General features: G+C 43.4%; 3 protein-coding genes and 1 non-coding gene across 11 annotated transcripts; 2 read left to right on the top strand and 2 right to left on the bottom strand.

Annotated features, from left to right (window-relative positions):
* The first annotated feature begins 30,854 nt into the window (after window positions 1-30,854).
* Window positions 30,855-80,886, top strand: CEP41 (centrosomal protein 41). Of its 8 annotated transcripts, XM_053609502.1 has the most exons (13): window positions 58,247-59,214; window positions 60,679-60,736; window positions 61,123-61,254; window positions 62,549-62,596; window positions 64,687-64,725; window positions 67,007-67,068; window positions 68,488-68,557; window positions 75,717-75,861; window positions 77,378-77,529; window positions 77,902-77,969; window positions 79,205-79,319; window positions 79,795-80,010; window positions 80,696-80,886. In XM_053609502.1, exons 4-13 carry the CDS (start codon window positions 62,557-62,559, stop codon window positions 80,842-80,844), a joined length of 1,056 nt encoding a protein of 351 aa, XP_053465477.1. In that variant the 5' UTR covers window positions 58,247-59,214; window positions 60,679-60,736; window positions 61,123-61,254; window positions 62,549-62,556; the 3' UTR covers window positions 80,845-80,886. The 8 variants fall into 8 exon arrangements, with proteins under 8 accessions (XP_053465475.1, XP_053465474.1, XP_053465481.1 ...); XM_053609499.1 differs by lacking the exons at window positions 58,247-59,214; window positions 60,679-60,736; window positions 61,123-61,254 and adding exons at window positions 31,000-31,124; window positions 51,758-51,821; XM_053609503.1 differs by lacking the exon at window positions 61,123-61,254 and having other exon boundaries at window positions 60,679-60,819.
* Window positions 76,647-76,770, top strand: LOC128560603 (small nucleolar RNA SNORA28). The gene has a single exon (XR_008373084.1). It is a non-coding gene; the product is annotated as a small nucleolar RNA SNORA28 (small nucleolar RNA).
* Window positions 80,887-90,385: 9,499 nt separating the features above from the next.
* CPA1 (carboxypeptidase A1) lies at window positions 90,386-96,891 on the bottom strand. Its single transcript, XM_053609152.1, has 10 exons — window positions 96,827-96,891; window positions 96,238-96,319; window positions 95,550-95,789; window positions 95,244-95,345; window positions 94,581-94,682; window positions 94,290-94,400; window positions 93,516-93,606; window positions 92,843-93,042; window positions 92,283-92,367; window positions 90,386-90,653 (listed from the first exon to the last, which is right to left on the bottom strand). The coding sequence occupies exons 1-10, from the start codon at window positions 96,889-96,891 to the stop codon at window positions 90,466-90,468; spliced, it is 1,266 nt and encodes a 421-aa protein (XP_053465127.1). The 3' UTR covers window positions 90,386-90,465.
* Window positions 96,892-115,272: 18,381 nt separating this feature from the next.
* CPA5 (carboxypeptidase A5) lies at window positions 115,273-137,714 on the bottom strand. Its single transcript, XM_053609151.1, has 11 exons — window positions 137,599-137,714; window positions 136,436-136,517; window positions 134,840-134,974; window positions 126,342-126,440; window positions 124,907-125,008; window positions 121,083-121,184; window positions 120,644-120,754; window positions 119,141-119,231; window positions 116,299-116,498; window positions 115,888-115,972; window positions 115,273-115,460 (listed from the first exon to the last, which is right to left on the bottom strand). The coding sequence occupies exons 1-11, from the start codon at window positions 137,712-137,714 to the stop codon at window positions 115,273-115,275; spliced, it is 1,311 nt and encodes a 436-aa protein (XP_053465126.1).
* Between the last annotated feature and the right edge of the window lie 5,655 nt (window positions 137,715-143,369).

Here is a 143,369-nt window from a genome sequence, read left to right as displayed (position 1 = left end):
TACTAAAAGGATAATGAGGCAACATTACAAACAACTCTATGTCCCAAAATTCAAAAGTTTTAATAAAACGGGCCAATTCCTTAAAGGATACAAACTACCAAAACTTGCTACAGAAGGAATAAAAAAGAATAGTTCTGGTAACCCTATCTTTATTAAAGAAATTAAATTTGTAGTTAAAAATTTGTCCCTCAAAATACGCCTTAGCAAGGTGGTTTCAATGTGAATTCTACTAAATAATTGAGAGAAATAACACTAATTATAGACACTCCTTTCCATAAAATAAAAAAAGGGAAGAATACTTCCTTAACTTGTGACGTTAGCATTACCCTACATACAAAAATCAGACAAAGGCAATACAAAAAAATACTGGGGACTAGACAACTCATAGACACAAAAATCCTTAACAAAAAATATATTAGCAAAGTGAATTTATCAATATATAAAAAAGTATAATATGGGCGGCACCTGTGGCTCAGTTGGTAGGGCACCGGCCCCATATACCAAGGGTGGCAGGTTCAAGCCCGGCCCCGGCCAAACTGCAACAACAACAAAAAATAGCCGGGCATTGTGGCAGGTACGTGTAGTCCCAGCTACTCGGGAGGCTGAGGCAAGAGAATTGCCTAAGCCCAGGAGTTGGAGGTTGCCGTGAGATGTGTGATGCCACGGCACTTTACCAAGGGCGATAAAGTGAGACTCAGTCTCTACAAAAAAAAAAAAAAAAGTATAATACATATGACTAAGGGGAGCTCATACAGGAATGTAAGTCTAAATCAACATTAAAAAAAATCAATGTAATTCCCCATGTTAATACACTAAATGAGAAAAAAATTATATGACCAAATGAGTAGATACACAAAAAGCTTTTGTTAAAATTCTACATTAATTCATGATTTAAAAAACTCTCAGCAAATTAGGAATAGAAAGGAATTTCTTTAACCTTATAAGTGGTTTCTAAAACAAAAAAAACGACACCAAGCCCTATAGTTAATATCATAATGAATGGTGAGAGATTGAATACTTTCCCTCTAAGATCTGGAAAAAGCCAACGATGCCCCTTTTTACCACTCCTCTTCAACAATGTACTTAAAGTCATAACTAGTTCAATAAAGAAAGAAAAAGAAATAAAAGGCATATAGATTATAAAGGAGTAAAAGTAACTGTCTTTGGTCATATGCGATATGATTGTGTATGTAGAAAATCCCACAGGATCTACATTTTAAAATCTCCTGGAACTAATTAATAGTTTAACAAGGTTGCAGGATAGCAGGTTAACATACAAAAGTCAATTGTATTTCTATATACAAGCGATAAACAATTGGAACCTGAAACAGAGAAACAACAACAAATTACCATTTTCAATGCACCTCTCCTACCACACACACACACAAAAGGACTTGGGTATATATCTAACAAACTATATGCAAGATCTGTATGTGAAAAACTAAAAAACACGGATGAAAGAAAAGAAGATCTAAAATAAATGGAGAGATCTATCACGCTCATGGCTTGGAAGACTCCATAGTGTCAAGACTTCAGTTACACCAAATATGGTCTATAGATCCAATGCAATCTCAATCAAAACACCAGCCATTTTTCTGTACATTTTTACAAGTTTATTCCAAAATTCACATTGAAAGGCAAAGAAATTAGAATTGCCAAACAATTCTGAAAAATAAGAACACATTATCTGATTTCAAGACTTACTGTTACTGTAACACTTTAATAATCATGACAATGAATTATAGATATAGATCAACCAGGATGTTGGAGGAATTCCAGGATGGAAAGTAAACCATAACAAGTCAGTCTAACTCTATTTAAAGTTATAACAGTACTTAAGAGTGTGGGGAGAAAAGGAACTGACCTAAGTTAACTTTGGAAAGTGTATTTTAACTGCAAGATTTAAGTCTAAAGACAAAAGAAATTAAACACTGTTTCTTATTGGAATATAGTCAACAATTCTGAAATTGCTTTACACATGTATGGGGGATAGATAATTAAGAAAATGGGTGGTGACGGGGCATGGCGGTTCATGCCTGTAATCCTAGCACTTTGGAAGGTCAAGCAGGAGGATCACTTGAGCTCAGGAGTTTGATACCACCCTGAGCAAGAGCAAGACCCCATTTCTACTTAAAAATAGAAGAATTACCTGAGCTGGCGGGTTCAAATCCAGCCCAGGCCCTCCCAAAACAACAATGACGGCTGCAACCAAAAAATAGCTGGGCATTGTCGCTGGCGCCTGTAGTCCCAGCTACTTGGGAGGTGGAAGCAAGAGAATCACTTGAGCCCAGGAGTTGGAGGTTGCTGTGAGCTGTGATGCCATAGCACTCTACCGAGGGTGATTAAGTGAGACTCTGTCTCTAAAAAGAAAAAAAAGGAAGAAAGAAAATGGGCGGCGAGTGGTAAGAGCTAGGTTTTTTACTATTGGAGAGGAAAGTTACAGCAAAACAAGAAAGGAAGATCAGAATGAACTTGGTGGTGCTGAATTGGCTGCAGAGGCATCTTGTGAACTCTTAGGTGTGTGTGGGAGGAGGTGTAAGTACACACACACACACACACACATAGATGGATAAACAATTAGAGATGTATTTCTAGTTACAAGTTAGTGTACATACATATGTTACCTAGCTCTGCTGAGAGGTCCTCAAGCAATGGCATCCTGGTATTAATCAACAAATCCAGTACCCTAGGTTCATATATCACATTGCCAAATTAAGAAGGAAACAATCGTCTTGAAAAAAATGGCTGATTCTAGGGCTAGGGTAGAGAAGATCCGAGGTAAACCTGGAATCTTCAGTACCAGAAAGTAAGAAAATGATTAAAAAACAAAAGGACACAGCTACAAGAGGGACTGTACTAACAAATCCAAACTTTGGAACTTAGTTCTTTGAAGCCTCACATTAGCGTGAAATTTGAAAAAAAAAAGAATGAATCATAAAGCTAGTAAGAGCTTTTACATGAAAAAATGAAAAGACAATATGGCTCCAAAAAACAAAACAGAACCATAGGGGCATGTCAAAGGTACAAGAGTTCCTAAATACCAAAATCTGGGACACTGGGAGCAACAAAATAAATAACAGTATTGAATTATAATACAAAGTACAGAGCAAATATACATGAGTCCCCACTGATATAAATAAATGATCAAATGAACACATGAATAAGTAAATAAATAAAATGCCAGTAAAGAAACAAATCGTCTTTACATAGAAACATATATATACTGTCCACTCTGGCAGGTAGAATTTAATTCCTTCTTCCCTTTACTTAGTGACTCACTTCTAAATAATAAAATACAGAAAAGGAGAAAGGATGAAGACACCATGGAAAAACCTGGCAAACACGCTAACCAAATGATTAAGGTTAACATCATCGGTGCTGTCCTGTGGCTGTGGTGTACCTCCTGGCATGATGTGAGAGAAGAGTACTTTATCTCTGTGCTCTTCTTTCCCAAAACCCACAACCCCAATCTAATCACAAGAAAAACATCAGAAAAACCCAAACTAAAGAACATTCTATAAAACACCCACCCAGGACTCCTTAAAACCATCAGAGCCGAGCATAGTGGCTCATGCCTATAATCCCAGCATTTGAGAGGGATTACTTGAGACCAGGAGTTTGACGTTACAGTGATCTGTGATTGCCCCCGCTGTACTCACACTCCAGCCTGGGCAAGACCCTATCTCTAAAAAAGAAAAAAAAAAAAAACACAAGTCAAGGTCATGCATGAGAAACTATTAAAACTATCACTGGTTTAAAGAACAGACCAGAAGAGACTTAGTCTTGTTTGTATTTTGTTATCATGTGGTACCCTGGATAGGATCTGGGAACAGAAAGACCAGAGGAAACTTAATCTTGTTTGCATTTTGTTATCGTGTGGTACCCTGGATAGGATCTGGGAACAGAAAGAAGATTAATGAAAAACTCTGGAAAAATAAAATCTGGAGTTTAGTTGATAGAAATGTACCAATACTGGCATCTTAGCTTTGACAAATGTACCGTGATAAGATGTTAGTAACAGGGGAAATGGTGAAGGATGAATGAGAACTCTGTCTTTGCAACTTTTCTGTAAATCTAAATTTGTTTTGAAATTAAATGTTTTTTACTGAAAGCAAAATAACGACATTTTCAGGCAAACATTAAGTTGAAATAATTTATCTCCAGCACTATTATACTATAAGAAATGTTAATGGAATTTTTCAGCTTGAAGAACAATTACATCTGAAGGAAAATGATCCCTTCTTGAAGAAAGAATTCTTAGATCTCTACCAAAAGAAAAAAGGGGCTAATCAGAAATCTAGAGTGGCTATATAAATATCAGAGAAAGTGCATTTTTGGAATGAAGAATATTGCTAGACCTAGAGGATGATTGAATCAGTTTTCTATTGCTGCTTAACAAATTCCCACATGCTTAGCAGCTTAAAATAATGCCCACATATTAATTCATAGTTCTGTACATTAGAAGTCTAGCTTGGCATGGCTGGGTTTTCTACTCATGGTATCACAAGATTGAAATAGAGGTATCAGCCAAGTTCTCATCTGGAAGCTCTGGGGAAAAAGCACTTTTTCTAGGATGAGTTCATAAACCTAATTTTCAGACTACAAATGACAGCTCTGATGGCCATTCTAGAAAAAGAGTTCTAAAATTGCTCTGAAGGATAGACTAGGTGCTGGTGTGAATCAAAGCTTCCCAAGGTGACTGTGGTGATATTCAGCAGTGAGGTATGTAGCATTTTTTCTAGGATGAGTTCAAGAACTTAATTGTCTGACCTTGTATTTTACAGTTTCTGAGATGTAGCAAAGGCAGCTAACTCCTCTCATAGGGGAATTTATACCTCATCCAAAGGAAAATAATCTTAAACAAATAACCTAAGCTTCCACCTGAAGAAATTAGAAAGAGGCTGGGCTTGGTGGCTCATGCTTGTAATCCCAGCACTTGGGGAGACTGAGCTGGGGCAAGACACTATCTCTAAAAATAGCCGGGCATTGTGGGAGGTGCCTATAGTCCCAGCTACTTGGGAGGCTGAGGCAAAAAAAATCGCTTAAGCCCAAGAGTTTGAGGTTGTCGTGAGCTGTGACACTACGGTACTCCATTAAGGGCATCAAAATGTTTCCAAAGAAAAGAAAAGAAATTGGAAAGGGAAGAGCAAAGTAAGCTCATAAGCCATAAAAGTAAAGAAATAAGAGCAGAAATTAACAAAGGAGAAAAGAGATAAATCAGAAAAAAATAAATTAAGACATTACTTTGAAAACATCAACAAAACTGACAGACCCTTAGCTAGACTGATCAAGGTATATCAGGAATGAAGAAGAATTATCATCACAGATCCTACAGACATTAAAATAATAATAAAATAATATTGTGAATAATTGTATGCCAATAAATGTGACAATTTGAAATGGAGAAAGTCCTTGAAAAATACAACTGATAATATCTGATACCAAAAAAGTATTCACAACACATATATCAGACAAAGGACTTGTATCCAGAATATATATAGAATACTTAAGAGCAGGCATGGTGGCTCGTGCCTCTAATCCTAGCACTCTGAGAGACCAAGGCAGGTGGACTGCTTGAGCTCAGGGGTTTGATACCAGCCTGAGTAAGAGCAAGATCTCATCTCTACTAAAAATAGAAAAACTAGCCGGGCATTGTGCTGGGTGAGCCCGGCTGCTTGGGGGGCTGAAGCAAGAGGATTGCTCAAGCCCAAGGGTTTGAGGTTGCTGTGAGTTATGATGGCACAGCACTCTACTGTCTCAAAAAAAAAAAAAAGATAACTTCAGGCCAATTGCTTTCATGAACATATATGCAAAAACATAGACAAAATATTAATAAACGGAATGCAGCAATATATGAAAGTATGGTGCTTATCCCATGAATGGAAGATTTGCTTAACATCTGAAAATCAATGGATATAATTCAATATATTAATGTAATAAGAGAAAAAAACATAAATGAGGCAATTCTGTAGGCACTCTAAGAATAACTTTTAAACAAGTCTCCCTCCAGCTGAATCTAATATTATGTAAGTGGCTTGACCTCACCTGCTGACTTGCCCCATAGCTAGTTACCAGCTCTTTTTTGAAAGAGCTTTGATAACACAAAGACCCACACCTCTGTAACTGCACATGAGGGTGAGAACAGACTGCAGATAATGTCACCTTTGCTTCCCGACTACTTCGTTGAAAGATTCCTCTCATAGAAAGGGTTTACATCACTGTGGAAATCATACTGGATTCTGAGATTTGTTGCATTTTATTTTATTTATTTATTTATTTTATTGAGACAGGGTCTCACTTTGTTGCCCTCTGTAGAATAGTGTCGTAGCTCACAGAAACCTCAAACTCTTGGGCTCAAGTGATTCTCTTGCCTCAGCCTCCCTAGTAGCTGGGACTACAGGAGCCTGCCACAACGCCTGGCTATGTTTTTGTTTGTTTGTTTTGTTTAGAAAGCCTGGGTCAGGTTCGAACCTGCCAGCCTCGGTGCATGTGGCCAGCACCCTAACCACTGAGCTATGGGCACCTAGACTGCATTTTATTTTTTTAAGGAAAAACATCCAGGTATTTGCCCCAGATGAGGAGAATTCCTGTCTAGTGCTCCTCTTCTCCAAAAATTTACACACCTAGAGAAATGTGTTACCTGCCCTCAATCTAGAGAAGTCCAAAGGAGGCTCTTGAAGATAGCCAGGTTTGGGCGGCGCCTGTGGCTCAGCGGGTAGGGCGCCGGTCCCATATGCCGGAGGTGGCGGGTTCAAACCCAGCCCCGGCCAAAAAAAAAAAAAAAAAGAAGATAGCCAGATTTTCCATGTAACAGCCAGGCTGGATCCTGAGAACCTACTCTTAATCTCTAAGCAACAGGGCTCAGTTTCTTTTCCACCAAACTTGATCACTTACCTAAGTCCCTGCACCTTCAAAGAAGCTTCAGCCAAGCCACAAACACCAGGAAGACGATCATAGTAGCATCTTCTTCAACCAGAGAACTCAATACTACAAATCCCAAGCCATACACTGGCCCATGGAGCCCAGAGAAAGACTGTTGGCTGCTCTTGCCAATGGGAAATGGGAAATGGGAAATGTCTGCAAGAGCCTGGAGGTCGCTCTGAATGCCCCAGGTAGCCAGAGCAGGTGGGAAGAGAATTTCGTGATTGCCTTGTAATAACTCAGGAGGAATCAGCTTAAATCAAGAATCGCCCCCCAGATGGGGGTCTGAGAGATACCTAACTAACTATGGGGAGAACCTGTAAGCTTTTGTTGGGGAACTATGCTTAGGCCTTTCAACTGGTTCGTTCTTGGCACCAGACTGGCTCCCCAAGTTTTCCATTCTTGTGGTAGCTCCTGAGTCATCCGCTGGTTTTCTCATTTCCTGCTGCTATCAATAACTAAGGTGGCCATAAAATTTATCATCCAAACTGGGACCCTTTTGGAAGTGAAAAATGATGCTGTTCATTATTACGTTGTGACAGCACGTATGAACTGGTATTGTCCCGAGAAAACCAGGCATTTGGTCACTCTAACAATTACCCCTCTTCCCATGGAGTTCTCTCAAAACTAACTAGAAAGTTGCAGTCTCTAACTACACTGCTCTCTTTGCTTTCCCCTCAAAAATACACCAAACTTCTCAATTTAAAGTCTTTATTTCTAGTTATTAGAGGCAAATTGACAGTGATAACCGAAATAAGGGAAAGTTTAAAAAAAAGGGTATAGTCCTTTGTCTGACAGCCACATTTTCTCTGAGATGGCAATTAAAGTTTTGTGGGCTTTAATTTTAGATTTTCTTTCTTTTTTTTTTTTTTTTTGAGATAGAGTCTTTGTCACCTTCAGTAGAATGCCGTGGTGTCATAGCTCACAGCAACCTCTAACTCTTGGGGTCAAGCAACTCTCTTGCCTCAGCCTCCCAGGTAGCCGGGACTATAGGCGCTTACCACAGTGCTGTCTCACTCTGGCTCAGGCTGGTCTTGAACCTGTCAGCTCAGGCAATCCACCTGCCTCTGCCTCCCAGAGTGCTGGGATTACAGGCGGTAGCCACCAGCCTGGCCCTTCTTTTTCTTTATATAAATAAATGACCATTGAAGACACATCACATGGATAATGCGGAAAATTAGAAACCAATATGAACATACAATGTGGAATATACAAATCAATACCACAAAATAAAATGCCACATAACCATCTCCAAAACATTACTACTGCTAGGGCCAGGCGAGGTGGTTCACGCCTGTAATCCCAGCACTATGGGAGGCCAAGGCGGGAGGATTGCTTGATGAGTTTGAGACCAGCCTGAGCCAGAGTGACACCAGGTCTCTAAAAAGTAGCCAGGTGTTGTGGCGGGCACCTGTAGTCCCAGCTACTCGGGAAGCTGAGGCAAGAGAATCGCCTAAGCCCAAGAGCTGGAGGTTGCTGTGAGCTGTGACGCCACAGCACTCTACTGGGATGACAAAGTGAGACTCTGTCTCTAAAAAAAAAAAAAGAAAGAAACAGATTACTACTGCTGAGCAATGTTAGCAAAAATAGGAGACTAAGAACTTCAAAATCCTTTGCTCCACAAAAGCAATGGAAAAACTAGCCAAAATATTCAGAATCAACATTTTGAACTCTGAATATCACAGCTTACAACAATCCAGAGAGCATATATTCAAGGAAAGATAAAGTTGAATCTCCATAAAAACAGTGAATTTTCATGAGTTTGAGACCAGCCTGAGCAAGAGCAAGACCCCATCTCTAAAAATAGCTGGGCATTGTGGTGAGTGCCTGTAGTCCCAGCTACTCGGGAGGCTGAGGCAAGAGAATCACTTTAGCCCAAGAGTCTGAGGTTGCTGTAAGTTGTGATGCCACAGCACTCTACCAAGGGTGACAAAGTGAGGCTCTGTTTCAAAAAACAAAAACAGGGCGGCGCCTGTGGCTCAGTTGGTAAGGCACCGGTCCCATATACCGAGGGTGACGGGTTCAAACCCAGCCCCGGCCAAACTGCAACCAAAAAATAGCCGGGCATTGTGGCGGGCGCCTGTAGTTCCAGCTACTCGGGAGGCTGAGGCAAGAGAATCGCTTAAGCCCAGGAATTGGAGGTTGCTGTGAGCTGTGTGAGGCCACGGCACTCTACCTAGGGCCATAAAGTGAGACTCTGTCTCTACAAAAAACAAACAAACAAAACAAAACAAAAAAAAAACCCAGTAAGTTCTGTGATACAACTTACTCTATTCTCGTGGGTAGCTCCCCACTACCCTTGAAACCAAAGAGCCCACACTTGCAATTAAAACCTGGTAGCTACCAAAGGGGGCTGAATTCCACCCCCATGTCCTTTTGAAGGAGTTGGGGTTCCTTTCAACCCCCATTCATAAGGAATTGTAATTATTTTACTTATGTGATGTTTCCCTGGGAGACCCATTTGTAAGACTGTCTTTTTTTTTTTTTTTTTTTTTCTTTCTTTTGGCCAGGGCTGGGTTTGAACCCGCCACCTCCGGCATATGGGACCGGCGCCCTACTCCTTGAGCCACAGGCGCCGCCCAAGACTGTCTTTATTTGATCTATCAGTACAAAAAAAGAACAAAAAACAAAACAAAACAACATTTTTCCCTAGGAGGTTTGTCAAAAACAATTAGAGGTGATTGTTTAACTTCATGGCTGCTTGAGTCACTGAATAACAGTTGGAGCAAATAATAGACAAATCAAAAAGCTTAAAAGATAAAACTGGGAATGAAATGTTCCCAGGAGCTTGTAAAAAGATATGCATATTAATATCTGAGAGGGCTAAATGCATACATGGGGCATACTTGTGCCCAGGGCTGCGCACATGACCAACAAAGACCCTAACAGCCCACTGCTGTTGTCACAAATGCAAGACTTGCATAGAGAAAACTACAAAACATTGTTGAAATAATTGAAATAAGACCTGGCTTGGTGCCTGTAGCTTGGTGAGTAGGGCGCCAGCCACATACACTGAAGGTGGGGGGTTCGAGCCCAACCTGGGCCTGCTAAACAACAATGACCACTGCAACCGAAAAAACAAAAAAAAGAAAGAAAGAAAATGACTGAGCATTGTGGCGGGCACCTGTGGTCCCAGCTACTTGAGAGACTGAGGCAAGAGAATCGCCTGAGCCCAAGAGTTTGAGGTTGCTGTGAGCTGGGACACCACAGCACTCTACCAAGGGCAACAATAGTGAGACTCTGTCTCAAAAATAATAATAATTGAAATAAGACCTAAATAAATGGAAACACATCCTGTTTGCAGGTTGGAAGAATTAATATTTTTAAGATGCCCACACTCCCCAAACTGATCTACAGAATCAAGGCAATTCTTAGCAAAACCTTAAATACCTCTTTTTTCGCAAATTGACAAGCTGATTCTAAAATTCAAATGTAAGTAAGGGACCCAAAAGAGCCCAACAATTCTGCAAAAGAACAAAGTTGGAGGACTCACGCTTCCACTTGCCAATTTCAAAACTTACTAACACTACAGTATAGTAATCCCCATTGTCCGTAGCAGATGTGTTTAAGACCCCCACTGGGTGCCTGGAACTATGGATAGTACCAAATCATATATATACTATGCTTTTTCCTATGTATAGGAATGTATGATAAAGTTTGATGTGTAAATTAGGCACAATAAACCAGGTACAGTAGAATTCAACTGTAATCCCAGCTACTTGAGAGCTGAGGTGGGAGCATCACTTCCAGCCTGGGCAACATAGTGAGACCCCCATCTTTAAAAGCAAAAAAAAAGTACAATAAGAAATTAACAACAGTAATCATTCAAATAGAACAATCGTAGCAAGGTAATTGTAATAAAAGTTTTGTGAATGTACTGTCCCTCTTTCAAAATATCTTAGGGTAGCACCTATGGCTCAGTGAGTAGGGCGCTGGCCCCATATACTGAGGGTAGTGGGTTCAAACCTGGCCCTGGCCAAACTGCAACAACAACAAAAAACAATAGCCGGGCATTGCGGCAAGTGCCTGTAGTCCCAGCTACTGGGGAGGCTGAGACAAGAGAATCAGCTAAGCCCAAGAGTGGAGGTTGCTGTAAGCTGTGATGCCACAGCACTCTGCCAAGGGTGACAAAGTGAGACTCTTGTCTCTAAAAAAAAAACTTAATATTTTGGACTGTGGTTGATCACAGGTAATTGAAGCATAGAAAATGAAACCATGATGGAAGGGATTTTCTTTTTTTTTTAAAGACAGAGTCTCACTTTGTCACCTTTGGTAGAGTGCTGTGGTGTCGCAGCGCACAGCAACCTCAAACTCTTGGGCTTAAGCTGATTCTCTTGCCTCAGCCTCCCACATAGCTGGGACCACAGGCACCTGCCACAATGTCCAGCTATTTTTTTGAGACGGGGTCTTGCTCTAGCTCAGGCTGGTCTTGAACCTGTGAGCTCAGGCGATCCTCCCATCTTGGCCTCCCCCGTGCTGGGATTATAGGTGTGAGCCACTGCACCTGGCCCATTTGGGGGCGGTTTCTACTGTGTTCAAGACTGTATGATTCTGCCAGAAGAACTGACAGATGGATAAATACAACAGACTTGAACATTCAGAAATAAGCCCATAAACTTATGGTCAATTGATTTTTTTATAAAGATGCCAAGATAATTCACTGGGGAAAAAACAGTCCTTTCAACAAATAGAACAACTAGATACCCACATACAAAAGAATGAAATTGGGCCCCTACATCATACCATATACAAAAATTAACTCAAAATGTCTCAAAGACCTAAAGGTAAGAGCTAAAACTATAAAACTCTTAAAAGAAAATATAGGAGTAAATCTTCATAAACTTAGAGTAGGTCTGGTTTCTTAGATATGACACCAAAGGCACAAGAAACAAAAGAAAAAGTAAAGTGGATTTCACCAAAATTAAAAACTTTTGTGCTTTAAAGGATACCATTAGGAAAGTGAAAACACAACCCATAAGATGGGAGAAAATATTTGCAAATTGTATGTCTAATAAAAATCTAGTATCCATAATATATAAAAGAACTATTAGCTCAACAATTAAAAAAATAATAACCTAATTTAAAAATTGGCCAAGGCTCGGTGCCTGTTAGCTCACATGGCTAAGGCGCCAGCCACATATGCCAGAGCTGGCAGGTTTGAATCCAATCTGGGCCTGCCAAATGACAATGACAACTACAACCAAAAAATAGCAGGGCATTGTGGTGGGCGCCAGTAGGCCCAGCTACTTGGGAGGCAGAGGCAGGAGAATCACTTGAGCCCAGGAGTCAGAGGTTGCTGTGAGCTGTGACGCCACAGCTCTACCCAGGGGGACAGCTTAAGGCTCTGTCTCAAGAAAAAAAAAATTGGCCAATGGGCGGCGCCTGTGTCTCAGTGAGTAGGGTGCCGGCCCCATATACCGAGGGTGGCGGGTTCAAACCCAGCCCCGGCCAAACTGCAACCAAAAAATAGCCGGGCGTTGTGGCAGGCGCCTGTAGTCCCAGCTGCTCGGGAGGCTGAGGCAAGAGAATCGCTTAAGCCCAAGAGTTGGAGGTTGCTGTGAGCCGTGTGACACCACGGCACTCTACCCGAGGGCGGTACAGTGAGACTCTGTCTCTACAAAAAAAAAAATTGGCCAAAAACTTGAATAAATACCTCTTCTAAGACATGATTAATCATCATGGAAATGAAAATCAAAGCCACAGTAACAAACCACTTCATATACAGTAGAATGGCTATTATTTTAAAAATGGACAGTAACAAGTGTTGAAGAGGATGTAGAGAAATTGGAACCCTCATACATTCCTGGTGGGAACGTAAAATGGTGCAGCTGCACGGTTTGGCATCTCCTCAAAATGTTAAACATAAAGTTATGTGACAAAATTTCTCTCCTGGACCTATACCCAAGAGGATTAAGAACACAAAAACCTGTACACAAATGTTCATAGCAGCACTATTCATAATAGTCAAAAGGTCAGACCAACCCAAGTGTTCATCAACTGAGGAATGGATAAATGAAACTTGATATGCCCACACAATACGATATTTATTCAGCCATAAAAAGGAATGACATAATGACACATGCTACAACAGGGATGAATGCTTAAAATATTATTCTTAAGACAAACACATAAGGTCGCATGTTGTATGATTCCGTGTACACGTATATGTGATGTCCACAGTAGGCAAATTCACAGAGAAAGTAGATTATTGATTGCCAGGGATGGAGAAAGGGAAGACGGGAGTGACTATTAATGGATATGAAACTACTTTTTGGGAGTGATGAAAACATTTTGGAATTAGACAGTGGAGATGGGGGGCAACTTTGTAGCTATACAAAAATCCTCTGAATTGTAACCTCTAGACAGGTCAATTCGATCTCAATAAAAAAAGAGACTATACTATTGCTAAAAGCCATTTTCTCTATGCTTATACTTAATATATAATGTTGTAACTAAATGACATGGTAGTACATATGCTCTTTGCATCCTTCTTTTTCAGTCACTTTTCCATTTCTGTAAGTTTTCATTTCCAACACTTAATCCATATTTAAATTTCCCTGTTTGTTTAAAAAATGTTCTTCACAGCCATCCCTCATCGACACCCAATCAAAGACCCACATGTTACATCTTGTTCTGATGTCCCTTTAGTCTCTTTGAACATAGCACAGTCCCTTTCCCATGAGTTTAACCTGTTGAAGAGGCCAGGTCAGTTATCTTGTAGGTATTCTACCCTCTGGATTGGTCTGGTTGCTTCCTTATAGTATCGCAAAATTGGTTCTTCCTTTTCCTATTTTTCAGAGGAGCTATGTGCACAAATAGAAGCTGTATTTGAACTACATGTTCAAGTTAAATATCTTTGGCTAGAACACACCATAAGCTGTATTGTATGCTCCATGGAGATACACCAGAGGAAGCATCATGTCTGGTTGACTGCTCATTAGTAACACAAAGAATGACCCCCCAGATATGAAGGTGCTGACAGCTTGACACTTTGATTGCATGGTTTTCTCTTCTTGTCACTGGAAAGGTATCTGCGATGTGTTGCTTTAACATTATACTAGTATCTAGCTCACCAAGAGCCATTCACTACGCCGCCTTTGATAGAGTGGCATCACAGCTCACAGCAACCTCAAACTCCTGGGCTTAAGTGATTCTCTTGCCTCAGCCTCCCAGCTGCTGGGACTACAGGTGCCCGCCACAACACCCAGCTACTTTTTGGTTGCTGTTGGCCCCAGCCACGTTCGAACCCACCACCTCGGTGTATGTGGCTCGCGCCATAACCACTGTGCTACGGGCGCCGAGCCTCACAAACGGTTTTTAATACCAATGGAAACTTTTTGCCTGACTCAACAGTTTCACTAGGGCTTCCAAAATATTGCTTTCCTTGTTGTGTAAGTCCTTCCGCAATTATTTGCTGGCATTCTTCTGGCAGAGCTTTCCCTCATCAACTGGGGCTGTTTATCCTGAAATCAGTTCATACTAGAAAGGAAGGATAAATGCTTCACCAACCCACTCTTCCTTCTCTACTCTTTCTGTGGACCTTCCTTTTGTCAGGTGGCAGTCTGCCCTCTAGTTTTTGATGTGCTCTTGACTGAAGGAGTAGACACACCGAAGGGTCGAGTCCTGCCTCTTGGTTCTATTATGCTGGTCCTCTGGCTCCTTAGGTGGGAAAATCACGAGCAGGACCAGTAGGACAGAGTGACCACAGGAACAATTTCACACAAGCAGAAGAAATCAGAAATATAATTTCTTTATTATAAAACGGAAGCGGGCAGAGCCAGACTGACTCACTGCCCGACTCACTCACCTTTTACTGGCTCAGGCCAGGCCAGAACTCTCAGGAGGTGTAGGATGTTACTAATGATCGGCAGGTGTCCTCAATTCCACCTGCATCTGTCCCACTCCAAAAGGCCATTTGGGGGAATTCCCAAATTGAGAAAGCATCCCCTCCTTCCTTGGGGGTAGCAGTTGTTCAGGATAGGATTAAGGGTGGGACAGCACCAGATGTATTTCCTTCTTCCCAGATGGACCAATTGCTCAAGACTGCACCAAAGCAGGACGTCCTTATTCCTACAAGAGCCAGAAAGACGATCTACCTAACACTTTAACCCTGAAAAATGTACGTAAGGCCTCTCCCAGCCCAGCATCAACTGATTTGCCATTTCCTCTCAGCGATTGCATTAACTTAGTTCCTGAACTTTTCTAAAAACTCAAAGCAGTCCTAAAACTAACAAAATCTTTGGTGGAGACCAAGTTTTCCTCCTTCTCCTTCCTCCAAGGACCGATCCTTTGACAGGGCAAACCCAGACTCATCTCAGTTCTAAGTGTATTCTCTGGAAGTGTTGGTCCTAATCCTTGACCTTTGACATTTGGAAATAATTGCTAAGGTATATGAACTTATTGACCAGGAACCGTGATATGGGAAGATGAGAACTATGTACGTACGTATCATGAGCAGAGAACAGATTTCTGAAAAGGAGAGAAAGCCCTGAGGAGAGACCCCCCACACGCTGGCACCTGATTGTGGGTCCCAAGCTCTTTTCTGGATGGGGAAGCCGTAAACCTGAAGCAAGATAGGTTTGAACCTGGAGGAACTGTGACTGCTTCGGGATACTTTGCAAAGGGGAAGGGGACCTTGCTAGCAGTCTTAGCAAGAGCTGGGAGAATGAGCACCTCTGCAGCCCCTGGGGTGTCTAAACTGACTGATGCAGAAACCAGAACACCAATGCGTTCATATACAAAGGGGACGCTCCTTGCCAAATGGACCAGATGTTCATGTTGACTGGTCAGCGCATTCCCTCCTGTTGGAAAATCTACATGGGAAGCCAAATTATAATCAGGAGGTTGTTTGTGAGCATGAAATCAGGACAAAGGGAGGGAATTGGATGAGCTCTGTGGCTTCCATAGGGATATAGGGTGGACTGCATATTTGTGTCTAATGGTCAAAAAACAACTCTTTCCCTTGACAGAGCTGGAGACATAATGACAAATGTTTGTTCCTTGGCTCCACTTTTCAGCACTCCCTACAGACCACCCCCCCTTCTGCTCACATATTCTTTCTTCAGCTGTTAAGGCCATTGATTAGGTTACGGCTTTCCTCCGCATTCCGGCGTGCCTTGATTAGATTTCCAGGCGCTGCTGCATCCTGTTTCTTACGATGACATTTGCAGACATTTATTCACGTCCATTGTGTGTGGATTTCACTAGTTGAACAAACAAAAGATATTATTTATCAGTTTGGGGGATACTTCACCCTTATGCTCTAGGTACTGACACACTAGACAGCAGAAAAAAGGCTACAAATGACCAGTGTGATAAAGGGCGAAGTCTTCCCATGTTTTGGTCTCCCATGTGTCTTCACGAGCACTATCCCAAAATTTCATTCCCTTGACAGATATTTATTGAGGGCCTACCATACGCCAGACACCATACCAGGCACCAGGAATATGAAGATTGAGATATGACATCTTTGTCCTCAAGGAGCTGAGAGGGTAGTGAAGGAGGCAGACGACGCGAAAGTCACCTGTCACAGAACAGCGTGGTGGACACGGGAGCCATGGAGGCACCTCCCGAAGTCTGAGACGTGGGGAGAAGATAGCCCATGAAAGCTCCCAGAAAGAGGGGATTTCTATCTTTTTCCAAAAGGATGAGTAGACGGCAGCTAGATGAAGAATGGGAAGAGAACTTACTGAACAGAGGGAATAAAGGCACAAACATTCAGAGGCAAGAGACCACAGGACACGTGTGAAGAGCTGCGCTCCAGAATGGCGAGAGCACTGACTGTGCTAAGAGACTGGGAGGAAATGGCAGGACATTCAGAGGACAGAACTGTAAAGGCCTTGTTATGGAGAATTACTGGAAGGATTCCACAGCCTACTTTGTCTGAAATTAATACAGCGAGTACAGCTTTGTTTTGTTTTGTTTAGATTGTGGTAAAATGCATACAACATGAAGTTTACTACTGTAAACATTTCTAAGACATCATCTGTTTTCAAAATTTTTCATCACCCAAAACAGAAATTTTGTAACTTTTTTTTTTTGAGACAGAGTCAAGCTGTCGCCCTGGGTAGAGTGCTATGGTATCATAGCTCACAGCAACCTCCAACCTCCAACTTGGGCTCAAGCGATCCTCTTGCCTCAGTTTTTCTATTTTTAGTAGAAATGGGGTCTCGCTTTTGCTCAGGCTGGTCTTGAACTTCTGAGCTCAAGCAGTCCACCTGCCTTAGCCTCCCAGAGTGCTAGGATTACAGGCAAGAGCCACCATGCTTGGCCTGAAATTTTGTAACTTTTTTTTTTTTTGAGTCTCACTATGCTGCCCCCAGTAGAGTGCTATAGCATCATAGCTCACAGCAACCTTTAACTCTTGGGCTCAAGTGATTCTCTTGCCTCAGCCTCCGAAGTAGCTGGGACTATAGGGGCCCACCACACATTGGCTATTTTTTGTTGCTTTTATTTAGCTGGCCCAGGCTGGGTTCAAATCCGCCAGCCTAGATGTATGTGGCCAACACCATAACCACTGTGCTACAGGCACCAAGCCTGAAACTGTGTAAATGTTGTAACTTTTAAGCACGAATTCCCTTTCTTCCCTTCCCTCAGATGCTGGTAACCTCTATTTCTACGTTGTCTTTGAATGAATTTTACCTATTCTAGACACCTCCTACAAGTAAAATCACATATTTTTCTTTTTGTGTTTAGCTCATGTCACTCAGTGAGTTTTTAAGGTTTATCCATGTTGTAGCATGTTTCATAACTTCATTCCCTGTTATGTCCGAATAATAGTTCCATCGTTTGTATACCGTATACTATCATTTGTTCATCCATTCCTCAGTTGATGGACACTGGGGTTGTGTCCACCTTTGACTAGTGTAAATGATGCTGTTATGAACACTGGTATTTAAGGTCCCGTTTGAGTCCCTGTTTCCAGTATATACTTAGGTGTGAAATTGCTGGGTCATATGGTAATACTATATTTACATTTTTGAGGAAGCACCAAACTGGTGCAGCTGCACCATTTTACATTCCCACCAACAATGTGCAAGGATTCGAATTTCTCCACATCCTCACCAACACTGGGTCTTCATTTTATTTTTTAAATAAGTGCTAACTTAGTGGGTATGAAGTAATATCTCATTGTGGGTTTGATATGCATTTCCCTGAACATCCCTGGGATGTTCAGCATCTTTTCATGTACTTACGGGTAATTTTTGTATCTTCTACCTATTTGAGTCCTTTGCTAATTTTTGAATTGGGTTGTGAGATTGTGGGTGTTGTTGAATTTTAAGAGTTCCTTATGTATTCTGGATATTAATCTTTCATCAGATAAATAATTTGCAAATATTTTCTCTCATCCTGTGGTTATTATTTAAATCTCTGAATGTTTGCCAAAGCACGAACACTTTTAATTTTCATAAAGTCCAATTTATTTTTTTTGTTGTTGCCTGTGCTTTTCATGTCATATTTAGGAAACCATTGCCAAGTCCAACATCATAAAGATTTTCCCTCTGTTTTTCTTCTAATAGTTTTAGTTTTACTTTTAGGTCTCTGATCCATTTTGAGGTAATTTTTGATATATGCTGTAAGTTATAGTCCCATTTCATTTTTCACATGTGGATATCCAGTTTGCTCAGAACTATTTGCTGAATACACTCTTTTCCCCAGGCCAGCTTTCTTTCAATTAGTGTTTGCATGGTATACCCTTTCCTATCCGTTTACTTTTAACCAACCCATACTTTCCTTTCAAAAGTTTTTTGTATAGTCAGTATATAGTTGGTTTTCTGTGCCAAATCTGATCATCTTTGCCTTAAATTGGCGTATGTATGCCAGGGGTTCTCAAACTTCTTCTGTAAGGGATCAGAAAGTAAATACCTTAGGCTTTGCAAGTCATCCAGTGGCTGATGCAACTTTTCAATTCTTGTCATCATAGTGAGAAAGAAACCATACATGATATCCAAATTAATGGGCATGACTGTGTTCCAATAAAGCTTTCCTTTCAAAAATTAACAGCAAACTAGATTTGAGCCAAGGGCCATCATTTACCTACCTCTGGTTTAGACCATGTATATTTATTTTAATTGTTAATATTGTTCAATTTAAGGTTAATATCTTGCTATTCATTTTCTATTTTCCCATTTAGTCTCTGTTCTTGTTTTTTGTTCTGTTCTACCTTCTTCAAAATAACTGAATACTTTTCATTAATCTTTTTTATATGCACCATTGGCTTATTAGTGATATTTCTTTTTTTTTTTGACTTAACACATCTGAAATTTATTGCCTCCCAGGTCTAGAGGCCAGAGATCTGAATTCAAGTCATGGCCAGGCTCCCTCTGGCGCTCTCAGGGAGCATCTATTCCCCACCTGTCCCAGCTTCTGGTGGCCCCAGGCTCGTGACTACGTAACTCCAGTCTCTGCTTCTATCTTCATGGGACCTCCTGCACTCTGCATCTTCTTCTCTTATAGCAGCGGTTCTCAACCCGCAGTAATTGGCAGTCCTTGATGCTGGCTGTCAGCTGGGGCCCAAACACCTACACATGACCTTTCTGTGTGGTTTCTTGACATCCTCACCACGGATGGGTTCCAAGGGTTCTCCCTGCACCAGGCCCCTTAAACATTTTATCTCCTGTGGCATCAGGTGCAGGATCAAAGTTGAGAATCTTGATGTATAGGTCAGATCCAGGAGCAGAGAGCCCTTGAGTCCTGTTCCCCAGGTACAGCTCTTTGAGTATAGCTCCGCTCCGTGTGAACACCTGTAAAGCAAAAGAGCTGGCTGCCCCGCTGCGCTCAATATGCTGTGTGATGGTGGATCAAGTGCAGGCTCACTGCTGTAGACACTTCGGTTGAAAAAGAGGAGAAATGGGGGACACAGAAAAGTCACTGGTGCACAGAAACTCTGAAATGCAGCTGTTCCTTTACGGGGCTCAGTCCTCCTTCCTGGACGTTGCCCACCACGGCTTTCGGCTTCCCTGGGCTCTGGGTCCCACCGTGGCAGCCACTCTTCCTTTTCCATCAGAAGCAGCTCATCTTTGCCGCTTTGTAGCTTTCTGCTTCCTGCTATTAGAAGTCTAAGAGCTGGAGGTTGCTGTGAGTTGTGTGACACCACGGCACTCTACCCGAGGGCGGTACAGTGAGACTCTGTCTCTTTTATCTTCTCTGGAGTCCTCAATACCTAGGTTACAGAAGGTTTTTTCCACTTGGAGGCCATGAGAATTCTACATAATTCTGTGCTGAAGGATGGAAATGGCGATATAAATTAAATGGGTGTCCTAGTCTTTAAAGTAACAGGGTCATGGTATTCCAGCATGAGCCAGTGATATTTCTTTTTTAAAAATTGGTTGCTCTAGGGTTTACAATATGCATAGTAAACTTATTGGTGTCTGTCTTGCAATTATATACCATTTCGTATATAGTTTAACTACATCGTCTGGGCCCGCCTGTAGTCCCAGCACTTTGGGAGACCAAGGTGGGAGGATAGCTTGAGGCTGAGAGTTCAAGACCAGCCTGAGCAACACAGCAAGACCCCATCTTTACAAAAAATAAAAAAAAACTAGTCAAGCATGATGGCATATGACTATAGTCCTAGTTACTTGGAAGGCTGAGACAGGAAGAATGCTTAAGTCCGTAAGTTTGAGACTGCAAATTGCTATGATGGCACCAATGTATTCCAGCCTGGACACAACAAGACCTTGTCTCTAAAAAAAAAAAATAATAATATATTATTTTTAACTAAAATTAAGAGGACTTTACAACAGTATTCGGCCATTTCCTCTCCTAACCTTGGTGTTATTGTTGTCATATATTTTAATTCTCCATGTTCTAAATCCCATAACACATTGTTCCTATTGTACTTAGTGAATTTTCTTTTTCTTTTTGTTTTTTTGACCAGGGCTGGGTTTGAACCCACCACCTCTGGTATATGGGGTCGGTGCCCTACTCCTTTGAGCCACAGGCACCACCCGTGAATTTTCTTCTAAAGAAAAAAACTAAAAGAAAAATATCTTTTTTATTATCCTGATTTTTATCATTTCCATTGATTTTCATTTATTTGTGTTTGTCAAAATTTTCACAGGCATCATACTCTATTTGCCAAAGGACTTCCTTTAACATTTTGTGTAATACAAGTATATCAGCAATACATTCTTTCAATTTTTGTCTAAAAAAATCTATTTCATCTTTCTTTTTTTTTCTTTTTTTAAGACAGTGTCTATGTCATACTTTGGTAGAGTGCTGTGGCATCCCAGCTCACAGCAACCTTAAACTCTTGAACTTAAGTGATTCTCTTGCCTCAGCCTCCCTTGTAGCTAGGCTTGCAGGTGCCCGCCACAATGCCCAGCTATTTTTTTTTTTTTTTGGTTGTTGGTGTCATTGGCTGTTTAGCAGACCCATCTGGGTTCAAACCCACCAGCCCTGGTGCATGTGGCTGATGCTGAGCAATGGGCGCCGAGCTTCATCTTCATTTTTTAAAAGATAATTTGCCTTGGGTATAGAATTCAAGGTTGAATTCTTCTTTCTTTCCTGCACTTCAAAAATGTCCTTTAATTGTCTTCTGTTTTATATAATTTTTTTTTTTAATTCTTTGAGACAGAGTCTCACTTTGTCGCCCTTGGTAGAAGGTTGTGGCGTCATAGCTCACACCAACCTCAAACTCTTGGGCTCACATGATCCTCCTGCCTGGCACCCGCCACAATGCCTGTCTGGTCTTGAACTTCTGAGGTCAGAAAATCCACCTGCCTCAACCTCCCAGAATGCTAGCCTTTTTAATTTTTTTTTTTTGTAGAGACAGAGTCTCACTTTATGGCCTTTGGTAGAGTGCCGTGGCCTCACACAGCTCACAGCAATCTCCAACTCCTGGGCTTAAGCGATTCTCTTGCTTCAGCCTCCCGAGTAGCTGGGACTACAGGCGCCCGCCACAACACCTGGCTATTTTTTGGTTACAGTTTGGCTGGGGCCGGGTTTGAACCCGCCACCCTCGGTATATGGGGCCGGCACCTTACCGACTGAGCCACAGGCGCCACTCCAGAATGCTAGTCTTATAGACATGAGCCACCATGCCCAACCCTCCATTTTATATAATTATTGTCAAGAAGTTTGCTGTAGGCTTGGCGCCTGTAGCTCAATGGTTAGGGCGCCAGCCACATGCACGGGTTTGAACCCAGCCAGGGCCTGCTAAACAATGACAACAATAGCAAAAAAATAGCCGGGTGTTGTGGCAGGTGCCTATAGTCCCAGCTACTTGGGATACTGAGGCAAGAGGATAGCTTAAGCTCAAGAGTTTGAAGTTGCTGTGAGCTAGGATGCCAAAGCACTCTACCCAGGGTGACATATTGAGACTCTTTCTCAAAAAAAAAAAAAAAAAAAAGAATTCTTCATCTTTAATATTATTTATTTTTCACATTTCCTTTTTTATAGTTTCCATCTATTTGCCAAAATTCCCCATCTGTTCATATGTATTTTCCAGACTTTCCACTAAATCTTTTAATATATTAGTCATTGTTATTTTAAAATTCTCATCTAACATATTCTTATTATTGAGTCTGGTTCTGCTGATTATTTTATCTCTTGATCATAAGCTTCTCTCTCTCTGTCTCATTTTTCTTTTCTTTTTTATATCATAATTTATTATTGAATGCTGAACATTATGCGTAGAAGGTAGTAGAGACTGAGGTAAATGGTATTTATGCCTGGAAATGGCATTCCCATTTTGTTGGGCTGGTATTTAGGAAGGTTGTATCTACTTAGTAGCTGGCTGAATGAGTTCTGTTTTTTTTTTTTTTATGAGTTCTGTTTTTGCCATTACTACCCTCAGCGCACCAAAGAGTGCCATAAACTTGTGCTTAGTGTGGGCAATGGGTTGCAGGGGGGTTTTTCTCAGTACTCCGGCTCTACTGTTGGCTTTATGTAGAACCTGTACACTTATAGCACTGGGTGGGGTTCTCCCCACAGTCTTGCCTCTCCCTTAGTGACAGACTATTGTTGCTTGCTACCTGTTGTTAGGCTGTGGTGAGGTCAGGGGGTGGTTCTTGGTTCTCCAGTTCCAGCCTCAGTCTTAGGCAAGGCCCATGCACCTAGACCTGGAGGATGGAACCTTCTCAGATTCTTCCCCTTCTCCCCTTGCCTTTCCCATGGTAGCCAAACTCTGCTTTGTGTCTTGGTAGGCAGAAAAGAGTTACCTGTATCTCTGTCATGGGTAGTCTATCTCTGCTTTATGTTGGTGCACAATGGACTCAAGAGTTTTTTGTTGGTTCCCCCCCCCAACCCTAGAAGCAAACATCTTTTACTTCTACCCTCCCACTAAAGCAACAGATATTTGTTGAGTTCCTGAGGGTGGGAAGGATAGTTTCCTTCCCTCTCCCAAAGGCAGACATGTTTTCTTCTACCCTCCTCTATTGACCCTGGGGGCAAGAGGATCTGCTGCCCCTCCCTTAATGGTCTAAATAAAATCTATTAATAAGAGAAAGGTCATAAGGTATGAGTGGTGGTTTGTGCCTATCTCTAGAAACAACAAGTCATGTCCTACAGCAACAGTCATGTCCTACAAATCTATACCACCAAGGGGGCCTATCTGTGGTCTCCTGTCCTGCCTCCCTCCATCTTTCTTTTAACTACTCAGTTGACACTGATAAAGGAGACATTGCAAGTGAACATAAACTCCCCTTGTGTCTGGGGCTCTGTATTAGTCAGGGTTCTCCAGAGAAACAGAAAAAATAGCCAAGGGTGTGCTTGTGTGCGCACATGCAGAGAGACTGATTTAAAGGAATTGGCTCATACAACTAATAGAAGCTAAAAAGTCCAAAATCTGCAGGGAAGGCCAGGCTGGAGGCCCAGGAAAGAGAGTTCAGAGGCAGTCTGCTGGCAGAAGTCCCTCTTGCTTGGGGATAATCTTTTCTTTTTTTTTTCCTCTAAGGTCTTAAACTGACTGGATGAGGCCCACTTACATTATAGAGGGTTTATTCTGCTTTATTGAAATTCAATAAATGAATCTGCTGCTTTATTCAAAGTCAACTTATTTAAATGGTGTTCTCATCTTTAAAAATACCTTCTCAGAAACATCTAAAATAGTTTGACCAAATATCTGGGTACCACGGCCTAGCCAAGTTGAGACATAAAATTAACCATCATAAGCTGTCAGTTATTCTTTTTGTTTTTGAGACAGCATCTCACTCTGTTGCTCCAGGTTAGAGTGCCTTGGTGTCATAGTTCATAGCAACCTCAAACTTCTGAGCTCAAGTGAAGTCGCTTGGACTACAGGCATCTATCACAATGCCCAGCTAGTTTTTCTATTTTTAGTAGAGATGGGGGGGTTGTCTCACTCTTGCTCAGGCTGGTCTCAAACTCCTGAGTGCAAGCAATCCACCTGCCTTGGCTTCCCAGAGTGTTAGGATTATACACGGTCAGCTCTCAGTTATCTAAACTCATCCGCTAACCCAAACTTTCTCAGCCTTTAGGGATTAGTGAAAACTTGAGCTGATTTGGTCTTCCCCACTTCTGTGGCAATAACTTTTTTCTCTAGTGTTCTGCCAAATGTGAAAAGTTTGTGTGTCCCTTTCCTTCTCATTGGGGCTTGTCACTTTTTGGAATTAGGTTATGTGGCTGCCTTATGACCTCATTTGTAAAGGATCCAGGAAAATCTAGGATGTGTAGATGATTCATTTTTCTTATTTTAGGATAGGAGTGATGTTCTCTTATAACTTTACATCTTAAAACAAAAGCAGAACTCCCATTTAATGTGGTTTTTATTTTGTTTGTTTTTTATCATGGTATGATCTTGATTATTTAAAAACCATGAAAGACAGGAATTATATTTGCAGAGTCCCCATAGGGATTTTCAGTTCGACTACCTTGAGAAACGTGAATACATGACACACTTGCCCCACATTTATCTGGCCTTTTCATGGGGTGCAGCCTCTAAACCTGACTCTTCAGCAGCGCCTGGAGCTCAGCGGGCAGGGCACTAGCCACATAAACTGACACTGATGGGTTTGAACCTGGCCTGGGCCAGCGAAAACAAAATGACAACTCCAACAACAGCAACAACAAAAAAATAACCGGGGCTCGGTGCCCGTAGCACAGTGATTATGGCACTAGCCCCATACCCTGAGGTTGGTGGGTTCGAACCTGGCCCAGGCCAGTTATCCAATAATGACAACTGCAACAAAAAATAGCCAGGTGTGGCGGCGGGGGCCTGTGGTCCCAGCTGCTTGGGAGGCTGAGGCAAGAGAATCCCTTAAGCCCAGGAATTTGAGGTTGCTGTGAGCTGCGACGCCGTGGCACTCTACTGAGGGCAACATAATGAAGCTCTGTCTCAAAAAAAAAAAAAAATAGCCAAGCATTGTGGCAGGCACCTGTAGTCCCAGCTACTTGGGATGCTGAGGCAAGATAATCACTTAAGCCCAAGAGTTTGAGGTTGCTGTGAGCTGTGATGCCACAGCACTCTACCCAAGGCAACAGCTGGAGACTCTGTCTCAAATAAATAAATAAATAAACAAACAAACAAATAAAACCGACTCCTCTATTTCCTGGGGCCAGATAATTCTGAAACCCAGGTCAGCTCCTCAAGAGTCCCCTTGGAACTATGTCTGTGGCACGCATTCTCAAGCCAGAAGTCGGAACATGGCATGTGACAACCAAATGCCCTGGTCACTAGGTCTTGGATCTGCCTGGAAGAGGGCATTGTACAGCTCCTCTTCCCCAGCTAGGAGTTCTGTGTGGCCTGCAGAGATGGCTCCAGAACCACATAGGATAGAATGCTAATGCCATCAGGTAAGCAAACACGATGGCAATTTCTTTGTTTTATCAGAAAGTAGTATAGCATGTGATGGTCCCGAAGAAATCCTGGGAGGTAGGTATTACTCCTCTGCATGGGGCTATGGAGGTGGTTGAGGCCTTTGGGCTCAGGCAAGTACTTCAACTCTCACCTAAGTTGGAGGCAGGCAAGGGTCAGCCCTTTACTCAGAGGCTGGTGTGCTTGTTCCTTGGACACATTCCATCACCAGGAGAATGACACCAAATTGCCCTTACTTCATCAGAGGCTGGGGCCTGTGAATCTGTAGGTACTGCCTCGGGTGAAATTCCATTTCTGAGGCCAGGGAAAGAACTCTAGGACTGACTGGATGGAGGCAGAATTATTTCCTTAAGCATCTAGAAGTGCAAGTCATTTAGGGAATGAAGGTGAATAAAGCCAGGAGGTGGAGCAAAGGTCCATATCTGAGAAGTAACATCCTGAGTTGGATCTGAAGGGAGGGCAGATTTCACGATTTTCTGAGGCTCTAGGCAGGAAACCAGGCTTGAGACCTGGGGGTGGGTGGATGGAAAGCTAACTAGGGGGTATGAGGTTAGAGGAGAAGAAGGATTCAGGATGAAGGAGGATCCAGAAGGTTTCAGGCTGGGGAGAGAAGAGGGCCAGCCTGCTAAACACCAAAATATCCATTTAGTTCCAGAGGAAGGGGCATGGACACTTGAAGTACAAAACAGCCTTGAACCAGCCCCACTTACCTATCTGGGGCTCCCACCAACTCTTCCGAAGTCTCTGCAGACTAAGAGCTCTTTGGAAACATACAGGGTTAAAAAGAAGACATCAAACAAATGGAAGTTCACAAGAGCCCTTCTAACTTCGAGAAAAATGAGATTAATCAGTGGAAGTAGGAACTTTTAAAGAAAAGAATCAGAACTTCTTCTCTTACAAACAAAGCTTGAACCTCTTAGCAATCACGACTCTGATTGCAAGACTCTTACTCAAGTGCTTGGAGAGTCTTTTACTGCCAAGAACTGCAGCACTTCAGCTAGAATTACTCAGAATTCAGTTCCAGTCTAAATCAGCCCAGACAAAAGCCATGGACAGTTTTCAGGCTGAAGTCAACATCAGGTTTCTTGTTAGGGGAAGAACGTGATTTTTAAAGTATAAAATTAATTTACAGTCAACGAAGAAAATCCAGGAAACACACAAAAGCATAAAGAATAAAACAAACACACAAAAGCATAAAAAATAAAATATCCATGTTTCATATTCTACAAGTGGTTTACATTTGAAATTCTTTTTTTCAATTTTGTTTTGTGGATACCTATATTTTTCTCCATGTAAATCAGAATTATATTAAATAAAAATTGAGGGTTTTTTATTCTTTTCATTTACTATGTAAGGAACAATTTCCACTGGCTTATTTACTCCTTGAAACATACTTTAACAGTTCCATAAAATTACTTTTTATGGCCAAGCCATCATTTATGTTAATCATTTTTTATTTGATAATCAATTCGGTTGTTCCAATTTTTCATGATTTTAAATATAATTGTTGTAAACATCTATGGATATAATCTTTTTATATCGTTCTATTTCCTTGAAAAGAAATACCCACTCTCAAATTACTTTTCAAAATGGTCACACTACATTCACACTAACAATATATGAATGTGCTTGTTTCATGAAACGTTAGCCAATGCTGAGGATTATCACTAAAAAAAAAAAGAGAGAAAGCAAAAACATTTGTCCATTTGTTAGTTGAACAATGGGATCTAGCTGTTTTGTATTTCTTTGATTATTAGTTAGATGCTATATGTTTATTGAACATTTTTCTTCTATGGATTAACATTTTGTACCATTACTTATGTTTTCAAGGTATGCACTTTGCCTTAATTTTGATCTAGTTTTGGCATAATAGACCCAAAAGGAATCTTAAAGAGAAACTCAAGATGTCATAAGCCATTTGGTTTATAGCTTTAAGCTTTCCAGGATTCCACTGAGGCAAAAATGTGAAGGAAAAGGGTGGTTTTTTAGAGCAGAGTCTCTCAAAGTGTGGCCTTAAAATCCTCTGCATCAGAAAGAAATGTGTATTTAAATTAACCAACCCTGGCAGGTTGTGGTGGCTCATGCCTGTAATCCTAGCACTCTGGGAGGCTAAGGCAGGTAGATTAGAGGGAGACCTTGTCTCTAAAAATAGCTGGGCATTCGGGCCGGAGCCTGTAGTCCCAGGCTGAGGCAAGAAAGTCACTTAAGCCCAAGAGTTTGAGGTTGCTGTGAACAGTGATGCCAAGACACTCTACCCAGGGTGACAAAGTGAAAATCTGTCTTAAAAAAAAATAATAATGAATAAATAAATAAACCAACCCCAACACACAGTCAGAATGTTTGACACATTACACATTTCTGAAATCTCTTTATATGCCTTATAAACAGCCCAACTTTGACAAACACTACTGAGACAAATAAACCTGATGTTCTGATGTTCCTATACCCTCTGGAACAAAGGAGAGACAATGATACAAAGAAGTGATTTAAAATATGAAAGTGGCTGGGCGCAGTGACTTACGTCTGTAATCCTAGCACTCTGGGAGGCCGAGGCAGGTAAACTACTTGAGCTCACGAGCTCAAGATCAGCCTGAGCAAAAGCAAGACCTCGGCTCTACTAAAAGTAGAAAAACTGAGGTAAAAGGATCACTTGAGTCTAAGAGTTGGAGGTTGTGAGCTAATGCCACTGCACTCTACCCAGGACGACCACTTGAGATTCTGTCTCCAAAAAAAAAATGGAAGAATGAAAGCTGCATGGGCTGTTGGTCATATTTTTACTTTCTGTTGTTATGACTTCTCTCTCTCTCTCTTTTTTTTTTTTTTTTGCAGTTTTTGGCCAGGGCTGGGTTTGAACCCCCCACCTCCGGCATATGAGGCTGGCGCCCCACTCCTTTGAGCCACAGGCGCTGCCATGTTATGACTTCTTAAACATTTTTTTTTCCCCAGTCTGTTGCCCCAGGCTAGAGTGCCCTGGCTCACAGCAACCTCAGACTCCTGGGCTCAAGTCATTCTCCTGCCTCAGCCTCCCGACTAGCTGGGATGACCATTACCAACCACAATACCCTGCTAATCTTTCTATTTGTAGTAGAGATGGGGTCTCACTCTTGCTCAGGCTGATCTTGAACTCCTGAGCTCAAGCAATCCTCCTGCCTGGGCCTCCCAGAGTGCTAGGGTTACAGCTGTGAGCCACGGCGCCCAGCCTTGACTATTGTTCTTTAACTTGATTAATGCATTATTGCCCATCTACTTAGTCTCCCAAATTAGAAAAATTATAGCCATCCTTTCTGCCTTCCTATTCCTTGTCTTCCTTATCTCTTCTTATGCATATGATTACTAATTTTACTTACGAATTACTTTAAATCTCTCCTTTCCAGCTCAGCGCCTGTGGCTCAAGCGGCTAAGGCGCCAGCCACATACACCTGAGCTGGCTGGTTCGAATCCAGCCTAGCCCGCCAAACAACAATGACAGCTGCAACTAAAAAAAAAAAAAAAAAAAAATAGCCAGGCATTGTGGCGGGTGCTTGTAGTCCCAGCTACTTGGGAGGCGGAGACAGGAGACTCGCTTGAGCCCAGGAGTTGGAGGTTGCTGTGAGCTGTGATGCCACAGACCTCTACGCAGGGCGATAGCTTGAGGCTGTCTCAAAAAAAAAAAAAATCTCTCCTTTCCTCTCTTTCTCACCACCTGTTAGTTTAATCCTTTGTTATCTCCCCCTCTCTCCTACTTATTCTACCCATAATCTCCTGTGTCACCCCACCCCTAAACCACACCAGGTCTATAGTAACGTGTTTAGAAGCTTGTTATGCAAAAGCTTTTAGATGAATAATATCCTTCTCACCTCCCCCTTCCAATTTTTTGCAGCCTTAATCTTTTCCTTAGTGGAGGGGTTAGAATGGAAATTTTATTTTATTTAATTAATTTATTTATTTTTGTACAAAAGGTCTTTATTGGTGAAAGGGGGGATGTTGCAGGATAACACCAAGGAGGAGTGAGGAAAGAAAGAGAGGGGAGAAAAAAGAGAGAGAGAGGAAAGTGGGGGAGAGATGGAGACCGAGAGAGACAGGGAGAGACCGGGAGAGAGGGGAGAGAGAGCAGAATGGAAACTTTAGAGGGGTTAAAAGACTGAAGAACACTAGAGAAGTTAAAACTTAGCATGAAGGAATGAATGAAATGCAGGGGGCAGCTGTGGCCAGTTTGAAATCCTGACAGTCAAGCAGCTTTGAGTGATAATGATTCAAGGTGTAGCCTCTACAGTTGGGCTGTTAAAGTGTTTGAGAGGACAAAGGAAGGTGAAGCCACATTGTTGGATGGGTCTTCACCACCCTGAAATAGCTCAGATGTGTTCTATCATTCACACAGAGCCAGCGAATATGAACAGCTCAGGGTAACCTTTCTCCATTCCCTATTCCTGGAAAAACAACTTAGAGCAAAGGACAAAGGGTCACTATGTTGTTCCTTACATGTGAAAGGAAATAATTTTGATGGATTTGGTGGGACATTTAGGAGCCAAGTCAAACTGTGTGTAATTGTTTTGTAAAGGTGCTAGGACTTAATTTTCAGATCGGGAATGAGAACAGGTGGTGGCTGGTGGCAGGAGTCACAATGGTTTCCATGACGACGGGAGTGGGTCTTAGTCATCCTCCCATCCTCCATAAAACCTACTGCAGCTTTCCTCATAAGGTGCTTATTAAATACTTGTTAAATGAATGATGAACCACAGAATGACGTGTGTACTTTGCAATTAAGGCTGCTGTTTTTTTTAGCTAGCTTAAAAGCCTTTAAAGCAACAGTAATTACTGTATTCACGCTTGACATTTTGCATAATTTGCATATTAACTTAACGTGAAAATAATAAACTATCTACTCCCACTCCTGCTGAACAACCCTGGCCCATATTCCTTACTGTGAAAGAAGTAAACTAGATGTTCTGTTAAAATGGTCATGAAAGAGGAGGTGGGTTCAGAGGTTGTAGGGCGTCGGGGGCAGTAGTTACGCCCCCACATTAGCTAATGCGCTGGTTTTGTTCCTGCTCTCCAGCTCCCTCCCCCAGCTTGGGCTGTGCGCAAGCGCCAACTTCTCCCCCCACCCCACACTCACCACACCCCCTCCGCGCCCCTCTTCCCGCGCTGAGGCTGAAGCAGACTAGCCCAGGCTCCCGGCACAAAAGGCCTAGCTAGCTGGCGTCCGCGTTGCCCTGGGCAACCATTGAGCGGAGCCTTGCTATCTTGACCCTGCGACAAGACAATAAACGAGGCCTCCATTGGCTGCCGGGGGAAGACAGGCCAATCGGAAAAGAGGTTACAGGGAGGCGGCTGAGAGAGGTTGAAGGGTTATGGGAAGCTAGGATTAGCGGCAACCGGGAGGCTAGAACCCAGACCGTGGTCGGTTGGAGCCAATATGTCTGTCCGGAGGCACATTGGGAATCCCGAGGTGAGGGCCAGGTCCCGGCCGCAGAGCCGGAGGGGGCGGGCGCACCGGCAGAGGCTCCACGTGGGCAGGGCCGAGCTGCCCGCGACTTCCGCCGCCCGGAAGGTGGGAGCGGCCGGCGTGAGGAGGGGTCGGAAAGCCGGGCGAGGGCGGGGCGGGCCTGGGGGACGGCGCCCAGGGGACCGTCCTGTGCTGAGAGGCGATCTGTCACCGCGAACTTGCCGCTCGAGGAGCGAAAGACACAAAGACAGCTCCTACCCTCAAAGGGCTTACAGTCCCCGAGTGACAGTTACAAACTTGAGTAAAAGACCAAGGAAGGGCCAGCAGTAGTGGGACGCGATGGAAGGGAGCAGTCGCTCCCGATTGCGGGGATGTGAGAAGAGCACCAACGGGCAGACCAAGCCATTGGAAAAGGGAGCAAAACAGACATTAGCTTTGCCCCTTCAGTTTCATCTTTTTCAACGCTAGTTCTCTGCTGCACTGGTGGCAACTTAATTTCAAAACACACATTGGACTCCTACCACGCAGTAGGTGCTGGACACACGAAGAGAATAAGTTAAGGCCTCTGCCCTTGAATAAATTCAGTCTAGTAAGGGATACCTGTAAGCAATCTGAGTACAAATTTGGGGATCAAGATAGCATAATAGGAGATGTTATGGGGGAAAAAGTAAGACTTAACCGAGGGAGTGAGAAAAGGGTTCCACACACGGCAAGTCAGGTGAGCTAAGGTAGGGAGGGCGTGAACTCTGAACAGTCACCAGCACAGAGGCAGGGCAAAGTTGGGAGGGGCCTTCTGTGCCTCACTAACGTTATCTATGCTTGTACTTAACCGGGGTTACAGTTGTTTCATCTCTTCTTTTGTTTGTTTTAGAGACAGAGTCCACTTTATCACCCTGGGTAGAGTGCTGTGGCATCACAGCTCACAGCAACCTCCAACTCTCCTGGGCTTATGCGAGTCTCTTGCCTCAGCCTCCCGAGTAGCTGGGACTACAGGCGCGTGCCACAACCCCCGGCTATTTTTTGTTTGCACAGTTTGGCCGGGGCGGGTTTGAACCCACCACCCTTGGTATATGGGGCCGGTGCCCTACCCACTGAGCCACAGGCGCTGCCATGTTTTATCCCTTGAAGAATGCCTGTTGCTACCTGGAGAAAGTTGGAAGGTTGAGCCTAGGTGGAGAAGGATAGTGGCATGATCATACATATATGTGGAATCTAAAATAACTCATAGAAGTAGAATATACAATAGTGGTTGCCAGAGTTTGGGATAGGGGTGGGAATGGGGAAAAGTTGGTACAAAGTTTCAGTTATACAAGAGAAATAAGTTTTTGAAATCTGTGGCACAGTAGGGTAACAACAGCCAACCCCCAGCACAGTAGAAAATCTGTTTATAGGCTCAGTGCCCGTAGCCCAGTGGTTATGGCACCAGCCACATACACCCAGGCTGGTGGGATAGAGCCTGGCCCGGGTCAGCTAAACAACAATGATAACTGCAACCAAAAAATAGCCGGCCGTTGTGGCAGGCCCCTGTAATCCCAGCTGCCTGGGAGACTGAGGCAAGAGAATTGCTTGAGTCCAGGAGTTTGAGGTTGCTGTGAGCTATGACGTTACAGCACTCTACTGAGGGCGATATAGACACTGTCTCAAAAAAAAAAAAAAGAAAATCTGTGTATAACTTTTGACTCTCCCAGATAATAGCTTGCTGTTGACAGAAGCCTTACAGATAACATAAACAACACATTTTTAATGTTTTATAAATATATATATAGTATTCTTATAATAAAGTATGCTAGAGAAAAGAAATGTTATTAAGAAAATCATAAGGGCTAGCGGGTTCAAATCCAGCCTGGGCCCGCCAAACAACAATGACGGCTGCAACCAAAAAATAGCCAGGCGTTGTGGTGGGTGAATGTAGTCCCAGCTACTTGGGAGGCAGAGGCAGAAGAATCGCTTGAGCCCAGAAGTTGGAGGTTGCTGTGAGCTGTGATGTCATGGTACTCTACCCAGGGTGACAGCTTGAGGCTCTGTCTCAAAAAATAATAATAATAATAAAAAGAAAATCATAAGGACCAGGTGATAATCCCAGCACTTGGGAAGCAGAGGCAGTTGGATTTCCTGAGCTCATAAGTTTGAGACCAGCCTGAGCCAGAGCAAGACCTCTTCTCTAAAAGAAATAGCCAGGTGTTGTGGTAGGCACCTGTAGTCCCAGTTACTCGAGAGGCTGAGGCAAGAGGATTGCTTGACCCCAAGAGTTTGAGGTTGCTGTGAGCTGTGACGCCACAACACTCTACTGAGGATGACAAAGTGAAAATCTGTCTCAAAAATAAAAAAAAAAAAATCATAAGGAAGAAAACATATTTACTATTCATTCAGTGGAAGTGGACCATCATAAAGGTCTTCATCCATGTTGTTATCTTGAGTAGGCTGAGGAGAAGAAAGAGGGGGGGTTGAGTTTGTTGTCTTAGGGGTGGCAGAGGCAGAAGCAAATCTGCATGTAAGTGGACCCACACAATTCAATCACTGTTGTTCAAGGTACAACTATATTGTATATTTCAAAATAGCCAAGGGCAACAAATACAATTAGTGTAACCTGGTTTCTTGTACCCTCAATGAATCCCCAACTATAAATTAAAAAAAAAAAATGAATGGCCAAGGGAGTACATTTCAAATGTCTCAACACAGAGGTAAATGAGGCGATAAATACTGTTGATTAGTTTGATTTAATCATTCCCCATAGTATGAGGTCAGGCAACTAAGTTCACAAACTCATCGCAGAAAAACAGCTGCATGTCTCATTGCTAAATATCACCACAGTCACTTTCAAAGTATTGCCCTTGGGAAGCAAGGCACTGAGGACAGAACCTAGCCTACCCTTCAAAGCATTTTTTCTAGGTTAAGTTTGAGATCTTAATTGTCTGAGCTCACACACATATATGTATTTATCAAAGCATTACTTTGTATACCATAAATATATACAATTATGATTGGTGAATTAAAAATAATAAATAATATTAGTATCGTCTGTCATGGATGGGAGAGGTAGGTGTAGAAAGTGGCCGTTAGCCACATTTATCTTGGCTGCTGGTCAGAATTTGAAAAGCTTTTGTAGAGTTTTAGTAAGGGAGTGCCGTGGTCAGACTTGCATTTTAGGCAGATGGCTGTAGTCACATCATGGAGGATGGGTTTGATGAGGCTCCAGGACTGAAGATTGATTAGGTGGTTGCTATTTTGATGTAGACCTAAATTAAGGCCATGGAATGAGGGACAGAGTTGAGGAGAAATATTTGGGGCTAAAATCATCAAGACTCCATGATTAGCTTTGAGAGGTGACAGTGTGGTGGGTAGCTGAGGTTCCTTGTTTGGACTACTCTTTGGTTCCATGAGTGAGATCAAGAATATGGGAGAAAGAAGGGGAAGAATGGTCTTAGGAGTATAAGGGGAGAGGAGCAATAATGCCCTCTCTGGTTATAGGTTTGTGCCCAAGACAAAGATACCCAGCTTCTTCTCTTGCTGGAGTACAACTTCTAGTAGTTTCTTAAAGAGTGTACAGGAAATAAATATTTTTTATTTATGTCTTAAACGTTAGATATGTCTACAAATGTTATTATTCTACCTTCATTTTTATTTGCCTGAGAGTTTAGCTGAGTAGAGTTCTTGGCTGGAAATCCATCAGCATCTTGAAAACACCATTTTGTGGTCTTCTGGCATCTAGTGTCACTGTGAAGTCCAGTGCTGCTCTGTTGCTTTGTGAACTGTTTTTCTTAGGAAGCTTGTAGAGTCTTCTCTTTGTCCCCAGTGTTAACACTTTTACAGAGGCCAGTGTGGTGGCTCACACCTGTAATCCTAGCTCTCTGGGAGGCCTAGGCAAGTGGATTGGTTACGCTTAGGAGTTCTGAGACCAACCTGAGCAAAAGTGAGACCCCCATCTCCACTAAGAATAGAAAAACTAGCTGAGCATTGTGGCAGGTGCTTGTAGTCCCAGTTACTTGGGAGGCTGAGGCAAGAGGATCACCTCGAGCCCAAGAGTTTGAGGTTGCTGTGAGCTATGAGGCCAGGGCACTCATACCCAGAATAGGATGACAGAATGAGGCTCTGTCTCAAAAAAAGAAAAGAAGACTTTTACAAAGACATTTCTTGCTATGGTCTACTTTCACTCATTTTAGTAGGCACTAGATTCTCACATCTTTCTAGTCTATAAAATATTCTTAAAATTTTTTCCTTGTTAATTTCTCTTATTTTTTTCCCCTTCTTTTTCTTGAACTCATTATTCTAATTTTGTACCTATGTGACTGGTTCTCTAATTTTAAGTTTTATCTTCTGTTTTCTTCATCTGTCTTTTTAGGAGACTTAACTTTATCTTCCAGTCTTTCTATTGAATTTTATTTTATTTTATTTTTTTATTTATGTATTTTTTTTGAGACAGAGTCTCAAGATGTCACCTTGGGTAGAGTGTCACAGCAACCTCAAACTCTTGGGCTTAAGCGATTCTCTTGCCTCAGGCTCCCAAGTAGCTGGGAATACAGGTACATGTCACAATGCCCAGCTATTTTTTATTTATTTATTTATTTATTTTTGCAGTTGTCATTGTTGTTTTAGCTGGCCTGGGCCAGGTTCGAACCACCAGCCTCAGTGTATGTGACTGGTGTCCTAACCACTGAGCTATGGGTGCCACCCTCTATTGAATTTTAATTTCTGCCGTAATTTTTTTTTTTTTTTTTGGTTTTTTTTTTTGGCCGGGGCTGGGTTTGAACCCGCCACCCCCGGCATATGGGACCGGCGCCCTACTTCTTGAGCCACAGGCGCCGCCCTGCCGTAATGTTTTTAATCTTTATTTTATTTCTTTTTTTTTGAGACAGTCTCACTGTGTCACCCTTGGTAGAGTACCGTGGCGTCACAGCTCACAGCAACCTCAATCTCTTGGGCTCAAGCAATTCTCTTGCCTCAGCCTCCCAAGTATCTGGGACTACAGGCACTCACACAGCACCTGGCTATTTTTTTGTTGTTGTTGCAGTTGTCCTTGTTGTTTAGCTGGCCAGGGCTGGGGTCGAACCCACCAGCTGGTGTATGTGGCTGTTGCTGTAACCACTGTGCTACAGGCGCCGAGCCAATGCTTTTAATTTTTAAGAGCTCTGTTTTTTACTCTGATGTCCTTTTAGAAAACTTTTTTTTTTTTTTTTTTTTGCAGTTTTTGGCCGGGGCTGGGTTTGAACCCGCCACCTCCAGTTTATGGGGCTGGCGCCCTACTCCTTTGAGCCACAGGTACCACCCCCTTTATTTTAGGGTGGCGCCTGTGGCTCAAAGGAGTAAGGCGCCAGCCCCATATGCTGGAGGTGGCGGGTTCAAACCCAGTCCTGGCCAAAAACTGCAAAAAAAAAAAAAAAAAAAAAGAAAACTTTATTTTAACATAGAGATTCATAGGAGGTTGCAAAGATAGTACAAAACATGACTATATTTTACATAAGTCTAGTACAATATCAAAACTTGAAAATTGGGTGGCGCCTGTGGTTTAGTGAGTAGGGTGCCAGCCCTATATACCAAGGGTGGTGGGGTCGAACCTGTCCCCAGCCAAACTGCAACAAAAGATAGCCTGGTTTTGTGGTGGGCGCCTGTAGCCCCAGCTACTCAGGAAGCTGAGGGAAGAGAATCGCCTAAGCCCAAGAGCTGGAGGTTACTGTGATCTGTGACGGCCATGGCACTCTACGGAAGGGCAACAAAGTGAGACTCTTGACTTTTTTTTTTTTTTTGCAGTTTTTGGCCGGGGCTGGGTTTGAACCTGCCACCTCTGGCATATGGGGTCGGCGCCCTATTCCCTTGAGCCACAGGCGCCACCCTCTTGACTCTTGTGGCGGGCGCCTGTAGTCCCAGCTACTCGGGAGGCTGAGGCAAGAGAATCGCTTAAGCCCAGGAGTTGGAGGTTGCTGTGAGCTGTGTGAGGCCACAGCACTCTACCGAGGGCCATAAAGTGAAACTCTGCCTCTACAAAAAAAAAAAAAAAAAAAGTTCATTTAAAAAAAAAAATATATTTTTTTTGAAAATTGAAGTTTGTATACTGTATATAGTTTTAGGCCATATGTATCACTTGTGTAGGTTTAATAACATTAAGATCTGTACATATATAAGTGGTCAATAAGGAGAAGGAATGATTGCATCACTGCAATACCCTTCCTAGTTACACCCGCTTTTCTCCCTCTCACCATCCTAACCCTTGGCAATCACATATGTATTCTCCATCTCTATAATTTTGTCATTCATCAATGTTACATAAAATCAGGACAGTATGGAACATTTTGAGTTTGGCTTTTATTCACTCAGGATAATGTCCTTGAGACACATCCAAGTTGGTACATGCTGATTAGTATTCTGAGGTATGGATGTACAAGTATTTTAACCATTCAGCTAGTATAGACATTTTGGTTGATTTCAGTTTTGGGCTATTGCATATAAAGATATGAACATTTGGGTATAGCTCTTTGTGTGGGCATTAATTTTCATTCCTCTGGGATAAACGCCCAGGAGTATAATTGCTGGGTTGTATGTTAAGCATGTTTTATTAGAAACTGCCAAACTGTTTTCCAGAGTGGCTACACCATTTTATATTCCTGCCAACGGTGTATGAGAGATTCAGTTTTTGTACGTTCTTGGCAGCATTTAACATTGTCAATTTTTTTTTTTTTTTTGAGACAGTCTCAAGATGTTGCCCTGGGTAGAGTGCTGTGGCAACATAGCTCACAGCAACCTCAAACTCTTGGGCTTAAGTGATTCTCTTGCCTCAGCCTCCCAAGTAGCTGGGGCTATAGATGTCCGCCACAGTGCCCGGCTATTTTTTGTTTGTTTGTTTGTTTGTTTTGCAGTTGTCACTGTTGCTTTAGCAGGCCCAGGCCGGGTTCAAACTCACCAGCCCAGGTGTATGTGACTGGCGTCCTACCCACTGAGCTATGGGCACCACCCAATTGTCAATATTTTTTATTTTAGCTATTTTAATAAGTGTGTAGTGCCATTCTCATTGTGTTTTTAAGTTGTATTTCCCTAATGGATACAGATTTTGGTTTGCGGGGGGAGGGGTTGTTTTTTCTTTGAGACAGAGTCTCACTATATTGTCCTCAGTAGAGTGCCATAGTCTCACAGCTCATAGCAACCTCAAACTCTTGGGCTTAAGCAGTTCTCTTGCCTCAGCCTCCCAAGTAGCTGGGACTACTGGCGCCTGCCACAACGCCTGGCTATTTTTTTGTTTGTTGTCGTTGTTTAGCAGACTTGGGCCAGGTTCGAACCCACCAGCCCTGGTACATGTGGCCAGCGTCCTTCTGAGCTACAGGCACCAAGCCTTTGAACTTTTAAAATATAAATCTGTATGTATCCATGTATAATTTTGTTACATGGATGTATTGCATAGTGGTGAAGTCTGGGCATTTACTATATCCAACAGTTTATTATCCACTTCCCTTCCACCCATCCTAAACATATTTTCATGTGATTATTTGCCATCTATGTATTTTCTTTAATAAATATAGCTTTGTGTCTTTTGCCTAGTTTCTAATTTTTTTCCTTTTTTTTTTTTAGTTTCTATTTTTTTTTTATTGTTGAGTTTTTTGTTTGCTTTTTTGTTGGTGACTAAATATTGTTTATTGCAAAAGCAGTGATCATTAGGATTATGTTTCCTTACTGTTTTTTGTTTTCCCTAGAGTTTCTATCTGCCTTTATTTTCATTCTATAGTTTTTATGAATAATTTAGGACATTTTCGTACATCACTTAACTTATAATTTTTTTCTTTTCTTTTCTTTTTTTTTTTTTTTGAGACAGAGTCTTACTTTGTCACATCTCATCCACCCCAGGTGCTGTGGCATCATAGCTCACAGCAACCTCAAATTCTCAGGCTCAACCCATCCTCTTGCCGCAGCCTCCCAGGTGTGCACCACAACGTGTGGCTGGTTTTTTTTTTGGGCCCCATCCTGGTTCAAACCCTCCACCTCTGGTATATGGGGCCGGCGCCCTCCTACTTTGAGCCACATGTGGCTGTTTTTAGAGACAGGGTCTTGCTCTTGCTCAGGCTGGTCTCAAACTCTTGAGCTCAACCAATCCATCTGCCTCAGTGTCCCAGAGTGCTAGGATTCATACCTGTGAGCCACTGTGCCTGACCTTATAATTTTTTTCATATTTATCTTTTCTGAAGCTTTCTCTATTTGCACACACGTGTATATATGAGGGGTGAAGAGTTTTATTTTATGGTTTTGTTTTACGTAAATGTTGTAACATTATACATATGTTTTTTTGACTTGCTTTTTTCACTTAATATATCTTGGAAATCTTTCTACATCAGAAAAATATACTTCAACTTAATTATCTTTTAACTCTTACTGAAGTACTTAGTCTGTTTGTAGCACAGTTTTTGTTTTGTTTTGTTTTGTTTTTGAGACAGAGTCTCACTATGTTGCCTTGGGTAGATTGGTGTCACAGCTCACAGCAACCTCAAACTCTTGGGCTTAAGAGATTCTCTTGCCTCAGCCTCCCAAGTAGCTGGGACTACAGGCGCCAGCCACAACGCCCAGCCATTTTTTGGTTATAGTTGTCGTTGTTTGGTAGGCCTGGGCTACATTCGAACCCGCCAGCTCTGGTGTATGTGGCTGGTACCCTAACTGCTAAGCTACAGGTGCCGAGCCTGTATCACAGTTTTGTTTTGTTTTTCTAATTTTATTATACATCAATTGTAGACATGGATTGATATAGTTTGATTATTCATATTTTTCAGTCATAGCCAGTTTTGGTTTACCCTGCTCTTCACCATTAGGTATCTGTTCCCATATGTGTATCTTTCTCGTTCACCTGCTGTATTATTTTAATGTAACATATTATTTTGTGAGTTTACAAAATTTACAAAAATAGTTTATGCTATATTTCTACGACTTGCTTTTGTCATGCAAATTATGCTTGATATCCATCCATGTTGATAAATATGACTAGTTTATTCCTTTTAGCTGCTGTAGACTAATCTAGCATATGATGAGACTACATTTTATCTGTTTTCCCATGGTAGTCATTTAGGTTGTTTTTTATTATTTTCTATTATAAATAGTTATAATATACTATTAAAAACACTGATGTAGGCTGGGCACCTATAGCTCAAGCGGCTAAGGCGCCAGCCACACACACCACAGCTGGCGAGTTCCAATCCAGTCTGGGCCTGCCAAACAGCAATGACAACTACAACCAAAAAATAGCTGGGCATTGTGGCGGGCACCTGTAGTCCCAGCTACTTGGGAGGCTGAGGCAAGGGAATTGCTTGAGCCCATGGCACTATACCCAAGGCCACAGCTTGAGTGAGGCTCTGTCTCAAAAAAAACACTGATGCAATGAACATTTTTACTGTTGAGTTTTGAGAGCTCTTTATACATTTGAAATACTAGTCCTTTTTGGATATATGCTTTACCGTTATTTTCCTCCAGCCTGTAGCTTATCTTTTCATACTCTTAACAGGGTTTTTTTATAGAGGAAAAGGTTTTTTTTTTTTATTGTTGGGGATTCATTGAGGGTACAATAAGCCAGGTTACACTGATTGCATTTGTTAGGTAAAGTGCCTCTTGGAATCATGTCTTGCCCCCAGAAGGTGTGGCACGCACCAAGGCCCCGCCCCCCCTTCCCTCTCTCTGCTGTAGAGGAAAAGTTTTTTTAAAAAATATTTTTGTTTTTTAAACTTTAATTTTTAATTTTTTTTTTTTTTGAGACAGAGTCTCACTTTGTTGTCCTCGGAAGAGTGCTGTGGCATCACAGCTCACAGCAACCTTAAACTCTTGGGCTTAAGTGATTCTTGCCTCAGCCTCCCGAGTAGCTGGGACTACAGGTGCCTGCCACAACGCCCGGCTATTTTTTGTTGTTGTTATAGTTGTCATTGTTGTTTGGCAGACCTGGGTTGGGTTCGAACCCGCCAACTCCAGTGTATATGGCCAGCGCCCTAACCCCTGAGCTACAGGTGCTGAGCCATAAACTTTAATTTTTGATAGCAACTTTATTGAGATATAATTCACATACCATAAATTTACCCATTTAAAGTGTACAGTTCAATGGTTTTAATATATTCACAGAGTTAGTTGTTCAGTCATCACTGCCGTCAATTTTAGAAAATGTGGACATGGCGGCGCCTGTGGCTCAGTCGGTAAGGCGCCGGCCCCACAGACCGAGGGTGGCGGGTTCAAACCCGGCCCCGGCTGAACTGCAACCAGAAAATAGAAAATGTGGACATATATTTTTGTTTCTCTAATGATAGTTTTTTTTTTTTTTTTTTTTTTTTTGTAGAGACAGAGTCTCACTTTATGGCCCTCGGTAGAGTGCCGTGGCCTCACACAGCTCACAGCAACCTCCAACTCCTGGGCTTCAGCGATTCTCTTGCCTCAGCCTCTCAAGTAGCTGGGACTACAGGCGCCCGCCACAACGCCCGGCTATCTAATGATAGTTTTTAAAAATATTTTTTCCCTGCGTAGTCTCAGTTTCTTCCAAATTACTGTTTTTCTCTTTGTTTTGTTGGAAATGTTTGTATTAGATCAGGCTGCCATCACAAAATTCCAGATTGGGTGGCTTAAACAGAAATTTGCTTCTCATAGTTCTGGAGGCTGGAAATCCAAAATCAGGGTGCCAGACAGTTTAGTTTCTGGGGAGGACTGTCTTCCTGGCTGCCTTCTCACTGTGTCCTAGAGGTGGAGAGGAGCAGAGAAGGAGTTCTCTGGAGTCCCTTCCTGTAAGGACACTATAATCCTATTGGATTAGGGTGCCCCTTATGCCCTTGTTTTACAGTTTTTAATTACCTACCAAAGGTCCTTTCTCCAAATATAGTCACATTGGGGGTTAGGGCTTCAAGATGCAGGGACACATCTTGACACATTGGCGGGGGGGCCACAATTTAGTCTATAGCAATGTCATAGACGTATTTTAACCCAGATTTGTTAATGTATGTTTTCAAATAGGAGACTTTAAAAGGGGATTGAGGTCTTTGTATATTTGGGAGAAACTTGCTGATCACAAACTTTATTATATTAATAGAATGATCTTAATAAGCCATGACTTCAGGACTCCTCATGCCTCATCTGTAGCTTCCACTCTTTCCTCTCAGGCTGACCATTTTCCCTAGAGAACTTCTTTAGTTTCCTGAGAGTAAAAGCCCAGTTGAATTCCTACAGGGATTAGGGCTGGAGGCTAAATATCAAGATTAGGATGTGTCATTCATTTACTACCCCTATTCTCAGTAAGAATATCTCTGCCTTCTGTGTGGGAACCTCCCTTGAGAGAAACTCTCCAGGGAATAATCTATAGACATCCGCCAGTATCAGGGACGGGCAATCCTTCAGTGGCACCAAGGGGAAACGGGTTGTAGATCCAGCTGCTTCTCAAACAGCCTTCAACCAGCCCTTGTTGAAAGTACTTCTTTTATTCCTCACTTCTAGAACTGCCTGAGGCTGTCATTTTCTTTCTTTCTTTCTTTCTTTTCTTTCCTTCCTTTCCTTCTTTCTTTCTTTCTTTCTTTCTTTCTTTCTTTCCACAGTCTCTTTGTTGCCCTCAGGGAAGTGCCATGAATTTTTGTTCTTGGCTTTCCCTTTTGCCCCGTAGTCTTTGGCTATCTTGAGTCCATCAAGGTATTTTCACTTGTTGATCAACTTTCTAGATTTCAGAAATCTAGTGCTTCATTGCTCTCTGGAGCACTACTCTCTGTCTTTTGGGCCTTGTCCTTAAAACAATATCCTTTTAATGAGGTTTTATTGAAGTTTTAAGAAGGAGTAAAATTAGATACATTCATTCAATCTGCTATCTTCACCTAGTACATCATCATCTGTAATTATTTGAGTTTTTTTTTCTGGCATACTTACAAGAACATAAGATAGGAACCTTGTCTGCTTTGTCCCATTGGCTGGCATGCAGTTGTTTCATAAGTATTTGTTGAATGAGTAAATGAATATGTACCTGAAACTCAGAAAAGTCAAACCTAAAGTTCACTATTTTTTATTTTATTTTATTTTTTGAGACAGAGTCTCATTATCTGCCTAGGCTAGAGTGCCTTGGAGTCAACCTAGTTCACAGCAACCTCAAACTCCTGGGCCTAAGTGATCCTCCTACCTCAGCCTCCCAAGGAGCTGGGACTACAGGTGGCCACCGCAACACCTGTCTAATTTTTCTACTACTTTTAATAGAGATAGCATCTCTTGATGAGGCTGCTCTTGAACAGAGCTCAAGTAATCCTTTTACCTGGGCCTCCCAGAGTGGTAGGATTACAGGCATGAGCCATCACAGCTGGCCTAAAGTTCACTACTTGGGCCATATGCATTGATACATGCTTATAGCCCGGCTATTCTGGAGGCTGAGGCATGAGGATTGCTTGAGCCCAGGAGTTCTGGGATGTAGTGTACTGTGCCCACCAGGTGTCCTCACTAAGTCTGCCATCTTTATGATGACCTCCCAAAAATGGAGGGACTACTTTCTTGTCTAACTGGCCCAGGTCAGAAATGGAGCAGGTCAAAACTACTGATAAGTAGTAGGATCATACCTGTGAATAGCCCCTGCACTCTAGCCTGGGCAACACAGTGCGACCCCGTCTCTAAAAATAAATAATAAATAAAGTTCACTATTTGGAATCAGAGACATAGAGATAGAATGAAGCCTAAGTATTTGGCTCTCAGAAAACCTATAGATTGAGAAGTTGGAATCTTGAAGCAAAAAGTAGTTAAGTGGCTGACAGTAGCAATAGATGTGGCTTTGGAGAGGAGAGCAAGTGAAACACAAGAAGGTAGGGATATAGAACAGTGTCATATACCACAGCAAGGTGGAGTAAGTTAAGGACGGTAAGCTACCCATTGTATTTGGCAACTGGGTGTCTCTGATGTTAGCTAACTGCTGTAAGAACCTCTCAGTTGAATGTTGGGGACAGCAACCATACTTCAGTGGTTTGAGATTATTGGTGTAGTTTTTTTTTAAGGGACTTAGCTGGAAAGGAATAAGGGTGGGCCGAAGTTCCAATTATAAAATATATTGGTTTGTAATGAGTTATTCCATATTTAGTGGCTTAAAATAATAATGGTCATTTTATTATCTCTCATGGTTCTGAGAGTTGCCTTAGCTCAGCTCGGTGGTTCTCACTTGGGATCTCTCATGTGGTTTTGTAGACAAACAGTAGCTGGGGCTAGTTATCCTAAAGGCTTTTTCATTCACGTTGATGCTGTTGGCCACACCACCTACAAATGGCCTTTTGTGGCTTGGTTTTCCTTACAGCCTGATGCTGAGTTCTAAGAGCAAGTGTCCCAAGAGAACCAGGTGGATGGAAGGTGTATTGCCTTTTATGGTCTAGCCTTATAAGTCATGTCACTTTCATCATGCAGTCACAGGCTTTTCCAGAATTAGGAAAGGGAACAGAGGCTCTCACCCTCAATGGGAGGGGTGTAACATCACGGTGTAAGTGAGATGGGAGATTTTCTTGCAGCCATCTTGAACAGTGCAATCTGCCACAGGTTGTAGCTGCTGCACACAGAAGCATGGGTCAAGGTTGGTATTTGAGATCAGCGTAATTAGACCTGATTAAAACTCCCCCCCTTTTTTTAATGTTCCCCTTTAAAAGACCTATTTTGAATGTGAGATTTTCTTGAATATGGCTGCCTTGAAACTGGTAGCCACTGTCTTTGTTTTATGGATTTCCTCTCTGTAGACAAAGGAGATAGTAGAGAAATTCTAAACAAAATATATAATGGCATTTTAAAAATTCTTTAAATGTAAATCTTCTTACGTATGTTGCAACTAAAATATGAACAACCTGTGAGTTCCATTTTGAGAGAAATGGGAAATCAGAAAATCTCATTCATGTTTTGGTGACTTTCCTTCAGAAAAATCTTATCCTTGACTTCTCTCTCTTTCTTCACCCTTCTCCAACACCTATGTATTCATAAAGCTCAGTCTTACTTGCATATGTAAATAATCTGCCAGAATATTGTTTTGCCTGTATGGCTCACAGCTCAGTATTTTTAGTGCCTTCTATTGTCTTTAGGACCCTCAGTCTGCGTTCAGGCTCTTCCACTTGGAGCCTACCTATCCATATCCATGTTCAGCCTTATAGCGCAGGATTCCATATACTAATGATTCTTAACTCTTTTGGGGTTACATACCCTTTTAAAATTTGGTTAAAATCAAGGACCATTTCCCCAGAAAAATATGCACACACAGACACACACAAAAATATCGCACAGTTTCTTGGGACTCAGATGAGTTTTATGAGGTCCCATATTAAGAACCCCTGCTGTATTGAGGATGTATAGTATTTGCGAGGATTAAAGGAGATGAGGTAGGTCAAATTCTTAATGAGTGCCTGACAATGTAGTAAGTACTCAATAAATGTCAGCAGTGACTTACTATTTTGTTGTTAGGCCTTCTCTAGCAAATAGAACACTTTGTTGCTCTTTAAACATGCTTTAAAGTGGCTTTACTGTTATACTTTTCTTCACTTTGAATATTTTTTTATCCCTCTTCCCCATCTTTTTAACCACAGAAATTCAACCCTTAAAACATGCTTCAGCGCCCATCCCTCCACGCAGTCTCCCTTATCACCCCCAGTAGATGAGCAGTCACCTTTTCCCTGGAGCCTTCAATCCTGCCCGTGGGGCACCAATGCACGCTGCGTGTTGCCCAGGTCTTCATCTGGTAGGAACTTTCTGCTCCCTTCTTAGTACAAGGCCTTGTAGTAGGTACAGAGATCTACAAGGCAGAGCCCCTGTCCCAAGTGCAGGTAGTGAGAAGTGTAAATAGTACAAAGAAATGTGAAAATCCAGGTAGGGAAGAGATTTCCATCTGACCGGGGCCTTCAGAGGGGTTTTCCTAGAAGATAAGTCTGTACTGGGTCTTGAAAGTCAAGTAGAAGTAGCTAGGGTAGGATAGGTAGACAGGCAGGGCGTTATCTTTTGACTCTTTCTAGAGATGTAAACCCTTGGGTCTTTAATATGAACTTTCTCAACTTTCTGCCTTTTCCTTATGAGCTTCGTAATTATGTCCACCTGTATTATGTCTTTATCTTAAATATATATCCAAAGCTGACCCTTCCACCTGGGCTCTGGGCCCCATCCTCTCCCACTCTCTCTTTTCATCCCTTCTTGCTCATTTTCAGCCTCTCTTATCTTGCCCATTGGCCTATACACATCCAAATCTTTTCCTTTTTTTTTTTTTTTTTTTTGTAGAGACAGAGTCTCACTATATCGCCCTCGATAGAGTGCTGTGGCATCACACAGCTCACAACAACCTCCAACTCCTGGGCTTAGGCGATTCTCTTGCCTCAGCCTCCTGACTAGCTGGGACCACAGGCGCCCACCACAACGCCTGGCTGTTTTTTTGTTGCAGTTTGACCAGAGCTGGGTTTGAACCCTTGGTATATCGGACCGGCGCCCTACTCACTGAGCCACAGGTGCCGCCCAATCTCTTCCTTTTTTAAAAAAGAAAGAACAACAGCAACAACAAAGATAATTCCTTAGCATCTGTCTTGAGGAGAAAAAAGATCATCAGGCTGCTGTCTTCTTTCCTTCCTCTCCTTTGTGCGCCTGACCTGCTGTTTTTGCTTCTGCCCCTCACTTGACTATATCTGCTTCCACCGGGGCCATGGCAGTGTCCTCGTTTGCTAAATCCACATTCCCTTCCCTCTTGGTCTCTTACTTGACCTGTGTTCTTGTTTGCTTGTTCATACTCGACCTTTTGTTCTCTGTCTCAACAGCATAGTTCACTGTTGACCACTGCCTTCTTTCTGAAACCGCTCTTTAATTTTCATGAGCCGCTTTTGTGTCTCCTCCAACTGACCTTAAATGTAGGGGTTTTTCTTCGTTGTGTACACTCTCCCCTAGAGCGATTTCATCCATTCCATGGCTTCCTCTGCTACCCATATGCTGACAGTTCCCACATCTTGTTTCTTCTAGCCCAGATCTATCTCCTGATCTCCAGACCCAAAGAGCCAGCTGGACATTTCCATGTTAGATAACCCACAGAGATCTCATGCTCAACATGCCCCAAACTGAACATTAATGTGTTTTTCAATATATGCTTCCTCCTTAACTCCTTGTTTTGGGGAATGGTATCATGGTCTTCCTGTGATATGAGTCAATTTTAAATCATACTACTTTTACATTTTAAAGATTTTTTAAAACTGTCTTTTCATCTTCATCTCTATTGTGACCTCCTTAGGACTCCAGATCCTCTTAGTTTGACTACCTCTAAACTGATTTTCATGCTTTTTTTTTTTTTAATTGAGACTAAGTCTCACTTTGTCACCCTCTGTAGAGTGCTGTGGCGTCACAGCTTACAACAACCTCAAACTCTTGGGCTTAAGCATTTCTCTTGCCTCAGCCTCCCAAGTAGCTGGGACTACAGCCGTCTGCCACAGCACCCAGCTATTTTTTGGTTGCAGTTGTCATTGTTGTTCAGCAGGTCTGGGCCGGGCTCAAGCCCACCAGCCTCGGTGGCTGACACCCTACTCACTGAGCTATGGACGCTAAGCCCCTGCCTCTTTTTTTGACTAATATTCTCCATATTGCTACCAGAGTGATCTTTCTAAAACAAATACCCAGGTATAATCTCAGTGGTCCTCCTTAACCCTCCTTCAGCAGCTCCCCTCTGTCTTCACCAGGGTTTCTCAGCCTTAGCACTGTTGACCTTGGGGCTGGCTAATTCCTGGTTGTGGGGCTGTCCTGTCATTGCAGGATGTTTAGATGCATCCCTGGCCTCCCCCACTAGATGCCAGCGGCACCCCCCTCACCTCCCAAACTATTCCTGTGACAACCAAAAATGTCTCCAGCCCTTGACAAATGTCCTGGGGCCAAGGGGGGCAAAATTGTACCTGTTTGAGAACCACTGATCTACAGATAAAAATCAAGCTTCTTAGCATGTATAGAAGCCCCTAGTGATCTCCCCTGCCTGTGTCTCCAGTGTCATTTGTCCCCATATTTCCCCCTATGCTCCAGGTCTGCACATTACTGTAAGGTTTCTTAAAACTGTTCATACTCTCTTGAGCAGCACCTGTGGCTCAGTGAGTAGGGCGCCAACCCCATATACCAAGGGTGGCGGGTTCAAACCCGGCCCTGGCTAAACTGCAACAAAAAATAGCCGGGCGTTGTGGCGGGTGCCTGTGGTCCCAGCTACTGGGGAGGCTGAGGCAAGAGAATTGCCTAAGCCCAAGAGCTGGAGGGTGCTGTGAGCTGTGATGCCACAGTACTCTACTGAGGGTAGAGACTTTGTCTCTACAAAAAAAAAAAACTGTTCACGCTCTCTCTAACTTCCCTTCTTTGCCCATGTTTTTCTTTCTGCCAAGAACCTGTAGCTCCCACCCACCACTCTTTTTAGCTTGACTAACCTCAGCCCTCAGAATTCAGCTCAGAAAAAAAAAAAAGCAGCTCAGAAGTCAACCTTCAGGAAACAGTTCTCCACTCTTAGTCTGGATTAGGTGCCCATCTTGGGTGCTCTCATTGCACCCCGTCTTCCTTCCTCTTGTTCCTCATGCAGTCTGGCATCTGTTTATTCACGTCTGTCTTCCCTGCAGTCAGCCAGCACTGGATGGCACGGACTGTGTCCTCAGCCCAGGGCCTTGCTTCTAGCAGGCACTCAGTAGGTGTCGACTGAGTGGATGGTTGGTGCGCAATAAGTCTTTGTTGAATGAATGGTCTTCCTTGAAAAAGCTTTTTTCAGCTCCTTCACTTTCCACCATTCCGTCCTGTTTATGTAATTGAAAGAAAGCCAGTTGGTCAGTAGGTCAAGAAGCCGTCACCCCCAAAGCAAGGATTTTAAAGAAAAAAACATGACAGTTCCATAAAAATCTGTGGTGCTCTGCTTGCAGTAGAACACAGTTTTACGTTGTGGTCAATATTAGAAAGTCAGGAAAAAGAAATTGGACTGAAATGGGAACATGGAAAAGAAACACTATATTTTTCTCCAGCAGCATATGGATTTCTCATTAGTCTGTGTAAGGGAAAACCGGGGGCGGGAAGAGCTCAACCAGGGCAGCTGTCCACACTCGCCCCTCATCATTCTGCTGCCACCACACCTGGTCCCCTGGGACACCCTCACTTCTGAGCTATTTTGGCTTAGGTATGGACAAATCTCCTTGGTTCAGCAGCGACTAGCCTGGGATTTTTCAAAAGCTTTGCTAGGAAACTTGTGGGAAAAACAAAACAAAAGTAAAAACAGGAAATAGAATATAGAAATGATAAAAATACACAGTGTAAAAAACAAAAACATCAGCCCAAGATAACTAAGATCTAGTGTTAGTATAATTTGACTCAATTTACCAGACACATGTTTTCTCTTTTTTTGTTTCGTTTTGCCATGATATTGTCTCCCTCTGGGGAACTCGTCCTGACGTCTCCCTTTTCATTCTTTGTGTATGTCTTCTCTTACTTAAAAATCTTCTCCATTTTCGTCTAGGGGAGGAGTTGGAATTAGAGTTATGGTCACTATCTCTTATGGACAATGGGATCGTGTGGAGAAATGAGCTTTCCGATCTTTGTCTACAGATAGACTAGCTCAGTAGTTCCAAACACAGTCGGGGCACTCATGCTGTGATAAACGATAGAGGTTTTATTTGCTTGGAGTGAGTGAAAAGCATAGACAATGCCCCGAGGTAGTTTAATGACACTATAGGACTGATGCTTTTACTCTGGCAGCTTTTTTTCTTTCTTCTCCTTTAGATATTAAAATAGTCAGTGGTAGTTGTGAGGTTTTGCTTTTGTTTATTTGTTTTTTATATCCTTACTTGGCAAAATTAAAAGCTGATAAATCTCTGTGTTTTTGAAAATTCTTTCTCGTCTCTGAAATCCAAAACTCTGGCCCACATATTTTGTATGACATTGAAGTGTGCTGAATTGTTTTTACAATTTATGCATCACTCGAGCAGGTATTTTTATATGTAAATCATTTATTTTGCCATCCTCCCAACAGAACACTCTGCAATTAACTGTGTTTTCAAAGACAAATGATGCAGTTTTTCTAACTTTGCTATTCTCTTCTACAAAGAGAACTGGATAGTTGCTATAATACAATCCTCATTCTAGATATTTATTTACTGACTATCAATAAATATACCTACTATGTACTAGGTCCTGGGTGAATACAAATATGAGTAAGTCCTTATCCCTGCCTTCAAGGAAATCCTAGACTAGGGAAGAAGACCAGGCGTAAACAGTGGGACAAGGTGTGGGTACTCTGGGAGCCAAGAAGAAAGTGCCTAATTCCACCTTGGACAACTTTGCTGAGGAAATAAATTTTGCCCAAGGACAAACCGAGGAAAGGCATATGTAGGCAGATATCTGTTAAGCCTGGTGGCTGGATGAGTATGGTACATGAGGGGCTGTTCCTGACAATTTGAGCATGAGAGCATGTGGGAAGGTAGTAGAAGGTGAAGCTAGGAAGTTATTACCCAGTTTTAATTTCATATCCCACAGCTACCTGTTACTGAGCATAGAATTTTCATACCTACAGGCCAGAAAAGGGCCTGAGCAAGAAAGCAATTTTTTTTTCCAGTGGTAAGATAGGATTTATTAAAAAGGAATCAAGAAAGTAAAATTTTATAATGTCTTCATTCACTAACCTTCCCTCCCTTAATAGTTTTCATAATTGCTACTCGAATTTAATGTGGGTTAGTGTCTTGTACTTGGACCCAAAGAGTTAACTACCAGGGTACAGCACAAGAGAGACCTGATATAAGCATTTTTGCTTACTAACCTTAACCGCAGCCTAAGATGAGTCTCAGCTGTCATAAGAGCAGGTGCCATGTAGTGCCATCTGGGGGGCCATAGAGACAGCAAAAGCCTGCTCCCTGGGTCTGAACCTTAGTATATAAGGGCCAGTGCTCAGGTCTAGATCCTGCCGGCCACTTTTTAGGGGAGATGTAGATAAAATCTAAATGGTGTTTGAGGAGATGGGCTAGAAAACATCACAGAGCAAAATTAAAAGAAGAGGGACAGGATAACTGCCTTTTATTTTATTTTATTTATTTTTTGAGACAGAATCTTGTTATGTCACCCTCAGTAGAGTGCCACGGCGTCACAGCTCACAGCAACCTCTAACTCTTAGGCTTAAGTGAGTCTCTTGCCTCAGCCTCCCAAGTAGCTGGGGCTATATTCTCCCACCACAATGCCTGGCTATTTTTTTATTGTAGTTGTCATTGTTGTTTGGCAGGTCCGGACTGGGTTCAAACCCACCAGCTCCCGTGTATGTGGCTAACACTCTAGCCACTGAGCTACAGGCGCTGAGCCCTTTTTAGTTTATTTTAACAAATTCCTTGAGGCAAGGTGAATGACATAATGAGTCACAGTTGTAGCCTGAATGGAAATTGGAGGGATTCTGATTTTTGCTCAATGTAAGAAATAATTTTGCAAGAGTTTTTTTTTTTCCTATCACGTAGCACCTTGAGATTATTTTGATGAAATATAGAAGTGTTTTGACAGAAACCAGATAACTACCTTCACTTGTGGAGATGCTGTGGAGAAAAGAATCCTATAGCAAAGGACAGTTGGACCTCTAGAGCCTCTTCCATTTTTAAATTCTATGAAATTTTAGTATTTGTTTCATTTTTTAAGTATCTGAGTTTTCTTGACTTTTCCACCCTTATCTGTACATTAATCCAACTGATTGTGAATTTTCTTATTTATAGTATTTGACCAAAAGGATACCTCAGAACCCAAGATACCAGCATGTCAAATCAAGACTAGACACTGGTGAGTAAAGCTTAGAAAATTAGAACTTAAAAAAAAAATACGATTGTCCAATAATTGACAAGATGCAGCCTATCATACCTGGTATAAATCATAGTTTTAACATTTCTCACTATCTTGGCTGATGTCCTGGATTCAGAATTTATCTTTGAAAGCTGTTTTGCACATTATCAGTAAAAATTTGTTGTCATATAATTTAGCTTATTATTCCTTAGCACATAGGAAATAACATAAAATGAGAAAATGAAATTTCAGAAATCGAAACCATTGTTTAATAAATTGCAGGGCTGAAACTAAATATCAGGAGGCCAATTTCTATTTAGGAATATGTTAAGTCTGTTCCTTTAAACTGGCAGAATAGATTATACATGCGTGTGTTTGTTCAGTGTTTGCAGAGTGCTGACTACAAACTCATGGACTAGGAGAGATAGAAAGATGAGTGTGAATTGTTTCTTGCATTCAAAGAGCTTAGATTCAAGTTGAGGCAGACAGACTAGAATAGGTAAAGTACCAGACAGAATTTAATTAGTGCTATAGTGCAGGTAAAATGAACTACTTATCCCATGCTCTTCCCATTTTTCAATGTCATGGTAAAGACTGCTGCCCAGACCCTAGTGGATTTGCAGTTTTGTGAGGTTTTGCTTGTTTATTTATTTTTATGTTCGACCTTTTTAAAGCCTGCTGTGGAAATCCATCTGATTAAGATGGTTTTGCTAGTGGATTAGGCCACTGTGTGCCTTTAGCAATACTGAATTTTCCATCGGTAGCCTCAAGACAACTGAGAAAAGTAAACTGCGATACTGACTTTGCTTTGGTGTTGACTTTGAAATCATCTTGTTTATTTTGTATTTCTCTTTTTCTAGGCTCCCTCAAAATCATTATCTTCCATTATGCATGTTTACTCATATAAAATAGACTTAAATGTTTTATTTAAATTCACCACATTTGCAGATACTATTTCTTGGTACTCTTCTTTCAAACATTTCCATGCCATACAGATATTCATCCTTGCAAATATCCTGTTTGATGGGCAGGTGGAAATTATTATCTCTGTTTTAGAAGAGGAGGAAATTGTGGCGCAGAGATTTTGTGATTTATTCGGAGTTCAATAAAGAAGGTAGAACTAGGACTGTATGCGGGATGAGAGAGTGAATAGTGGAGCTCTGCTACCAGGCTTGTTGTACCGTTTCTTAGGCCACACTGTCCCTGTGTCTCTCTCAGTCTCACTTCTTGTGCCTCTATACCCTTGATTCCTCCATCTCTACCCATCTTCTCTTATTGCAACTGTGATCTACCCTTCTGAAATAAGGAATTCTGTGAGATAAGCACCTAGATTTAAAATGCCATATTTTTTGGCCGTGCCTGTGGCTCAAAGGAGTAGGGCGCTGGTCCCATTTGCCGGAGGTGGTGGGTTCAAACCTAGCCCCGGCCATAAAACTGCAAAAAAAAAAAAGTTAAAAAAAAATGCCATATTTTTTTCTGAGGAGTGAAGATAAGATTTTTTCTTTTTTTTTTTTTTTTTTTTGAGATGGTCTCACTATGTCGCCCTGGCTAGACTGCCCTGGTATCATAACTCACAGCAACCTCCAATTCCTGGGCTCAAGTGATTCTCTTACCTCAGCTTCCAAAGTAGCTGGGACTACAGGCACCCGCCACAATTCTCAGCTTGTTTTTTTAGAGATGGGGGTCTCACACTCTTGTTCAGGCTGGTCTTGAACTCCTGACCTCTAGCAATCCAGCCATCTCAGCCTCCCAGAGTGCTAGGATTACAGGTGTGAGACATCATACCTGGCCAAGATATGATTTTAAAGACTACTATAAAGGAATGAATTAATTTCTTTTTTTCTTTCTTTCCTTCCTTTCTTCCTTCCTCTTCCTCTTCCTCTTCCTCTTTCTCTTTCTCTTTTTCTCTCTCTCTCTCTCTCTCCTTCCTTCCTTCCTTCTTTCCTTCCCTTCCCTTCCTTCCTTCCTTCCTTCCTTCCTTCCTTCCTTCCTTCCTTCCTTCCTTCCTTCCTTCCTTCCTTCCTTCCTTTTCTTTCTTTCTGCAGTTTTGGCGGGGACCAGGTTTAAACCCACCACCCCAAGAATATGGGGTTAGCACCCTACTCCTTGAGCCACAGGTGCTGCCTCAAAGGAATGAATGTCTTTTGGAACCTTCATACTTTTTAAAATTAAAATTTTTTTAAAACTGAGGTTTATTTATGTATCAATTTGTCTATGCCCTCACAGTTGTTTTTGTTTCTCCTCTAGGAGAATTGAGTGTATGGGTTTATGAATGTCAACCCCCTTTCTTCTCTTGAATTCCTCAATTCTAAACCAAAACATGACTTCATAATGCCCAAGCTAGAGTATAGAGGCATCATCATAGCTTGCTGTAGTCATGAACTCCTGGGCACAAGAGATCCTCCTACCTCAACTTCCCAAGTAGCTGGGACTACCAGCACACACCACCATGCTGGGCTAATTTTTTAATTTTTTGTGGGGATGGGATCTTCCTGTGTTGCTCAGGCTGGTCTCCAACTCCCAGGCTCAAGTTACCTTCTTGCCTGGTCTCCCAAAGTGCTAAAATTTAGCACAAGTATGAGCCACCTCACCCAATTTTATATCTGCTTTTTATAAGGCGTATTAAATGCATACAACCTTTTATATCCTGAGATAATGAGTTATAGTAGCCTGATCATAGTTTGCTGTGACCTTAAACTCCTGGGGTCAAGCATTCCCCCCACCTTGGCCTTCCAGAGTATTGAGATTACAGGTGTCAGCCACTGCACCTAGCCAATTAGTTTTTATGTTGATTAAACTTTTCATTTTGAAATCACTGTAGATTCACATGCATTGTGTAAAATATAATGCTAAAAGATTTCATGAGCCCTTTATAAACCCAGTTTTGCAAAACTACAATATGCCATCACAACCACGATATTGATGTGGATACATACAGTCGAGATCTGAAATGTTCCCATCACCCCAAGGGTTCTTCATGTTTACCTTTTATACTTCCACTTCCACCCTTCCTCAACTCCTGGCAACTCCTATTCTGGTCTTGATTTCTGTAATTTTACAAATGCTATGTAAATGGAATAATATTGTACGCAGCCTTTTGGATTGGCTTTTTTCAGTTAGCATAATTCTTTGGATATTCATCCAGGCTTTTGCTTGATGTCAGCAGTCTGTTCCTTTTTTATAATGGCTAGTATTCCATGGTATGGATATACCTTAGTTTAACCTTTACGTGTTGAAGGACGTCTGGGTTGTTTCCACATTTGGCTACTACAAGAAAAGGTGCTGTAAACATTCATGTACATATTTTTGTGTGAATGTTAAGTCTTCATTTCTCTGGGATAAGTACCTATAACTGCTGATCATTAGGTAGTTACCTATGTAATGTTTTTAAAGACAAGCCTGTTTTTTAGAGTGGCTGTTATCATTTTACATTCCCAGTAGGAATGGATGAGTGATTCCATTTTCTCCACATCCATTTGGTGTTGTCACCGTTTTTTAACTTTAGCCAGTCCGATAGGCATGTGATGGCAAACCATTGTAGTTTTAATTTGTGTTTCCTTAATGGCTACTGATGAACATCTTTTTATGTGTTTATTCACTTTCTGTATATCTTTAGTGAAACGTCTGTTCAAATTTTTTGCCTATGTTCATAGTGGATTGTTTGCTTTTTTACAGTTGAATTTTGAGAGTCCCTTATATATTTTAGCTTCTAGTCCTTTGTCAGATAGGTGGCTTGCAAATATTTTCCAGTCTATAACTTGTCTTTTCATCCTCCTAACAGGGTCTTTCAAAGTGCAAAAGGTTTTCATTTCGATGAGGTAAACTATATCAGTTTTTCCTTTTATGGATCTTGACTTTATTGTCAGGTTTAAGAACTCTTTGCCTAGCCTAAATTCCAATGATTGTTTCTATCATTATTTAAGTTTTCTAGTTTAAGGTTTTATATTCAAGTACAAAAGTGATATATTTTGAGTAATTTTTATGTAAGATTTGTGACTTAGATCAAGATTAACTTTTGCTTATGGACATTGAATTGGTCTAGCAGTATTTGTTAAAAAGGTTTGCCTTTCCTTCATTGAGTTGCATGTTCATCTTTGTCAAAGGTCGGTAGGCACGTTTACAGGGGTCTGTTTCTGGGTTTTTTATTATGATCCCTTGATCTACATGTCTATCCCTTCCCCAGTACCATACAGTTTTGAATTCTGTAGCTGTATAGTAAATTGGACACTCAAATTTGGTTAGGCTGATTATTCCCACTTTATTTTTCTTTACAAACTTATTTTAGTTATTCCTTTGCCTTTCCAGAATAGAATAATCTTATTATTTTAGATTTTAGAATAATCGTATTTACATTTACCCAAAAAATGCTGTAATTTTGATAGGAGTTGCATTAAGCCTGTTTACCTTTGGGAAGAATTGGCATCTTTACTGTGAGAAGTAACCATTCATCTACTTTCTGTGTCTGTGGACTCGCCTGTTCTGAACTTCTCATATAAATGGACTCACACAGTACATCTCTGTTCATGTCTGGCTCCTTTCCCTTAGTGGAATGTTTTCAAGATTCATCTATGTTGTAATGCGTGTCAGTACTTCATTCCTGTTTATTGCCAAAGAATATTCTATTGTATAGCTATTCCTCATTTCTTTTTTTTTTTTTTTTTTTGTAGAGACAGAGTCTCACTGTACCGCCCTTGGGTAGAGTGCCGTGGCATCACACGGCTCACAGCAACCTCTAACTCTTGGGCTTACGTGATTCTCTTGCCTCAGCCTCCCGAGTAGCTGGGACTACAGGCGCCCGCCACAACACCGGGCTATTTTTTTGTTGCATTTTGGCCGGGGCTGGGTTTGAACCCGCCACCCTCGGCATATGGGGCCGGCGCCCTACTCACTGAGCCACAGGCGCCGCCCCCTCATTTTGTTTATTCATTCATCAGTTGCTAGACATTTGGATTATTTATATTTTCTGGCTACAGTGTGCTGTGAATACCGGTATATACACACACAAAAAAAGTGGAGTTTTTTTCTTTATTAATATGTGTTTTTACTTCTCTTGGGTGTATACCTAGGAGTTGAATATGGTGATTCTGTGTTTAATTTTTTGGGAAACTGCCAAACTGTTTTCCAAAGCAGCCACGCCACTTTACATTCCCACCAGCAATGTAGGAGGGCTCTATTTTCTCCACATCCTCACTAATGCTTGTTATTATCCATCATTTTGATTATAGCCATTTTTGTAGGCATAAAGTAGTTATCTCATTGTGGCTTTGATTTGCGTGTTCCTAATGACTAATAATGTTGAGCACCTTTTTATGTGCTTATTGGCAATTTTATATGTCCTATGGAGAAATAACTATTCAAATCACTTGCCCATTTTTAAATTGGATTAGTTCTTCATATTTGTTGGCTTATAAGAGTTGTTTTATATACTCTGGATACTAGACTCTTGTTAGAAACAGTGATTTGCAAATACTTTCTCCTGTTCTGCCAGCTTTGTCCAGGGCTTTTATTTTATATAGCTGGAGGAGTAGAGAAAAACACGTCTACCCCATCTTCCTGGAAGCAGAAGTATTCCAATGTAGTCTTGTAAAGCTTTGGAAGGGCCAAATTGTGTTTTGTTGCTTAAAACTCAAAGTATTTTAAAGTCAGTGTGGGAGAGGAGTCTTATTCTAGTGTTTGATTTTTTTTTTTTTTGTTTCAAATTTAGAAATTATTTTAAAGCCAACTTAAAGGAAAGATTCTATTTTAACGCTTGTGTTTCTGTGCATTTTGTGTCTTACCTCCCTGAGTATTCAGGGGAAGTTTTTTACCCGGCGTGCAGACCTATATGCCAACACACAGGTCCCTTCATTCTTTTGGGTAGTCTGGAGCAGCCCAAACTTAGTGTTCTGTCCAAGTGTTATTTACATGTGTGCCCTGAGGTAAAAAGGATAAGTGTCGTAGTCAGGAAAAACACGAGCGGGACCTTATAGTCCAAGTAAGAGTATGAAGTTCCCATCTGTGGTGCTTTTAAGCTCTGCAGTCAGTGCAATGAAAGTAGACACAGGAATGAGTGAGCATTTCTCATTTCTAGCCTAAATAGATGGGTCTTTAATCTTTTCTTACCAAACAGTGAGCAATTCAGAGTTAATCACAAGAAATCAAGAATTCCCTGGTATCTCGCGTCTTCACCCAAATCAGCTTCTCCTGAGTTCTTCAAAGACTGCTGTCTTCCTTCTGGGTAAAGATGATTTTTTGTTTCTATACTTCCGTCTCTACTTCTCATACAGACTCAAACATTTATGTTCCGTCATGGCTAGAAATCTGAGTTATTTTGAACTTCAAATATTTCTTTTGTTCCATAGGTGCCTGAGTATATCTTACCAGCTCCCCGGCATTGCCAGACTGTGCCATGAATGGATTATACTTCTGGTGAAATTCCTGACGGCGTTTTGTTCAGTTTCCACTGTAGGGTTCTTGTGTACTCTCACACAGCCTCTCTGGGTTTCTGTTCTGCTGCACTGCAGACTGATTAAGGGACACTTTCCAAACCGCAGGTCTGTCTCTTATTAGTCCTCTAAGCTCTTTCGTTGGCTGCTTTGTTCTTTTATTTCGATCCATATTCAATCTAATTTCAGACTTCTTTAGCTTTCTGAAATTCTGTAGACTTTCTCCACTTAGTCGTTTTTAGCCTTATTTTTATTTTTTAAAGATTCATCTTCCTTTTCTCATCTCTGCACAAAGTAGTTATTTCCTCTTTTCTTCTTTAGTCTTTACTATTCCTGAATATTCGCTAATAGCCTTGATCTTAGACACTCAAAACTCATTACAGACTAGATACTCTTTATTTTCATTTGCTTTTTAATTCTGTTCCTTATGTCAAAAGAAGAAATGTATGTGAAAGGCGCTTACAAACCAGAAAGCACTATACACACGTATAACTTATTGAGGTTAACAAAGGACCACTGTGCCTCTTTTCACGCTTTCTGCTCTTCCCAGCCAAAAGAACTTCTCCATAGACGAAGGAAATATTGAAGAAAAATAAAGCTGTGGAGTTGTCTCTTAGCAACTGAGTTCGTGCCTTATAAATCTTATCCACTTTAGATTACTGCTGCTCAAATCACTTGCTTTTCTTACTGGCACAGTACAAATAATGTTATTAAATTATAGGAAAACAATGGGAAAAATCTAATGAATGAGTCACTCAGTTAATCAATCGCACTCTGTTTTTGCATGGCACAATTGGCATAGCTGGGTTGTTTCTCTAAATTATAATTGTAAAACGTTTTGTTATATATATTTTATTGCAACATTAGTTGTAAACAAAGTATAAGTTAAATACCACCTTATTTATTTCTAGGTTGCCTGAGTCCTGAAACAATTATGGATCATACTGGTAGTTTATAACATATGCCAGGTATAAAAGTCAAATTGTACTTACTTAAAAGAAAATCAGGTGTACAAAAACTTCAATCAAATTAGAATGTGATTATTTGCATTATAAAATAACTCATTATGGGGATTTTTTCAGATGGCAGGTCTTCATAGTATATTTCATTCAGCAAATATTTCTGAGTGTCTCCTGTGCTAGACAATTGAAGGAATAAAGATTATATGCGTGTGTGCGCATATGTGGACATACTCTTGGGCTTCCCATCTGTAGATAAGACAGTTTGGTGACAAACGCCTTACGAGTGGTAAGCTGAGTACTATAGAAGTTCAGAGCAGGGAAAGGTCGCTTCGCGCTGAGTATGATTACATGGACAAGGTAGTATGATAGAGAACTGAATACTGAAAGTTTGTCAAGTTTAGGAATTAAGGCAACGTTGAAGAATAAGCTGCTGGAGTCTTCAGTGCTAGAGCAAGAAATTTAAGCTTTAGTCAGTACGCAATGGGGAGCCACTGATTTTTTTTTTCTTTTTAATCAAAGGCTTAGCTAGGAAAATGTATCTGATAGTAATGTGCAATTTCAATTTTTTTTTTAAAAATTGGTTCCCTGTTATTCTTTTAGGCTCCTTTTGTACAAAACAAAGATGTGTTTATAAATAAGTGAATTATGAAATTGATTCATTTTCAGTCTTTTTAAAAGGTAGTCAAAAACTATTTTCTGGTGCAATTAGATATGATAAGATAAGCTGCCTTGTTAAGATATAAGCCGTGAACCAAGTGGGATAAAATGTCACTTTTCAGACTTTCTAAAACCATTTTTAGGGATTTTTGTGTCAGCCATCCTGCTGTCTCATTACTCCATTCTCAAAGTTGAAGCAGAGCAGAAATCCTCCACTCTTATTTTCTCCCCCTACTTGGCTAGAATGAATGTATATAATGAAAAGAGCTTCTCATCAATAGCCCTCTCAGATTTGTTCTGAATTATGCCAAATAGTTCTATAATTCTGTGAAACACTGTGTTTCTTTGCCTTCTCCTTTGGGGGGAAAACAAATAAATAGTAGGTGTGAGGCAGTTTACCTCCTGTTACGAGAGTCCACTGATACAGGTGAAGTGCTGTGTAAATACTTGGAGAAGCACAATTAAGTTTAGACACTTTGTTAGAAACCAGTGTGGTTTGGAAATGTAGTGTTTCAGTAATAAAAACTATATAAATAAAGTTGGCTATTGTTTTCCATGTATAATTTTTTCCATTCTTGAGGGAATTTATAGCATGAGATAGTCCCCACCTGTTGCTATTAAGGGGGTAGCACTTTCTACAGATGTACTTCACCATGAGTCATGTTTTTAAACAACACAACTAGAAAAGCTGTGTGTTTTTGTGAGCCATATTAGAAACCAAAAGATTAGGAATGTAAATCCTGCCTTAGTTACTGACTTGATGTGTTACTGGACAAATCAGTAATCCTTTTTGTCCCTCAATTTTCTGCCTAGACCACCTGAAGCTTTCCTAGCTAAAAGAAACTGCCTGTCGTGTCAACATCGTGCAAGTGTGGGTGATTCCGGGACATAGAACCAAGGGCTACTATGTAAAATATTTAAGAATAAGATTGTGGACCACGTGCTTCGGGGTTGGTGGGTTTAAACCTCACCTGGGCCTGCTAATCAGCAAACAAACAAACAAACAAAAAAATAGCCAGGTGCTGGGGCATTGTGTGGACTCCTGTAGTCCCATCTACTAGGGAGGCTGAAGCAAGAGAATCGCTTGAGCCCCAGAGTTTGAGGTTGCCATAAGTTATGATACCACAGCACTCTACCGAGGGTGACAAAGTGAGACTCTGTCTCATTAAAAAAAAAAAAGAAAGAAAGAAAGAAAAAGATTGTGGGAAGTCAAACAGCATACTGATTTGCTGTTTTCTTCCCCATTGTGTTGACCAGGCAAGGCCACTCCTATGTTCAGAGTTACAGTGGGGAGGAGGGATTTATATCCAAAGAAGAGTTCATGGTTTCTTCTCTGAAGATCTGGTCACCTTTCAGGTCGATTGCAGTCTGAAGAAGCTAAAAAAGATGGTACTTGTTTCTAATCCTGTTCTTGGTGATGTTTGGGCCTCTTCTGAGACATACTCAGTGTCTCTCCTGAGAAGACTCAGGCCTTCTGAGTAGCCTTGACTGTCTTCATTTTTCTATAAGCTTCTGGAAGGACACAGTTCTGGATCTAGGATTACACTGTGTATCTTTAAGATGGAAAAAAAAAACTGTGGATTTTTACTACATGATGAATTTGTGGTAAAGATTTAATAGTAACAGATGAAGCAAGTTGTTTTTTGAAAGTATTTTTGGGGTTTCAGAGCAAGGATTTTCTTTCTCTACTTCTGACCCAAACATGAAGTTCAGAATAGTCCTTGAAAACATCACTTCATTCCATTAATTAGAAGCATTTCTTTTATCTGAAATTAAGGCTGAATGTGACTAGATTTTCTCAAGTCTTAAAAAATTAGGAACAAAACAGAAGTTTTAGAAATGAGAAATTATTTTGGATGCATTCCCTTTGCCCACACCTTTTAGGTGCCAGATTGAGCTTGCTGTGTTGAATTGAATCAAATCTAAGCATGCCTGGTAAAAAAAATGATAGCCCCTGGCTTGAGAGCTAGAATATAGTTCATTTGTAAACCAGAATGGTCCTGGCCCAGTTTTAAAGTATGAAAACTTCCAAACCACCTTGCCTAGTACCTAGTGTTGTAGAACCAAGCTTTAAAACACAAGGGCTCAGGATGTTCCATGGTGGTAGGAATCTGCTGTTAATTCCCAGCATATCAAACCCATGGTGAATACTAGTGTACAGAGTGTGTGGTCCAGGTGAGACGGCAACAGGAGCATGAAGAGTAGAAGACCAAGTTCAGGGAAGAAGAGGAAACTACAAAAAGAAAGTGGAGCGGAAAGGGTTGCTTGGATAGCCAGGAAGGCACATGTTAGACACACAGAATGCTGCTGCTTTCTCGCTCCTTGTCTGCCGTATCACCAGAAGATTATGGGGAATTAAAGAAAGAGGAAAGCCTTGACTCAGAAAGAAAAAGAAATTGACATGAACTCATCATCCGTATTGCTTGGGAGTTCTAAATGTTTTTTAGGTGTGCACGCCAGGTTAAACATGTTTGACCAAACATAGTCCTCGGTCCCTCCTCTTTTAATCACACTGTATTATCCAAAAGACCATTTGCTATGTGTGGCTCAATTGCCTACTGTCAAGAATCCTGAAGGAACAAGATAGGAAAGCTTAGGGAGTACTTTTTCTTCCTTCTCTTTTCACATAGGTACTCATTTTCTTCCATTTAAAGCTTATCTACGACCCTCATTTTCTTTTTAGGTAACAGTATGACTAAATACACTGAGAAACTAGAAGAGATCAAAAAAAGTGAGTATGGTTTGGGAAAACGGAACTTTGTAGCTGCTCTATCAAGTTGGTTATTAACAGCCATGTGTGCCGCTGACACGCAGGGAGAGCTGTAGGGACCCGGGGACCTGGCAGGTGCCTTGGAGGGCATCCTGGTTGGCTCCTGAGGTTGTAGCCTGTGGGCCTGAGTTCTGCCCAGCTTTCATCTCCTAAGAGACATAAGTGTTGGAATGTGGAGGGAGGTCTGGCAGGAATGAGCTCTGATTCAGCTTGTAGTTTCTTTGTATTAATAGTCTTCATGGTCTTCCTCAAGGTACACATATTTAATCCTTTCCGTCTTATTGTGTCTATAGATGAGATGGGGGCAATAATATCTCTCTGAATAACATTCTTGTGAGTATAGAGTATTCATGAAAGAAAGAGCTTAGTGTTATGCATTATCAATTCATTTTAGTCTGTTTTCTTTTAATTAATCATATTTCATTTACATCCTTTTTAAAAACTAATCTTCTGCAAAGATATGTTACTAATCATTGAATGTATTGCCCTTGCACAAAATCATAAATTTTCAACCTGTGTCCAAAACTGATGTAAAATGTACACTTCAAGGCCAGAATTAAAGAAGTAGGAGCATTTATTTTCTAAAATGGATTTGCTCATATTTGAAATAAGAGAACTCAGTGCTAGGGGAGTATTTAGCTGATGGTGCTAAAGAGATACTCTGATCACAGTTCAGGACTTGGCTCTGGTGGAATACATTTTCTCGGAAGAGAAAATTACGAATCCAGAATACACTAGAACATTTTCTTTTTGCGCAGCAGACCTTTTAATTTGAAGTGAAAATGTTCCTTTTGAACTGCAGCAGTATTGGGAAGCCTCAGACAATAGGGTTGGACTCAGGGGCAGCTCTCTGCTGACTTTTTATTGACCATGTTCAGCTGTAAGGGCTAGTGCCATAGACATTTAAAAAAATAATGTCACAGTACCCTTCTCTTCTTGCATATTTAATATTATCATACATGTATTTTAAATACATATTAAATTTTCAAACGGGAAAAAATCTTGTTGACTTACCTACACTTTACTCTCGTCCTCCTTAACTCCTCCAAGACAGGCAAAATGCAGCTGGCCTGCTTCTGTTGGGGTTTGTAGTCTCTTCCACCTCCCGTCTGTCTGCAGCTGAGTATGAGCTCACATGTCCTCACTAGAAATCTGTCCCATAAAAGCATCCCATTCTGCCCAAACTGGTGAAACCTTGTTCAAAACATTTCTTTAAAAGTACAATGTTATTTCTTTAAAATCTGAATCTTAAATGGAGATTATCTCCTGAAAGAAACACCCTTGGAATTGAGCCTTGGAAATGCTCGCGTCCCCTTCCCTCCTCAGGAGCAGTGGGCTTCCTTTTAGTAAGGCAGGAAGTTCCTGTCACTCTGTTTCACACACTTTGTGCTGATTGCTGACAGGCATCTACATTTTGGAAGCGATTTCCTTCTCTTTTCCCATTTTCTGTTGTAAGTGTTCTTTTGGGTCGAAAGGGAGGAGAATATTCCCTTGTTTCATGACACCCTAGACCCATCACTTTGCTCAGATTACCTTAGATGCCGTGTCTTTCTGTGAAATCACAAACCTTGTTCTGTTATTTCCTTTGATTTGTCTTCTACTGTAAGCCCAACTTCCCTTTGCTAATAATGCATTTCAACAGAACCCTGAAAATGCAAAAATCCTTTGTAATCTGAATATTCTTTCAACTCTATCTGGGGAAAAGAGACACTGTGTGTCTATTGACCATTTACAAAGCCTATTCTTGGTGTCTGGTGGTTAGATGACACTAGTTGGACGGAGTACGAAACATCCTAGATAGTCAGGTCTCTGTCCTTCCAGTAACTCGAGAGAGACCCTAGACTTACTGAAGAAGCAAACTTGATAATATGTCTATTTGTCTTTAATTCGGAGTTGGGAGAAGCTATAGCAGCAGAAGATCCATTCTTAAAGCTCTGTTCGCTCTTGCGAGGACAGACTGACAGAGCCCTCCAAGCCTATCCTTTTTATAAAATTTAAAACTTACTGTAAGACGTCTAATTTGATCTTTTATCTCTGAATAATAATGTCAGAAAGTCCCACTGATGGCTGCCCTTCTAAACCAGAACCAGGTATGTAGAGTTCAGGCTCTAATATACAGGGGGCTTCTGGTGCTTATGCAGAGGACAGTAGAAATGCCAATCCTGAGAATGGAGCAAAGTGTTTTGTTTTTTTTTTTATTTTGTTTGAGGTAATCTCTATTTAATTAAGGGAATTTTAACATGTACATTTTATACTTAGAACTATTTCGGACTGTGTAACATACCAAAAGAATATCAATGGATAGATTTTTCCAGTGAAAGCTGTTGACTATTTCCATTGACTGATTTATTGCAGTTTTGATTTGTATAAATGACTTTTAATGGGCAAGTTGGTAGCAATCGAGAGGGATACTGTAGTTAGTCAATTGCACTTTTAAAGCAACTGAATGTTACTTTGGTGCATTCTGAAGAAGCAGCTTTAAGAATTTTCTAGAAGTAATGGTCTATTATTAGCCATTATTCTTTTTAAGACATTTTAGAACAGAGAAGTTTTAATACCCTATTCAAAAGTCTTAACCTATTTACAAAAGGCTAGTTTTTAAGATATTATAGTATCATTTCCTGTCTCTGAATCTTAAGGTGCTTGGTAAACCAAGATTATATTAACCTCCAAAGTAACCATCCAGTTTGCGCTGGGTTTTTAGAAAAATTCATGGAAATGATTAGTAACACCAGGTAAATAATCTTAAATACCGTTAATCCTTCCCTTGTTGCTAAGACTCCTGGCTTATGAGACATTTATGCTTCGGAGGCCATAGCAATTATCCAGCTAACCTTTAGTAATGCTGAAATAATGAGGACATATTTAAGAAGTCATGGGTATAAAAACCTGGAAGGGAAGGAAAGGATAAGGGTGCGTGGCATTACTGAAAACTTCCAAATTGGCAACTAACTAAAAGTTAGTTAAGGAATTTTAACTAGTATGGGACTGATACTAGGTAAGTAAGATTGGGCTCATTTTCTTTTCTTTCTTTTTTTTTTTTTTTTTTTTTTGTGGTTTTTCGCCAGGGCTGGGTTTGAATCCGCCACCTCCGGCATATGGGGTTGGTCCCTCCCCCCACCCCACCTTTGAGCCACAGGTGCCACCTATTTTTAATAACTTTAATACCATGAAAAGAATTATAATAAACACAAGTGCAAAAGTACTCCCATTTGAGTTGTATCAGAATTGTAAAGATAGCACTGGATAAAGATTGATGTTTAAGGTTGGTTTTTATTTTTTTTAGTTGTGGTAAAAAAGATATAGCACAAAATGTACCATCTCAGTCATTTTTAAGTGTACAGATCTGTAGTGTTAAGTATATCCACGTTGTTGTACAAAAGAATGACCCAACTTTTTCATTTTGCAAAACTGAATAGGTCAGGTTTTTTGTTTGTTTGTTTTGCTTTGTGTTTGGAGACAGAGTTCACACTCTGTCACCCCAGCTAGAGTGCAGTGGCATCGTCAAGCTCACTGCAGCCTCTACCTCCTGGGCTCAGACAATCCTTCTGACTCAGTCTCTCCAATAGTTGGGACTACAGGTGTGCACAATCACACCTGACTACTTTTATTTTTCTATAAAATAAAGATGGGGGCTTACGCTGGCTTAGGCTGGTCTCAAACTCCTGAGCTCAAAGCATTCCTGTTTTTGCAGAGTGCTAGGATTACAGGCATGAGCCCACTGTGCCTGGCCAGGTCAATTTTTATTGAAGGAGAATTGAAGAGAAATTGATAAGAGATTATCTGGACCAATCACATCTATGTGCCCAGTAAACACACACAAGTATCGTCCTCTGTCTCTAGCATAGTATGTAATCATGCGAATATTATTGCTTTACTGTTCTCCTTTCAACCTGAAGTTAGAATAGTGGGGTGTGAATGTTTTACCAGCTGTTTGACCTGGGGCAACTCAGCTTCTCTCTTTCTCTGTCCTCATTTGTAAAATGCAAATATTTATTCCCTGCTTTGTTCTAAAAAAGATTTAAGGTGATTTACAAAAATGCTTCCAATACAATATGGTGAAAATAGAGACAGTAAAAGGAAAAATAGTAGACTTTAAAATAAAACTAGGGGGTAAAATCATTAGACACAAAAAACTGGCTTATAAATTCAATTTTAAGCTTCCTAACGGCAAAGCAAAGGGGAAAAAAATGAAGAAATGAAAATACCACCTGGCACACCTAATTTTGAGAACATCATGAGGATCAATTGAGATAATATATGTGACATTGTATATATTACTTGATAGACTATATAACCTGACAACTAGAAAGGATAGCTTTAAGAAGGCAAAATAAGCCTAGATAAATATTTGTCTTATCTGCTTTTCAGATTATAGGTACAAAAAAGATGAGCTTTTTAAGAGACTAAAAGTTACAACTTTTGCCCAGCTGGTAAGTCTAAAGATCTTTCCATTGGAGTAAAGACTGTCTTGTCTACTTTATGCTGTTTTATGTGATTATCTAGTTCTTTGCGTGGATTTCATCTGTAAAAGGATTAATTGGTGTGTGTGTTCACAAGAAGATGATGTAAATTTTTTTCTCTTCTTCAGTAAGAATTCTATAAAATAAACGTGCATTTTTTAATTCTTTAAATTGATGGTTTAGGTTTAATTTTTCCTTGTACTTTAACTTAAAATTTTAGAATCAGAAATTCTGGATAGTTTCAACATTTTTCTCTTTCTTTTTTTTTTTTTTTTTGGAGACAGGGTGTTGCTTTGTTGCCCAGGCTAAAGTGGAGTGGTATCATTCATGGCTCACAGCAACCTCAAATTCATGGGCTCAAGTGACTTCCTGCCTCAGCCTACTGAATAGTTGGGACTGTAGGCATACTACCACCACCCTGCCTAACTTCCTTTTTCTTTTCTTTTTTTTGGGGTGGGGGGTAGAGATGAGGGGTCTCACTATGTTACTTAGGCTAGTTTTGAACTAACCTCAAGCAGTCCTCCCACCTTGGCCTCCTAGAGTGCTGGGATTACAGGCGTGAACCACTGTACCTAGCCTCCCCACTGAGCTCTTTTCCATATCATTCTTTGTTATTTTGGACAAGTCACTTTCTTCTTTCATTTGAAAATTATGGAAAAGCTATCTCTTCAGCCCCCAAACAAGAGTTCCATTGGTATAATTCACGTTGAATCTCAGAACTTATGAGCTAAGTGTGAAAAGTGCTTTAAAAATGAACACTGTGTAGGGCAGGCATCCTCAAACTTTTTAAACAGGGGGCCAATTCATGATTCCTCAGACCGTTGGAGAGCCAGACTATCGTTCAAAAAAAAAAATAACTATGAACAAATTCCTATGCACATATCTTATTTTGAAGTATAAAAACAAAATGAGAACAAATACAATCACACCGCCTCATGTGGCCCCCGGGCCGCAGTTTGAGGACCCCTTGGATAGGGGTATAAAATGCTATAATTAGAATATTCATTATTACATTTAATTCTTCATTACGTGGAGAATTGCTGATACTGTTCTATGTTATCGTAGGTCAGTATTGCATTTTCAAGAAATAATGTATTCTATTGGGACCAGAATACATACAGATGTAGTTTTAAACTCCTACTCATGTTTATTATCTTAAATGATTGTTTGGGACTTTTAAGTTTATTGCGTAATGTTTTCAATGTTTTCTTCTGGAATGGTCATCTGCAACATTCTGAAACTAAGGGGACCTGAGATTCAGTCTCTAGTTAAGGATACTGACAGCTTCTTAAAACAAGGGATCTTTGATGTTTCCTCATCAAAAGACAAAATTGCCTGTTTATAAACAAACACATACACATCTACACATTTCATTCTTTTTTCTTTCAGGTCATCCAAGTTGCTTCCCTATCTGATCAAACACTGGAAGTGACAGCGGAGGAGATTCAGAGGCTAGAAGGTAATGAGAATTGAGGATGTGGGGAAGATAACAGATTGACCATTTGACTGAAGTACTCACCCTGTACACATTTGCTGTTAATGTTCACAGGGACTCGAGACTTTGATTTATTTATTTGTAATTAGATTGTTACTCTCAGAGAAATGCTCCATGATGCTTTAGATGTCAATTCTTATTTCTTTAAAAAGATCATCTGGTTTTCTGGCTCTAACACTTACAGTTTTAAATGTTTTAGATATGTTTAATATACTAATTACTTTTTTTCAGCAAATTTTTGTTAGTGGTCTGTGTATGTACAGGTCTTAGAATTTGGTGCTGTGAGACTACAGAGATGAAAAAAAACACAACTCTGCTTACGTGCACATGTATATGTGTGTTGGGTGGGGTGAAAGATACCAGCTCCACAAAATTACTAATATAGCAAAATTCTAAAATGAAGGAATGGAAGGAAAACATTATTGTTGATTACATATGGCTAAGTGTTTCACATGAGTTTTCTTTTTTAATCTTCCCCACAACTCTAGAAGGAAGGTATACTTTACAGATGAGAAGCACAAACCTTAGAAGTTAAATTACTTGCTCAAGGAGATATAGGTAGTAGAATGAACCTGGGATATGAATCTAAATGTCTCCAGTAGCAGTCAACACTGTCTGCATTGCACCCTTAAGGGATTCTGAAGAGTGGAATTAAGAGACGCAGAATGCTATGGAAGTTCCAAAGAAGGAAAGGTACTTTCCAGTTAGAAGATGAGGGAGGCCTCCTCAAGGTGTTCAAACTGGTCCTTGGGGCGGAGGGGGGTAGAATATTAACAGGTGCAAGTTAAGGATGAGGCTTTTGCAGCCTGAGAAAGGCATGGAGATGAAAAGACACCAGGCATGTTGGGGCAGTTGAGTAATTCAATCTGGCTGTGTTTTGGGGGAGGAGTAGGACTGGGTAAGAGATAAGGCTAGAAAGATAGGTAGGCTCCAGATTTCTTTTCTTAAATACCGAGTTGAAAATAAAACCACCTAGTTGTACTCTCATGAAAAGAATACACAGAGTTAAGGTCTTTATTTTATCCTGAAGTACCCAGCAATCAATGTGTGGCTGTTTATTGAAGGGGAATGTGTTCTGTTAAGGTTGATGTAGGTCAGGAATTTGACTTCTGATTTCAAGACAAGTTTCTCAGGAAGTCTGAACACTGGGTTTGTGCAACTCAACTGTCATTTCCCTGGGCTGGTTTTTGTTAGGGAGGATAAAGGGAATCTGAAAATGACAGGAATTTATCTTTGACAGATGCCTCTCACATGGCAGAGAAATAAGGGTTCTTTGTAACAGAGATAATCGAGTCTCCTCATAGAAGTACTCCCAATTTTAACCAGGTTATATAAGCACCTAGATTTGGTCCTTTAATTCATTGTTGAGATTGCAGCACCAGAACATATGGGCACATGCAATTTTCTCTTCTGAGATAAATTTGCACAGAAAATAGGCTGTTGTAAAATAGGACACTATAATACGTGAGTAATATTAGTGTTTTTCTAGTACTCTGCACAGATAATAACTCACTCCAGAGTGCCTGTGGAACAGATTGTATCTGTATGCATATTGGCTATCTTCAGAGGAATACAAAAATCTCCTTTATCGCTTTTTCCCGACTTAAAAGTATATTTCTAATAAATTAGAAAACTGCAAAATATATATAAAGGTGAAAATTTAAATAACTAATCACTTTGGTCCCCATTTCCCCCTATGTCTAACTCTCACCCCAATTAAATCCATACTCTTTTTTTCCTATTATGCTGTTTTCATGCATATTTTCCCATGTCATTAAATGGACTTCAGAAGCACGTTAACGAAGATTGTGTTGTCACACAATGTCTGTCTTTTGGATATTTAATTATTCTCCTGTTGTTGGGCATTACAGTTTTTTTTCCCTTTTATAAAATAATGCTGTAACGTATATACAATATATAAATTTAGTGGGCTTCTGATTATTCCCTGAAGATAAATGGCTACATCTGGTCAAAGGGTGGAATGATTTTAGACGCTCAGTTGAGATTGTGATCACTGTGGCTGGCGCTGATTGTACCTACTGCATTCCTACCAAGGGTGAATGAGAAGACCTTTTTCTCTTTATCTTAGTCAATGCTGAATAATTGCCATTTTTGTAAATATTTGCCAATTCAATAGATGAAAAATAGTATCTAACAGTTTTATTTCTAATTTCTTTGATAGTGAGATTAAGCTGCATGTGCATATACTCTGTGGGTGTGCACGTGTGCTTACTGGTCATAGCAAGCATATATTTTAAGAACTTTACATCCTCTTTTCCGTTTTTCTCTAATAGGATATTCATCTTTTTCTTGTTGTTTTGTAAAAGCCCTAAATAATTATGTTATCTTTATATAGTAGAAAGCAGTACAACCTTGAAAATGAATGAGAAAAATCATGTCCTGATTATTTGGAGTAATTTCCAAGCTATGTTATAAAGGAAAAATAAAACAACCACCAAACAAACAAAAAACCTGAAGGGGAGAACAATGTGAATAGAATTGTCTCGGATATGTAAGAGGGGGAAGTAAAATTCATACAGAAGTATATAGTTGTTTTATTTCTTGAAGGGCATGTAAGTATGTGAAGGTAGTTCCCTTGAGGGAGGAGGGCCCGCAGGAAAGAAGACTTCCTTTCCATATTAATAATTTTATGTTGTTTGCATTTTTACCTCGTATACTTGATCCTTTTGCGTTTTTTACCTTGTGCACATTAAAGAGCTAGTTAATTTTTAAAGCTGTAAATTTAAGTATAACCTTGTACAGACCTTTTTCCTGATTGATTATTCATTCACCATTTAACTTTCTTTGTGTTGGTTTTTGACGAATAAGAGATCAAATTTTTTATATGATCTAATCTATTAGCCTTTACTGTTGTGATTTGTTTTATTGCTTTATACTCAGTTCAAACTAAGATCAATTATTCACCTGTCTTTTCTTCTGTTGGCTTTTTTAAAAAATATTAAACCATCTGTTATGTATTTTGGTGTACAATGCAAAGTGATTATCTACATTGGATTTTTTCCAGATAGAAATATTCCCAGAACCATTTATTCGATAGTTTTCCCTTAACCCACTGATTTGTGATATGGTTGTATTACCTTTTTATGTACATATTCTAGGATTTGTTTCTATTTTCTCTATTATAGTTTATTGTTCTGGTTGTAGTTCTGCACCATATTGTTTTGTTTTGTTTTGTTTTGTTTGAGGCAAAGTCTCAAGTTGTTGTCTTGGATAGAGTGCTGTGGCGTCATAGCTCACAGCAACCTCCAACTCTTGGACTCAAGTGAGCCTCCTGCCTCAGTTTTTCTATTTTTAGTAGAGACAGGGGTCTCACTTTTGCTTGGGCTGGTCTTGAACTCTTGAGCTCAAGCAATCCACCCACCTTGCCCTGCCAAGTTCTATACTGTTTTGATCATTTACTTCTTTAATATATGTTACTATTTGATAAGGCAAATTCTCCAAGTTACCCTTTATTTTATAAGCCCATAAAAGTGGTATATGGGTGTATGCTCTTCTTATCTTTATTTTATTTATTTATTTATTTATTTATTTATTTATTTGAGATAGTCTCACTATGTCACCCTTGGTAGAGTGCAGTGGCATCCCAGCTCACAGCAACCTCAAACTCTTGGGTTTAGGCAATTCTCTTGCCTCAACTTCCCAAGTAGCTAGGACTACAAGTGCTGGCCACAACGCCCAGCTATTATCTTTCAAGTCTTTTTAAGTTTTTTAAAATCCCATTGGGACTAGTGTTAAGGCTAAACATTAAAATTGGAAAGGATTTTTTTTTTTTTTGAGACAGACTCTGACTTTTTTGTCCTGAGTAGAGTGTTACATCTTCATAGCTCACAGCAACCTCAAACTCCTAGGCTTAAGCGATCCTCTTGTCTCAGCCTCCCGAGTAACTGAACTACAGATGAGCACCACAATGCCTGGCTAGTTTTTCTATTTTTAGTAGACAGGGTGCTCTTGCACAGGCTGGTCTCAAACTCCTGGGCTTAGGCAATCCACCTGCCTCAGCTTCCCAGAGTAAAAATTGGAAAGGATTAACTTCACTTACATTTATTTGCCCAATCAGGAATGTACAAGATATGTTACTCTCTTCATTGAGATCTTCTTTAAGGCCTCTAAGTAGACCGTGTGGAAGTTCTATAAAGGATTTATAAGTTTTTTGAGTCCTTTACATTTGTTTTAGGTTTATTTCTAGGAGAATATATATATATATGTATATATATATATTTTTTTTTTGTAGAGACAGAGTCTCACTGTACGGCCCTCGGGTAGAGTGCCGTGGCATCATACAGCTCACAGCAACCTCTAACTCTTGGGCTTACGGGATTCTCTTGCCTCAGCCTCCCGAGCAGCTGGGACTACAGGCGCCTACCACAACGCCCGGCTATTTTTTTTTGTTGTTGCAGTTTGGCCGGGGCTGGGTTTGAACCCGCCACCCTCGGCATATGGGGCCGGCGCCCTACTCACTGAGCCACAGGCGCCGCCCAGGAGAGTATATTTTATAGCTATAGTTGTTACTGTAAGATAGACTTACTTTTTTCATGTTACTTTTTTTTTTTTTGTAGAGACAGAGTCTCACTTTATGGCCCTCGGTAGAGTGCCGTGGCCTCACCCAGCTCACAGCAACCTCCAACTCCTGGGCTTACACGATTCTCTTGCCTCAGCCTCCCGAGTAGCTGGGACTACAGGTGCCCCCACAACGCCTGGCTATTTTTTGGTTGCAGTTCAGCCGGGGCCGGGTTTGAACCCGCCACCCTCGGTATATGGGGCCGGCGCCTTACCAACTAAGCCACAGGCGCCGCCCTTCATGTTACTTTTTAATTGGAAAAATATTTTTATTAGCATTTTTTAAATCTTACCATATGTTTGTTGCCCTTATTCTCATAGTATTCTTTTACAGTTTCTAGGTATATTATAATACTCTATGCAAATTAAATGTTTAATATCTTCTTTAATAACTAGGCTCTTTCTCTCATTGTGTTGGTTAGAACAGCAAATTCCTAAACTTTTAGGTCTCAGTCTTCCTCTTCTTCCTTAAAAATTATTGAGAACCCGGCTGGGCACCTGTAGCTCAGCAGCTAAAGGCGCCAGACACATACATCAGAGCTGGCAGATTTGAACCCATCCCAGGCCTGCCAAACCACAATGACAACTACAACCAAAAAATAGCTGGGCATTGTGGCGGGCGCCTGTAGTCCCAGCTACTTGGGAGGCTGAAACAAGAGAATCGTTTAAGCCCAAGAGTTGGAGGTTGCTGTGAACTGTGATGCCACAGCACTGTACCGGGCAACATAGTGAAACTCTGTCTCAAAAAAAAAAAAAAAAAATTATTGAGAACCCAAAAAAACTTTGGTTTATGTGGATTATATCTATTAATCTTTAGTGTGTTAAAAATTTACACTGAGAGGGCAGCGCCAGCCCCATATGCCAGAGGTGGCAGGTTCAAACCCAGCCTTGGCCAAAAACTGCAAAAAAAATAAAAAATTTACACTGAGAACTTAACCAATATTTATTTAAGTTATTACAAACATAACTAACATTTCAATGAGAAATAGCTGTACTTCCAAAACCAAATTTTATAGGGAATGGTATTGTTTATGTATTTCCTAAATCTCTTTAAGGTCTGGTTTAATACCAACAGCTGATTTTTTTTTTAGAGACAGAGTCTCATTTTGTCACCCTCGGTAGAGTGCCGGGGCATCACAGCCCACAGCAACCTCCATCTCCTGGGCTTAGGCAATTCTCTTACCTCAGCCTCCCGAGCAGCTGGGACCACAGGCACCTGCCACAATGCCCAGCTATTTTTTGATTTTTTATTTTCACTTTGGCCGGGGCCCAGTTTGAACCCGCCACCCTTGGTGTATGGGGCCGGCGCCCTACTCACTGAGCCACAGGCGCCGCCCCCAACAGCTGATTCTTTTACCTGCTTCTGCATTCAATCTGTTGCAATATGCTGATTGGGTTGAAATATATGAAGCAAATGCAGCTCACACTGACCAGTAGTTGGAAAAGGAGGAATATATATATATATGTATTGTAAAGCTAAATAATATATATATTTAGCTTTACAAGTATATATAACCATGAATATAATTGTGGATATTTTTTTTTTTTTGATCCTACACCAAAACTTGACAACTGGTAGTTTCTTAAAGGTTGGCTGTAATGTGGAATCTGTAACCATATCAATGATTTCATATTCTGTTATATTAAAATCCATTAGTCATCTCATGCTTTGAATGAATCTTTTACCCTTGCATAATTTTATGAATCATGCATTGGTCACTTGGAACATATTGGCTCACTGTGTTATGAAGATCTTCCCAAATGTTAACACATTTAATTAGATTCTATCAAAAAATACATTTATTAATCTCACTATTTATGTTATTAGAAAAGTCTATGAGTGTGGAGAAGCAGTTCTCCATGCTTCATTCCGCTCCTGATGGCAAATATAGTTTCCCAAATTCTAAGTTTTACTCAAAATGTAATCATTGGCAACAAATACCATCAGTAATTTTTCTTGAAATGACTTAGTTCATATTTAAGAAAATGTCTGCCAAGTACACAAGTCTAAGTAACCACAGGTTTTCTGTCAACTTTTCTTCCATGTAAAAATGGTGTTTGTGGCAAAACTGGCTGGTTTTGTTCACAGCTCTACCATCACAGTTTTCCTTGAGAACACCCTGGTAATTTGGTATGTAGCAAACTTAACTGTGTGTGGACTCCCCATTTCATTACATAGAACATTAGAAAGGCATGTATTACTACAAGGTGAGATTTAATAAAGTTATTAATCGTAACCACTCTATTAGGACTTTTTTATTGTGACATCCATATTTACAGACTGTGAATATATACTTGATGGTGAAAAATCCAATGATTGTAACTTCTTATGAAAATTGTTTTTACCTACCAGACTGCTCAAAAGATTCTTAGAGACACCTGGGGTCCACTACCTTTTGAGAACCTGTGCATTAAAACTTTCAGAACAATTTAATAATGGTGATAAGATTTCCTTTTCTTGACTTAGTTTCAGTGAAACTGCCTAATAAGTAAATAAAAAACTTGAGGTTAAAAATTTAATTATTTCTTCATTTGCAAATTTTAGACAATGATTCTGCAACTTCAGACCCCGATGCTGAAATTACTGCTGGGACCAACGGGAAAGGGAGCCCGGGCGAGCAGTCACCTAGCCCTGTCCAGTTCATAAACAGCACAGGAGCAGGGGACTCCAGTCGCTCAACTCTGCAGAGGTACTCTAATCTGGTTAATATTTTCACTGCATTTTTCCTTCATATTAATCTAGAGGCTAATTTCAGTAATTTATTTACCTTAGAAACAAAACTGACAGTAGTAAAGATCCACCTTTTAATCCCAGCCCTTCTACTTTCTCTGTATAAATGCTACCTCCCAAACCTTTTTCACAGTATTCTTACTAAGTTAATGTAAGAATATACTAATAGGAGAGTATTCGTTTTCACTTCTCAGTCCCAGTCATCTCTCTCCTATACGTAAGTTTGTTTTTAGGCCTTGGCTTTATGATTACTATCAGAGGACACACTTGCCATCCCTTTTCTGTCTGCTGCAGCTCATGATTACTCTGTCTAGAGTTCCAGTGCTGCAAAGTGGACTGGAAAAGTGCAAAGAACAGTCAAACAGCACTTGGCCTTGATTTTTTTTTTTTAAATTTTTATTTTATTTTTTCTCTATTTCTTCTGAGGCATGGTCTTTCTTATCCCGTGGATTTACATGGATTTTATTCCATGCAGTACTTTCTCACAAATATTAACTATTGATTATAAAACAGTGCTAATGTTGAGCACATATCCATTCCTCCTATTGTTAAAACGGTTCTACTGGAGAAAGAATTCTTGTCATCAGTGTTATCATCATCATCATCATCATAGCTACTTTTGTGAAAGAACTCTAAAATTATATCCAAGAGATAGGCGAACAGAACTTCCACTGCAGATGCAGTTTCATATGAAGTAAATTTTCTTCTCCTTTGATTTATGTTTTTACTATGTCTTCCTTAGGATATTAAAATGGTGACCAATTGGTCAAAAGTGTCTGACACAATTTGAGCTTGCTATAGCAAGAAAGTCTAACCTATTCCGGTATTCTCTCTTTGTGGGATAAACCGTTATATAGACTATAACAGTGGTAAAAAAAAAAAAAAAAAAAGATGGTGACCAAGTTAGTGACTTAATGACCTTAGAAACAGAACTGTCAGTGGCAAGTCTATGAATGCCATCAAATCTAAAAGCCTCAACATTATAACCTGCACAATGGAAGTAAGTGCAGATAACTGCTGGAAATATTAAGGTTCAATATCTACAGTGAATAGATGGCTGGAAAAGTATATAAAATATATAAAGTTCCTGTCATGGCAACCTTATTCTTTCCCTTTTGGTCTTACACTCCACCAGATTTCTTTGGATTAACTGTTCCCCTCTTTCTTTCTCTGGATGCTGCCCTTGCTGCTGGAGGCAGCATATGCCCTACAGTTTCTGCCCCCTCAGTCATGTAATGACTTAACATGCATTGTCTGAAGGTGAGTAGGGACGCATGGCTCAGTGTGATAGAATAGGAATCCATAGGACCTTACATTCAGAGGTAGAACTGAGGCACCATATCCATTTTCCTGTCTCTTTGAAGCATCTTTTGAAAAAATATTGAGCACTCATGTCACTGTACTAAAGAAACACATTTGACCTTTAAGCCACCAACCCCTGACTTGTTTCTACTGACCTACTTTTTCACTTGCAGCGTCATCAGTGGTGTTGGGGAACTGGATCTGGACAAAGGGCTAGTGAAGAAAGCAGAGCCTAATACCAAAGACAAACCTTATCCTGACTGCCCCTTCCTGCTGTTAGACGTGCGTGATAGAGATTCTTACCAGCAGTGCCACATTGTTGGAGGTAAGAGAGAAGTCTTTAAAGTGACTCATGCTCAAGAATAGAGTCTGTCCTTGAGACCAAGCAGGCTTGAACCATAGGCATGGTCAGCAGCTGAGGAAACTGTGTGTTAGATGGATCCATTTTAGAGACCTATGGGGTTGGCTCTGCTGTAGTGTTCTGGAAGAAGCTGCTGGTGTTCACAGATGGCTGTCACAAACAGTGAAGTGAAGTTTCATACTTTGTTCATAGTATCCTTTCTTTCACAAAAGTACTTAAGTTGATAGCTCATTGATTTAGAAAATATATTTTTCTTAGATTTTAAACTAGCTAGGAATTGGGCCAAGTTGTACTAAGAGAACCACAGACTTCCTAAACTTTTTCTTCTCTTTGCAGCTTACAGTTACCCAATTGCAACTCTGTCTAGAACAATGAACCCTTATTCAAATGATATTCTTGAATATGTATCCTTCGTTGCTTTTTAAGGGGTTGGGTAGTATGAGGATTATAAGAACCAAATTTATCATGAGTCATGCTCCTGTAAAAAAATTCTGACAGACCTTTGATATTATTAATCAGCTTAGCATCTTTTAGAATTTGGATTCCTAGCTGTTGTGGAGAATCTGACTCTGTTAAGACAGATTCTTCCAAACCATACTTCATTGCACAAAAAAACATTAGGTTAAGGGGGTTAGGATCCACTGAGAATTAATCCTAAGAGCACCCCCCCCAAGTTTTCCCCAGTAGGACTTAAAAAGTAATTTTTTTCTTATAGTTTAACTCTTTTATCCTTAAAATTTTAATTTTTTTTCATTCATAAAAAACATACGGGGAAGTAAAACTCAGTGGAAAGCAAATAGAGGGGAATGGGGAAGAGGGGAGGAGTAAACCAACCAAAGGGGTACTATGAAGTTATTTAGGTGGTGGGCACACCTGCAGCCAGAACTCAAGCATTACAAAAATGATCCATGTAACCCAAAACATTTATACCCCCTTAATATTTTGGAATAAGAAAGTACAAGTAGAAAATAATTTAAATATTGAAAAATATAAAAAGAAAATGGAAATCTAAAATCTACACAATTGAGCAACAGCTCCTATTGTATTATTGATATATTTTATTTCAGACTGTCCCTTATGTTTTTATTTTTAGAAAATTGGAAAAAAATGTTAAAATCGTATTGTATATATAATTTAGTACCTTACTTTTCCCTCTTCATATTATAATGTATTTCCCACGTTAAGACAAGTTCTTTGTAAACCCCATTTTTGATGCTATATAATATCTCATCTTCAGATTTACTGTGATTGACTAAACATTCTTTATTTTGGACTTCTGGGTGGCCGCCATCTTTAACTATTATAAATAAGGCTTCAGTGGACACATTAGACATAGAAGTTTTTTCCATCTCCTTGTCTGTAAAATGAAGATTCTAATATTTACTCTCCAGAATTTTAGGGTGTAAAAGTCTGTGACTAGTCCTGTCTTGGACCATCATGACTTTTGTTTATAAAAGAAAAGAATACTAGTTTGTGAGGCTTTCATGACAGGAAAAAAAATCCGGTAATCTGATAACTGCTGGTATTATCCAACATTCCCTAGAACTCAGAAAGGTGACAGCCCTCTGTTCTTGGGGGTTTCTTATAGTCCAGGAGCATCAGCTCAGGGCCATGGAACTTTAACTCATCTGACTCTTAGAAAAATGCCCACGGCAAGATCATCATCCTGTATGACGACGATGAAAGGCTGGCCAGTCAGGCAGCCACTACCATGTGCGAGCGGGGATTTGAAAATCTCTTCATGCTGTCTGGAGGTGAGCAAAGCTGTAACTTTGCTTGGGACTTCAAAGGCAGATATTTGGACTCACAATCCTTCAAGCCCACATCCATCACTCTGTTCCTCTCAGTGCTCAGAATTTAGTGTTCTGGAAAAAGAAAACCGTGCTGCCCCAAATAAGTCACGAGTTATGTGAAACTCCCCTTAGCTTTATCAGCACGTGCTTTTAATTCCTAAAATAAAGATGTTGCTTCAGGGCTCTGTAAAAAAGCCCTAATGCTGAAGATGTGAGCAAAAGGCTTTCTTGTGTAATTCTCCAGAAGTCCATGTTAACAACTGACATTTTCTGGTATAACTTGCTCAGTGATGAAAAACAGTTAAGAAAGATTTCATATCCTTGTGTTGGCCTCAACATAGTGATCAAAGATTAGAAGACATGCAGGCTTCTTTCCAGGTTTGAGGTTGCCCTCACGTTGTTAATTCTGATTTTTCTGATGTTCTTCTAAACCTAGGTCTGAAAGTCTTATCTCAGAAATTCCCAGAAGGACTGATTACTGGTTCCCTTCCAGCACATTGCCAGCAGGCCCTTCCTCCTGGTTCTGCCCGGAAGCGATCCAGCCCCAAAGTGCCACCCCTACCTGCTGAGAATAAATGGAGATTTACCCCAGAAGACTTAAAAAAGATAAAATATTATCTGGAAGAGGATCAGGGTCCCACAGAAAATTCTAGTAAGATATTTTGACCTTTAATGTTTTCTGTGGAACTTAAGATTTTCATCTTTGAACGTTACCTCATATGAAAAGCTTCATCTCTTATATTCACATTCTTAAAATATTTGGGAGGATGTGGTACAGGTCTAGGGAAAGGGGACAGTGGAAGGTGATACCAGATAGCCACAAGAATTAAGCATTGAGCACAAATTTCGAGGAGAGACTTTATCAAAATAGTTCATCTCAAGCAAAGTTGAGAAGCTAAGCATAAGCCATGCAAATTCCTTCTTGGAAAGTTCTCATTTCTTTTTGCTGCTTCTGGGTACATGTAAATGCTGAGAGCCTTCTTCCTCCCTTACTTGTGTCAGGCTACTTTCTCTTTTCTTTCCACTAATTGCTCCTCACCCTGCACCTCTCTACAGAGGAAGGAGGGAGTGAAGGAACAGGCTGAGTTTGTTGGGGGTAATAAAGAGGAAGGAAAAAAGCTGTCTGGGTTTCCCTCCATCCCTGCCCTCTTCTCCTCCTTCAAGTTGATCTGAAGGATGAGGAATAGGTCATCACTGGCCTAAAGCAGATTCCTCACAGGACTTCATCAGCTTAAAAGTGGTTGTAGACTAGAACTTCATTAGCTTAAAAGTGTATTTGGCGGATTGTTCTTGGAATCAGTTTTGTAGCTCTGCTCCTGCTCTTTTGTTCCTTTCAGGCCGTCTAAACCAAGTTAACTCCTCTGGAAGAGACTCCAAGGTGCCTGGTGCCCGCAGTGCTCAGAACCTGCCTGCTGGGGGCCCTGCCAGCCACTCGAACCCCCGCTCACTGGGCAGCGGACACCAGCAAGGCAAACCCTGGAAGTAAAGACTTTGTTCACTTAGTCAAATAAATGTTTTTTTCTCTTTTTGGAACCCCTGAGCAGTTCCCAATTTGGTCATTTTCAGAAAATGCTGCAGAGGAAAGACTGGGGGACATGTGGGACAGGCCCTTTTCTATCTCCCTGTGTCCAATTCCTATCCCCACAGCCAACATGGGAAGGATTTTGACAGGTGACCACAAAAATCAGGGGCGAGTGACAGGCTCTGGTGCCCTCCTTATTGTTTATAGAATATTTAAGTCTTTTGAAACTGAAAAGGAGAAAAGAATCTAATTTGAGAGAGGGCGCTTTAAAAAAAAATCCAGCTTGTTTGGTCTATACTGTATTATTTTGTAAATACTTCAGTCACATCTGCCGGTGTGTTCTTCCCAATCATTTTTTTCGTTCATTGTTCTGGATTTCAGGAAGGATTCTCCAGGTATACTTGGCACCAGAAGCCGTCCCCGAGGATGTGGATGAGTCTTAAGCTCCAGCTGTGTGCAGGCTTCCTCACTCAGGAGCTTTCTGCGCTCTGCCCAGCATGGCGCAGGTTCTGCTGTGCATTCGGAAGCTAGTGCCTGTGAGCATCACTCAATTTTAAGGTTTAGTAGAGTAGCCGCACACTTCCTGAACACTCTAACTATTAGATATTTTCCTGGAGTCAGAAAGGTGTGCGCATAGCTGTCTTCACACCAAGGAGGAGGGCCTCTCCCAGCAAAGCCCTAGCCTTCACTCAAAGCCCTAACCTATCAAAGCAGTGTCTCGCTTGTGGTCAGTGTATCAGTTGTGAATTTTCTCTCCCCAGCTTGGGTTCATCCATGTTAGATGGATAGAAATTATGGCCACTTGAAAATATCAGCTTCAGTCACACAACTGGGGGCACACAAGGTGAGGAGGACCCGGAAGTCCTTTGTCAGGACTGACAACCCCTGAAGCCCTTGCTTAGAAATACAGTATTAGTCTAATTGAGTAATTAGTGCAATTTCCTGCTTACTTTTCATTCTCATGACTGAGCTGTGATTAGGAAGTTGTGATTATAGATTCTGGTTTGGGCCGGAATTTTGAATCAGCATTAATTGAATTGCTAGATGACTGACATTCATTCCATTTAATTGGAGGAACAAAAGACCTCAGGTAAGGATGAGGGGCTCTGAAATTACAGGGAAAAGGAAAAGAGGCTTGTTAATTTTTATGGTCTGTGATGGTAGCTGTGATAAGGGACTAAGGAATAAATTGAGCTCTTTGTCATGGCAACGAGCTTGTGAAAAGACACCTGAAAATTGCCTATCCTGCCCGTTACTGCTGCTGGGTAAGATTTGCCTTAACGGTACTATTTTCTCTGCACCGAAAAAAAAAGGAGGACCACAGTATTCCTAGCATGGAGGCTATGTTTATAAGAGAAATAAATGTAATAAATATCTCATAGAGACATACGGAAAAATAACTTTCAGATTCAGCTCAGTTCTGTTTTAGGGTGTGTTTGTTCTTCTCTACTTGATTCCCAAAGTGCAACATTTGCCAGCGCTTTAGAAATCAAACAAACCAGGGACATTGTTCAGATGTCAAGCCGTGCCCAGTTTTCCACAAGATTTAAGAATCTTGTATAAAATTCAGCCAACGTACATATAGCTTTAATGAGGAGCCTGTCATGTTTCCCCATAAATTTATGGCCTGAGAACTTAGTTTAGCCCTTTACTAATGCCAGAATGCTCTGGTTTTTTATTTTCTTTATAGCGTAGATAGAAAAATGCACATTTTTCCACACTCGACTTTCCTCTAGCATGGACAAGATTTTTAGCCATTTTGACACATACACATTTTTAAGGAAAAAATACTTTTCTCTGTAACAAAGTTCTGATTATGCCATTTTGAAGTTAACTAGTCATAAGTTTAGACTTTCCCACTTGATTGTATTTTGAAAGTAAGTGGTAGTTTCTCTTCGTTCTGATTCTGCGTTCCCATCATCAAACACATCAGACTGTTAGAAACCACTGTATGTGGAAAGTCAGTTTAGCCAAACCCTTTAGAACTGGTGTGTGTTTACCTGAGAGATCTGGCAGGTTGAATATATTTATATTTCTGCATAGTGCTTTGCCACATTGGTAAGGATTTTAAACATCCACTCCTCAAAAGACTTGTTCTGATTCTGTGCGTTGTGTGTTAAGTGTTACTATCGGACAGTTTTTTTTACATGCTTGAGGTATTGCTTTTAATATTGTACTTTAATAGTTTCTTCATAGATAAATTGACATGTATTAGTTGAATGATCAGTGATACTTTGTGCAATTGTGAATGCTGAAGATTAAAGTACATAGTTACTAATTCGTCATTGGCTATTAATATGCTGAAACCTGCCAACTTCTCTCTTCCTCTCTGTCAAGATGATCTGGGGGAGCCACAGGAGACTGATGTGTTTTAAAAGAGTACCTCTTTTTGCTGCATCCTCCAAAGAGGTATATATTCTTTTATAAATGAATCAGAAGATCAGTACAATTAGGTAAGGGACCATAGCTCTCTAGTCAGAAGGTCTGGGATTTTCTGATGGCCACCTTAAAATGTATCCTGGCTTCTGGTTTGCGTTTCAGGGGTTGACGAGCCGCCCTTGTACTTGTATGGGATTTAGGACTCCCAAGTCACAGCTCCACCTGAACAATGGTGATGGCCAGAGTTTAAATAATATGTTAATTGTGTTAAAAGGGTATATATTTAAGAAAGAGGGAGGGAAAGGAAAGAGGCAAGGAAATAAAGAATTGAGGGGAGGAAAGAAGAGAATCGAAAGGGAGACAGGCAGGAGAAAGCTACATTACTCATTTGAAAACAAAACAAACATCCACGGCTATAATATCATCAGGCTCAATCTGTTGAAAAAGCATAGAATGATTTATTTCTTACCTTTTAGTAGAAAGCCAGAACCAGCACAATCATATTGGACGTGGTATAAATCAGAATTAAAAGAGAACAAATAAAGTTTATTAGTTGCTCAGGGGTTTTTCCTGTGGTGCTATTTAGATTATACAAATATTCTTAAGACTTTAGGCTACTCACCAAGAAATCAGAAGACAAAACAAAAACCTCCTTTTCTCCAATTCCCTTGTGAAATCAGAGTCCTAGGCAAGGGAGAAATATGTAGGTAATTTTTCTTGTGTTGGTTTTGGTTAATAGATTCTGTCTTTTATGTTATCTGACTTTTTAAGAGGGGATAATTGGTTTCTGTCCACCTGGATTTCAGTCCATGACTGCCTCCTTGTTCTGCTCTGTAGGTAATCATGGAGAACCTTTCTTTCTCCAGTTCCAAAATATTCCCAGTTGTCTTTAATGCGTTTTTATTTTCTTCATAATATTTTCAAAGTTATAACTTCTATGCTGATTATTTTTTTCTCAAGAAATGTCAGAAAATGTGGATTATAATTCAGCATTTTAATTATGTGGGCATGCTGACTACATATATGCAGTTAAATTAATTTGTTGATTAACAAATATGTTTTTCACATAAAAGCATTAGATAAGACATGCTACGTTTCCAAAGTGTTCACATACATTTGGGCAGTAATATTTACCTAGGCTTGTAGTAATTATTCAAATCATTATTATTATGGCATCCTTAAATTGATACACAGGTCACTTAGAGTATAAAAAATATAATGACGGAAATTTGTCCTCGAATTCTGACAGAAGAGGATTTGGTGCATGATCGTGTGTGTGTGTGTGTGTGTGTGTGTGTGTGATTCTGCAGTCCCCCTTAGAGTCTCGTGTGTGTGTGTGTGTGTGTGTGTGTGTGTGTGTATGAGAGAGAGATTCTGCAGTCCCCCTTAGAGTCTCCTGTGTGTGTGAGAGAGAGATTCTGCAGTCCCCCTTAGAGTCTCCTGTGTGTGTGTGTGTGTGTGAGAGAGAGAGAGAGAGAGAGAGATTCTGCAGTCCCCCTTAGAGTCTCCTTCTAGCTAATCCTCTTTGTTCTGAATGCAGAGGCAAATTCTCTTTGCCTGTGTAATGTCCTGCGGTAAAATGTGTTACAAGCAAAGGGCACTTATTAAATGCTATTGACTGATGGACTGCATTTTTTAAAGGTTATCAATATGTCTTCTCTCGGAAATTATTTTGACTATAATCTGTTGTAGGGTGAAAATCACCAACCTTCTGACAGTGGCCCCTAATAAGTGTTTGTGAAGAAATGAATTAAACTCGTTAAGATTGAGATCTGGATGTGACGGCGGCTCCTCAATGCTGGTCTGCCATTCTGGAGAGCCAGGAAGCCTGTTCTCTTTTGTCCCCACGTGCACCCTGCATTTGTAGGAGAGGCGTTTACACCCTGAGGTTTTTAGATCCCCTTTTGCGGGAGGTGCCCAGGGAACTGTCAGGGGTGTGGTTCTGTCTGGCTGTCATCTGCCAGCCTTAATAATTCATCAAGCACAGGTTACACACCATCCCCATCAAAGAATGCATACATTTTCTCTTTTGTTTTGAATCTTAAAAGGTGTCCAGATAATAATACTAGCCACCATTTATGGAGAGCTTCCTATGTGTCAGGCAGCGCTCCTAGATTCTTCATTTGAAGGTATGACTCCTTGAACTCTCACGACAGTGCTGTGAGATAGGCGACCCTGCTTTCAGAGAAGGAGACTGAGGTTCTGGCAGAAATTAAATGACTCCGGTTCACCTTCAGCCACTGAGCGAGGTGGTTGGGAAGCCAGGATCTAGCCCAAGAATTGTGGCTCCAGAGGATGTTCTTTTCAGTCACTCTGCCCATGTCTCCCCACTCTGGATGGGTACAGCCATGTCCTCCCTTGGTCAAGCCTTTAATTTACCAATGAAAATGTAACTTTCCCTTGGCTGTTGGCTTCCCTCTGTCCTAGTCATCCGAGATTCCACAGAGAAGTTTCCTCCTCCTGCCTGCATGAAAGGCAGGATAAATTCAGGAATGGAAACTTCTGCTGCCAGGAATCTGCATGTCCACATTTCCCCAGTCTGTGTCCATGTCTTGTCTTAAAGACAGGTGCTCCAGGGTTTCTGAGTTTATTTTGTTGGTTCATAGACACCCTCTGAGGTACCCCTTAAGGAATCTGAGTTACAAATTTTTAATTAGATTGTAGGGAAAAAAGTAGGCTGTTTTCCTGATAGGTCAAATACTCAATAAACCATATTGATATAATTTGTGTCTGATCTTTTCTTTCCTCTGTGGTGATGTTTCTCATTTAGGCTGAAACATATGTTGTGTGAATTAACCAACGTCACAGGACTGGGTTCTTGGGGGAAACAGAGGCAAACTCAGTCTCTTGTCAGCACAGTCCTTCTGCAGCACTATTCTAGAAATGTGCTGACACTGCTACTGTGGTTAAACAGAAGGCTTAATTTTTTGCTTTTAGTTTGGCAATATACCTTTGGCAGTCTCAGTCTCTGGGGTTGTTAGATGAGGCTCTCTGTTTGAGTTGCCAAATTAATGCAGATCCTAAATGCTTTGGGGAAGAATTCATTACCCTTTGACAGTTTTCAGATTTGATGGGTGCTCTTTGCTTTTGTCAGAGCCCCTCCTTGATCTAGCCTGTTTGAATGCTGTGGTCAGTCCTATCAGCTTCCTCTAAGCATCGTCTGGGTCTTCGTGTGTTCACAGAATGACGTTGTCTGTGGTCCATAGAGGAAGATTCCCTGTGTGTCCTCAGATCCGCTGGTCGCGCTTGCCCTTGCAAAACAGTGGCCAGGATGATGGATCGCCCCGCATTGCAGGAGGGACCAGTGAGGTCATATCTGGATTGTATTCAATGACATTACAATTTTAACTTTAGGCCAAAGCCAGAAAACTACCCACACATATATGTGAGTGCTAATTCAGGACATGACCCTGAAGGAAGTAGACTACTAGACTACCTGACGGTGGCCTCAGGACCACCACTGGGCCACAGGCCACACTGAAAACCATATATAATGGTCTAAGTAAAAAGTAAAAGAAATTCATTTAAAAATAAAGACTTTTGAAAGGCTTTGGAGAATAGGCATTAACATAATCAATGTCCAAGATTGCTACAGGAACTAAATGTGAGCAGAACATGCTCTTGGGAATTTTCATCTGAACTATATAGCAGAGTGTAGAATGGGGGATGGCTCCCAACTGGGGGACCCCAGTGATCACTTCCCTTGGTAGTAACCCTGCTGCTTCTATCTCTCTCTGGAGTGTAAATTTTTCTGAAGATTAGACAACTTCAGTGTTCTGGGAAAGATGGTAAATATGATGCCAGAACGGAGAAATGAGTCTAGACAAATTATAAAAAAGAATCTGAGCAAAAATTAAGATTGGTCATTTAGATGTTTGATGTTAGGTAACTTCACACATGGGTTATCAGGTATATTTGAAATATCTCTATCTTTGGGGTTGTTAGATGATAATACCCCATTACAAAAGCTCATTGTAAGAAACTCTGAAAAGTACAAAGAAGAAAACTACCACCACTACTGGGTTGGTCACAATTATTATTGGGGGATTTATCCTTCCAATGTGTGTGTGTGTGTGTGTTCAACATACTATTTTATAGCCAGCTTCTTCTTTAAAAAAACAACCAAATTGTATAAATCCCATGCCATCAAATTCACCCATTTTAAGTGTATGATTCAATGACTTTTAGTAAGCTTACAGATTTGTGCAACCATCAACACAACCCAATTTTAGAACATTTCCATCTCACAGCCAGCTTCTCTCAGTGTTTTGAGAACATTTTCCCCTGTCAACCAGACCTTACTGGCTTCGTGCATTTTCACTGTGTGGATGTGTCATATCAGCATCAATACTGATAATTAGTTAGGTTCTTTTTATTTTTTTAATTATCCCAATCTTGTACATACATATTTGAAACTTACCCAAGTGTTTTTGTAAAATAAATTTCTCCAAGTAGATTTTCTGGATCAAAGATGCAATACATTTCAAATTTTGATTTATGTTGTCAAATTTGCCCTCCAGAAAGAGGGTGCAGATTTACCCCCCTCCCCATCAGCACGTGACTATTTCATCACGCCCTTGATAGCACTGGAATTGTCAGTCTTTTTTATTCTTTGCCAATCTGATGAGAGAAAAATGTTATTTTACTTTTTTAACGTACAAGAAATCACTCAGAAGATCAGTATCTTTTATACTTTGACTATTTCTTTTTTGGGGAATTGCTATTTTTTTTTAAGTGTTAGTGTTTTTTAATTCCTATTACTTTTACTTTAACCACTCAAGGTTATTAACACTTCTTTTCTTTTTATTTAATTATTAAATCATAGCTGTGTACATTAATGCGATCATGGGGCACCAGACACTGGTTTTATAGACCATTTGACATATTTTCATCACACTGGTTAACATAGCCTTCCTGGCATTTTCTTAGTTATTGTGTTAAGACATTTATATTCTACATTTACTAAGTTTCACATGAACCCTTGTAAGATGCACCGTAACATTTATTTTCATATAAGTTGCAATATTTTCCAAAATTCTTTTCTTTTAGCTTTATGTTTTTATTTATAAATTAAAATATTTTACCCCTAGATTTGTAAAAAATATGTATCTGAAAACAAGATATAAATTTCTTGCCACATTTGAAAATAAAAATAACAACTTTCAAAAAAAATAACTTTCACGTCTCCATTTAACAAACATTTACTATCGATATTAATACATATTACTATGTGCCATGCACTTCACCAAGCAGTGGGGATTAAGTGGTAAACAAAACAAAGCAATCCCTCATGCAATTTGTATTCCGCTTCTTCATACCTTAACTTTGCAGCTTTTTTTTTTTCTCAGAGCTTTCTGAACTACAACTCTGAGAATACAGAATAACATCATATGGTTATTGGGCGGCGCCTGTGGCTCAACGGGTAGGGCGCCGGTCCCATATGCCGGAGGTGGCGGGTTCAAGCCCAGCCCCGGCCAAAAATAAAAAAAACATAAAAATAAAAAAAATAAATAAAACATCATATGGTTATTTTCAGCAAGTCTACAATACACAAATTATAAAATGTATGAATTCATTAATAGAAATAGAGAACAGTCTCATCGAATATTTGTTGGGCATCTATATATCAAGTACTATCAATGGTGTTGGAGATTGGATACCAAACAAGATAGTCTCTGCTATCAGGGAGCATAGTTAATTTTAAATCAAGCAATTCTACCCTCAAGCTCTAGGTAATATAGTTTTGTAAAATGATAAATTTTCACAGAAACGTAATATATTTTCTCTTATCAGTCTTTATTAAAAGATAAAGCGATCAGCATCCTACTTGACTGCACTAAGCAATCAAAATGGGTTTCAATATATCTACCATCTCTTGTCACAGAGATTGAAGAGAAATGGTTTCCAAAAGATAACTTGAAGAAAGTGTTATGAGATCTTTAGGTTATCTTTGTATGGAGACTGAAACACCCCTTGTCTCGTATACTTACATATGTCTAAGTTTATGTATGCAGTGTGTATGTAGTACTTACTTATTCCCTATGTATAGTCGGCCTGATTCTTTTTATTTTTTTTTAAATGGTAGCAAAAACAGTATTAACGTAAAACTCTCAAGATTAAAATTCCCTCCTATTCCTCAAAAAAAAAAAAAAAAAAAAAAAAGACATTATGACCTCAGGCCATTTTATGTGGTAAAGACTCAAGTTAGTGGAGCTGGATGCATCTTGAAACCTGACCTGGCCACAGCAGAGAGAAGCCGCCATCCTTGCCACACCCCTCATCCACTCCCACCTGTTTCGCCAGTGACTTCGGTGGGAGGAACCCCTTGCCACACATTACCATCTGAAGAGATACGGAAGAAACAAAAGGGAGCTTCTGTTGAAAAACCTTGGGATATCCAATGCTTAGTGTATGGTGTATGTGGTGCTAGCCACTAAGGGTACTATCACAGGCATCGGGAAGCCAAATTCTGGGAGCCGGGGAGGGTCTCAGTGGGGGAACAGGAAGGAGTAGTGGTGATGGGAAGAGACGAGGGGGCAGAGACAGAACCAAAGATGTTAGGAAGGCTGCAGCAAACAAAAAGTGAACTACTCCTCTCCATAAATGCAAAGTGTGACATACTATAATCAATAAAATGTCGCAGGGTTGGCGTTTTAATTTTGTTATCTTCAGTAAATGATTTCATTTAGCCCATTTGTTTTCTTCTGATTTAATTCTGGTGTGAAAGAGCGTATTTTGCTTAATCTGTTTTATTTGGCTACTGCATCTATTTCAGATAACAGTGGCCACAGGATTATACTCCAGGTTATCGCGTTTGTAGATGGATGGACACAACTAGCTAGACTCTTGTATACACTGAATTCCTCGCCACTGTGGGGTGTCGGGCATTTGGTTAGCAGCTGTGGCCGCTGCTTGCTGCTAAGGTATGAACAAATCACCCCACTGATGAGCTGAGCTCAGGGTGGTCTAATTAAAACAGATGCCACTGGATACAACTTCACAGGACTTTGGAATGCAGGGAACTTTAGGGGTCATCTAGTCCAACCACCCACACATTTCCAGTGAGGCCTGCAGGAACTAAATCACTTCTGCCCCAGCATGAAAATGCAGGCACACTTCATATGTTCCAAGGTTCTATTCCTTGTACACTCAAACTTTATTTAGTTGTCTGGGTGGAGCAGAAGAGGACGGTGCCAAAGGACCAGTTCAATAGGGGTGATTCAGGGTATGCTCCATGATGGTCAGTAGTGCCAGCCATGTCTCCTGGGCCGTGGGGACAATCTGGGAGGCCGGCAACAGGAAGCCATAGCGCCCGGTATCCCGGAGCTCAAAGGTGAAAGAGTACTTGATGCCCTGGCTGTAGGTCCAGTCAATGGTGCTTCCACTGGCTTGATCTGGGGCAGGAGCAAAATGCAGGAGAGCAAGGGTCATTCACTTTGGAAACATTTACACAGGCCGAATTAACCAACCCTGTCCAAAGCCCAGTGTCTTGTGCAATGCTGAGTGGAGTCAGTGTCTACTAAAGGCTGCTGTTGACCAAGCAGCCTGGCTTCCAGGAAGCTCCTGCTGGAGGCCCAAAGAAGAGACCAGCAACAGTTCTATTCACTGGGGGATAGTCTGCAAGAAAGTCTGCAATTACAAAAGCCCGTCTGAAAACTGCCGCCTTCCAACAGCCCCTTCAGTGAAGGCTCTAAATATACCAGAGTTCCCTGCTTGGGTAAGCGGGATTGTTCCCTCAGGACCCTGGTCTGCAGGGGAAAGTGCAAAGAGCCAGAGGCAAAGCAAAATCCCTGGGTCTTTCTTTTCTTTTTTTTTTTTGTGATTTTTTTTTTTTGGCCGGGCTGGGTCTGAACCAGCCACTTCAGGCATATGGGACCGGTGCCCTACTCCTTGAGCCACAGGCGCCGCCCCCTGGGTCTTTCTTTTAAAAAGAAATTCCACAGACTCCACAGTTAACTGGTTAATGAAACCACTTAGGAACTGAGCAGGGAAGAAGGAGGGAGTCGGCATGTCCGAATTGGACTTGGTAATACTGACTGAAGCAATACCTTGATTCAGGGTTGAAACAGTATCTAAAGAAGGCCTGGGGTCCAAAAGCAAGGTCATCCCCGGGTACGACTGTGACCCACTTGCTCACTAAAAGCTGGACATTGAGGCAGGAAGTGCATGAGGTGTGCCTGCAGCCTTCCCCCTCAAACCCCCAAACTCCGCTTCTACCTCCAAGTACTCTGATGCAGCCACACTGGTCCCCTTGCTATTCCCACAACACCCAGACCACATCACACAGTAGGGCCTTGGCTCTAGAAAGTTCCTCTGCCTGGAAGGCTCCGCCCTCGTTTCCCTCAACACCTGCCCAAATGTCACTCTCTCAGTGAGGCCCATCTGCCCCACTTCCACCCCCAGCATGCCTGATCCCCTCATCCCCATCTAGTCTGAGTCATCACCTAACTTGTATCATTTCTTGTTTACATTTATTCTCAGTCTCCCTGGCTAGCATGCAAGTTTCCTGACCTTTGCTTATTTTATTCATGGCAGTATCCCAAGCACATGAAATGGGGCCTGGTGCATAGTAGGTACTCAATACACATGTATTGGTTAATTTCATTTTGATGTAGTAATACTCTGCCCAGGGACAGGGCATGTATAAGTAAGTGGGGGAAAGATCAGGCCTATTCCCTAACTGAGCAGTAGAGAAGCGTTTTTAAAGTTGATTTCCCAGTGATCTACATGCAAGAAGCTGGACTTAACCCCAAGACAAGGGGACGAGAGTTCTAAGAGGAATTCACATGTTTGTCTGAAAGTATCAAAGCAGGCAGAATTCATGTCAGGAAAAAGGACTGTTTACCCCTCAAAACAGCTCTGACCAGCAGTTGTCAGGCATGGAGTGGAGGGCAGTGTTCTCTTGCCCAGGCAGCAATCTGGGCACCCTTGGCTATTTCTTCCATGAGAGATCCTCCCATGGCCAGGAAAACCCACCTGATGTTTATCCCATAATCACCCAGAGAGATTATATGGCCACTTACAAATTGCTTTGATAATGCTGCCATACTTGAACTTGGTCCCATACAGAGAGGCCAGGGTCGTCACAGCAGCCTTGGACAGCTCATCCTGGAGGAAACACCAAATAAGGCCACCTGTCATTGCCACGCCCTGGAACAGCATGGCCAGGGTAGCCCAGGGGCTGGCAGGATGGCCCAGAAGCATGCGCCTTGCAGAAGCACAGAGCTCAGCCTGCTCAGCCTGCAGGGTCAGCTCCAGAGCTTGGCAGTGCGATGATCTTATGACCCTGTGGGGTATCTGGCCAGCACCTCCCTGGCCTTTGGTCACACTGCTGCTCCAAGTCTGTTGCTGCACGATTAAAGTCTATCTCTGCCCCTCACTCTGCTGCATAACAAAAGTAACTCAACCACTCTGTGCCTCAGTTTCAGAAAGAAAGTAAAGCTAGTCCAAACCATCATGGGAGGTCCATGGGAGGAGAGGGGCACGAGGCACTCTGTAGGCAAGTCACTCATTGGAGTGAAAGTCTAGGCTTGCCCAGAGCTGCTTTTGGGGCATTAGGACAAGCAGAGGGTCAGCAACCTACCAACTCAGCCTGGTCGGGGGCTGGCTCTGTCTTGTAGCCATAGGGATAGAGGAGAAGCTGGGAGTAGCTGTGGATGGAGATGAAGGCCTTGATGTTCCCATGGTCCTTCACAAAGTCCACGATGGACTTGACCTCCACTTCAGAATTGGCAAACTTGCCGTGGTAAGTTTCTGAGCAAGGGTTGCTGCTGGCTCCAGCCACTGTGGGAGGACAGAGGGCAAGTAGCATGGCTTCCAGTTCTTTGCATGGAGTTGGGGATGAAGTGGGGTGCAGGAGGGCTCACATACACCCCTGAATTAAAGATAGGACAGAAGCCTTTGATAACCTGGGGTCCTGCCTTCCCAGCCAGTCTTGGACAGACTGGTAGAGGGACCAGGGAGATAAGACAGGCCCCTCAATGGAAACCTTTTCATTCTCACAGTGAGAATACTCCTCATGGCTGAGGAGGGATGGAGTTGAGAGTAAGCTAAGAGATCCCCTGGAGGGCCTTCCAGCCGTTTGCTCCATTTGGAAAGAACTGTCTTTTATAGAGAAGTGACAGCCAGTTCTCAGAGCATCACCTCTATCACCCTCAGAGTTGGAGAAGACACACCCCACACTCCCCCACTACTGGGGCAGGACGGGGGATGGACAACAAGACAACCCTCCCCCCACAGATCTCATGGGGTCTTACTCCCAAAGCCCGCGTCCCAGTTCCTGTTGGGGTCCACTCCAACACAGAGGGAGCCTGGCGTGGTGGAACGAGTCTTACGCCACATGCGGTTCTGAGGAAGGAGAGGGGTTAGCCACCCCCAGCACCCAGTGAGTATGAGGCCTGAGTCCACCCCAGGGCTAGACAGGGGCTCAGAGCCTGCAGTGAGCAGAAAGGGCTGCCAGAGGCAGGGGCTCCCTGTGAGGCTACTCTCAGCACAAAGTTCTCCTGATGGGCCACACCATGGACGGCTCTCAGCTGGTCATCAGGAAGGAAGATCCACAACGGGGGCTACAGGTGAAGGACAGTGGGGAGGACTGTGGGTGGTGTTGGCCAGAAGGCTGAATGTAGTGAAGAAGCCATGAGGTGGCCCCCACTACCACCTGGCCCCATTTCACTTGCCATAAAAATAAAAGTAGAACCAGGAAGTGAAGTCTGAGGTAGTGGGTTTCAAACTGGGGACAATCTTGACGTTTTGGTGGTCACCCCTGGGGGTGGGGGAGTGCTACTGGCATCCTATAGGCTGGAGATGAGGATGTTACTTAATACCCTGCACACACAGGACAGCCCCACAGCGAGGAATTATTCACCCAAAATGTCCAGTCACATGACGAGGTTCAGAAAACTGGATCAGAGAGGATAGGCCTGTATGCCCCTCACTTGACTTAGGGGGGTTGAGATTAGGGGTGAGTAGGTGGTGGAGCTCAGAGGCCAGAGGCCCAGGCTCCTCTGCCCAGGACAGGAGAAGGCCTGTACCTTGCTATGGGTGAAGGCAAAACCGTCAGGGTTAGTGACGATCTCCAGAAAGATGTCCATGGTGTCAAGGATTTTGGTGAAAGCAGAGTCCTGCCCATAGTCTTGTGTGATCTGGGGGCAGAGAGGCGGTGTGGGTCAAGCCGGGCCTCTGCCATGCTGGAGCAGCAAACACCTTCCCTTGGCCATCTTTGTAACCACTGCTTGCCAGGGGAAGGGGAGGCCCAGACTCCTGAGGACCTAGGACACAAGTGCCCCTCCAGGACAGAGCCCTCCTAACCTCCCTGGTCTTACCTTCTTTGCAAACCAGACCCCACTGGCCTGGGTGACCCACTCCCGGGAATGAATGCCGGTGTCGATCCAGATGGCTGGACGCTTGGTCCCTCCGGTGCTGAACTGGAGAAGAGGCAGGGAGGTGGTCTAGGACAATGTCACAGCTGGGGCCTCACATCACCACCCTGAAGGGGAATCCTCCCTGGCCTGAGGCCACCTGCTCCACATTTCTCAGGCAGTCTCTATTTGGATGGCCATGGCTCAGGCGGGCGTGGGCTACTGCAGAGCCTGGTCTCCTGCCCTGAGCCCCAGCTCAGAGTGAATGTGACTCAGCCCAGCCCCAGGCCCTGCCCTGCCCTGCTGCTCAGACAGCTCTCTGTGTTTTCTCATTAACAAAATGAATTATCTGGCCTGCTTAGGCTCCATAGTACCTTCCATAATGTGACACCTGATTGGAAACACTTGGGTCAACTAAAAGTTTAAATTGTGTGTGTACCTGAGTGCATGCCCCTACCCAGGATGGAAATTCAGACCTTCACAAGCATCTGCATGGGGAGTACGTACAACAGTGTGTTCCCCGAGACCCTGGACTTCCTGGGGGAGCCCATGCGCACATGTGGGTGCCAAGTGTGGGTTCATTCTTGCACGTGTACCTGTGGACACGCACACATGAGCTTCTGTTACCTTCAACACGTAAATGTCACGACCTTCAAAGCTCTTGCCAATGGGGATCTTGCTGACCAGTCTTGGGTGCTCAGCCACCAGTGTGTCCATGAAATTATAGATCTGATATGGGAAAGAAAGGAAGAATGGCCTTAATGACATCCAGGCACTCAGGTGCCTCCCTTAGCCTCTCTGTCACCCCAGCCTGCTGAGAGCCCAGACCTTGCAGGCCACATGGGCGCAGAGCAGGTGTACGCACACCTAGCTGGGCCAGCCACAGTGAAGTGCTTCCCACTTGTGAGGAGTGGCCTCTGGGGGTGCCCTCACCTCTTCCAGGGTGTGGTAGGCTGCGTAGTTAAAGGTGTCAGTGGAGAGGGCCAGGGCCCGGGCCTGGGCAGCAACCATCTGTTCCTGCTCCTCATCCAGCAGCGACTGCACGTCCTCAATCATGGTCTTATAGCTGATGCCATGGGCCTCCAGGAAGACTTTGAAAGCCTGGAGGCTGTGGAAGGGCACTCGGACGTCGATGGGGGAGCCAGGCTGGGAAGGGCCCCGCCAGAAATCCAGCTGGGGAGGACAAGAGCCAGTTTCGTCACAGCAGGCTGGAGGCACCAGCTGGGACAGCAGGCCAGGACAGGGCCAGCCTGAGAGGAACAGTTGGTGCCAGAAGTTTCCATATGATGGAACATGGGTGGCAGAGAAAGAAAGGGAAGTTGTGGGCCTGGACCACACCCATGTGGTCAGGGAAATTCTCCAAGAAGCAGAGTGGAGGGGCTTAGAGACAGTGAGGCAGAGGAAACTGTAAGGTGGTCCTGGCACTTTGCTCAGGCACTCAAGGGCAATAAGAGTCTGGCCCTGGGAGGTTGAAGTCACTTCCTAATAGGGTCAGTTCCATGCCTCCTTGCTGGATAGAGAACCCAGGCACAGTCGGACACAGAGGGTGGTGGGGACAGGGTGGGCACAGCTGGCCTGGGAGATCCCTGGGGCCTCCGGCAGCCCTTCTCCCCTCTCTGACCTGCAGGTGCTCCAGGTCCTCCAACTCCTTCACCTTCTGAACCTGCGCTTCATCGGCCGCAGAGATTCGGAGCACCTGGTGCCTGGGTGGAGCGGGAAAGGGACTGAGCACCCCGGGGCAGCACCTGCCCCAGCCACAGGCACCCCCGAGATGGAGGCAAGAGGCAGCAGCCTGGAGTCCCCAGGAGGGCTTGGGCCCTCTGGGCTGGGGGCAGGGGACAAAGGGTTTTGGCAATGGGAAGCCCAAACTCACTTCTCACTTTCTTTCCCCATCTTTGGAAAGTTCTAGACACTGTTACTGTCTGCATTCCAGTCTAGATTATTTCTCTCTCCCAAATCAGCCAGGCCTCCCCTCTTCTCCACTCCTGAAAATTCCTCCTCCGAGCTCAGATTTCTCCAGGGCTCAGGTGATTCTCCTGAGTGACCTGACCCCTTCTCAGCCTGGGTCCCCCACCAGTCTGCCCGCCCTGGGTGGTTGTAATACCTCCCCACTGGTTGTGTCCCCTTGTGTGTGCCTCCTCCAGACTCTGGCTGCGGGGCTGAGTTTTCTCACCTCCCCACCAAGCACTCCCTCCTCTCCATACTCCTACCCCACAAAATCCTCTTTGCCAAAGACAGCCCCCAGCAGGACACTCAGAACCAGCAGTGCCCGCATGCTGCAGCTGTTTGAAAAGGTCAGTCTGAGGTTAAGAGGCCCGGGGGCTTTTAAACCCTCCCAGGACAGAGGTCCCCTGGCTGTTCTCCCCTTGCACCTGGGCCCTGTCCCACAGGGAGGGGGAGTAAGAGTTCCAAGCCCTGATACCCTTTCACTCTCCCTGATAAGGCGGCAGGGAACCGGGCAGCTGGAGAGATAAGCCAGGCCTTAGGCCAGGCCATGAGGGGCCAGTCTGGGCCTGAGGTCAGCTGAGGCTTGAGTCGTCCTGGTGGAGATTTGACCTGCCCACAGCCCACAGCCCACAGCCCACAGCCCGCAGCCACCACCCTCCACCCTCCACCCCAGGCACCCGCAGCTGAGCTGCCATCCTGTTGGCCCAGGGGCTACGACTCTGAGCCGCCACCCAGTCTCCCAAGGCCTGAGCGCGAGCGCTTCCGCTCCTGTGATAGAGCAAGCCAGACCCTCTGGCTAGTCCCACGGCTGCATCTGTTCACCTCTCATAACTCTGTCCAGGCCACCCCTGGCCTGCATGGCATACCCCTCGGAGCAGCCCCACTCCTACTGACCAGCACCTTCCTCTACTCCCCCACACCACCACTATAGGGCCCCAGGATCAGGGTTACCCTTTATGGGAACTGTGACCAGATGTCATCTGGATAGAAAGTGTGCTGCTGGGGACCAGGGCCAGACCCCTGTGGTGACTTGTACAGTGTCCTGGAGAAGCTGGAACTTCCCCAGCTCCCAAGGCTGACCTCATCGCAGAGATATCCAACACAAATCTGCCCTAATCCACTGGGCCCCAGGGCTCCCCGGCACCATTAGAGGCTCTGCTCTGTGTCAGGCCTCTGTCTTGGGCACTGACAACTACCAAGGCAGCCCCTTCTGGTTTCCATCTGTTGCCTCTGCCTCCAACCACCACCCTTACCTGGCCAAGGCAAAGTGAGCCATTACATCTACACATATTCACGCAAACTGTATCCCAGCCTAACTCGGGGAAGACAGGAAATCCCTGAATCTAGCAGGTGTGGGGCCTGCATGGAGGCGTCTCTGATCCCCTGCCTTGGCCTTGCCCATACCCCATGCCCTGGGCGAGCCTCCCTCCGTCCCGGAGCTTCCTCTGGCTGCCTCCTTCCTCACCTATCTGCTCCTTTTCTGAATGCGCAGCCCTTGATTCATTCATTCAACCAACCCTCACTTTGGGGGCCAGGTACGCTCCACACTGACGTGACACCCAAGCTGGATTAGTCCCCGACCTGAGGGAACTCACAGTTTATCAGGGAAGACAGAAGTAACCAACTAACTTGCTGGTTCTCCAACAGGTCCTCCAAGAAGCTGTCACAATACCAGATTAGATGAGCAGGGGACCTCTTAGGCTGCTCTCCCCACTGCAGAAGAGCCAGACAGCACAGTTTTCTGTGGGTGGTACAAAAAGTAGCAGCAGAGCTAACGACACACATTGCAGCACATACAAGAAGGTCCAGGGAAGACTTTACCAAGAAAGTGACATTTGACCTGGGTCTTAATGACAGGATTTTTGCCTGATCAGGCAGGGAAGGAAAAGGACATTCATCACATTATTTAGTGCTTGAACTTACCCTGCTTTCTCCTTCATCATTCTTGGAGTGTTATTTTTGTCTCCCCAGGGAGACCCTAAATTTTCTCAGGGCAGAAGCCACATCGTGCGCATTCCTCATGGACTCCCTCATCCCCTGGTGCCCACAGGATCCTCGCACTTCTCTAATCTGCTGCCCACCAGGAAAGAAGGTTTCGCAGAGCCTTTGTTTAGTTTGCATTATAAAAACAGTACTTTTTTTCTCTGTTTCTAAATATAAAGCTGTCCTATAATTTCGAACCTTTCACTCACACTACACATGTTGGGGGAAGTCAGCTAGTTCTTGGGACTTCTGTGGATTCTTTCCAGAAAAGACAAGTCCCCTGAACAAGGGAGAGGACTGGGGAAAAGGCACAGACTCACCAACAGAGCCTCCAGCCAGCAACCTAAGAGGCCCAAGAGTCATATGATATGTTTTCTTTCAAGGTTGGAAAGGATGAATTCTGCCAGGTGCTGTAATCCTAGCACTCTGGGAGGCTTAGGTGAGTGGATTTCTTGAGCTCAGGAGTTTAAGACCATCCTGAGCAAGAGTGAAACCCCATCTCTACTAAAAATAGAAAACCTAGCCGGGCATTGTGGCAGGCACCTGTAGTCCCAGCTACTTGGGAGGCTGAGTCAGGAGGATCACTTAAACCCAAGAGTTTGAGGTTGCTGTGAGCTAGGTTGATGCCACTGCACTCTGCCCAGGGCAACAGAGTGAGACTGACTCAAAAAAAAAAAAAAAAAAAAGGAAAGCATGAATGAATTCAATGCTACAAGCTACAATTACTGTCTGTGCCGACAGGAGGCGTCAGCATTGTAGCAGAGGCATTTGGACCTCAGACACAGAGTAAGCCTCATCCCCTGGGCATCTCCAGAGCACCTTAGGAAGCTGAAAAGTGACTTCTTGGTAAAGATCAATTTGCTAGAATGTGACCTGAGGCTGAGGGCTGCAGCTCTGCCGTCCCACCCATGGGATTGTTTTACACTGGTCCAAGGCAAGGGCAGAGATGGAGGCTGTGAAGCTGAGAGCTGGGTAAATAGGGCACCAAGATCTGCTACCATGAGAAAAAAGCCACCAGGCTGGTATCTAGATTCAAGGGTGAGTCAACCAGCCAGCACCAAATGCAAACAGTGGGCAGCCTGCTGTAGCCACACTCACTGTTGTCCACAGTGACCCTCCTTGTTTCCTCCTGACTGAGCAAACCCAAATGGTGTGTCCATCCCAGGAAAGTTGCTCCATTCCCAACTTAAGGATAAATTCTGATTGGTCTGGGACAGTGGAGTAAATTCCATTTACTTTTGCAAGTGACACTGGCATGTGACCTCACTTTGGCAATTAGATATGAGGAGAAGTCAGTGAGAAGGCTCTTAGAAAAGGTTCCCCACTCTTAAGAAGGAAGCACCTCTCTTTGGATTTCCTCATGTCTGTCACCCCACCTTTGGGCTACAAACTATGATAGAATATACACTTTTTTTTTTTTTTTGCAGAGCCTTTCTTTAGTTTGCACCTACTAAGCTTTTAAAGTGCCTGTATTTTTAGAAGAAGAGGCCAACTCTAGCCTAGCAGCGTCTTTCTGTGAAATGGAGAAAGACACACCTCCCATCTGGGCTGGCATTGGTCTCTGCTTCTTTCAGCAGGATGACTTTGAGCAGTGCACAGACTGGATAACTATCCGTGGCAGCCCTGTTGCCAGAAAACTCCCACACATGGTAAACACAAGCTCTAAGGCAATGCTCAGAAACCCTCAATCCAAAACCTAGAAAATGAATTGTTAAAGAGGTGAAGGGAGAATCAGTCCCCAGCATCCATATTAGGGATCAAAAGGGACAGAGAGCAAATGGTGCAGTAAGGAGGGTTGGATGCAGTAACCAGGTGAGACTTCAACTGTTTCCCGTGGCAAGTGTGTTAAATGTTGTGTGAGGTACAGTTGTGTGTGGGAAGAGGAGTCTGAGAATTTGGAACAGCCATGTGGTAGACTGCAGTGCACCTCTCATTTCCCCATGCAGGGCCAGGCACAGTGGCTCACTCCTGTAATCCCAGAACTTTAGCGGGCTGCCGTAGGAGGATTGCTTGAGGCCAGGAGTTTGAGACCCACTCAGTACCCTCTTCCCTCTAATAACAGTATCTCTATTTTCACTTAAGGAGCACCCTTTCCCCAGTCTGAGGCCACATGACTCAGCAGATCCAACTACCCCACAACCACCCCAGCTCTCAGGATGGGCCAAGGAATTCCATTTCTTTTCCTCAAGCTTTTTCAGGTTGGTTTTCCATCAAAAGTGGGTGAAGTGCACAGGTGACAGAAAGATATTCCCTAACCTCAGAAGAGAGCAAAATGAGACAAGGAATGCTTTCTGCATAGATTGCCACAAATAGGTTATATGTCTCTGGACACGTCACTTCAGACCCCAGGGCCTCCGTTCCTCGCCTAGTAAATGAACAAGTTGGTCAGAATGATGGTGCCTTACAGCAGCAACACTTTATGATTCTAAGACATTTGGACTTTTTACTTCAAAACAAATCAAGCCATGGTGGCAGGTCTGGGTTTGTGGAGAGATCAGAATTGAGCCACAAAGAGCCTGGTGCTTGTGATGGGTAAGTGTGTCTAGGGCAGTGCAGGTTGAGAGGGGCCACATCCTACTGAGAGTGGGAAGTCACTGGGGTTTGGGGACATCATGGAAGGCTGGGAAGATGAGGTCCAGTCATCCACCTCCTTCAGTTTTGCTTTTACAACTGAGGGCCGGGTATAGCCTATTGGTCTGCTTGTTTCGAAGCTTCAGAACTGTCACTTTAAAGTGGTGACTGGTGTTTGTTGCTAGTAGCATCAGAATTTTTCCCTGGAGGAAAATTCACCTGAAGAGAGAAGCATTCAAGTGTTCAGGTCTTTAGCAAGTACCGAGCCGGAGCCAAATCTGAGAATGGAGACCTGGGTGGGAGAGGAGAAGCAGGGCTGTGCTGTCACGTAAAGGAAGATGGAGAGGGAGGTTCGCTTCCTGCTGGCCTGACAGGAGTCGGGAAGACTGAGAAGGGCATGGAGGAGGGGAGGAAGCAGCGGCCAGCAGTGTGGGAGAAGGCAGAAGGCACCGGGAGCGATGGCCGGTTGGGGTTACCTCATGAGGGACATGAACCGCCAACTCTACACAGAGGCATCCAGTGGCATCCAGAGTCTAGTTTAAACTTTTTATTTTCTGTATTGTATTTTCCTTCTGTATAACAGTAATGTATTGTGAACTGTTACCCGATAGTCGTAGCTATGCTCTGGGGAATTGAGGGGAGTGGGCCGGGGGCAGGAGTGTCTGGACGGCCACAGAGCTGCTTAGGAGAGAGCAGGAGGTAAGCTGCGGACCCAGGGCCAGAGGCTAGCGAGGGACTAGCCAAACAACATGGATGTGCCAGCATGCTGTCATTTCTAAGGACTGTCCTAAATACTTAGGAAAAAAAGAACCTAGGAAGGTCAAACAGGCTGCAAATGTCGTTCAAGATGCCCCATTTGCCCTGAACAACTTTATGTGGCCCCCAAGCTCGAGATGTGGGGCAGGTCTGTCCCACTCGGGCAGGTCACACTGGAGGACAGACAGGAGGAGGCGGGCTGTGTGGCCGCTGTGTAAGTAGAGATGGTTGGTGGGATCTGTGGCTGCAGCCCAGGAAATGGACTTGTTGGCTGGGAACATTCCTCAGAGCCTACCCCAGCCTGTGTCCCAACATGTTCGCAACCGTGTCTGGGAACAGCAGTGGCCAAGCCTGGCTCTAGAATGTCAACAAAGTGACAGCAATAAATAATGCTCTTCTTGGGGAGACAAGGATTTCCTGAAGGACAAATCCAGGCAGCCTGTTTGGCCTTTGAGGTTCTCCTACTCTGAGCATTAGGGACAATCCTTGGAAAAGATAACATTCCCACAAGCCATTCCATCTGGCCTGCCCCTCCCAGCCTCTGGCCCTGGGGCCTGCAGCGCCTCGTGCTGTCTCCTAACAGCTGTCTCCTAACGGCATCACGTTGCTCTGGCTCCCACCAGTCCATGCACTGACAGGTCCCAGGTCCCCTGGATTCTCTCACAGCCAGTACTGACTGACTGCCTGGGCATTCTTCTTTTTCTGAAGGACCCGTTTTTAATCAAATTTAATTTTTTCAGTGAAGTCATTTTCTCTCTGGCCCTGGGTCTCTCATTGGAGTGGTCAGAGGGGAAAGGGGGGAGGATGGGGATATGAGCGGCCCCTCACCGGACTCCCTGGATCCCGGCCATCAGCCTGTCACCCGTGGCCTCTTGCAGGCCGGCCTCACACAGGCCTCTCACATTCCAAACTGCCTGGCTGGTTTATTTTTTTAAGAAAGCAATAACCGCAGCACATTCACTGTGGTTCTTTATAGCTTTCCATATGTATAATCGCTCTTTCTCTCTTCAGTTTTTCCAATGTTTTTTTTTTTTAAAATAAATGCTCATAAATTTTACTCATGAAAAGGATGAAAAAACATACTTAAAAAGAGCAGTTTGTTGGAAAAAGAAAAAAAAAAACGCCAAGCAAAATGTAGAAAAACCAAGTTCCTGTTTAGCATTATACAGAAAGCGGCTCAGAAACAGAAGGAACTTGCCAAAGCCCAAATCCAGAAAGTTCTACAAGAAAAAGTCCAACTCACTGCAGACCTGAACTTCGTGGAAAAGTCCCTCTCCAACCTCTTTGGTTGGAGGAGCAGAAGGAGAACAAAGAGTTGCTGAAGAAGTTCGTCGAAGAGTGGTGAGGTGACGAGGGGAGCCAGACATGCCAAGCACGGAAGGCCCACACCAATGAGCAGCTTATGATGGCAAATGAGCAGTTTGCCCGGGTCTGGAGCAAGGCCCAAGAGGAGGCCTTGGCCTCAGGAGAGCCCCAGGAAGCCACAGATGCAGATCCACTCACTGGAGAAAATGGTAGAGCAGAAGACTAAAGAAAATGACGAGCTGGCCAGGATCTGTGACAACCTCATCTCCAAGATGGAGATCTGGCCGGAAGCCGCTGACCAGCGGCCATCCTTCCTCCTGTCTGTGTCTCCTAGGTTTATTATGTTCTTTCTACTCTCTCAACTTCAACTTGTTTTTAAACTAGATTGCTTTAAGAAGATTAAATAAAATTTCCCTCAAGCAGAAAACAAACAACAACAAAAAAAACACCACATAAGAAAATGAGGCGAGGGAGGAAAAAGTCCAGGTTTTGGGAAAAGGAAAAGATTCTTCTATGACCAGTGTTTCTCAACCATTCTGATACCATGACCCTCATGTTGTGGTGACCCCAAACCATAAAATTCTTTTCTTTTTCTTTTTCTTATTGTTAAATCATAGCTGTGTACATTAGTGCAATCAAGGGGTACAATGTGCTGGTTTCATATACAATCTGAAATATTCTCATCAAACTGTTCAACGTAGCCTTCATGGCATTTTCTTAGTTATTGTATGTAGACATTTCTATTCTGCCTTTAGTAAGTTTCGCCTGTACCCATTCTAAGATGCACCGTAGGTGTGGCCCCACCCATTACCCTCCCTCCACCCTAACCTCCCCCCTCCCTTCCTCTTCCTTGGCCCTTTCTTCATAGTCTTATGCTACAGTTGGGTTATAGCCTTCATGTGAAAGCTATAATTTAGCTTCATAGTAGGGCTGAGTACATGGGATACTTTTTCTTCCATTCATGAGATACTTTGCTAAGAAGAATATGTTCCAGCTCCATCCATGTAAACATGAAAGAGGTGAAGTCTCCATCTTTCTTTAAGGCTGCATAATATTCCATGGTATACATGTACCACAATTTGCTAGTCCATTCGTGGGTCGATGGGCACTTGGGCTTCTTCCATGACGTAGTGATTATGAATTGGGCTGCAATAAACAGTCTGGTACTGATGTCTTCGTTATGTTGTGATTTTTGGTCTTCTGGGTATAAACCTAGTAAAGGAATTATAGGATTGAATGGCAGGTCTATTTTTAGGTCTCTAAGTATTCTCCAAACGTCCTTCCAGAAGGAACGTATTAGTGTGCATTCCCACAAGCAGTGTAGAAGTGTGCCCTTTTCTCCACATCCACGCCAACATCTCTGGTTTTGGGATTTTGTTATGTGGGCTACTCTTGCTGGGGTTAGGTGATATCTCAAAGTAGTTGTGATTTGCATTTCTCTAATGATTAAGGATGATGAGCTTTTTTTCATGTGTTTGTAGATCATGCGTCTGTCTTCTTTAGAGAAGTTTCTCTTCAAGTCCCTTGCCCACCCTGAGATGGGATCACGTGTTCTTTTCCTGCTAATACGTTTGAGTTCTCTGTGGATTCTGGTTATTAGACCGTTATTGAATAACCTGCAAATATTTTCTGCCATTCTGAGGGCTGTCTGCTTGCTTTACTTACTATGTTATTGGCTGTGCAGAAGCTTTTTAGTTTGATCAGGTCCCAGTAGTGTATTTATGATACTGCTTCAATTGCCTGGGGAGTCCTCCTCATAAAACATTCACCCAGGCCTATTCCTTCAAGAGTTTTCCCTGCGCTTTCTTCAAGTATTTTTATAGTTTCACGTCTTAAGTTTAAATCTTTTATCCAGTGAGAGTCTATCTTAGTTAATGGTGAAAGGTGTGGGTCCCGTTTCAATCTTCTACAGGTTGCCAGCCAGTTTACCCAGCACCATTTGTTAAATAGGGAATCTTTTCCCCACTGAATGTTTTTAATTGGCTTGTCAAAGATCAAAAAATGGTAAGTAGCTGGATTCATCTCTTGGTTCTCTAGTCTGTTCCAGACATCTACTTCTCTGTTTGTGTGCCAGTACCGTGCTGTTTTGATCACTATCGATTCATGGTACAGTCTCAGGTCTGGTAGTGTGATTCCTCCTGCTGTGTTTTTATTGCTGAGTAATGTTTTGGCTATTCAAGGTTTTTTCTGATTCCATATAAAACGAAGTATTATTTTTTCAAGATCTTTAAAATATGACAATGGAGCTTTAATAGAAATTGCATTAAAATTATATATTGCTTTGGGTAGTATAGACATTTTAACAATGTAGATTCTTCCCAACAATGAGCACGGTATGTTTTTCCATCTGTTAACATCTTCAGCTATTTCTTTTCTTAAAGTTTCATAGTTCTCTTTGTAGAGATCTTTCATGTCCTTTGTTAGGTATACTCCCAAATATTTCATCTTCTTTGGCACTACTGTAAAAGGAATAGAGTCCTTGACTGTTTTTTTGACTTGGTTATTGTTGGTATATATAAAGGCTACAGATTTATGGGTGTTGATTTTGTAGCCTGAGACATTACTGTATTCCTTGATCACTTCTAAAAGTTTTGTAGTAGAATCCCTAGTGTTTTCCAGATATACGATCTGTGAAAAGTGAAAGTTTGATCTCTTCTGACCCTTTGTGGATACCCTTGATCGCCTTTTTCTTCCCTAATTGCAATGGCTAAAACTTCCATCACAATGTTAAAGAGCAATGGAGACAATGGGCAACCTTGCCTGGTTCCTGATCTAAGTGGAAATGATTTCAATTTAACTCCATTCAATACGATATTGGCTGTGGGTTTGCTGTAGATGGCCTCTGTTAGTTTAAGAAATGTCCCTTCTATACCAATTTTCTTAAGTTTTCTGATCATGAAGAGATGCTAGATATTATCAAAAGCTTTTTCTGCATCAATTGAGAGAATCATATGGTCCTTATTTTTTAGTTTGTTTATGTGCTGAATTACATTTATAGATTTACGTATATTGAACCAGCCTTGAGACCCTGGGATAAATCCCACTTGGTTGTGGTGTATAATTTTTTTGATGTGTTGTTGGATTCTGTTTGTTAGGATCTTATTGAGTATTTTAGCATCAATATTCATTAGTGATTTTGGTCTATAATTTTCTTTTCTTGTTGGGTCTTTCCCTGGTTTGGGGATCAAGGTGATATTTGCTTCGTAGAATGTGCTGGGTAAAATTCCTTCTTCTTCTATATTTTGGAAGAGGTTTAGTAATATAGGTACTAGTTCTTCTTTAAAGTTTTGGTAGAATTCTGACGTAGAGCCATCTGGTCCTGGGCTTTTCTTTTTAGGGAGATTTTGTATAGTTGATGCTATTTCAGAACTTGATATGGGCCTGTTCAACATTTCCACTTCATTCTGGCTAAGTCTTGGTAGGTGGCATACTTGCAAGTATTGGTTGATTTCTTTCAGATTTTCATATTTGTGAGAGTAGAGTTTCTTGTAGTATTCGTTAAGGATTTTTTGAATTTCTTAGGGGTCTGTTGTTATTTCATCATTACCATTTCTGATTGATGAAATTAGAGATTTTACTCTTTTTTTTCTGGTTAGGTTGGCCAAAGGTTTATCTATTTTATTGATCTTTTCATAAAACCAACTTTTGGATTTATTGATCTGTTGTATAATTCTTTTGTTTTCAATTTCATTTAATTCTGCTCTGATTTTGGTTATTTCTTTTATTCTGTTGGGTTTGGGGTATGAGTGTTCTTCCTTCTCCAGTTGCTTGAGATGTCCCTTAAGTTATTAACTTCCTCTCTTTCCGTTTTATTGAGGAAGGCTTGTATAAATTTCCCTCTTAGGACTGCCTTTGCAGTAACACAGAGGTTCTGGTAATTCATGTCTTGATTGTTGTTTTGTTCCAAAAATTTGGTGATTTCCTTCTTAATCTCATCTATAACCCATCTATCTTTCAGCATAAGGTTGTTTAGCTTCCATGTTTTTGTATGGGTATGCAGGTTCCTGTTGTTATTGAGTTCAACTTTTATTCCATGATGATCTGAGAAGATGCAAGGAATAATTTCTATTTTTTTAAATTTGCTGAGGTTAGATTTGTGGCCTAGGATGTGGTCGATTTTGGAGTATGTTCTGTGGGCTGATGAGAAGAATGTGTATTCAGTTTTGTTGGGATGAAATGTTCTGTAGATGTCTGTTAAGTCCAGATGTTGAATGGTTAAGTTTAAATCTAAAATTTCTTTGCTTAGCTTCTTTTTGGAGGATCTATCCAGGACTGCTAAAGGGGTGTTAAAATCTCCAACTACTATGGAAGTGGAGGAAATCGAGTTGCTCATGTCTGTTAGAGTTTCTCTTATAAATTGAGGTGCGTTCTGGTGGGTGCATAAATATTAATAATTGAAATCTCATCATATTGAGTATTACCTTTAACAAATATGAAGTGTCCATCTTTATCCTTCCTTATTTTGGTTGGTTTAAAGCCTATTGCATCTGCGACTAGGATTGCAATGCCTGCTTTTTTCTGTTTTCCATTTACCTGGAGTATAGATGACCATCCCTTCACCTTGAGTCTATATTTGTCTTTTAATGTAAGATGTGATTCTTGTATGCAGCAGATATCTGGCTTGAGTTTTTGTATCCAGTCAGCCAACATGTGTCTCTTTAGAGGACAATTTAAACCATTCACATTAATTGAGAATATTGATAAGCCTTTCGAGAGACTGGTGGACATTTTTAATCCTTTTGCGACTGTGGAAGTTGGAATTTGATCAAAATTTTCTGGGTGGGTTTACTTTTGTGGTGGAGGATTACACTGGTCTTTATGGAGGATAGGTCTGAGAATATCCTGGAGAGCTGGTTTAGTTATGGCAAATTTCTTCAACATGTGAATGTCATTGAAGTATTTAATTTCTCCATCATAAATGAAACTCAGTCTAGCTGGGTACAGGATCCTGGGTTGAAAGTTATTTTGTTTTAGGAGATTAAAAGTTGATGACCATCCTCTTCTAGCTTGAAAGGTTTCAGCAGAGAGATCTGTGGTTATTCCAATATTCTTACCCTTGTAGGTGATGGTTTTCTTTCGTCTGGCTGCTTTCAGAATTTTCTCCTAAATATCAACTTTAGTGAAATTGATTATGATGTGTCTGGGGGATGTCTTATTCAGGTTGAGTCATGCTGGAGTTCTGAAACTGTCTGCTATCTGAATTTCAGAATCTCTTGGCATGTTTGGAAAGTTCTCCTTCATAATCTCATGGAGAAGAGACTCTGTGCCTTGTGAAGCCACTTCGTCACTTTCGGGGATCCCTATAAGACTAATATTAGTTTTCTTCGAATTATCCCAGAGCTCTCTGAGAGAGTGATCTGTTTTGCCCTCCATTTCTCTTCCTCTTTGAGAGTATGGGAGCGTTCGAAAGCTTTGTCTTCAATGTCAGAAATCCTTTCTTCTACTTGCTCCATTCTCTTACTGAGGGATTCTACTGTGTTTCTCAGATCTTTGAGGGCTGCAACTTCTTGTCTCAATGTGTCAAAATCTTTGGTCATTTGGTCTTTGAATTCATTGAATTCTTGAGATATCTTTTGGGTTACTTCTTGGAATTCTAATTCGATCTTATTTGCTATCCAGGTTCTGAATTCAATTTCTGACATCTCAGCTATTTGTTTGTGCATGGGATCTTGTGCTGTGTCTGCCCCATTGATCCTTGGGGGAGTTGATCTACTCTGATTATTGATATTGCCAGAGTTTTTCTGTTGATTTTTGCCTCATGATTGTTTTTCACCATTGCCTCTGGCCGTCCTCAGAGTTGGGGAGATGTCTCTCCAAGATTAGAACCCAGTGGGATCACTCTATTGTTGCTGGATCTTTGTAGGGAGTGACCCCGTGTAGTTCCTCTGGGGCTGCCCCAGCCGGGGAGTTCTGGTTTTGGAAGCAGCTCCAGAGTGTGGCACACCCAGATCCAGCAACAGGGTGGGAGTTGGTGCTCACGGTTCTGGGAGTGCCTGGCACCCAGTGACTTTGGCATAGAGAGCCCAAAGCTCCATCAGTTTCTGGCCATGAGAAGTGCTCTGCGCAGAGGCAGGGAGGGCTCTGGAGGGCACATGGCTACCAGAGTTCCTGGCCAGATGAGCAGGCTGGTGTGGAGGCAGGGAGGGTACAGGAGGGAGGACTCAGTGTTGCGCAGCTCCCGCAGTTCCTGGTCAGGTCATGCGGAGGTCCGGCGGGCACAAGTCACAGGTCATGATGCAGCTCTTATGGAGATCCGGGTGGTGCCAAGTCCAGGAGTTTGAGGTTGCTATGAGCTGTAACACCATGGCACTCTACCCAGGGCAACAGCCTGAGGCTGCAGTGTGACAAAATTGGTCTCGCTTTGCCCCTGAGAGTTAAGGCTGTAAGGCAGCTCAGTCCCCGCCTTTAGGCTGCTCAGTCACTAGGTTACTAGCTGCCACACGATCCTTGCTCTGAGACCCTGACAGCGGAGCTTGCTGGGGCAGTTCTCTCACAATGGCTCCCTGTGGTCCACAGCCAAACGCTATTAGCTCCGTCCAGCTCAGCGGCTCAGTCTGGGGCCTTAGACAATGCCCAGAGTTCTCCGCACTCCCGCTCAAGCTCTCCCCAAGGCAGTTCAACTGAGTTCCAAGTCCAAAAACACCAAAACAGTTCACAGGTAAGGCCTTTCCAGTTTGCAGTCTCACTGCTGCTTGTAGTTATGGCTGCCAATGGGATTAGGTCAATCGAACACACACAACCACTTGCCAGTTTTCTACTGTTCTTGTCCTCCTCTTGGGGTCCAGAAGTCCCTTGCTGACTCCCTGCATCCTCAAAGGGATGATTATAGGCAGATCCCACCAGCCAGAGAAACCTGGAGTCTTATCTCCCCAGACTCACTGTGCCCAGTTCTTTTTTTTTTTTTTTGAGACAGAGCCTCAAGCTGTCACCCTGGGTAGAGTGCCGTAGCATCATAGCTCCCAGCAACCTCCAACTCCTGGGCTCAAGTGATTCTCTTGCCTCTGCCTCTCAAGTAGCTGGGACAACAGGCACCCACTACAGTGCCTGGCTATTTTTTGGTTGTAGCTGTCATTGTTGTTTGGTGGGCTCTGGCTGGATTTGAACCGCCAGCTCAGGTGTACGTGGCTGGCACCTTAGCTGCTTGAGCCACAGGCGCCGAGCCCGTAAAATTATTTTCTTTGCTACTTCATAACTCTAATTTTGCTACTGTTATGACTCCTAATGTAAATAGCTGATATGCTGGATGTATTTTCATTGGTCGCAACCCACAGGTTGAGAACCACTCTGTACAGTCTCTAGAACTTGCATGTCTATGTCTTGATCTAGCATTTATTTGATAAGCCTTAACTCCCAGCCTTTATCTCCCTGGGCTTGCTGAGAAGACCTGTGGCCCCTTGGTCCTGGGAGAAGTAGCAGGGAGCTGGGACTAAGCATAGCCCTGGCATCAGTCTTTTCCCAGCTGTTAGGTTCAAGTCTCATCGTTCAGAGGCCCCTGTCTTTATAACTGCATACAACATCTGGAAAGTTCTATGGCTTTACGATTAAGTCAATCACTTGGTGAACTAGAACAAGAAACAGGTTCTGAGGCCCCTTAGATCCTCTCTGCTCCTCAGAATCTGTGGCAGCTTCCCTTCCTCCTGCCCAACAGAACCCCAGTTTTATTTGGGGCAGTAATGTGCCCAGCTGTAGGATAGTTTCCCAGCCTCTCTTGCAGCTGGGCTTGGCCATATGACACAGTCCCAACCAATAGGGTGTAAGCTGAAGTCCCCGAACCTGCTGACTTAGCCAGCTCATGTTTTTGCCCCATGCTCTTCCTGCCTGGAATTTAGTCACGTGGTGGAGGTAGAGCAGCCACCTTGCAACTTGAGGTGAAAATCTAGCAGGATAGCAAATCAGAACAGGTCAGAAGAGTTGGGTCCCTAAGGCATTGAAGAGTCACTGAACCAGGCCTGGCCTGCCTGCCACAGATGACCTCTTATTACGTGATTAAAACAAACCCCCTATTTAGTTAAGCCACAGTAAGGTGGGTTTCTGTCACATATGGCTGAACCTAGGCCTGACCTGTCTTAGACTGGAGAGGAGAAGTGGTCCTTCAACAAATATAGAATCTCTTCTGCATGTCTGGTGTTTCCAGGAGCTGAGCGAGGGTGAGGAGCCCAGACCTGGCCCTCCCTGTGCAGAGCTCACAGCTGGTGGGTGACAGACAACAGCAGACAGAGGTCAATTCGTTACTGATTCTCTTTGCTCTGAAGGAAATAAGTGGGGCCTTGGAAAGGAGAATACTAGGAGGGGAGCTACTTCCACTGGGTGGTCCTAGGACTCCTGAGGAAATGATATTGAAGGGGACAAGTGGGAGGAAAGAATGTTCCAGACAAGGAGGAGGAGTGCATGCAAAGGCTGCCAGCTGGGAAGGAACTGAGAGGAAACCAGTGAGGTTGGAGCTGATGAGGAGACAAGAGGTGCTGGGACAAGGTGGGAGAGGTAGGCAGGCTGATCACTCGGTGCCCTGGGTGAGGGTTTTCTTTAAGTTGTTGAAGCATTTTGGGAAGAAAATTGTCTTTTAAGAAGACTCCTTCTGGAAAGCAGTTTTAACCTCAAATTTGTGGGCCTGATGGCTGTGCAGAAATCTTGCCAATGTAGCTGTGAAAACAAATTTCTCATCCCTGGTCCTGAGGGGCGTCAGGCTTAAGCCACATTCAGATTCTGAAAGCAGAAGATGAATGGTCGGCCCAAAGGCCAGAGCCCGCACTGCCATATGTGCCTTTAGTGACCATCCTCTCTGAGCCTGAGCTTCCTCGTCTGAAAATAAGACACTAAGAGTTCCACATCTGCCTGCTGTGAGGAGGCGATGTGTTGCACTTAGCACCATACCTGGCTCGTAGTAAGTGCTAGAAAAAAGTTATTCTTGCTGTTAATGGGAAGCTCCTCAGAGTCTAAATACTCCTTTCTCTAGGCTAGCGAGCACTTCTCCAATTGGCAACAGCATCACCTGGCCCCCAACCCGGGGTCTCTGACTTGGTAGGTCTGGGGTGGCCCAAGAATTGGGATTTTCATTACGCTTCCAGGAGAGGTTGATGCCTATGGCCTGCAGACCATATTGCTCTAAGATAGGGCTGAGGCAGCCCCCAGAATATACCCTAGAGAACAATGCCTGACCTCCCACTGCTGTCACCACCTCCAGCCCCAGTGGTCAATAGCAGACAGTGGGAAACTCCAAAGCCCAAGTCCCCCTGGAAGACGCGAACATGTTGTTTCTGGGAAACAGAAATCAGGGATGGTACTTTAAAGGTACCTCCGAACCCCTTGAGCAGATGGTAAAAATGCAGATTTGGGGTTGACCCCAGACAGTCTGTTTCAGTCTGAAGCTGGAACCTGAATATCTTCATCATGTTAAACAAATCCCATGGATTCTGCTGCATGCAGACCACCAGCCACACATGGAAAAATGGGGACATGGTGGTTTTAGAGTTAGATAAACCCACATTTAAGTCTGCCTTAACAATTTTCTATCTGTGTGGCCTTGCCTGGCCTGCACAATCTCTCCAAATCTCACTTTTCTTATCTGAAAAATGAGCTTATTAATACCAGAAATACCCTCCCTAAGAGGATGAAATAAAAATATTTGTGTAGATGACATAAAAGTTATAATCACAGACTCCAGTGTGCAAAGGTATAACATTCTTTATTTATCTCCAGCTTATATTAACTTAGCCCATGACCTTGTATTTCCACTAACAGCAGAAAACTTTGGGTTGGAAATTCCACCTCCCTCAGACCACTTCCAGCTTTAAAAAACCCAATCTTCTGTGGGGAAACTTCAACCAGAATCCCAATTCTTTCCTCCTCCATTGCTGGCTCTTCCTTTGGAGTTAATTTTGTTCTTCAGGGGTTAGTCACCCTGCCTCAGGGTCTCCGCAAGCCAATGCCCCTGTGCTCCTGGGCTTGGCCCTCTGGCCTCTACCCTAGGCTTCCTCACCTCCTCTAAACAGCTGCACCCTAAGGTGCGTGCAGCCCATATGGCTGCCTCTAATCATCTGTCTAGTCCCTTTCCTCAGACATTGACCGATTTGCTGTTTTAGGGGCCTTATGTGAGGATTTGTTTTATTTTTGTTTTTGTTTTTTTGAGACACAGTGCAGAGGCATCATTATTGCTCACTGTAATCTCAAACTCCCGGGCTCAAGAGATCCCCCTGCCTCAGCCTCCTGCGTAGCTGGACTACAGGCACCTGCCACCACACCCAGCTAATTTTTCTATTTTTTTTGAGACAGAGTCTCACTTTTTTTTTTTGGAGACATAGTCTCATTATCTCGCCCTCAGTAGAGTGCTGTGGCGTCACAGCTCACAACAACCTCCAGCTCTTGGGTTTAAGTGATTCTCTTGCCTCAGCCTCCTAAGTAGCTGGGACTACAGGCGCCCACCATAACGCCCGGCTGTTTTTTTTTTTTGTTGCTGTTGTTGTTGTTGCAGTTATTATTGTTGTTTAGCAGGCCCCAGCCGCGTTCTAACCTGCCAGCCTCGGTGTATGTGGCTGGCGCCATAACCACCTTGCTATGGGCGCCGAGCCCAGAGTCTCACTCTTGCTCAGGTTGATTTCAAACTTCTGTCCTCAAGCAATACTCCCGCCTCTCCTCCAAGACTGCTAGGGTTACAGGAGTGAGCCAGCCAGCTCGCCTGACCTAAGGTTTTGATCACCTCGGATCCCCTCCTTCCACTAAATGGGCGAACGGCTGTCACCTTTTGCAGGCTGTATGGAAAGCAGGGCCTGCCTGTTCTTACTCCGCTCTGCTGTCTTCCTGTCTCCGTGTCCTTTCTCCAGGGGACAGCACACAGACGTCCACATCCTTTTCTTACACACACACACACACCCCTGGCTCTCACAGATGAAAGTCTGGCTTTCAAGACTATTTTCTGCCTCAGATCTCTATAAATTCATTTACTCTTTAGTTGATTCCTTGTTTCTAGGGGGTATCTGCCTCCTGAGGGCAAGGAGCAGTCCCAGTCCCCCCTCTCCCCCTGCCCCCCTCCACCCTGGGGGAAGTTTCCCATTAGTATATTAACATAGTACTCCTTACCTCCCTTAGATAAGCAATTATCCAGTGTACTTAATACTAATATGAAGCCAGTAGACGATCTAAGGTACGCCCACATAGGAGAAAAACTCATTTCAATTCAAGTTGGGGGGAGGGGGAATGGGCTGGGGTGGGGTGGGGTCCCTCACTGAATGGCCACAGTGTGGTGTTTGGCACACACCTTTTGCATGTGGGACATAATCACAAGAGGGTCTCTACCTAACAAAATTAAATATTTTGACCTGGTTGTTTGTACCCTCACATTAACCTGAAATAAATTTACTTTTCAATTAAAAAAATGAAAATAAAAAGCTCTCTTAGATAAAGTGCTTCCTTAGCACATGTGGGGCTTGGAGTCACTGCTCTATGAATCACCACCATTATGATTTTGGTGACGAAGAGGTGGAGGAGGGATTCTTCCTTCTGGACATGTTGGAACTTTGCTGTGCTGACTCTGACCCTGCACCTCAGAGGAGCAAACAAGTGACTTGTTCCTGTTCGGGAATGGGGTGAGGGAGATCCTCTGGGTGGAGACCCCTGCCCTAGGCCCCTGCCTCCTCCCCAGCATGGGAAATGGAGCAGAGGTAGAGGCTGCCAGATAGGACCCACCTCTCCCCGCAGGGGCCGGAAATGCTACCACTGGCATCCTCTCCTAGGGTCATCTTAAAACGTAAATATGCAGGGACGATGTATATCTTAGTAGCTAGTGGGGTGAGTTCTCTGTTCTGGGCCCCTCTGAGAAAATGGCACAGCCTGCTGCCTCTCACTTTCCTGCAGGTGGACTGGGGAGTGGAAAGGCTTACTCTGGCATTTTAACCGTCCTTGGGAGATCATGGTCAGCCCTCTGTCCCCTCCTCAGTGCTGAGCTCAGAGGGGTTGGTAGCCAACACTAAATAAACTTGTGTTTATTTTCTGAGAGTTCTGGACAAGGGTGTGGGGAGGAAGGTGTATAACTCAGGTTTTAGTAGGAGGCCAGGCCTTGGGGAGGATGATGAACCTTCCTGCTCTACCCTCAGTTGTGATGCTAGTAGGGGTGATTCAGGGTGTGTTTCATGATGGTCAGAATCGCCATCCACGTCTCCTGGGCTGTGGGGATGATCTGTGTGGCCGGCAGCAGGAAGCCATAGCGCCCCGTGTCCCGGAGCTCAAAGCTGAACGCATACTTGATACCACTGTCATAGGCCCAGTCAACAGTGATCCCACTGGCCACGTCTAGAAGCAAAAGGACCCAAAAGTGTCCCCCACAGGAAGAAGATGTGGCCACAAGGTTGTGTGGATAGAGGGTCCCTGCCCGCCCAGACCACACCAAGCTTTCTGTCTAGCCCTCCACCAGGCCCGCACCCACCCATCCAGCCCATTCTCCCTACAAAAAGAAAGCTCCTGCTTTCTTAGGAGAGCAGACTTAGGCTCTTCCCCCTCAGGGAGCCTTGCAGCAAGCCAGACACCAGGAGTTGTGTGTGAATGCTGCAAGGAAACAGCTGCCTGGGCACCACGGTGTGCCCTTCTATCCAGATGTGGGAAGCAGCGTTGGCCTAGCTCAGCTCCATACATGGCACTGGCCTGTGGCTAGCCAGGCCTGCCCCTGCCCAACTCCAAGTGGAGATGGCATCTAAGGTAGTGCCAGGGGAGGCTCACTCACAGAGGGTGGTGCTGATGCTGCCAAAAATGTACTGGATCCCGTGAACCTTGTACAGGGCCTTCACCGCATCCTTGGCAAGATCGTACTGCAAGATTACATGCACAGGGTGAGGCCGGGGCACAAAGGGCTCCCACACACTCCTGCACCCTCACCAGCTGGGGAGAGGCATGGACTTGGGAATCCTGGGAGTTGAGTGTGCAGATGGTCCTCATGAGCAGGGAGCACAGGCTCCTCTGGCTTTGAACTTGATCACATGTGAGAACAACATGCTCCCCGTCCCCCAACCATGGAATCTGTTGGTCCAGATCCCTGTTTCCCAAGTGAAAGCCTGGACTCTCTGGGAGTGTATTAGATACAGGTTTTCCCAGGGAAGGGCCTTCTTCTGCCCAAGCCCTAAGTGGCCAGTCTCACCAACTCCTTCTCGTTTGAAACAGGCTTCAGTGATTGGCCATAAGGGTACATGAGCATCTGAGAGTAGCTGTGGATAGAGATCAGCGCCTTGAAGTTCCCATGGGATGTGATGAAGTTCACAATGGCAGACACTTCCGGCTCTGACTGAGGGGATGGCCCATGATAAGTCTCTGAGCAGGGGTTGTTGTTAGAGCCATTTCCTGGGGGTAAAACAAAGTCACCCACCGGGTTAAATCCCCAAGCATAGCAGAGACACTTAGCACTCTCTCAGAAAATACCCTCACGGGTCCCCACATTTCCCGTCTGCTTTGTGGGTTGGTTGAGGTCATGTGACTACTTCTGTCCAATGAAAATGTGAGCAGAAACACAGTGGTCTAATAGGAGCTCACTGTAGCCTCGAATTCCTGGCCTCAAGGGAACCTTCTGTCTCAGCCTCCCATATAGCTGGGACGACAGGTGTGAGCCACCACGCCTTCCTTTCTTCCTCTTCCACTCCTCTTCTGCTTTCCTCCCTTCTCTAAGGGCCACGTTGTGGTGGGCCAAATTGGGCTGGTGACGACTTACAGGTGAGGGACATGTTTGGAAGAAGCCATCCCGGTTTCTCCTCCCCTCATCCCTGAAATGGCTGCACGCAAGCCTGGTCCAGAGGCCAGTGATCATCCCAACTTCTGAAGCTTCTTGAGGATCCCGCAGCACCCCTCCCCACCCTTGGAGTAGGGTACTGTCCCAAGGACCAGTTTAGATAGTGCTCTAGGAATGCAGCACACAGGTTCTCCCTAAGAGTGCAGAGTGGGAGGGATGGTCTACAGATTACTCATTACACAGCAATCAAATTAAGCAATAATATAGCCATAAACAAAACCTCTCTGCCTGAGTCACCAGCTCAGACACACTATTTCTGGCCACAGACAGGCCCAGAGGCAATGTTGTCACCAGGGAGCACATTCCCTCTTGTTTGCTGGTCCTCACCTGGACTGGGGACCCAGCTCTGAAGGGGATGTGCCTGCAGACAGCAAGTGGGTAAAAGGCAGCCCCCCATGCTGAAGTGGACCGGCTAACAGTGGCCTTGTTTGTTGTGTCTGCCAGGAGCCTTTGCACCTGCTCCACTTGATGAATGACAAATAGCAACAGATGCGCAGAGCAGAGCGAGAGGCTGAAAGCTTTGTCTGCTTTTGCAGCCCACGCACAGAAAGCAGTTCCCCTGCCAACGACCAGGTGGCTTTGCCCAAATATGGAGAAACACTTCAGGCCATTAGTTCTGGTTTGAGCTAAGCAGAATAAACTAATCTTCCCCTGGCCAAATGGGAATTAGCTGCCTGCGTCTCTGACGTTCACAGTCAAGGTCCTCTGAGCCTGCCTGCTTCACAAGTACCTGCTAATGGATTCATTAGCTATTTATTTTTCCTTCTCTAAAAATGTAATTTGTAGCAAGGGGAAATCTGTGGAAGGACATGGTAAATTATTAAAAACAGTGATCGTTGAGTAATGGGATTATGAGAGCTCTTTGCCCCCTGTGGGCTTTTTCCCCATAATTGTTTTGTACATTGTGTACGTACAGATTTTTTTTTCCTGTGGTGAAACCCACAGAAGTTATTTTCTTTAAGAGGTAATTTATCTTGCTGTCTTGGGGTCCTCGGACACTCACTCCAGTCAGTTCTGATAGGCCCCCATGGATGCCCACCCAGGCAAGTGTGTGGTCACGTGGAGGTGGAAACGCCTAATTTGCATGGTCTTGTGCTCTTGTACAAGTGGTGCTGCCCAGACCCCAGACCCTCAGGCAACCCCAATACTGTTGGCTGGAGGCCTTGCTCCCAATGAGAACAGAGCCTAGGAAGCCAGATTTTCAAAGCAATAGGCATCCAGATACCAGAACGTTCTATCTCACTGCTTTGGATGCCAGCCTGTGGGTCTGCTGGGCAATGCTGATGGCACTGTCCCCTGTGGAGCCAAATCCCGATCTGCTCTTGGAACATGGATGCTGTGTCTGGGGCCAAGGGCTGTGTCTATTCTGGAGACTGTTCTGGCTAGACTCAGCATCCCACCCATCAGATTGCTGCACTCCCAGGGTCCGTGTACCTGTCTCTGAGCTTTCAGGAGGCCTCAGTATCCCTGTCTAGGTCCTGTGCCCCTGGCATGGTAAGGGAAAAAAATCAGGGAAGAACATCAAGGAACTTAGGAGAAAGCTGCCCCCCCCTTTCACCAGGCTCACACAGCCCTGTAGGTGTGCACCAAGCCAGCTGGCCAAGAGTTACAAAGTAGCCAGACAAAAGTAAAAAGTAGACCCAAATCAGCATTGATGATAAAAAAAAAAAATAAAACAACAAACAACAACAACAAAAAAACTGGCCCATCTTACCGTATATTTGAACTATTGTTCTGGCCTTCCCAAAGGGTAAGTTTCAGGTCCCTTTCTCAGGGAATGAGTCGACAGGCATTTTTCCTTATGCTGCACTCCCTTTAGAGAAGAGCTAGGGATATTTTAGGGATAACTCTGGATTTTGAAATCCAAGAAGACTACTTTGTACCTCCTTAAGCCTTTCTCTGCCAGGTTTTGGATTTGGTTCATATGGCTAATTCTCGTATCAGAAGATGGGGGCTCCTTTAAATATTTCTCGTGAAGGCTTAGCATCTGTGTACACACGGGTGCAACCTCTCTGCTAATCCTGTGGCTGCTCCTAGATGTGTGCATGCCTGTCCCTAGCCATGACTCACACACGAGCTCACTGCTTTGTCCTGTGCCACCCGAGTTATGAGCCAACATAATCTGACCGGGTGGGAGAACCTTCCAAGGACAAACAACTCCCTCTCCAGCCCTGCCTCCAGGCCCCGCAGATCGTCATACCTCCAAAACCTGACTTCCAGTTCCTGTTGAGATCCACGCCAATGCAGAAGATTCCAGGTCTAGTGGACTTGTTCTTCCGCCACAAGCGGTTCTGACAAAGCCCAAGTCAGGTGACCTCATTCACTGGGCCAACTCCCAGGATGGGAGCCTCTGACATGGGGGGTGGGGGTGGATGCTGAGGGGCCAGGGAGGAGCAAAGGGAGGAATCACTAGGGGGGGTGGATGCTGAGGGGCCAGGGAGGAGCAAAGGGAGGAGTCACTGGGGGGGTGGATGCTGAGGGGCCAGGGAGGAGCAAAGGGAGGAATCACTGGGGGGGGTGGATGCTGAGGGGCCAGGGAGGAGCAAAAGGAGGAATCATGGGGGGGGTGGATGCTGAGGGGCCAGGGAGGAGCAAAGGGAGGAATCACTGGGGGGGGTGGATGCTGAGGGGCCAGGGAGGAGCAAAGGGAGGAATCACTAGGGGGGGTGGATGCTGAGGGGCCAGGGAGGAGCAAAGGGAGGAATCACTGGGGGGGTGGATGCTGAGGGGCCAGGGAGGAGCAAAGGGAGGAATCACTGGGGGGGGTGGATGCTGAGGGGCCAGGGAGGAGCAAAGGGAGGAATCACTGGGGGGGTGGATGCTGAGGGGCCAGGGAGGAGCAAAGGGAGGAATCACTAGGGGGAGTGGATGCTGAGGGGCCAGGGAGGAGCAAAGGGAGGAATCACTGGGGGGGGTGGATGCTGAGGGGCCAGGGAGGAGCAAAGGGAGGAATCACTGGGGGGGTGGATGCTGAGGGGCCAGGGAGGAGCAAAGGGAGGAATCACTAGGGGGGGTGGATGCTGAGGGGCCAGGGAGGAGCAAAGGGAGGAATCACTGGGGGGGTGGATGCTGAGGGGCCAGGGAGGAGCAAAGGGAGGAATCACTGGGGGAGTGGATGCTGAGGGGCCAGGGAGGAGCAAAGGGAGGAATCACTGGGGGGGGTGGATGCTGAGGGGCCAGGGAGGAGCAAAGGGAGGAATCACTGGGGGGGGTGGATGCTGAGGGGCCAGGGAGGAGCAAAGGGAGGAATCACTGGGGGGGTGGATGCTGAGGGGCCAGGGAGGAGCAAAGGGAGGAATCACTGGGGGGGGTGGATGCTGAGGGGCCAGGGAGGAGCAAAGGGAGGAATCACTGGAGGTTGGGGGGTGGATGCTGAGGGGCCAGGGAGGAGCAAAAGTAAGGAAGCACTAGGACAGGATGGGGCTGGCATAGGGCTGGGCCAAGGCTGCAGATCAAGGACTTCATAGTTGAAGTTAGGATCTAGGGAGAGGCCTGACATGGGCTGTCAATAGCGCCCTTCCCTAAGCAGCAGGAAGGCAGTCAGAGGGCAATAAGCCGCAGGTGCAATGCCCGAGCACCCTCCTGCCCTCAGTGAGGCTCTCTGCAAGGAGCGCTGCAGGGGTTGGCTCCCTGAGGTGCAGTGACCTTTCCTCCATACCCCTAGAATAGACTCCCTTCCCCTATGCTCCCCAGGTGCCCTCACCATGTTGTGGGTAAAAGCAAACCCATCAGGGTTGGTGACAAGCTCTATGAAGATGTCCATGGCTTTCAGTATGTCTGTCACGACGTTGTGTTTACCATATTCACTGACAATCTGCAAGAAAAGGTGAGGGGCGGGAGGCCTCTCCTGGGAGGTGGTACAGGACATTTGCACAGAGAGTGGCTGCAGGAAGGAGTGGCACGAGACCATCAAGTACATCCTTCACAAAGAACCAAAAGCTTGGATTTTAAACAACTGGAAGACAGAGGATAGAAGTGGGTTCTGTGCTGCAAAAGGCCAGAGCACATAGCGGCTGTTCCAAAAGGCAGGAGGAGAGAGAGCACCCAGAGTAAAATGTGGCCACTGGAGGTGCCCTTAGTCGCCAGCCCCTCCCTCAGTTCCAGCCCCATCACAGCGCCCTCAACCGTGGGTCTTTGCTGACCTTCTTGGCCGTCCAGATGCCGGTAGCATGGGTGATCCACTCCCGGGAGTGAATTCCAGTGTCAATCCAGATGGCTGGGCGGCGAGAACCTCCAGTGCTGAACTGGGAAAAATAACCAGGCCCCAAACAGAAGTTCGACCTGAGACAGCTACTGTCCCTGGGCTACTGGAGGGAGGCCTCGGTTGGATCCTTTCTGCCTGGGCAACTCTCTACATGCCGGATGTGCTTAGCCCAAGAGAGGGTGTATGCGCGGGTACCTGTGTGGACCCAACAGTGCACAAAGGGGGTGAAACGGCTTGGCAATACACAGTCCCCTTGGAGAGTGAAGTGATCCAGCCAAAGGCACCAGATTTCTCAGGATTGAAAGTATCTTAGCAGAGACTAGTGTTTCTCAAAATTTAATGGGCACATGAATCCCCCAGAGATTTTGATTCAGTATCTGTGGGGAGGGGTCTGAGGTTCACCATTTCTAGCAACATCATCAAGCGGATTTTGTTGCTACTGAACAAGAACCGCACTTTGAGTAGCAAGGCCTTAGACTAGGGGTGAGGAACCTGTGGCCTTCTGGGTCCTTAAGACCAGACTTTTGACTGAATCATCCAAATTTTGCAGAACAAATCCTTTTATTTTTATTAACATATTTTTGTTCAACTTTTATATTTTTATTTCATTCTGAAAATGAATGTATTTAAAGTACCAGAGAATAAAATAAGTTACAACAAAATAATCCTCCCAGATGGACAGGCACAATTAGAACATCAGTAAGCCATAAGGGCTAACTTGATGGCTGCTATGCTCATGATTTAGTTCTAACTTCCCCCGCCTGACTGGCGCCACTACCGCACCAGGCTGGCTAGCGAGAGTTTATGGGGGTCAAGTATGCCAGTCTGTTATCAGCTTTTGACAACAGTGTGCTGTGTTTCTGTTTGAAGTGGAATTTGCGAATAGTTGTGCAGCTCAACAGTATTTCTTAATTCTGTGTGCTTAACAGCCCATGGTGTCCAAGAAGACCAAGAAAACACTGAAGGAAGAAAACAGGTTTTTAATAAGGATTGGGAATTGCAATATTATCTTGTTTCTGCTCAAGATAAGACAATTTGCTTGCTTTGTGATACTGCAATATCAACATTAAAGAAATTCAATGCTCATCAGCATAGAGGGAGAGGTACAAAATGTTCTATTGCAGAAATTAAAAGATGAAAAGCAAAAGCAAAGACAGTTCTTTCAAGCAGCAATAAGACCTGGACGTAATGCTACTGAAGCAGCTTACAAAGTAGCTTATATAGTCAGAGAAAAAAGAGAAGCTATTCCGTGATCCAGAAATGGTGAAAAAAGGCACTGTTGAAGCTTTAGAATCATTAGACCCTGGTACCGTTACAAAGAATAAACAACTGCCTCTTCTGAGGACAGCCATACCTTAGCACCATGAATTAGCCTTCAGATTAACAGAACAACTACCTGTAATACTTCAAAATGAAAATATCCATTATTCAATCACTTTGGATGAATTAACTGGTACTACTGACTCTGCACAGTTTTATACTTCATTCACGTCATAACAGAAAATTTTCTTTGCTACAAAGAGTCACTTTGGGTACTGTTCTGGGAACACACAGGGAATAGGTATCTTCAACTTGCAAGACAAACGTCGTGAAGTTGGAATGAATTTGGTAAGTATAGTTAGTATATATACAGTGTGCCTTTCATGACAGGGACAACACAAAGAGTTTATTGCACAGATTAAAAAAAAAGTATGAACAGATCCAGATGCCCTTGTTCTTTTCATTGGATCTTGCATGGCAAAATCTCTGTGCTAAAGCTCCTACTTTAAGTGACACTTTGCAACAAGTTGTAAGTATTGTTTAACTACAGCATATTTGTACAAAGGCAACAAACATAGTTGTCAGTTTTTTAACATGCTAAAGTTAAGGAATGAGATATTCCATGTGGATTTGCTATATTACACTACAGCATGTTGGCTATTGCAGGCACGTGTGTTAAGCCAAAATTTTACCTCTGTTAAAACAGAAATTTTACAAAGACCAGAATCAGCAATGTGAATTATTGAAAGAATATTTCTAGCCTGAGCTAGAACAAGACTCCATCTCTACTACTAATAGTGAAACTGAGGTAAGAGGATCACTTGAATCCAAGAATTGGAGGTTGCTATGAGCTATGATGACACCACGGCACTCTGCCCAGGGTGACAGCTTGAGACTGTCTCAAAAAAAAGAAAAAACAATATTTCTATAAGAATTCAGCATTTCTGTGTGATATGCCAATTCAAAATGACTTGACTATTTCTTTGCAAGGTAAAACTATGTTTATATATGATATATGGCAAAAAAAAAAAATCCATGCATTTCAAAAACAGCTATCTTTTTCCCAAAACACTTCTTCTTCAAATTTTCCCCAGTTGGCAAAGCTCATCAGACTTATTAATTGTAGAATACGATGAAAGGTTCACTGACTCTGAGAATCATGATGACATTACACTCAAATCAGCATTTCAGCCTCATCTAGTCGATGTCTCCAAGGCCCCTAAAGAACCGTAGATGGAATCTATTGAGCTCTCAGTAGATGACATTTTAAAGCCATTGTTTGATGCTAAGAAAGATCTAATTAAAATATGGAAAAGTGCAGTAGAATACCCATGCCTTCAGAAACATGCCCCCAAAATGTTTTCTTGTTTTTCAAGAAATCACAAATGCTGATCACAAATACTGATACCCACGGGGAGGATTACCTGAAACTGTAGATCTCCATGCTGCAAGCAAATACTCAAGTGCTTTCCAACAAAAAGTAGACTTCACGAAGTCGTTTAAATGTTAGTTCACTTTAAGATTAACAAATGGTTTTATTTTTTGGAAATTATTAAGTATATAGTAGTTAGATTTTTACAAAATAATGTAGATTTTTAAGTATTTCTAATTGAAGTATGTCTAATTGAAAGCAGCATTGTAGCCAAATTAATGCAACCTTCCAACAGGACCTGTACTAAGAGTTTTCTGACAGGCTCTGCCTTCACCTCCCCTGCTTTCTTCATGACCAAAGGGACTGTGATTGCCAAGTGGCCCTGTCCCAGCGGCCCTATGAAGGGCTGCAAAGATCCCTCGGAAACTCAGGCCTCTGTGCAGGGCTACCTGAGCCAGATGACATCAGTAATTGGCAAATGGGCCCTTTGTGTATCTCTCTTCCCATTTAACAAAGAATACCAATTCACCCACACTCAGGCCCCAAGTCCAGGTGACAACTGTCATTCAGCAGCTCCATCTCCTTAGCAACCCTCCTACCTGCTTCCTGACCAAGAATGTGCCAGGTCATAGAATTATCACCTGTCTTTATCTACTAGGATGGGTCCCTGAATGCCACAATCTCAACACTTATGGGTCACCTGAGGACAGAAGAATGTGTGTCTTCTCTCTCCCCAGAACTCTTTTTCCTTTTTTTTTTTTTTTTTTCTGTAGAGATAGAGTTTCACTTTATGGCCCTCGGTAGAGTGCCGTGGCATCACACAGCTCACAGCAACCTCCAACTCCTGGGCTTAAGCGATTCTCTTGCCTCAGCCTCCCGAGTAGCTGGGACTACAGGTGCCTGCCACAATGCCGTGCTACTTTTTTTTTTTTTTTTTGGTGTTGTTGCAGTGTGGCCAGGGCTGAGTTTGAACCTGCCACCCTCGGCATATGGGGCCGGCGCCTTATCGACTGAGCCACAGGCGCTGCCCTCTCCCCAGAACTTTTACCCAGCCACTAGCCCACATGAGCTCAGTCTTATGCCAGAGGCTCTCACTGGCAAGTCTAGTGGTGGACACTGCAAACTTTTACCTTCAGGACAAGAATGGACCGATTTTCAAAGCTGTTGCCAATCTGAATTTTTGAGACAATGTCTGAATTCTCAGTTACAAAGCTGTCAATCCAGCTATATATCTGAAAAGAATAAAGTTTATCAGACTGGCAGTTAAGTAGGCAGAGCATAAACCCCAGGACCTCTCCAAATATTCTCCTTTCCCTCTCCACCCTCCTAAATGCTTTCTCTCATTCTGCTCAGGTCTAAAAGAACCCAGATCAAGAATTTTAAAAATTGGGCTGGGCACGGTGGTTTATGCCTGTAATAAACCACAGCACTCTGGGAGGCCAAGGCGGGCGGATCACTGGAGCTCACGAGTTTGAGATCAGCCTGAGCTAGGACTAAGGGCAGTGAATTGTGGTCTGGGTGGATTCCCAGGCTCCTTGCTCCTGTGTAGAGCTATGCCTTTGCCTGAGAGAGCAGCAGGTGCTGAACTTGCTGAAATCCCCAGGTTCAGTCTACACAGCTCTCTCTAGTTGGAGAGTCTCTCTCTTGCCCCTATTCTCAGGCCCATTCAATCCATTTGACAATCTGACAGACCTGGTAGTATTGTTTTTTATCTTCTCACTTTTAGACATTAAGTCCCTTGAAGGAAGGTTTCTGGTCTTATTTATCTTTTCTTTGGCCTCAGTAAATAATGACAGACTACATTAATTCATTCTCTAGTCTTTCAATATACATAACCGAATTAACAATTATATGAAAGAAAATAGATCCTCTACTATAAGCTTTCTGACACAGAAAAAATGATCATAATAGAGTGGACAATATCATAATGTCATGTCCTTTACATACAAAATGAGACTTTGTCTTGAGTTGCTTTCTGGAGCAGGCATCCCTGTGCCCTCCTTGCATATCCTCCTTTATAAGCAAGTCACAACTAGTCACCACCTGCCCTAGCTGGCTGTAAATGTGACTGTGAATTTTCTCTAAGAGAAGGTAGCACTGTTTGATTCTACAAACACGGCTTTCCAATGAGCCTGGCTTCCTGCCCCTTATGTACCCTAGTAGGCATAGCTGGGACCACTGAACACCAGGAATGGTCATGGAGAGGTAGAGAACCCTGAATCCCTAGCCAAAGCTCTAGATGCAGAGGCAGGATCTGCCTGCTCCGTCCTGCCCACGAGACGTTCTGCCTTATGCTCTGTCTAGTAGACCCATCGCTCTGTTCTGTACCTGCCCAGGGTTGTGCATTTGAACTACAGGCCCCTCTCTCTGAATCCTGGCATCTGGACCTCTCTGAGGCTGTCTGTCTTCCTAACAGACCTTTACCTAGTATCTGTTCTGAACTTCTCAAAAGTCAGTCACTGGCTCCCATAGGCCCCGGAGTCCTTCCTTAGTCTCTTCGTGGGTCTGGAGACCCCGAGGGGCCCAAAGGTGCAAGAGAGCCCAGCGTTTGACCAGGCGACCTACCTCCTCCAGATTGTGGTAAGAGGAATAACTGAAGCTGCTGGTGCTACGCTCCAGCCGGCGGGATTTCGCCATGGCCTCTCTCTCCTCATCCAGCAGCACCTAGGAGCCAGGGAACACAAATTAGCAGGGCAGGGCTGAGCTGGCTGGGCCTCTTCTGAGCCTCGCCTCAGCTGGTGGGCATAGACAGTGGTGACACAGGAGAATGAGCCCCCAGGAGGACGTGCCTGGTGGCTGCGGGACTCTCCTGCCTGGCAAGCTGGCATTCCTACTATCATTTCCCAGACAAGCACGGAGCAAGGAGTCAGAGAGATGAGTTCTGAGTCTGCCTCTGCCACTAACTTCCTGTTGCCTTAGTTTTCTCAGCTTAAAAATTGGGTCTGAAATACTTGCCTTGCCACGTCATGGGATAAAAATGTAATAATAGATATGAAGATGTTTTGGGAAAAGGTGTTCACAGTCTACTGTCAACATTTTTTTGGACCTACAAACATTCTGTTAAGTCAGAATCCAAGATGAAGTGTGTATACTATGCCCCTGAGGGGAGCAGAGAGCTCCTCTGACTCCCAATATTGACTACTCCCAGGAAGCAGCTTAGACAACGGGTATGCAAGCCATTTATAAAGGCATGTATAGACAATGCCATAATAATAATTATTATTATTAATGTGCCAGTGATCTCTCACACACCATGTTAACTGCCTCCCACACATGTATAGGTGAACCCAAAGCGAAGCCCTTGGGTATCAATTTGGAATTGGCACTCGGTCCTCACATGGTACTTCCTACTGACCATAGAGAGGGCACCCAGTGCCTAGGTGGGTCACCACTCACTGCTCAGAGCACCCACATCATCCTGGGGCATTTTCCCCAGCAGATGCCCTCTCATTGGCCCCCAGGGGTTAAGGTACCCCAGGATTGAGCACTGGCTGTCCAGTGTGGGAAGTACCCCAGAGGACACTGAGAAATCATCTTTATTAGTCCAGACGTGGTGGCTCACACCCGTAATCCCATCACTCGGGGAGGCCAAGGCAGGTGGATTGCCTGAGCTCACAGGTTTGAGACTAGCCTGAGCAAGAGCAAGACCTCATCTCTAAAAATATCTGGGCATTGTGGCAGGCGCCTGTAGTCCCAGCTACTCTAGAGGCTGAGCCAAGAGAGTCACTTGAGTCTAGCAGTTTAAGGTTGCCGTGAGCTAGGATACCACAGCACCCTACTGAGGACAACAAAGTGAGACTGTCTCAAAAAAAAAAGAAAGAAAGAAAGTATCTTTATCAACCCAAACTGCCCTTTGTTTGCAGCTCTGGGTCACATGTTAGTCTGGACAGAAGTTATTTGGGGCTAAGGCCTTTGTTTACAAAGCAATTTTACACTCACTGTCTCACTTGATCTGGTCAGATGACTGATAATGGGGCAGTAATTAACTATTTGTGTTTTCGAGATAAAGGAGACTTTGGAGAAGCTGAAGGTACTTAAAGCAAAACTAACAAGAGGCAGAGTGAGATAAGAACCAGATACCCCATCCCTAGCCTTAGGTTCCTTGAGGCTAGCTATCAAGCAAAGGCCAACAATAAAAACACAAACACAGGGCGGCGCCTATGGCTCAAAGGATTAGGACGCCAGCCCCATATACCAGAGGTGGTGGGTTCAAACCCGGCCCTGGTGCAAAAAAAAAAAAAAAAAAAAAACTGCAAAAAAAAACAACACAAACACAGAGATCGTATAGTCCCAGCTACTTGGGAGGCTGAGGCAGAGGATCATTTGAGCCCAAGAGTTTGAGGTTGCTGTGAGCTGTGACCCTTTGGTACTCTACCCAGGGTGACAGAGTGAGACTCTATCTTTAAAAAAACAGATATGTATATCTGTATGTGTGGAGAGAGAGCATGCAAATGTTTAAAATGTTAATAGCTAAAAACTCCATCATTCTATTCTTGCGATTTAAAAGTTTATTACAATAATAAAAATTTAAGGACGGGCGGCACCTGTGGCTCAAAGGAGTAGAGCGCCAGCCCCATATGCCAGAGGTGGCGGGTTCAAACCCAGCCAGGACCAAAAACTGCAAAAAACAAACAAACAAAAACTTAAGGACCGCCCACCTTCCCCCAGCATAGGAACACAAGACAGAAATATATACCCAATGCTAATAATTCCTGTTAGGATAGAAAGATTAGGATTTTGAGTAAATCATTTTCTTTTCCCTATTTTTGCATTTTGGCAAGGTACTCATACGACTTCAATAAGTAAGAGCTGTTAAATGAACAAATAATAGCAAAACCAAAAAGCCCTAACGGTTAACGCTATTTTCTGTCCTGGGTGCCCCACCCCACCTGCTATGATGAGACCTGTCTGGTGACTGTCGTCTCTGAGGCCTGTTCAGCTTTGCTCATAACTCTCGAGTTCATAGATTGCAAAATGGGACTGTGAATCGACGTTTGGGGTTCATCGTATTTCATTTTTGAGCACTGACAGCACGTGAGACAATTACAGCTGCAATGCTCTCTAGCTGAACCAGCCGGGCTGGGGACATTCCCACTCGGGCAAAGCTGGGGTTGCTGGTTATGTTAGATATGTCTGGGGAGCCCTAATCCTCTCTGGCCACTCACAAACCCCGCTGGGAAGCTCTAACAAAAGGACCGCGTCTTCTTCCCAGGAAATCGACCCAAATCTCAGCAGCCCACCGTGACCGATGTGTGGCCGCTCGGGCCAGCTGCTGCCAGCTGTAATGAACAGCTGCAAGGAAGACAGGGTCCAGGCCAGCCTGAGAATGAAGTGAAAGTGCCCCAAGGGTCTTGGGGTGGTGGTGGAGGTGGAGACAGGGAGAAATAGGAAAGGAAGGACCAGAGGACCCACTTCTTCCCATGCAGCCCAAGGACACCCTCAGGAAGACAGGTCCCAAGGGACTGTCCTTTGTTCCACAAAACAGCTTGGAGGCAAATGGGAAGTCTGCACCAAACTGCAAATAACTTTCCCCACACCCTGGCAGCCTTGTAAATGGATATGACACCCTCTTACAAATCGGGAATGTTTGGGCCTCACAGCTAGGGCCCAATTCCAGGAACATGAATCTGCCCTGGCCTGAAAAATGGCTGGGGGCGCTTGCTCGGCTCCCTGGGGATGAGGGAAGGGGACGGGGGGGGAGGGGGGGGGCCTGAGAATGTGGTCTCACCACAGGCTCAGGAAGGCCTAATTACAGTCCTGTCAGGCTCCTCAGGAGAAATAAAAAACAAAACAAAGAAACAACAACTCAGAAGTAAGCCATTTGCCCCCCTGGAAGGCAGTAACCTGACAGGGAAAGTGATACCATGGTGTGAATTAATTTATGAGGGGACGTTGAGCAGGGGACAGCACCTCCGGCTGGGGGAGAGGAGGCTCGACCACAGACACAACGTGGACCGCAGTTCAAGGAACAGAGGGGCTAAGGATTTCTGTGGCCTTCTCTTCCAGGAGCAGCTACGGTTCCTTGGCACTGTACATGGGGTGGCTGGCTGCACACCTGACATTGTGAGACTGGACCCCTGAGGTCGAGGCTAACCACAGGGCTTCACTGCCCAAAGAGCTAAGTCAAAAATCCCACACAAACAAGTGATGAGCACTGAGCAGGGCAGCATGCCAGCCCAGGAGTCACGCTGTCTCAGATTAAATCCTTATGTTGTCACCAGTGTGGGCAAACTACTAACCTCTCCATGCCTCCGTTTCCCCTTCATAAGAGGGGGCTCATGTCATCACCTACTTTAGCACATACTTTAAAGTGTTTTCCTGAGGCTCAGAAGGGCTTACACATGCTTAGAACATTGCCTGGCGCATGCTAAATGCTAGTAAAATGTTAGGTATGAGGATGACACTTGGAGCGACTCCAGGGTTCTGTGATGGGTAACTACAGGCATGGCCAGGGAAAAGGGACTCCTCCAAAGTGAAGATGGCATCTGTGGGATTCGGGTGGCAGAGCTCCTCTTCACCATCATCTGGCGAGTCAGTCAGCACCTGCCCGTCATGTGGCCAGGGAAGGACCTGGGTCCCCTTCTGTCCCTGCTCTGTACTAGCCAGGCTCTGCCTCTCCCAGGAGCTTACCGTGGCTGCTCTTAGTCTCCCTGCCTTCTCCTGTAATCTCCCCGCAGACTTCCTCTCCTGTCTAGAGCAGCCATCCACACCCACATCAGCCAACAGCCTTTCCACCTTTGAAAGCCTGCTGTTTAGACAGAAAGCATTTGTTGAGTGCGCACTATATGCTGGGCTCTGAGGATATAGCAGCCAACAGCACAAAACTGCCCTCCTGGAGCCCACATGGAGGCCCCTGGAGCAGACATCAACTTGTGGTAAGAAGAGCAGTGAGGGAACCAGGAGGAGGAGAGGAGTTGGGGAAGGGGGAGAAGAGGGCATAATTTAAAATCAGGTGACATGGGAGTAAGTCCTGAAAGCAGGGAGGGAATCAGTCATGCAGCTAACTGCGGAACGGCATTCCAGGTATGGGAACCAGCAGGCGGGAAGGCGCTGTGAGTATAGTCGAGAGCCCTGAAGCAGGAACGGGGCAAGAAGCATGAGGAAGGCCCTGCGTGGCTCAGAGTGAACAGGGGAGAACAGTCAGTGGTGCAGGCCAGAGAGAAGTGACTGCTACATCACAGAGCTCCCCAAACCCTCCCGAGGACTTTGGCTCTCAGGGATGAGCCAGGAAGCCCCTGGAGGATGTTAAGCTGAGGAATGACCCGTCAGACTCGCATCTGGCTGCTGTTTTGAGGCGAGGCAATAAAGAGCCAAGGGTGCGATTGGGGAGAGCAGCTAGAAAGCTAATGGAATAATGCAGGTGAGGGACGATGGTGTCTTGGCCCAGGGGTGGCATGGGATGTGTTAAAATATATGAAGAAGGCAGCACCCTTAGGATTTGCTGGTAGATGGAATGTGGGGTGTGAGAAAAGAATCAATTACCACCCCAAGCTTGTTGTCTGAGCAACTGGAAGGACAGTGTTTTCCTGATCTGGGAAAGGCTGCAGAGGAGCAGATGGAGGGCCGGGGGAGCTTGGTGAGGGCCTGGAAAGTGCAAGATGCCCACTGGACACAAAATTAGTAAATATTTGTGTCGAGGGCAGAAATGCCCGGCAGGCGGTTGGACGTAGGAGTCTGGAGGCATAGCTGGAGACATAACATGGGCGTGCTCAGGAGAAAGAAGGTGTTTAATGCCATGATCCCGGGTGAGGGTATGGATGAGCGGAGGAGCGCCCCAAGGACAGAGCTGGAAACAGGAAAACAATGGGTAACAGAGCAGCCACAGCACCAGGATGGCCCTGGAGTGACCGGGAAGTGGAGAGAAGGAACTTTTCCAGGGAGGAGAGTGACTGGAATGCTGATGGAAAGTGAACACTGAGAGCTGACCAAGGGGCTGGACCTAGGAGTTGCACGTGACCCTGCGAGGGCAGCCCTACAGAGAAGAGAGGGACACAGTCTGCTAGGAGACATGGTGGCCACGGAGTCCGTGTCTCCCAGAGTTTTGCTCTAGCTGAGAAATGGGGTGATGGCTGAAGGGTGAGGAGTGTGAAGGAAAGGGACCAAGGGAGGAATTTTTAAGATAGGAGAAATTACTCTCCATTTGTACGCTGATGGGAATGACCCACTAGAGAGAGGGAGATTGGTGAAGCAATATTTGCGCTAAATTGGATTCTGCTCTAGATGGTCGAAGTATGGGTGAATTTTGTTTTCTTCGTGCACTTTTCCCTATTTTCCAAATTATCTATCATGAATATTTATTAATTTTGTAATCAGAAAAAAAGCCATTAAAATCCACAGAGCTGATTGCTCAAGTGAAGCTTTTCCATGGTGACTCATCCTAGGGAAGGAAAAAAAAAAACCCAAAGGGCTGCAAAGAACGAGGAGGTGAAGAAAAATTAAATGCAAATGGAGCTCCCTCAGAATCAGATAATTTCTTGCCTGGCCCACTGCAATTTCCTCGCCATCCTCCTCCTGTCAGTCTCTCCCTGGTGCTGGCCTCAACTCAACACTGTTGCTGTCAGAGTAGCTTTTCTTAAATGCAAATCTGATCATGTTGAAGCCCCTCTGATGGCTCCCCCACCGTGTCCAGGATAAAATCCGACCTCTTCCCATAGCAGAGGATGCCCTTTGCATGGGGTCTGGCCTTGGTCGTCAATCCGGGTGTGGGCCCCCTTCCCTGACCAGCCCCCTTGCCCTGCCGCTCTTCAGCGCACCGTAATTACTGCCTTCTCAGAAGCCGAGCGGGGTCTCTTGTGTGCGCTCCCATAGCAACCGCCCTCTCTCTACCAGCCGCTCCTCCACTCCATTGTAATCACGGATTTACTCCCTCCGCCCCCATCCCCCCACGCCGCTCCAGCTCCCCTGGATACAGGGGCAGGATTTTTTATCTTTGTGCTTCCAGCACCTCGCTCAGCACACAGTAGGGATCTCCCTGTCTGTAGCTGCAGTGAATAGCCCCACCACCGCTTTCTTAAACATCCCTTAGATCACGAGCCACTCCCCCCTGGGTAGGAAGAGGACCTGCTTCCCTTCTTCAAAAATCTCCCTTGCCTCTGACCAAAGTGAAAACCAGCACCCAGGGTTTTCCAGCCTCCCTTCTCAGCCTGCTCCCAGCCACCAAACACAACCCCTCTTCCTTCCTTTCCTCCTCCTTTCCATCAATTCAACTGACATTGATTAAGCTCCAGTCAACAGCCCGTCCTACAGTGGGCACTGGGTTGTAGAAAGAAGGGGGTAGGGGTGGGGGGGCGCATCTGTGAGACAAAGACCAACACATTAACAAGGTCTCTCTCTAGACTTGCTTTTCCTGGACTGGGCCCTGGAGTCATTCATTCAGCAGACAACTACTGAGGGCCCACAGTGCAGAGGATGCTATCCCCAGTACAAGGCTAAGAAGTTCAGTGGACAGGGAGAAAATCAGTCCTGCGTGTCCATCTCTGAAATATAAGACTGGAGGCCAACAACCTGAGCCCTTCCCGTCTGGTTGGCGCCTCTGGGCTCTCCTCCTCTTGGACCCCTCCTCCACCACAGCCACAAATCAACTTGACACAAAGGCATCCCCCACCTTCAGCCCCCTCTAAGCCAAAATGTGATCTTGAGTATGGCAGTCAGAGCTTGATGTGTTGCAGACAGCGAGTTGTTGCTAAAATTCCTGCCTGGCTGGGTTAGGGCCAAGAGTTCAGGGCATTTTCCTGAGAGGGAGTGCAAAGCCCAGAGGGACCCAGGGCATCAAGAGAGGGCAGCAGGGAAGAATGCGGCCCACCAGCTCCAGAGGAGCCAGCGGGGGAGGCTCAGGGGTGACTCTGGGGCCATCCCTGATGTGCAGAAATCAGCGAAAAGTTTGTAGAGACCTCTGCATATCTGTTTGCCAAATGCTGCAGGGTTCCCAGGGCATGAGCAGGAGCAGGGAAATGCAAACTTCAAAATATAGGCCTGGGCTGAACATAAGAATTAAGTTCCTATTTCGTTTGATGTGGTAGCCTCTCTAATCTGTGGGAGTTCCCCTATTTTTGTTTGTGGGGGATTTAATTGGAGAACTGTCCCACCCCCACATGTTGAGTGGGAAACAGATGTGCCTGATGAGGGTTAGTCTTTGAATGGACCCAAGTGCCCCAGCCCTGTGCTCGAATGGGAAAGGAATGCTGCCTAATGCATTGATCCCTCGGCATGCGGTGTCAAGTGTGTGCGCTCCGGGAGACTGTGTTCCCACACTCGGAGCCCTTAGAGGAGATTAGTGGTGTACAAAATGGCTGGCAGTGAATCTATGTGGGTACAGTTCTGCAGGTACAGAGCCAACAACAGCATCCGGGGAAGGATGCAGCCAGGGAGGCTTAACTGATGAACAGCACCCAAAGAACCTTTAGGAAGGAGGCTGTGCTCTCTCTCTGGGAAATCCCTGAAGTCAGAATGACTGAAACAGAATTTCCTGACATTGAGAAAAGATGCAGGGAGGCTGGGGCTCCCGGGAGAAGGCCACCTGTGCCTTACCCAAAGGCACATCTGTAGCTACTTCTCCCACGCGTGTGTGGGGATCCTGCCCAGGAGAGATGCAGGACAGCCCTGCGGTGGGGGCTGGGGGACACACTGGGGCTCATGCTCAGCTTCTGTCACCGTTTCCCGATTCTCTGGAATAAGCAGCTCCCCCAGACGTTGGGAGGCTGGGACACAAAGGGAACAGGAAGAAATAGTCAGAAAAGCAGAGGCCATCCAGAGGTGACTCCCAGCCTGCCTAGGAGAGACCTGAGCTGTCTCCTCCCATCTCCTCCTTTTCCATCGTTCCTCTATGAGAGGCAAGAACCATTACAACCACACCGTGAGCACTTTCTCTTCACAAACTTTGTCCTAGGTTTACATTTTCTTCGAGAGGCGTCAGGTTTAATCCTTTCCAGGGCATGCTTACAAACACGCAGGAGGAGACCCAGAAACAAAATGTCTCCTTTTAGCACCAAATGTTTCTCCTCCATGTTGGGACACCATCAGAAAGGAATGCGGAAGATGAGAGCCCAGCGGCTGCAAGATCTCACCTGGATGTCCTTTATCATGATGCTGTAAGCAAGGCCATGAGACTCCAGATAAGCTTTGATCTCTTTCAGTTCGGAGAAAGGAACTCTCATATCCACGGGAAGACTGGGCCTGGCTGGGGCACGCCAGAAGTCCACCTTGTTCACGAAGGAAAGAAAACCAGGTGCATTATTATATATCCTGACACACAATTCTTTAGGCCCTCTGGACAGTGAGATAATCTGCTATGCGGTAGCCCCCTTTCAAGACCCCTAGTGGGTGCCTACAAAAGGCAGATTGTACCGAACCCTACATGGACTGTTTTTTTCTTATACGCAGACCTATGATCAAATCTAATGTATAAATTAGGCATAGTAAGAGATTAGTAGCAATCATCAATAATAAAACAATTATAATGATATACAGCATCCCTGTTTTTGAACTTTGGGCTGTTATTAGGTCAAATAAAGATTACTTGAAGACAAGCACCATGGTACCACAACAGTCCCTCTGATAACTGAGATGGCTAGTGGCAGGGGAGCATTGACAGGGCAGAAACGTGAGATTTCATCACACTACCAGAACAGCACACAATTTTAAATTCATGAATTGTTTCTTCTGGAAGTTTCCATTTAATATTTTAAGAGCATGGTTGACTGAGGATCAGGGGGACTGCTGTATACTTAAAAGAGCCCCAATTCCATAACAAAAACCTTACAGCTGAGCAGAAAGACTGGGACAAACAAAATCCCAAGTCACTGAGTTTCTTTCCCTAATTTCAAGCGTCCTCATCTCCCCACACATGTCACAGCTTCGCTTGGATCCAAAGAGCCCTAAAGAGTCCTAAAAGTGAGATTTTAACATTGTCTGGGACATTAACACGGACAGGAATCTTGATCAGGACAGAGCGACATCATTGCTCCCAACCCCTGCAGGGGCAAGAAAGGCTGAATCTCCACCCACATGTCAGCCTTTTGCTATGTTTATTTTTTAATTTGTAAAATGGAGAGTATTATTATAAAATGTTAAGAGTCTTGGCAATAGGGTTACTCAGACAAGTAGGAGGAAGGGCTTTGGGTCAAATCCAGAAATATCTGGTTGTTTCAACAGCCCTCAAACAAAACCCTCCTACTATAATAGTCGAATAAAATGTTTTCCATTGTGAAAACTTGCAGAGGACAAGTGTTCTCAGAAACAAACACTCAAGCTGACAAGGACGAACCCAAATAAAACACGGGTTTGCCAGGCTAAGCCAGTTCACTTGGGAAGCAGATGTGTCCAATCTCCGTGCCACGTGGCATCCCACCCGGAGACATCTGTGCCTCCCATGTGGTTTTTGGAAATTTCAGCCATTTGCTGAGAGGCTCCCTGACAGGGTTCTCTCAGCAGCCTCCTGCCCAGGACAGAGGGGTTGGCTGAAGGAGCCGCAGCTCGAAAAGGAGGCATAGCCCTCTGGGCAAATATCCCCAGTTTTTCCTGAAGAGGAGCCACATTTTATTTTTCCACACTCTTATGCTCTTTGGCAGAGACCTCAGGGGCTGGATTTGGGATGGGGGGGATGGGGAGCTGAAGGTACAAGCCCTGTGGGGGGATGTCCCCAAGCCCTGAGGAGTCCTCACCTTCTGGGGCTTCAGGCCCTCCAGGTCCCTGAGAAGTGAAAGCTGCTTCTCATCTTTGGCCAGGACTCGAAGAACCTGGTCTCTGGAAAAATATGAGGAGGGGTGGAGAATGCCAGGGAGAAAGATTTCTGGAAGGCTGTGTCCCTTAGAAGGGAAGAAGTCGGGAGGCACCGTGTGGGCTGAGGAGCCCTGAGAGGGATGGATTTGTGCACAGCTCCAAGGGGCATGCTGTCCCCGAGCCTGGAGTCCCAGGCTCTCCAGCCCCAACAACATACAACCCAGAGGACTAAATAAAGCCTCTCCATGCTACTGATGGAAGAGCTGAGTCAGGGAGAGAAAGGGAATATGGAGGGCAGTGTGTGTGTGTGTATGTGTGTGTGTGTGTGTGTGTGTAAGAGAGAGAGAGAGACAAAAAAAACAAAGGGAAAATGAAGAGAAGAAAGGAATGGCTGAGGGGACCAGGATCAGGAGGCACAGTTTGTCCCAACCCTGTGGAATGTCTCCCTACCTTATATGGGGGAGCTGAGCTCCTTCCTTTCCCAGTGGAGGCTGGGAGGCCGCCCCCAGTAGGTGTGAACCCTAAGGTCTGCCACCTGGGACAGTGTTGGCTGCTTTCCTGGCTGGCTCTGAGACCGTGGCAGTGAGCCCCCTCTCTAAGCTGTGTCTCCCCACCACTATGCAGATACCAAGGAGTATCTACCTTTTGAGATCTTTGGGAGGTTCAAATCATGTCCACCAGGGCCTGGAGCATAATACTAGAATTTACTATTATTCGAAGGAGGACAACGCCGCACCCAGTTTGGGCAGGGGCACATAGTCTTATGGGAATTAGTAACTTCTTTGAGAAGCCGAGGAAAGCTATGAACCCTTCACCCCCAAAGGAGTATGTACTGTATATGAAAACTGTTACATGTCATTTCAGGGCATTCTTGGAGCCCAAAATCTACCCCCTTGGACTCCAGATTAAAAACTCTGGATATGGTGAGGATCACAGCACAACCGAGCAGCCTGCCCCAGGAGACTGCAGAGCTGGAGGCAGGTTCAGGACAGGAACCCAAATCCTGGCTTCTTTGCCTCCATCAGGTGCCAGCAGGACAGCCACTCCCGCTGGGACCCAGGTGCCCTAGCTCTGTCCTCCCTCTTCTTGTGAAGCAATCACTCACCCTGTGAAATTCATTTGGCCCAAAGCTGCTGTCAGAATAAAGCTGAAGACCAGGAGCGTCTGCCTGTCCACAGGGCACAGCACGGGGCAGGTCCCTCCACTGGGGGTGCCCTGCATGCTTCTTCCTCCAGGCGAGCTTCAAGGGCTTTCCTGGCACATGGACATGGCCCAGGCCTCAGGACGGTGCAGCACCTAGAGGCCGGCAGGCCCGGCCTGAGAAGGGGCGTTAGGCTGCTGGGGAGACCCCACGTGTGGCTACCACACACTAGGCCACCTAGGACTAGGGCCTCCCCTCCCCCCACCCAGACACATCCTCTCCTGGGAAAGGAGAGGGAAGAGAGAAAGGCAAGCCCAGCCCTGGGCTTTTCTTCCTCTCTGGAGGTTTGCTGGGCCAGCCTCTTGGGAGCATCAAATCCTCCATCTCCAGAGAAAGACGAGAGTAGCCGGAGCCCCTGTGACATCACTCCTTTCCTCCCTCCTCTGTGAAATCTTCTCTTTGGCTCTCCTTCTCCCCCCACAACCTCTTGGTGCTTTCCTTGGGCCGTGTCCTCCTTACACATAAGGATGTGGACAGGGAAAGACTGCTAGGCTTACAGACAGACTGGGTGTGCAATTCCTGTCTAAAAGAGCTGGGGCGACTGACCTGAGCTCTCTAAATCTCAGTTTGCTCATTAGTTAAATGGGGTTAATAACACCTCCCCTGCCTACTTCACAGGGTTTTGGGGGGTATTAGGTGAGACAATCGGGGTGAACTGGCTTAGTAAAGCCTGCAAAATGGAAGGTATTATTATTTCAAAGGTATTAGTTCTCAGTCACAGCTGCATCTTAGATTAAGTGCAACGGGCAAAAGAGAAAGAGAAGAGAACGGAGGAGAGAACAAAGGAATTGTCTACTGCACAAGAAGGAACTCAGTCAAGATTCCCTTTTCTCTATCTTCAGGTGGTCACCATTATGCTGGGACAGGTAGTTCGTTTGCTGCTAGACATGAAGATCACTGCAGTCATTATTATAGCTCTCAACAGACAGCAGGGTCAATTTCTCAGTCCTGCCGAAGCCCCACACAGTCCCCTTTATGGTCTGGGGACAGGAGGGATAAAGCAGAGCCAGCACACAAAGCAGTCATATTGGAAGGAATAAGTGAAAGATGATGTCTGAATGGTAAATGACGGATCTAACAGGAAACCCACGGGAGGTGGGGGAGGCAGAGACTCAATCCAACAAAGTTGTTCAGCAGAGGACGTCCACAAAAGGCCACTTAGCTGTCACCGGCGATTCTCAGAAGCCCCCCTCCCCATCCATACTTTCCCAGAATGGCCAATTAATTGGCCATGTGTGCAGAGAGGGGAGCTCTTTTATTGACAGAGTGCCCTGCTCCCCCACCCCCTCGTCCTACTTCATTATTTCATGGTTCAGCTGTTCAGACGTGCCAAACTCTCCTGGAACCCGGGCTTTGGGAACTCTCAGACGGTGACATTAGCAAAGGGTTTAAGGACCTAGAGAAGAAAGCAATTATGCTTTTCGCCCAAGTAACATTCAGCTTCAGTAGCACTGGGAATAAGAGACTAAAAACAAACAAAAAAAAAGCTCAGAATTTAAAAGAAAAAAAGTGGGGATGCTGCTAGTCACCAAAGGTACCCAACATCTTCTTGTTCAAAAGCATCATTTTAAGTCACTAATAAGACACCTAACCCTGTATTTGGTTTAGGGTGGAGGGAGAGAGCGCAAGAGAGCGAGAGCAAGAAAGAGAGAGAGAGAGAGGAGCAGTTGGGAATTCTTGAGAACTCTATGGCAGCACTTCCAATGGAACTTTCTGTGATAATGGAAATGTTCTATCTCTGCACTGTCCAATAGGGTAGCCACTAGCCACTAGGGATGTGGCTAGTGAGACTCAGAAATCGAATGTTAGATTTTATGTAATTTTAATTAATGTAAATACAATGTAAATGGGCATATGTGGCTACCATATTGACCAGCAGAGCTCTATGGGGATTTGAGGCAGAGACACAGAGCTATGCTTGTCCTAAGACCTGGTGTTGTCTTCCTATTCATAATTAAATATTCATCTAACTATTTACTCATAAATGTATACTGAAAACCTACCATGTGCCTGGCCAGTTAGAAGTAAAACAGAAAGCAACACATACCTGGCCCTTATCTTTCTATTTATTTATTTATTTGCCTTTTTTTTTTTTTTTGGAGACAGAGTCTCAAGCTGTTGCCCTGGGTAGAGTGCTGTGGTGTCATCATAGCTCATAGCAACCTCCAACTCTTGGGCTCAAGTGATCCTCTTGCCTCAGTTTTTTCTATTTTGAGTAGAGACAGGTTTCTTGATTTTGCTTAGGCTGGTCTCGAAATCACAAGCTCAAGCAATCCACCCACCTTGGCCTCCCAGACTGCTAGGATTACAGGCATGAGCCACTGTATCCGGCCCTGGCCCTTACATTTCTAATGGGTAAGTAAATGATTAATTTAAAAAACACACAGATATTAGCTGGGCATTGTGGTGGGTGCCTATAGTCTCAGCTACTTGGGAGGCTAAGGCAAGAGAATCACTTGAGCCTAAGAGTTGGAGGTTATTATGAGCTATGATGCCACAGCACTCTACCGAGGGTGACATAGAGAGACTCTGTCTCAAAAAAAAATAAAAAGCACATAGATAAATGTGACCTCATAGTGCAAAGATAGTAAAAATATAGCTTGTGTATGTGCTACAAGGAAAAGTAATCTGGACTCCATGTGAGCTGAAAGAGGGTTTCCCTAAAGAAATTTTGTTGGAGAACTTTTTTTTCCTATAGGTATATGAGTTTGATACCTAAATAATCCTCCTGAGGTCAAAGAATGCAAGACAAAATATTTTTAATAACTTTTTTTTTTTTTTTTTGAGAGACAGGGTCTTAACTGTGTTGCCCAGGCTGGTTTTGAATTCCTGACCTCAAGCAACCCTCTACCCTCAGCCTCCCAAAGTGCTGGGATTACAGGCATGAGCCACCATGCCCAGCCTAATAACAACTTTCAAAATGCATCACTGGTTTGGCACAAAAGCAAAAATCTACAGATCTCACAAAGAAGTAAAAACCAGACAGACACCAAAAGGTAAGCAGCCTTTCCCCTCAGGATGTCTCTGAACCCTGGTCTTCATCTTCCTCCTGGTATCTAGGATCATTTTCCTTCTGCTTCAAATCTGTCTTTTCAGATTTGCCTTTATTAAAGGTCTCTGTTTTTATTTACTTGAAAATTCTCTGTTTTGCTCTCATTTTTGAAAGACTATTACTGGGTATAAATTCCAGGTTGATTATTGTTTTTCTCCCAGCATATTAAAAATGTTCTCCCACAGTCTTCTGGCTTCGATTTTTGCTGTTAAGAGGTAATAGGTTGGGCTATGTATTGCTCTTTAGTAGGTGATTTTTTTGTTTTTACTCCTGCTTGCTTTGAAGATCTCTTTGCCTTTGATATTCTAGAATCTTATTATCATGTATTCTTCAGAGATGGGCATTTCTTTTGTTTTGTCCTGCTTGAGAATCATTTGAATTCATATACCTGGGTATTGCTTTCTTTCCACTATTTTCAACATTTCTCAGCCATTATACTTTTGAACATTGCTTCTTTTCTACTCTCTCTATTACCTTCATCTGGTAATATTGTGATATTTTATTTTGTTTTGAGACAGGGTCTGACTCTGTCACTTGGGACAGAGTGCAGTGGCATCATCATAGTTCATTGTAACCTCAAATCCTGGGCTCCAGTGATCCTCCTGCCTCAGCCTCCTGAGTAGCTGGGACTATAGGTACCCACCACAACACCCAGCTAATTGGAACGTTGGATTAGATAGATGATAGGCCTTCTCCAAGACTCTTCACCCTTCTGTTATATTTCCATTTCATTGTTTCTCTACATTCTGGATAATTTTTTGTGTCAAATATATGTTTTTTTATTCCAGTTAACTGATTTTGTCATCTGCCAAATTTAATCTGCAATTCAATCGATCTGCTAAGTTTTACATTTCAATAGCTACAGTTCATCGATTCTGAAACAATTTTTTCCCCACATTTTATAACATCTCTGAAATCAGGGTGCATCTTATAATCAGTGGCATCTTGCAATGATGGTTGGCCATGTTTTTGTTGTCACACAAAATTAGCGTGCATTTTATAATCAATCTTGTTTAATAGTCAACACAATATGGCATTCATTTCTTATTTTTAGAAGTTCTGTTTGATTCTCCTATTTCACTCAAGCCCGAATGACTTGAATTTCTTATCTATCTTAGAACTTCTTGGTTGTTTCTTTAAACTTGCAAAATGTAGTTATTTCATATTCTATGTCAGATAACTACAGTATCTAAAGACTTTGTAAGTCTATTTGTGCTGTGTTTTGTTTCTGCTGGTTCTCACTCATGGTGTATTTTCTTGTGATTATCTGTGAACCAGTCCCTTTCTTTAAACATTTATTTATGAAAATCCTTTGAGGTCTGTATTGAAGATGACTTCCTCCAAAGAGGATTTGCGTTTACTTCTCTGAGTTGCCTGGGGGACACTACCAACTTAAGACTACTTTAAACTATTTGTTTAAGATTTTTTTTTTTTGGACTGCATAGTTAGCATAAATTTAGATCATAAATTCTTGTAGTAACTTAATGTGTGGTTATGAAATCTCAGGGAATAGTTTTCTTAGGATCATCTAACAATAAGATTTTAGGTCCTGGAAAATATATTATACCTTATTTGTAAGTGGGTAATCAAAGATGTCTTAAGGTCCTGGGTTTGTTGGTGGAAAGGATAGATACTGATAATTTTTTAGACTCTGGTGAGTATGCATTTTCTAATAGAGCAACCACTGAAAGGATAGAACATGTACCTGGTAGAAAGGGTAAAGAAAGAAAGGAAAAGGGAGAAAAATGAAACAATAAAGATGAGAAAGAAATGTTTTTAAAAAGGATTTTTGTAAAGTAGAACAAATTGCCAGGATTACAGGTGTGAGCCACCATGGGTGGATTGCTTGAGCTCAGGCGTTTGGGACCAGCCCGAGCGAAAGCGAGACTCCAGCTCTAAAAATAGCCGGGCATGGTAACAGGCACCTGTAGTCCCAGCTACTCTGGAGACTGAGGCAAGAGGATCACTTGAGCCCAAGGGTTTGAAGTTGTTGGGAGCTATGACACCATAGCACTCAACCAAGGGTGACAAAGTGAAACTCTGTCTCCAAAAAAAAAAAAAAAAAAAAAGGTAGAACAAATTGGAAGGACATTAAAAATAACAAGCTTACCTAAATATATTTCCAATAATACTGAATATAAATGGATTTAACTCTGTAGTAAATGACCAAAATAGATTTTTTATTTTTTTTATTTATTTATTTTTGAGACTGAGTCTCACTCTGTTGCCCTGGGTAGAGTGCCATGTTACAGTACACAGCAACCTCAAACTCTTGGGCTCATGTGATCCTCTTGCCTGAGCCTCTGAAGTAGCAAGGGACTACAGGCACCCGCCACAATGCCTGGCTATTTTTAGAGGCAGGGTCTCACTCTTGCTCAGGCTGGTCTTGAACTCGTAAGCTCAGGTGATCTGCCCACCTCGGCATCCCACAGTGCTGGGATTACAGGCAGGAGCCACCACACCCAGACCTCAAAATAGATTTTTTAAACCCTAGCATACATATTCACAGGAGGTACTCTTAAAACATAAGAACAAAGAAAAATTAAAAGTCAACGATGGAAAAAACGTATTCCAGGTAAATGCTAGAAAAAGAAAGCAACTTTAGATTCATTTATGTAAGATA

Source organism: Nycticebus coucang, chromosome 11 (genome assembly GCF_027406575.1).
Source record: "Nycticebus coucang isolate mNycCou1 chromosome 11, mNycCou1.pri, whole genome shotgun sequence".
NCBI classification, from domain to species: Eukaryota; Metazoa; Chordata; class Mammalia; order Primates; family Lorisidae; genus Nycticebus; species Nycticebus coucang.
The sequence above is the reverse complement of the archived record's forward strand: the minus strand, read 5'-3'. Positions and strand labels throughout refer to the sequence as shown.

Coding starts and splice junctions, on each gene's coding strand:
- CEP41 (XM_053609499.1), top strand. CDS start 31,092: ATGTCTGTCCGGAGGCACATTGGGAATCCCGAG. Junction 64,726..67,006: donor CCCTTCTAAACCAGAACCAG/GTATGTAGAGTT, acceptor TCTGCTTTTCAG/ATTATAGGTACAAAAAAGAT. Junction 77,970..79,204: donor CAAATGATATTCTTGAATAT/GTATCCTTCGTT, acceptor TCTGACTCTTAG/AAAAATGCCCACGGCAAGAT.
- CPA1 (XM_053609152.1), bottom strand. CDS start 96,891: ATGCGGGCACTGCTGGTTCTGAGTGTCCTGCTGGGGGCTGTCTTTGGC. Junction 95,790..96,237: donor AGGACCTGGAGCACCTGCAG/GTCAGAGAGGGG, acceptor TGTCCTCCCCAG/CTGGATTTCTGGCGGGGCCC. Junction 94,683..95,243: donor GTGACATTTACGTGTTGAAG/GTAACAGAAGCT, acceptor CCTCTTCTCCAG/TTCAGCACCGGAGGGACCAA.
- CPA5 (XM_053609151.1), bottom strand. CDS start 137,714: ATGCAGGGCACCCCCAGTGGAGGGACCTGCCCCGTGCTGTGCCCTGTG. Junction 136,518..137,598: donor GGCCAAATGAATTTCACAGG/GTGAGTGATTGC, acceptor ATATTTTTCCAG/AGACCAGGTTCTTCGAGTCC. Junction 116,499..119,140: donor CTGGAAGTCAGGTTTTGGAG/GTATGACGATCT, acceptor TTTTACCCCCAG/GAAATGGCTCTAACAACAAC.